Raw genomic sequence first — 102,962 nt, forward strand, 5'->3', positions numbered from 1 at the left:
ACATGGCTTAGGTATACAGAAATAAGTCACATGGTAACCAAGGTAAACCTCTGTACCATGTCCAAAGTTCATTGTTGTCCTTATCCTGGCTTTGTAAAAGAGGCAGGGCTTCCCTGAACAGAGGAGATTTTCTCATGTATCTTGTTCAAGATCCTGTTTGTGCTGAAATGCCTAATCATTCTCTCCCAACCTTGGGGGTTTGTGTGTCTTTCCACCTCTGCAATATTTGCTTCATGCTAGCATGGTGAGTAAAGGCAACTTTGTCTGTTTGACAAAAAGAAGATGCTTTACTTTCAGATGGCCACCACTTTTAAATATGGAAACAAGACCTGAGAGTTTGAAACCACTCTGGCTCTCTACAAGAATGCCTAGCAGAGTATGAAAGTCTAAGTATTCAAATAAAATTTCTGCATGTATATATTTGTGAAAGAAAAGAACACCTAGGTTCTTCACTTCCAAATAAAATTCTTGAGAGGTCCAACAAACAGGATTTAGACGAAGCAGCTTACTGTGGGTAGAACACTTTCACTCCTAAGTGTAACAACTCAATACTTTAAGCTTTACTTGATGTCCATATCTGTAGTCTGTAGAACATGAGTACTCTAGGCTGTAGTACTGTCTGCATGCATGCCAGGTGTTCCAGAAAGCCAACTTTCACATCTTTCATAAAAGTTGTGTGTTGGTGTGTTGATTTAGCTCCTTAGTTCAGCCGTTTTGGGGTTTTGTTGGGGTCCAAGGTCAGACCATGTGTTTTGAGCTTACTGACTTACCTTATTCTAGTGCCTTTAATTGTTGCATTTACTAAGTTAGGTGGGCTGTTTTGTGTCTTGCTACACCCTCCTTTCAGTTGAATGTGGGAAAATGGGTGCTGGGACTGAGAATTAATACTCCTCCTAGAGTCTAGGGCAAAACCTGAGACTTGTTTTTGAGGACTGGGTAGACTGCATGTGTCTGTGTGTTTATGTGCAGGAATTGAATTTATCTTAGAATATACCTTAGCCTCCTCATACCACTACATATATGCATCAATGCACTCTCATGTGTTTTAATTCTAAAGGGATTACTGCTGTTGCTATAGTAATGGCTGAAATACTGTTTGTATCACAGACTAGCTCATCTTGTGGAAATAAATAATATTTTCATACTGGTTTCCATCAAGAAGAAGTGTTGCTTCACCTCAATTGGCAAAATAAGTGCTGGTTATAAAACCCTAATTGCCTAGAGGTTATGGCATGGCAGTTATAATCCAAAGGAAAATACACCGTCAGCAATTTTTTGTTCTTGGCTGTTATGTCTTTTATTTTTTTTTTACACAATAGTATCTCTGACAAGTTGCTTCAAATATATATGTCAGTGGTTGGCTTTTTTTAATTTAATTTTTTTTTTGCCAGCTTCTAACTCAATACAGCAGTAAGAAGTTTCATTCTCTTGATCTTGAAGGGTGTTCCTCAAATATGCTGATTCTGACTTTCTCAAAAAATATTTCACAGGGTATTTTTGTGGGTAGAGTCACATACAGCTCAGAGTACTCACTGTTCTAACAGGTAGTTTATGAAACCGTACTTCTGGAACTAGGCGGGAGTTGGTTTCTGCCTTGCTCACTTGCCCTAGCTCCATCAGGGAACCTGCTAATTGTTTAATGAGTGTTATTTACAGCTCTGCTGTCTGTTTGAGTCTAAGACAGAGTAACCCTACTGGAAAGTAGCTGTAGGACTGCTAGGGCAATTTCCTAGGCTTCTTTTACAGAGAGCCTATCTCAAGGATTATTTTCTAGTCCTCAAGAAAAGTGTATCAGTACCAAGTATTTATACCGAGGTTGATTTTATTCTTCTATATTATCTAATCATGAGGGGCAGAATAGGACTCTTCATCCTTGTAAGATCTGTATTCAATTGCTGAAGCTCAAAAAAATAAAAAAGAAAGATACTTCTTTTTCCAAATTGTCCCATGAATTCTTATGAGGTAAATTCACAGTGAACAGCTATACTGCGAAAGGATACACTAGAAGAGTTATCAAATATCCGGATAGTGTTAACACATGGAAGCATGCAAGTGATGGCTGTGAAAATGGGGAAAAGTAGGCAAGCTTTTTCTGCGTGGGAATTCTATCCAGCTATACCCGACAGAGGAGAACAGACTCTCACGGTCTTGCCTCCTCTGTCAGATCACAGCAAAATCCTTTCAGCACATCCACTGGAATGTTCCTTGAATGCTCTTGAAAGATTAGTAATCGGCTCATAATCTTCCTAATTCTTGCTGAAAGACACCTACAGTCAGATGGATAGAAACTAGAGCCGGCTGAGAACTGTTGCAGGCTTCTCAGAGTATTAAGACCTATTACTTCTTGTTCATATTCCTTCAGAAGTGGTGGGTTTGGTTTTGTTTATTTTTTTACAAATGGAAAACTGTAAGAGGAATTTACAAGGATTTTCTTTAATGCTTACAATTCAAGTGAGAAGGGGGGGGAATTTTTAAACTAACTTAAAGCCAACTGAGGTGTGGTTTTGAGAAGTCCTTTTTTACTATTATTACAATGTCTTTAGAAAAATCAAGCACCGTGGAAGCTTGTAAAGGACCAAACAAAACTAAGTAATTGCTCTGCCATTCCCAGGGCTTGTATTCAGACTTTGGTAGCAATTTTCATGCCTTAGTTACCTCCATCAGACACAATTTGATGTAGTCATCTCTTCCACAATTGTTTTAGTACCCATCTTTGCTCTGACTGGAGAAAAGCCATTGATATATATAGCACTAAATCTGCCCAAGAGTACTAAAGTGAACTAAAGAACTTGGTGGGGAAGAAGGAATACAGTAATACAAATGAAACCTATCAAGAGCTGATTTTGACAAAATGGTGATGAACTAGTCCTTGATAGTGAGTTTGCTGAGTACATTAACTGAACTGACCCAAGAAGCTATGTCTTCCACACGTAGAGTAACCACCCATGACTTAACTCTTCTGCATATTACTAGGATTTCCCTAACCTAACTTCAGAAGTGTTGGTGCTATAGTCCATTAACAGCTTCTAAAAGAACTTAAGTGATCATGTAAAGCTTTTATTCTCTGTTGCTAGTGGCTTCTACAGAAGTTACTAGCATAACTAGTTCTCATCCAGACCTTATGTATTAGTTATCCTACACATACACTATATATCCCACAGTATTCTGTTAAATAATAATAGTGGTTAAAAACTGGGTTTGAAACGGAGGCAGTATGCTGCTCTAAGGTAAAGGATACCTCAAAGGGATTGTCTTAGGGGTTGAAAAACAGAAAGGGAATCATGTCTTCAAAAGAGAATGATAACTTGAAGAATAATTCCTGTGAAAAGCATAAAAAAAAGGTTTCAGGTGGAGTTGACATGTGGGCAGACATGACTGTACTGTGAGTCAAATACAAAGCATGTATGAGCCTGTCTGCTGCTTTTGCATGACTGGTATATTTCATGTGCTTCATGAATCCTGGAAAAATATTAACATCACTGGAGTATCTTCCAACAAGTTTCCAGTAAAGAAACGCAACAGGAATATGGGAGAACAGTGTGTCTGTGGTACCCTAACTGAATTTTGCAGGAAAGATGAATATATTTATGCTAGCTTCCTCTCCCGTTTTTACTTAGCTGAGCTGGGTACAAATATAAGATAGAGCAGTCTACATAAGATTAGTAGGGATGCTTCACTTGTCAGTACATTGAAACCCTGTACTTCTGCCTTTTCTTAGACTTAGGGACCTGGCATCCATCTAGACTGTGTTCCCAAATCTTGCAAAAAGCTCTTATATTGTCTCTACCTCCTGGTTTGCTGAATCTATTCAATTATCTTTCTCTCTTAATCTCTCTTTAGTTCTAACGAAAGCCAGACTATCAAAACTATATGTATTTTTAACAAGGGCTGTGACAGAGAACTAACCAGTAGGAAGTGGGCTTCATGCTACCTGCCTTTTAGTTGGTATTGACCTCAGCCAGCAAAAAACCAGAAAAGTGGAAATGGGTAGATTTTGAGCAAAGAGCATTATGATACTGTGAACTAAAGACAGGATAAAGCAAGGTGGGGGAGTCTAGCAGTTCTCAGAGAGCTGGCTGCTTGGTGAATTTTCTTTGCAAGTGATACCCAGCACGATGATGAAGCCGTTCTTCCCCAGGCCACTGGGAGCTGAAGGACTGCAAGTGCAAGTTTTTCCCGGACATCAGATACTGAATACCTGTGGCTCACTGACAACATGGCAGCGGCCGGGTCTGCTCGCAGTGCAGGAGGTCCCTCCGGACACGAGCGCAGCCCGCGCTGCCCTTCCCTGGAGCAGCCGGCCGCGCGGCGCGGCATATCCCGGCAGAGGCTGCTGCCGCCCGGCACGAAGCGCCAGTCCGCCACCGCTGGGTCAGGTGACGTGAACCAGCCCGTGCTGCCACTCAGGTAACCCGGGAACTGGAAGGACACCCCGGGAACGACTGCGAGAAGCTTTGCGGCACCTCCATCAGTCAAGCCGGTCACGGTGGCGCGAAGCCGCTGTGCGGCTGGAGGCAGAGCTGCAGGACGAAGGCAGGATGGGGACCTCGGCACGAGTTTGGGACGACGCTCCGCTTGTTCCGACCTGTCCAACCGCACTCTCCGACCGCCCCGGGCCCGGCGGCCCTGGGACATGCCGTATCTCCCGGGCCGAAAGACAGCGCGGGCGGTGTGCAGGCGGCGGACGCCAACGGCCAGCGGGGCGCGACCGGCGGGGGCGGGTCCTGCCATGCAAACGAGGGGGCGCGGCCGCCGGAGCCGCGGGGCGGCCGGGGCGGGAGGAGGCGGTGAACGCGGCCCCGGACGAACCGGGCAGGAGCAGCGGGGCCGGGCCAGACCCGGCCGGATCGAGCGGGGGCGGCCAGGAAGGGCGAGGGGCGGCACCGCCGCTGGGCTGTGAGCAGTGGACGGGGCGCGTCGGCCGCAGAGATCTCTCGCGGCGGGCAGCGGAGAGGGAACATGGCGAGCGTAGGAAACGGCACGGAGGAGAGCAGCGGCGGTGGCGAGGAGGTAAACGGAGGACGACTGCCGAGGGGCTCCGGGCGTGTGGGCAGAGGGCGGCCGTCCCCGCCGGCGCGGCGGAGGCGGGGGAAATGCCGGCACGGGCTCCGCTGCACCGGCCGTCCCGGTCGCCCACCTGCTCCCCGGTGGGGGCTGATGGGCGGGCGGCCGGGCAGGATAGGGGCAGGCCTGGCCGCCTGTCTAGGGGCGAGTCCGTCGCCTGGAGTTGGGGAGAGTTGTCCCGGCAGCGTGGCCGCAGGCGGCCCCTTTCCTCATCCCTCTCCTTTGCCTTTTTTTTTTTTTTTTTTTTTTTTTTTTTTAATATATATTTTTTTTAATTTTTTTTTTTTTAATTTTTAATTTTTTTTCTCTAACCCCGGCTCCTGCGCTGCTCCGTGGGAGCGTGCCGCGCCGCCGTTCCGGTGTGCGTCCCTGCCGGCGGGCGGGCGCGACCCCGCGCCCGGGGGTAGAGGGACAGGTGAGCGGGCAGCGGCGACCCCCGACTCTGCACAGTGGCCGAGGCCGCGCTGTCCGAGAGGGCCCCGTGTGCCTGGGGTCTTCCTTCCGTGGGCACTTTCTCTGTCCGGGAAGTGCAGTCGGTCAAAGCTATAGTTAATGTAAGATGCATCAAAGATGTTTATAATTTCGCAGTTGTTTTATTAAAGGTCCTTCGAACAGCCCGAACTGAAATCCCTTCAAACGATCGCTTGAACTTGAAGGTTTTCCTTGTTACACTGTCAGACTATGAGAACACCGTAGCAGGATTCCTTGGCAACACCTCTTGGAAACTGGTGATTGTAAAGTATTGTCCTAGATGTGCTTTTGAGGACGGCACTTCCAAACTGAGGCAGTTTTAACTGGAGCGTGCTTTTAAACACAGATCGAAGTCCTGGCATGCGCGTGTGGGAATATAGACTTGATTTTTGATTGCACAGTCTAGAATGAACGATTTTAGTGTTGTGAGCATCCAGAAGCTTCTTCATGAAGATTGGCAAGGCAAATCTGCCCAAACTTTCCTGAAGGCGATTTAGAGGGAGTACATAATAGGTTGAGTTTTATTCAGTGCTCGGTGTTTGAGGTGTGGCAGTGCTTTTATACAGTGAGGCAAGTGACTAATGTCTACTTAGGACTTGCTATGCTTTGTAGCTCAGTGGAGCTAGCTTGTTCTTGTTCTTAGTAAGAGAATGTGAATATATGTTAGCCTGCATTTGAGAGCATGCTATGAAAGCTTCTACTTCCTAAGGTTATATGTGGCAGCAATGAAGAGGATGTGAAATGCTTGAATTTCGTTGTGTACCAGAGTGAATTACTGCAAAATAATAAAGCCATCTCTGTGAAGCTGAGATTTTTTTCCAGAGTAGGGAAATAAAAGTTATTAACTAGCTCTTGCAGCTCTCAGTAAGCAAATAGTTGGAATTCACAGTTGTTAAAACAGATATTCAGCAACTTTTTTGTAGCCCAGCTGTTCTGGTGAACAGTAGGAAAGAATATACTTCATTGAGTTTGGTGTTAAATATTACTTCTTTTTAGAGGAAAAGAAGCCGCCATGCAAAAGAAAAAATTAAAAATAAAAAGGTAGGCATAAAAGCCCAAGAAAGAGGTGCTATTTGAGCAATACTTTGCAAAAATGTAATTTTCTCAGTGTAAGCCTGAAAGACCTCATGCTCTTTGCATATGCTTGATTTGCTTAGTGCTTGATTCTTTGGAGTCTGAAAGAGACCTGTAGTGGTAATGCAGAAAGTGCTTGAGTTTTTCCTGGTCATATTCCACAGTTCAGGAGGAGAGGGCAGATGGTTATCTTGGGGATGATCACTGCTTTTTTAACAGAAGTTGTCTGTATCACTGTAGGCTGTCTTTGCCTACAGGTTCAGTATAGTCTCTTTACTAATAAGCTTGTTGTGGTTTCTTGCACATGGTAATTGCTTTTAAGTGTCTTAGGTTTTCTTTTTTGGTGTTTGCAATGGCTGTGATGCTGAGAAACAGAGGTAGCAGAACACCTCTATAAGCCTTTTTTTTTTGTGAGCTACATGCATCTAAATAGTATTGTTTACATAGAATATGGCAGATGGGAGCTCTGCTTCCTGATTTAAGTGTACATGCTTAGTACTATATGAACATGGCTTTTAGCACAGAATTTTGTTTTGCAGGGACTTGGATATACTTTGAAGAGGAATATGTTAAGCTAAACTTTGAAGTTGTTTCCTACTTAAAAGTACACAGACCAGCAGGAACCCTTCTAAAGTCCGAGCATAAGGTTCCAGGTAGCTGCCTCCTGCTATAGTCTGTCCTTGAATAAAATCTGTGTTTTCCTGATGCTTCTTGCAGCTCAAGGAAGTGCCAGATACCATAGGTTGTTTTTTGTTTGGTTGCTTGGTTTTTCTTTTTGTTTGTTTGGGTTTTTTTGGGGTTCTGTGGAGTTTTTTTCTGATTTACGTCTCATTGTCCTGCAGCTGTGGCTTTCCAGTGGGAATAGCGAGAAAATGGTATGAAGTGTAAATAAATCTTTCTATTTTTTTTAATAACCCAACTAACACAAATGCATTAGTCATTGGTGTTTTTTATTTAAAGGAAAAGAAACCCACAAGATAAGGTAGTGCTATGGGTATGCCGTGTGGGAAAACAAATAGCTGTTAAACTCAGGATTTTGCTGAGTGCAGTGTTGCTTCCGTGGTGTTCAAGTGTTTGTGATCATTCTGTACTAGGAAGCAATTTCCTGATTACTGTGTGATGAAAGTGTTCACCTGTCGTGTGGCCAGTTGTGAGCTCAAAAAACATATACCATCAACGCTTAAACTGCTTTATGACACTGGATTCGCCCCAAAAGAATTCATACTGGTATTCCTTTAGAATGGGTTGGAAATTTAGGACAGATATACCTAATGTTAAGGGCAAAATAGCATTCCTAGGCACTGGAGATTCTTCAAGAAAAACTTTAATTCTTCTCCCCATCCCTCTTCTCATCCCTCCCCCCACTACTGTCTAAAGATTACTTAAAATAGCGGGCCAGATCTGCTTCCCATTAAGTTCACTCTTTGCTGCCCTGGTTTTTCAAAGTCTTAAAGCCAGCTTAATTGGTTACTTGGGGATTCCCTCTCAATTAAAAAAAATTAACCCACAAACCCAACCGAGGTCCTTGTACATCTGAGGCTAGATAGAAAGGTTTATGATCAAGAAGCATCTAGATGCTAAAAGAATTCCTTGCTTGGCCAAAGGGAACCAGACTAAGGATTGTTTTCAGATCTGAAGGTCATATGGTGCCCTTGCTGTGGTACACTCTAAGACTTTGTCCTGACTTTGGCTGGAATAGAGTTAGTTGGTGCAATGCTATGTTTTGGATTTAGTATGAGAATCCTTTGAATAGCAGTGATTCCTATTTGTTGCTAAGTAGTGCTTACTCTAAACCAAGAACTCTCTGTGTCTCATGCACTACCAGCAGCCAGGTGCACAAGAAGTTGTGAGAGAGGATGGCCAGGATGGGTGGCTTGAAGTGGCCAAAGTTATATTCCATATCCAATATATAAACTGGGGGCAGTTGGCTGGGAGAGGCCAGTCACTGCTTGGGAACTGTCTGGGTATCAGTCAGCAGGCAGTGAGAAATTTTATTGTGCATCACTTCTTTCTCTTGGGTTTTATTCCTTTCTCTTTCCCCCTTTCTATGCTGTTATTATTATTAATTTTACTTTATTTCAATTATTAAATTATCTCAACCCATGGATTTTACCTTTTCCACCCAATCTTACTCCCATCTATCTCACTGATGAGGGGAGAGCAAATGAGTGTCTCTGTGATACTTGGTTGCTGACTGGTGTTAAACCAGTCTTTTTCTCGTGCCCAGTAGGAGGTATGATGAGTTCAGGTAATAACAAATCTGACTACTACATGTTAGAACAAATTTTTAAAAGCATTCATTGTATTAGTGACATGTGAGGAAAACAGAGATGCTGCTCCTCATTGTAAGGAGAAAATTTGTGCATCCAAAGATCGGCTGGAGTTGAAGATGGCCAGGACTGTCAGAAGAAAGAAAAAAATATTTTTCTTTGATACGTCAGTAGCAAAAGGCAGTGCAGAAATAACATTGGCCCATTACAGGATGAGGATGATCACTTCACAAACAGGGACATAGACAAGGCAGAGATGTTTAATGCCTTTGCCTCTCTTGTCAACACTGAAAATGGACTAAGTGTTTCCCAGCACCCTGAGCTGGAGGACCATGGCTATGAGAATGAAAGAACTGGCTGGATCCCCAGGAGTCTGTGGGACCTGATGGGATTTAGCCAAGAGTACTCAGAAGAGCTGGCTGATGTCATTCATCACAAGATCTCTTTCAATGATTTTTGGATGGTCTTGGGAATCTGGAAAGGTCCCAGTCAATGGCAATCTGGCTAACATTTTCCCAAGAGAAGGGACTACAAAGGTGATCCTGAGCCTCTCAGTCTCACTTCAGTGACCAGTAAAAGTATGGAGAGGATTTTTCTGGGAATTACTGAAAAACGCCTGAAGAACAATGCAGGCATTGGTAGAGCCAGTATGGCTTCATGAAGGGAAAGCCCTACTCAGTGCCTTCAGAGGAAGAGATGGTCTTTATATATGTCAAGAAAGTGGCAGTCTCTAATTCCAGTGACAGGCATTGCAGCTGAAACAGGCTTACAGACATCAGTCACTCATATAAACTAGAAGAAATGGACACAGAAGTCAGCTCATAATAAAGTAGGGTGAAGCAGGGCTATTGCAAGAGCAGGAGGAAAAGACAGAAAAGAGACAACAATTCAATGCTTATCCCTGAGTGAGCTGTGAATATCTGAAGAGGCTTCAGGCATGGTACAGATGAGCACATTGTTACCTGCCGGCTCTGGTGCTGCAGCAAGAGGGCTAGTAACCTGGAATTTTAGGGTAGGGAAGCAGCTGGAATTTCTTCCTGAAGAAGAGGGCATTAACAAGGCAGTTAGGAAAAGGATACAAGTCATCAGCCTCTGGAGGTGACTCCTGTCAAGTGTGAAGGAGAGATATCCCTTAAAACTAGAAGTTATATGCCACCCAGGCAAGTGGGCCACCATGTCCAGTACCTGAGGGAATCAGCCATGCTGGAGATGATTTATTATCACCCAAACAATGTGAAGTTACCCACAAGTCCAGTTGAAATCCCGTTCATGTGACGCATGGTGGTGGTAATTTGAGTGGAGTGCACCATGCACCATTGTTGTGTGCCAGTTTATTGGTGGTAATGAGACAAAGCTGGGTAGCTGGGGAGACAAAGAGGTGGTGCTGGGCGAAGTGGCTTGCCAGCTCTGGCAGTAATGAGTCCCTATGGACTTTGCTGTGGGAAAACTGCTTGAAAAATGGGAAAAACTGTTCCACGAGTTCCAGCAACAATAAAAAAAGACAGATCCTACTCCTAATCTGTATGCCCCAGTATGTCTGCTATTAACAGTAAGTGTTCTGCTCAAGAGAGAGCATGTAGAGGGTAGACATAGTGGGTTGCTCTGTGTTTTTATCAGAGGGATCACAGAGCAGACATGAAGAAGTGGGATAGAAAGCCTGCCTTCAACCCTAGAGGCCGTGGTACCTGAGCTGTAGGAAAAACAATCCCAAATGTTTTTTTTTACTAGGAAAGTTGTTCCTCCAGTCTCCAGTGGGCAGTTTACCAGAATGAAGGTCTTATCTTACTCCTAATATTTTGGGAAGAAATTCTGATCTTGTTTTCTTTATATGAAGTGAGTGGGCAGTCCAGTGACCAGGAGTGGAGGGGCCCTGCTCCAGCCAGGTGGAGTAGGACAACCATGTTTATTGGACTCAGTGGATCCGATGGCCTAGCATGTCAGACCCATGTGCTTTTGGAGTGACAAGGGCATCCCAGTAGTTGACTGTGTTGGAGGCTGAAATGAGCTTGACTGGGAATGAGTGGGAAAAGCTCCTTACTGTGATGGCCCCAGAGGCCCTGTGCAGCCTTGGCACAGGCTACCTCAGGAGAGTGCATTTCAAGGGCCCCAAAGGGTACCAGTGGGCTTTTGGTGTCTCTGCCCAGTGCCAGCAGAGACACCATGATTCTCACCCAGAAGCTGATCGGTCGGCTCCAGAGCCAAGGAGTGATCAGTGGGACCTGCTTTTCTCTTTGGTAACACGATACAAACAGTTAAGTCTGCGGGAGAGTGGAGTCTGACAGTAGACTCTTGTGGCCTCAATGAAGTCACACCACCCCCAAGTGCTGCTGTGGTGGACATGGTGGGACTTCGGTAGCAGCTGGAGTCGAAGGCAGCTAAGTGGTGCCACAACTGATACTGTTAATACATTTTTCTCAATCCCTTTGGCAGCGGAGTATATAGGCCACAGTTTGCTTTCACATGGAGAGGTGTCAGGTACACCTGGAAGTGGCTGCCCCAGGATTGAAACACAGCCCTGCGGAGGGGATGGGGTGGGGGATGTGAGGTGTCATGGGGTGAGAGAGCATCTGCGTGGTATTTAGTTGCCGGCTTAGTTTTAGGTACAAGGCATGACAGGCTTGTATTAAGGACAGCTTGGCCAATTCTGCTAATCTGTGCCTCATCTCTAAACTAAGCTATTAAGGAAAATTTAGGTAATGAAGGTCTTATGATGCATGTTGTACTCTCTTGAACTGCCCAAGCAGGGATAAACACTACATAGGCTGGCTTTACCAGCCTGGACAGTTTATCTTCAGAGCTAATTTCAAATGAAACCAGCATCGTCTTTAATTCAAAAGCCGGTTAGTACTTGGTTTAAGTACTCAGGAGTTTCATCCACTGCTGCAGCTGCTGCACTTTTGATGAAAAAACTTGCTAGTGGTATGCTTCTTTACATCTGCAGGTTAATGTAATAATGCACTTTAGAATAAATTGTAGAATGTGCAGCACTGGCTATTTTTTTCTCCTGTTTATGCTGAGGATTCTTCATCAGTCTTGGTGAGAGCTGGTAGCTGCATTTCTACAGAGACTTTGAAAAACTGGAAGCAAGCTACTGCAGCCCCTTTTTCACCTCAAAACCTAGAATGTGTTAGAAATATGGACCTGGGAAGCAGTTATGGGGGTGTTTCCTCTCTTGAAGGATAATGTTCTTTTTTTTTTTAAAACATCCTCATCTGACTTGTGTGGTTTTGTTTCTTTGAGAAGTAGACTTTGCTCAACTGAAGAATGTAAAATTTGTACTCCTCTTGTCTGCTTTTTCCGAAGTGTTGTGCTTTGGCACATGGCTCTTCTGTTTTTCCTGGTTCTGTGTTGGTCTTTCCTACTGTCAGAGCACATGTGCATCTAAGATAAGGACCATTCTATTTCAGCAGCACCAATGGAAAACTAAACATGACTAGTAATTTCTTTTTTGTTAAATAAAATTAGATTGCTGTCTCTCCTTCCAAGATACTGAAGTTCTTAAGTTCAAGTAAAACTTTATTTTACTTATAGGTGTACCTTGTAGCTGTTGAGAAGTACTGTTTTTCCTTGTGGCTACTATTCAAAATAAGGATGTGTACTCCTCTTTTATGCTACCTGTGTGATTCTGAGATGGCTTACTTTTATTTTTTGCATTTTTCCATTTCTTATTTGCTTCCTAGAGTCATGCATTTGCGTTCCTTGGTTGACTGTGACAAAATTTGAAAGTTGAGTAGCTAAAAACCTCAAGATTTTATTGATTTACTGGCGGGAAAAAGGAGTATGCAGTACTCCAATTAAATTTTCCTATTTAATATTCACTATTATTAAGCTGTGAGCTGTTTCTCCTCAGAGCAAGAGATAAAAGGTGCAGAAGATACGGGATAAGGTGAGGCCACTGTAGAAAGCACTATATACCTTGTAGGGAAGGAGGCAGAGCTGACGTAAACTGGGAAAGTTATGTACCTATGAAGTGAATTTCAAAAGGGCAGCAAACTTTGCTTTTACTTCTCTTTTCTGAGGTTTGGTTTTTGGTTTTTGTTTATTTGTTTGTTTGGGGTTTTTTTTGCTTGTTTTTTTCCTTGGAGGAGGGGTGTGAGGTTTTATTCATACTTAAATACTTACTAGTGTATGAATGGAAAACAGTATAACCAAAAGGAGGAGTTAGCTTTTTTCTCAAGGTTTTGGGTATTCTTTGTATATTGAACTGCTGCTATTCTGGTGTGAGAAGTAGTATTCAATATCTTTTAATATAGCCTTTTCTTGGAGCAATGGAACAATATTACAACTGTAAATTGCACAATTGCCTTGGTAATGGTAGCTGAAGTCTTGCCAGCCAGTGTAGAATCACGGAATATTAAGGGGTTGAAGGGACATGAAAGATCATCTAGACCTAAACCCCCCCCAAGGACACCTCCCACTAGACCAGGTTGCACAAGGCCTTGTCCATCCTAGCCTTGAGCACCACCAGGGTTGAGCCATCCACAACTCTAGAAAAACAGTTCTGTTTCTTCCACAACCTGTATGGAAAGAGAGTTCTTTCTCATATGTAAGCTTAAAGGGGGATGGTTTGCTTCTTGTAGTTCCAGTTAATCTGTGTTAGGGTTTTTACTTTGTGGAAACACGTTTGGTTCTGCAAATGTTTGTTCTTCTTTTGCTGACATATTGGCATTGGTGCAATATTCTTGGGAAAACCTCTAGGCCTGATGAGTTTGTCGAAACTGCTAGAAGTTGATGCTTTAGCTTGGGTAAAGGTTCTTGCTGGGGCCCTCTCTTGGCAAAGAGGGTGCGTGTTGAAAGAGAACTTAGTTGCTTCTTGTCAGATCACACACTGCTTAGCAGCATGGGCCAGGATGACTCAACACAGGAGCAGGCGATAGGCATGCCTTATCTTATGCCTCTGTCCTAAGTAAATCTCCTGTAGCTTACCTAACCGTAGGGATGAATCTGAAACTTTCCTTGCTGTTGCAACTAGTAGGGCTTTCTTTTCCTGTGTGACACCAGCACAGGAGGTAGAGATAAGATCACAGTTGTTTGTGACAGGCTGGCAGGAATACAGCCCAGCACACTGTGCCCATCTGGTAGGCAGTACTTTTAACAAATGGTGTTTCTTCTGGATTATTAGAGACAGTGTTATATTAGAGGGAACAGAAATGGTGGATCACTGCACTCATTTTGAAAAGGGAGCAAAACTGTGCAGCTAAAGACTTAAGAAGCAGTCTGAGAATTGGAAACATGCTGCTGTTGGTATGTATTCTGATTAGAGCCTGGACATGGCCAAAACCTGTGTGCCACAGTTGGTCAAGTGTCTGCTTAAAATAGTCAGAAATGTGAGAATTTGTGAGAGCTAAGATTTTCTGCTGCTTTTCTAAGCTCTCTCAGGTTCATAAAAAGATTTCTGTTAAGTCACTAGTAAGTAAATATCAAAGACATGTGGATTTATGCCCAAATACCAAGTGCTAATGGTAAAGTTTTATCAAGCAAGTAAAGACTTGCTTGTTATCTTATTCTGGAGTAAGGAAGTAATGCTGTTACCACATACTAACTAACATAACACTAATGCAAGACCATCTCATATCTTAGTAGCAATGGTATTTTTTGTTGTGTTGCAATTAATATATTATGGTTTTATTCCAGTTCTGCTATGCATTCACTTTGCAATAGAGTGGTATATAATCTTTTGTCATCCCCAGAAGTCAACCTCACACACACTTGCTCTCCAGAAATCTTCTTATTGAAGGGTGTACGAGGACAGTCTGCCATCCAAACAGAGAGGAGGTTTGTGGAAAACCTGTTTCTGAAAATAATCGTGTGTCTAGCAACTCTTGGCAGAGCTGGTTCTTCTGAAAAGTGTAGTGTTGGGTAGGTGAGTAGGAATACTTGTCTGTAGCCAGTAATAGGCTAGAGGAAAGAAAAAATATTCCTATTAGCTTTAGTGGAGTGAAGTGGGGGTTATAGTGATGATAGAGTATATCACACTGGCTTTTATTTTCACCAAGTAATAATGGATTGAGATGAAGACCTTTTTATCTGGATTCTCTCCCTTAGGACTGTTGTTACCAAATCCAGTGGGGCAGCTAGTTAAACTTAATGACTTCAGGGCCATGCCATTTTGGTTATTTGTTTTGGTTTTTTGTTGTTGTTGGGTTTTCGTTTGTTTGTTCATGTTTTGTGTTTGGATTTTTTGTTTGTTTTTGGTGTTTACTTGTTTCCAGTTTTGTTTGGTTTTTTTCCCTTTTCTGCAAATTTACTAAGTTCCCAGAGCTGGAAAATACTTAATATTTTTCTTTCTTTTTTTTTTCCCTCTTTAATATGTATAGTAATTTATGGTTTAATGGCTACTCTAAGGTCTTGTGGCTTGCCACTGGAAATATGGTGGGGAAGTGGAATTGCCAGTTGTGGATTTCATAAATCCATCTCTTTTTAGGTGAGGATTATGGTTTAAGCCCAGCTGACAGCTCACACAGCCACTCACTCAGTCCCCCACCAGTGGGGTTGGGGAGAGAATCAGAAGGGTAAAAGGTAGAGAACTCATGGGTTGAGATAAAGGCAGTCTAATAGGGAAAGCAAAAGCCACACACAAGCAGAGCAAAACAAGGAACTAATTCACTGCATCCCATGGGCAAGCTGGTGTTCAGCCATCTCCAGGAGAGCAGAGTTCCATCACAGGTGACAGTGACTTGGGAAGACTAACACCATCACTCCGTGAATTCCTCTGCTTTCTTCTTCCTCCCCTTTATGTGCTGACCATGATGACACGTGGTCTGGAATATCCCTCTGGTCAGCTTGGGTCACCTGCCCCTGCTATGTTCCCCTCCCAACCTCCCATGCACCCTCAACTTTTTCCCCAGACTGGAATACAAAAAGCAGAAAAAGCCTTGGCTGTGTGTAAGCCCTCTCAGCAATAGCAAAACTATATCTGTATTACCAACTCTTGTGTTCAGCACAAATCCAATACAGTCCTATACCATCCACGCTGCAGAAAATTAACTCTACCCCAGCCAAAGCCAGCAGAGTGAGGCGTCTTGCACATATGTTCTAGCTTAGCTGGCCAGAAGGAGCTGAAGAAGTGTGCAAAAATTTTGACAAAACCCTCCCACCTTAATTTGGGGAAACAGTAATTTGTTACAAAAACAATTTAAAATAATGATGTTGAGAAAATTCATATATAATATAGGATGTGAAACTTAAGTGCTTTTTGCCTCTTTTGATCAACTGTAGCATAACTGAATACTTCATGGAGTACAGATTTTTTGGCTCTTCCCAGTAAGAAAAGTATTTTGAAAAGTAATTCTGTTAACTGCATTGAGGGAGAACAGTGGTGTTTGAACCATTTAATCGAAATATAATATTATGTTAGTAAATGATAAAGATGTAATCTTAAAATGTCAATTATTATGTTCCTTGTCAAGAGAAGTGTGAAAAGCTTAGGAACTAAACTTCAGAGACAAACCAGTCTGCCTAAATTTAAGTGTATGGTTTGGACCAGAGGAAGAACTTTAAGATAAGACTTGGTGGTTTAAGCATATTGGTAAAGAATATTTAAATCTGTGTCATGTCCAGATGCAGAATCTTAGCAGGAAAAAATGTGTGCAGCTCTGGGAAATCCAGTTAAATATACCCGCCTGTATAGTCCTACCTGACAGCACCCTATATTTATTCTCTTCTGCAGTTCAAAGTTCCACTGTCAAAGACTCCTCCTAACTGCTTTCTCAGTTAGTAGTTATTGTGAATTTGTACACTGGAGCACTGAAAAAGTGCTTGTAATTTTAAATAGTAATGTGTGTGAGAGAAGAGGAGATGTTTAGATCTCTAAGGGAAAGTAGGTAAGAAGTTACTGGATAGACTGTACAGCTCTGCATTCATGGTGCTGTGCATTGGGGATTTCATGCTGAATCAGCCAGGATGTTCATCTTAGAGGTGTGTCATCACAGGTAGCTGTGCATGGGCACAACTGAAGGAATAGTAAAGAAAACATGATGAGGACAAAGACTGGAGATTATATGGCTTATATGCTTTCTCTCAATAGTTTGAGTTGCAGCATCTAGTTCTGGTCTGGTGCTAGCTAAGTTTCTGTACAAAAAGCAGCTTGTCTTGGCCAATGGGATTTGTACAGTTGCCTTGAATTCCTGACAGTGTTTCTGTGTGTAAGTTCTTCTGGTGGCCTAGAGAAAGGAAGTCACCTGACATGACTAAAAGAGCTGACATCCAGTGTGGCTAATTTTGACTTAGCTTCTTTTTATTTTTTAAATCCACATAATATGCTGCTTTGTGTTTGTGATGTTTGTGGAAGTCCTCTGGTGTTAGGAGGACAGGTGGAGTGCAAGAAGGGGAAGCTGAAGTTACGTCTTGTGATGGGACCAAGGATATAGGGCTTGCTTTCACAATTGTCTCTAAAACATATTCCTTTTTGTCCTTGACTGAAAGTTTTGTGTCTGATCCTTTTTCTTTGTTTTAGGTCTGGTCTTTGCTGTAGATGAAATAAAGCAGTTTTATGCTGGGAAGGTAAACTCTATATTAGTTTTGTGGTTTGTATCTTTGTAGATCATACCATAGCACTGGGTCTCTTTATTTTATGTATATGAGGTCTGGTAGCTACTTACCTTAGATTTTAATAGTTGCAGAATTTGGCCTAAATGGTATCTTTGTAGCATTAAAAAATACTCATCCTTTGGTAAGTGTTTGTGTGATCTGAAGAAGTAATTTTAAAAAATGTGAAATTCAAGAACTTTTGCAACAGCATCTAAAAACTGCTAACAACTTTGTAGTTGTAGTGTAATGACTGTGGGCTAAAGTGAAAATGGATAAGGATACAGCAATAGGTAGAGATCAGCCATGACATTAGTAGTTTCCTGGCAGCCTGGAAAAATTGTCTGACACTTCTCTTTCCATAATTCAAAAGAAGTTCTCTACACCCGATGTAACACGTTTGTTTTTTTTCTGTCCCGTGTCTGTGGGTGCTGGCGGAAGGAAGAAGCGTGGAAGGGGAGGTTCGGTGCTTTGGATTGTGGTCGGGCAGGATTTCCTTTGGCAGTGTGTGAGTCACGAGAGCCAGAGACACTTGCTGCGCTGTGGGCTTGCTGTAGAGGAACCAGTGCTCTGATTGCCCATGAGTACTTAGGAGGAGGAGGAGGAGGAGGAGGAGGAGGGAGTGTGTGTGCATGAGCAGTTGCCTAAAGGCACTAACATACTGTAACATTTGTGGTAAAGTGACCCCTTGGGTAGAAGGAGTGACAAATCTGGTAACAACTGTGCATTAATCCTGTCTGTTATTACATGCCAGCTAGAATTTTCAAAGGCTAAAAATTCCTTGTGATGTCAGTAAGCTGTATGAGGGGTATGCCTGCTGGAGGGGGTGGAACCACAACTGTCTGTCAGTGTCTGCCAAATGTTACAGCTTCCGACTGGGAAACACATGCTGCTTTCAGTGCACCTGTATAGTACATTTAGTGTCTCTCTTCTGGGTCCTGCAGCTGTCCTGCAACACCTGAAGAAATACTATGCTGTGGTTGGGGATGGGCTGGACGAAGAATTGATGTTGGAGGAGTCATGACAGAAGAAGGAAAGCTGTAGACTTTCATGGACAGACACATTACCAAAATTTAGGGGGGCATTAAAAGGCTAACTATTGCTTTATTTTAATTAAAGTTTTGTGCTACTTGTAGGGTTTTTCTGTTTTATTTTCTTGGTAAGAATTATTGTAACTTCAAATGAGAATGTGTTCTTTTTGTGTTTGCCTGTAAGTAGCCCAGGAAAAAAACTAACACTTTAGCTTACTGGCTGGTTAAGTCAAGATTTGATTCTGCTTAATATAATTTAATGTGACATTTGGTCTGAATATTACACTGTATTTCTGTGTTAGGTGTTTGTCTGGGTTTTTTTTCTGGGGGAAAGAATGAACTGTCTAGAATGCATGTATAAATCAGTTAATAATTCGTTAATTTTATACTAGTAATGAAGTTAAAGTGCTACAATGTTGAGATAATGCTTTTCTGTTAATGAAAATAGATAGAGTGTTTTCCAGAAGAGATGGAAGACAATCTTTCATAGAGAGAACAAGCTGTGCTCTGGACAAAAGTCACTGCTTTTATCTTCTATTACAGCCGCTTTTAACTCTAGGTAATGTTGACTTCTAAAGGTCTCTCTGTTACTGCAGTTACTACTGCTAATGAATCAGAAAATATAGAGACTTTGAAGTTCTGAAGTAAGAACAATTTATCAAAAATAGCATTGTTGGAATTACAGTTACTGCAGCAAGATCTGATTTTAAAGGAAATTAACTAGTTAAGAAAGAACGTAAATTGCTTTTCACTGTAAAACAGAACCTTGTGATGCTAAATATGCAGCAGCAGCTGTTGCATTCTTTACAAATGAGTGACCAGCTCTATAGTCAAGAGGGTATTTAACCTGAGGAATACAGGAGAAGGTTAAAACCTAAGATTTTAGTTTTAATTCCCCTTTCATCTTTTTTTATTAGTTATAGGCAAAGCTGGCCTTTATTAGGGGAATTGTTTTTAATATGAGGTAAACCTGTTCTGTTTCCGAGGTTGGGGTCATCTCTGGAAAGTATTAATATCACCAGTGGCAAGGTAATGTGTCTTTAACGAGACTTATTTAGGATTGTTAATTATATTGTAGTTCATAAGCATTCTAGAACACTGTCAAAATATCCCTCTAGGGAAGCTGTAATTTGATTTTTGTCTGGGTAGCCTATATTAAGTGCATGGTGAGCCATAATTAGGATTTGTCCTGGTAGCTTTAGACATCTACTGGAAGCAGTAAGTATCAAGCATCTTTATATGAAATTGCTTAGTGAAGTCCAGGACAGCACAATGTGCTCTTCCTCTTTGCTATCTATATTTTACTTTCATGGGAAGTAGACTCCACTGTGTTTATTTCTTATGTTGATTCAAGACTGTCTCTTAATTGTAATTGCAGCTTGACTTTCACTGTGTCCTTGTGTCTGATCTGTCCTGATACGTGTGAGTTACGTATAACTAAAAACTATCAGGTTCTGCCTCATCAGTCACATCACAAACATTGAAGTATGGGAATGAAGGTGGGAAGGTTAGATGAGACAATTAAATAGATCTACTCTTGTGAGACAGGAAGCAGGATACTCTACCTCCAAGTAGAGCTCTGTTTTCTGGTGTTTGTTAAATGGATATTCCAACCATGTTTTTCTTTACTTTTCACGTAACTTTTATTTTATTTGGTAGATCGTGTTGACTCAAGTGAAGGCAAAAAATATCTTTTGCTTCTTACCTGTTGATACCCTATCTCTTGAAGTAATAACATTTTGTTATCAGCAAACTGTCTAGTGATCCTTTGACTACATTGAGCTGAAGTTTCTGTAAATATTACTTGGTCATGGAAAGTTAAACTTGATGAGAGAGAGCCAGTTCTGAACTAAGAATAGATGATAAGTCACTGGCTGGGAAGTACTAACCTTGGCAGATTGGGCAAGACCAAGCTTTTTGGCTTGAATTGCAGTGTGGCTAGTGACTTTCAAGTTACTCATGCCTTGACTCCCTACAAGCATGTTAAGAGACACTTGTTCTGTTTCTGCTGCCCTAGCTTCAGTTAGTGTCTGAAAGTGCTCTCTATTTGTGTCTCTGAAATTACATTGTGTCAATATCTTCTACGCATGAAAAGCAGTAACTGAATAGTCTTATTTGGAAGCCCACAGAAGTTTACTAAGAGTTTATTGTTAAGCTGTGAGCTGAAAGTAGGAAAGTATCAGGTTGGTCTTGCAGCAGTGGTATCTCACCCATGTTTGTGTCCAGTGTCCTGGAAAACACAACTGTACCTAGTACTTACTGGTTATGGCGTTGGAATTGTTAGGACTAGAAAGATGTAGTAGAACTCTGGCTAACTTTATAAACGTAGTAAATAGCATCCTAAAATTACTTTTGATTTCAGTGGGGTTTTATGCAATTTCAGTGGAATGACTAAATGATGGTACGAGATTTTACAAAAACTAATGAGCTTGACACAAAGTTCTTGCAATACTTAGAGGTTTGTCTGCTGTAAGAAGAATAAATTTGAATAATCTTTCTTGTGGCTAGGAAGGACAAACTTAGTGTTTTCCCTTGTCTTGTATTTGTTTTGAGAAGAATGCTTGTGTATTATTTCTGTCTTCGCAGGCTCCTTAGTTGCCTTTGCATTCTTTTCAAATCTCTCTTCCTACAATATAAAAAGGAAGATGTATCCAGATATAGGTGGTTGTTTGTATTTATCTTTCAGTTTAGGATTGCTTGGCAATCAGTTTTGTGTAATGAAGTTGACCAAGAATAGAATCATATGCAGTATTGGTAGAGATTTTCTTTGAGGAGTGCACTTTGGTGCAAATGTACTGAATGTTGAACTCTTGGTAGAGTATGTGGTTTGTTTGTTCTGCTGCATTTTAGTTTGTCTTCTTCTAGTACCACTTTCAAACAAATAGAAACTACATGACACTGCTTTGGTCTTGGGAATGACCAAGGAGGTTTGTGTGAGACAGAAATGTTGATCAGCTAGGAAGATCAAAGCTTTATTGCAGCAGTGAAGTTCTATGCTACTACCCTATTCTTCTGCCTCTTAGTAGTACTTTTTGTGCAGAAACAACTGCAGGTTGAGTAGCAAGAGGGTGCCACTGTAAACAGTAGGGAAAGTTGTCTTGATGTTTAGCCAGCTTTTAACTAAAACTATTCTGCTTTCTTGTGCAGCATGTTGGATATGAATCTGAACATGCATAACTGTTGACAGCAGCCATTTGTATGTGAATTAATGTAAAGTAGTCGTAATGCTTTACTTGATGGCCATGTAACTGAATCTGCTGATTTCCACTTTTCAGTCATGAGGGAGAGGTGCCTTTTAAAACAGTGGAAGCTCATCCGGTTGCTCACAGCAGGCGAGAGTGATGTCAGTTTATTAAAATGTGACTGCCTGGTGCCCCATCTTTACATGTAGGTTCAGAAAAACCATCTTGAGGCTGCCTCTGGTAAGCAGCCAGCCTAACCAACATCATCTGACTGCAGTTTGTTTGGTTGAGGTTTGTTCTTGGTCCTGCCCTGGTTTATACAGAATGGCTGTCTAAGAATTGTCTGGCTTGTGTGCAGCTGAAGGTGGACTAGGAATTGTCCACTTTCTATAACATATTGATTAGCTGCTCTAAATTATAGCAGTTGTTTCCATTGAAAATGTCATTTCTCTGTAAAAAATGGAGAGTAGATTTTTTTTCAAGACTCAATTTTCTTGTATTGTCTGGAAATTTTTGGGTGACCAGCAGCATCAAAAGGCCGTTACTTTCCAGACTTTAATGGAGAAACCTTTGTTCTTGTGGTTACTGACATCTAATTTTTGAGCTAAATGACACTGAAATTTGCTTTAATTTCAAATTGTTCATCAGCTCTTTAGTTAACCTAACTTGTAGCAAAAGTGGGTTTTACCTTACCAGTTCCTCGGTGCTTCTTGGTGTGTGGGTGGGTTTCTAGGGTTGTGATATTTGGTGTCTTGTTTTGTTTCTGTGGTTTGGTTTTAGTTGGTTTGGTTTTTTTTTTTTTTTTTTTTTTTTTTTTTTTTTTTTTTTTTTTTTTGTATTTTTTGTTGGTTTTTTTTGTTGTTGTTTTTTGTTTGTTTGTTTGTTCGTTTGTTTGTTGGTTTTTTTTTTTTGTTTTTGTAAAAGCATGACTCCCAATCATGTCTTGAATGTGGCACATTCTATTTAGGTGTGAGTGAATAAGTAAGTCTGAATTACCAAGTCTGATCTTTGGCTTCTGACTATTGAAATTCTTCATCTGGAGTGGAAAACGCAGCTTCTCCAAACCAACCACCACTGTCAGTCCACACAGCTCTCTGGAAGAATACTGACATTTTAGGCAAATAATATTAAGAATTTTTAAAAGCAGATGAGTTATGTTTATAGTTCAAACCAATAAATCTGGAATAATATGTAGCCACAAAAATATGTGCATTTTTTTCTTTTAGAGAAATGAATTTCATTTTTTGCTTTTGATGTGAAAATTGGTTGTACTATGTAGAGCAGAACTTCTGCATTTCCATTCCATTCTTGCTGCCTCAAGGCTATTTCCGTCTCTGGCAAGGGGAAATAATTTTCCTGTTTTGTAACAGCTTCATCATCTCCTTCTCCTTTGAACAGTGTTATTCAAGTGTTTCTGTTCCTAGGCTATTAATTGTTAATACCAGGATCTGGTGTTGAGGTGTCAAATAAAGCATGTTTAGGTGACAGAGATGAAGAATTGGAGATATCCTTTCCTTCCTCTGCTCCCCCAAGTTATTTCTCTGCCAAGACAACATTGAAATGATGTTTCTCTCCTATGTTTGGGGGTTTTTTTGACAGTGAACATAAAGATGTAGTTTAACTTCCATGTTATTTTCTGCTGGTTTGTAGAGTAGACTGCTCTCTTCTGTAAGAAATTGCTATGAAGTCTAATAAAGCAGTAGCTAAAAATATATGATTTTTACACACTTTATAGTGCAGAGTATTGTCAGTTCTACAGAAATATTAGGAAGTGAAAAGAATCTTATATTTTTGAGATGAAACCTGAATTTTATTTGGCTCATCACAATACTTATTCTTTATTCAATACTTTATGAATTAGCTGAAGATATGTGACAAATTAGCTTTTGGGTCCTGCTGTAATGCTGGGTATTTTTGTTTCTTAGGACATGAGAAAATATGCAGTCCTGAGTTGTGTTTTCTCATGCAACTGCCCATTTAAGCAACAGTTGAATTCCGTGACACTGTCATATGTCACTGTTGTACTTTCATCCGATTATTAAGATGCAGGAAATGTGTCCGTAAGAAATGTTTCATAAGTCAAGTTCTCAGAAATACTTTTCTTTATTTAGTTCGTACAGGTACTGTCTGCAGTTTGTAGATGTATGTAGCTGTGTCACCCTACTTAACTGCAGGTGAATCAAACCCCATTTTTGTAGCTGAATGTATTTATTTTGGACTGAGCAGTCTTAAAAGACTAAACTCTCATAATTTAAGACCGGTGAGTTGCTGTGTATTGTCTACAAAAATCAAATTAATTCGCTAATGTTGCAACAAGCTAGTAATTGCACAAGAGAGACATTTATTTATTTATTTCAGAGTTACACAAGCTTGGGTGCTCAGTGGCACTCCACAAGTCAAGCATGCCCTGCCAGACTTCCCATGCTGTTATTTACATACGGAGTTCAGTGTTAGCATCCTCCCAAGTACAGCCCTTCTATTTTGTTTAGTTAGTGATTTCCATGGAAGTTACATAATCACAGGGATGGGTCTTCACTTCAGCAAAGGTCTTCTTGGCTTGTACATCTGGGAGTTTTTGCTAATTGTGTTGCTGTTCTTTATTTTCCAACTTCTTTTAGCTGTTCTTAGTTCAGTCAAATCAACTAAGGAGAGAGATAGCATGCTGTTGTTGGTATCCTTGAGTAATATTCTAAGCAGCTTTCATATTTCTATAATGTTTGGTAAGTTTTAAATGTGCAGTGATTGTAAGTTATCAGTTCTGTGGACCTGGAATGTAAAAATCTTAGCCACCAATTTCCTTGAATAATTTTTAATGCAGTCACGGCTAAGGAGAAACAAATATTGACAAAGTTTCATAACAGAAAAGGGATAAAAAAAGTGTATATATTTATATTCTGTTCCATTTGATTATAAAAGTATGTGGTGACTGCTGGCTTAGAAAAGCTGTTTGGAAACTGGTTTCCTTGTTGCAATGAAGACTATATGGAAGGTCTTTCTTCTGTTTCTCTCTTCATATTACAAGCATTGTAGGTCAGTTTATTCTATACCTCACCCATTCACACCATTGTCTTCCCATAGTTGCGTGTTTTTCCTGTGTTCAGTATTACCAAGGGAGAAGAGGTTTAATACATACTCCCAGATGCAATGTACATACTAGTGCTATTTTGGCCAAGTCTTCCAACCTTTAGCGAGGATCAATAGGAAGCTTCTCCTGTGATTTTTAGGAAGCTGATTCTGAGCTTGTCAACTAAGTTTTCTTTAAAATCCCTTAAATCCTGTGAGGTGAATCCGCATATAGAATGATAATTTTAACATGAATGCAGTGAAAGATGTGTTATCCTTCTATTTTGGCAGAGAAATTTCAGACCTCTCAGTGAAGCCTTTTTCTCTTTATGTGGAATCCAGTCACTGACTTCCAAACTGGTAAATGAGCTTTCCACGAGCAGCTGCAGGGCAGGGCAGCATACCTGAGGCCAGAGACTGGTTTTCCTGTGCATCATTTTCACCTATCATTGATTTATTTTTAAAGAAGAATAGTGTGGGACTGAATTACAAAAGAGCAAAAAAGTAGTTAGATGTACCCATACTTGAACAGAAGTTTTGACAAAAACATCTTGAAGTGCATGTGCTTGCTAAATACGCAACTGTCTTCATAGATTCCCATGCTTTGCAATATCTTAATATATGGGCTTCCCAAGGAGGGTGTTACTGATAAGTTTATGGTTTTTCAAGTCACCTTAAAACTGTTGTTTCTTTAATACTGCAAAATAAAGCTGTTACAAGGCCAAGTAATGTGGTACAGCAATAGTATTAAATTCTGGGCTGGAATTCATGATCATTTTATGTGATCTCATCTGTTGATTTAATAAGGACCCTTATTCATGTTATGTTTTTATTTTTGAGATAATGCTTTTGGTGGGGCTATTTTTCCTTTGCCCAGTCGGTATGGACTCCAAATTGTGGCTGGTATATCTAGAAACTATTGGATTTAGTTTTCTGAACTTATGTTGTTCTCTGGGGGGAGAATCTAGATGTTTCACCCCCTACTTGGTAGTCATATCTTGTCATAAATCTGAATTTTAAAGGAAGAGTTTAGATTGATCAAATTGGCCAGCTTCACTCAGAAAAGAGCAGTGTTTAAACGCTTAGCTTGATAAAATGTTTAATGAACTTAAAATAATAGTTTAGGAGTCATAGGATATAGTGAGAAATTAGAGTTGATTTGTGATGAATGTGGAAGAAAGTAGAGTTCACATTTGATGGTAGGATCTCTAATAAGCAAGGCAAGACGTTGTTTCTTCTTTCTTCCAGTGCATTAGAACAAAAGTATGGGTATTGGTAGATGTCCTGTGTGAGTTGAAGAAACCTCCCTTACATGCTGTTTTTGTGAGGCTTAAGAGGTGAAGTATCTGCTGTAAGTGGTTTCTGCTCTCATTGCTGGAGTGCAGGAGCTCTTCCCTTTTTCTGCACCAGTATGCTATGTCCATTTATGTTTCTGTCTGACTTTGACTTTCTTCGCTTCACAAAACATTAGTATCTCTAAGTTATGTAAACTTAATTGTTTTTAAGCCTGCTTGCATCTTGAAAAGGATACATAATAAAGATTTAAAGAAAAAATGCAATTGTCAAACAAAAAAGAGACTGCGATTCAAGAAACATAATTTTGAGACAGCTTTATTTTGCTAAATCTTGTGCTAATGATTTCCTGAAATCTGTGGAAAAATCTGAGTCATGCCATCTAGTGGCAGTTTTACACATATTTGTGTTTTAAATTCTTGGATGGACATGTACTCTGGAAAAAGTGTGCTAAGTCTGTGGATTTTAGCATTAACCAGCATTGTATTGGGCGAGATAGTTGTTAAACTGTTTCTCTTGGCCCTAGCTTATGTGTTCATATATTTCTTTTTCTGAGTAGAATGTCTGAAAAAAGGCTTTGTTGTCCTTCTTGTGGATTGAACTACTATTAGTACTACTACTACTACTGCTTTGCTGTAGATTGAAATGAATGAGCATCTCTGGAAATTGTTGAGGCATTTCAGCTGTGTCAGCTGCAACTTGCAGCTCTGGAATGAGCAATTGAAAATAGAAACTTTGCTAGGCCTTAATTGAATGCACAAGAATGTGTCTGTCCGTGTTTTTGGTCTCCTTCTGTAATCTGAAGAACAGACAAACTTTATCAATTACTTGATTTTATTTTTTGTATTGACATATATTATATGCATATGTGTACACATTTGTATATTAAATAAGGTCTTAGGCCTTTAAGATTCTGTGTATTTTATGTGACACTTCACTCAATTTTTTTGTTGAACAGGCTTAACTTGCAAGTAGATTTTAGCAGACTACTGGATAAAAAGTGAATATGGTCTGATACTTTTTAAAGAATTTGTTTCTTGGTAGGATGTGATCACTCCTAGAACTTGATTGGGGAGGAGCTATTCTAGCAGTCCTTTTCTTTACTCTGTTGCAGTCCTTTTCTTTAGGATGATGTCACTTTTTTGTTGTAATGGGCCTGGAATGGAGTAGAAAATGTCTGGGCTTCTCTTCTACTGCCTCTAGCTTTTTTCTGAGAGTCTGTAGAGTCAACTGCAAATTTGTCTAAGTCCATGGAAATGGGACCAATATATCAATTTGAATGCTTTCTAATACCCATTTGGCATGCAGTGGGACTAGGAAGACATGGGAAACTTAAGAAAAAATCTATGGATTGGGTTTTGGGGTTTTTTTTGTTGGTTATTTTTTGTTGTTGTTGTGTTGTGGTGGTTTTTTTTTTTGTTTGTTTGTTTGTTTTGGTTTGGTTTTGTTTGGGTTTTTTTGTTTTTGTTTGTTTGTCGGGGTTTTTTTTGTTGTTGTTGTCTATTTTGTAGCATAGAAGCTGCCTTCAGTGATGCTGTTTTTAGCACCTTTGAGGAGTCCCTTGAAAGACTGACTATTCCCTATGCCTTGGTGTTTGGGGAAAAACACTAAGGTTGTACTTCATCCTGTTAAATGTTTGGACAACCATTTGACCAGTGTGAATGACAGGAATCAAAATTCATAAGCCACAGGCAAAGGACACATTTACCTAGACAGAATGCAAATTCTCTCTCTATTTGTTCCTGTATGTAGGTGCTGCTCTTGAATGAAGGTTTGAAAGAGTCTGCAAAAGATTCACATCACAGATATTTTTTCATGTAAACTTCCAGTGGTTACTATTCTTTATTAAGTTTTTTTCTTTATTATTCTTTTTTAACCTGATACTTAGAAGTGTATTGACTTCTGCTTTTCAAGTTTTTTCCTCTTAGGAGAACTGGAATTGTGCTCAAAAAGCTGCAAGTGTGTTTTGCTTGTTTATGCTGCTGAGTTTCTTCTCTTGTCTCCTGAAGTGTCTCAAGGAGGCAACTAGTCTTTAGTGAAGGAGTTCATCAGAAGACTCGTGACTTCTGTCAGTGTCTGGGGTGAGACATGGGTAACAGAATATCTGTTCAGGATGTTCCTGTTGGTTTCTATTCAGCTTTTTGAAACTCCAGTTATCTTCAGATCAGGAGGATCATTTAACTGGCTTTTTCTGAGTTCTTTTAAGTTCCCCCTGTGCTTGGCACTGGTGAGGCCGCTCTTGAAATTCTCTGTTCTGTTTTAGGCCCCTCACTCCAAGACAGACAGTGAGGTTCTGTGGCGTGTCCAAAGAAGGACATGGAACTGGTAAAGGGTCTGGAGCACAAATCCTGTGAGGAGGAGCTGAGGGTGTTTAGCCTGGAGAAGAGAAGACACAGGAGAAATCTTATGACTCTCTACAGCTAACTGAAGAGGGCTGTACAGAAATGGGGATCAGTCTCCTCAAATATGTTAAAAATCTGGGACATGTTAAAAATCTGTTCCATCATGCTTCTAGTTTTTCTTAAGGAAAGAGCAGAGAGCACAGTTACAAGTAGGAAATAGTTTCTGTTGGGAGAGTGACTGAGTAAGGTAGCAGTCTTTGGCTCAGAAGAGAGATGAGTTGGTTGATGTAACAAAAGCTTTCAAAATTTTAAGTGTCAAGGGAAAACAAGTACAAATTGATTCTTTACTGTTTTTTAATAAATTAAGCTAGGGATTGTTAAACAAAGGTAATTGGAGCCAGGTTCAAGTGGAAATTCTTACTTTGCCCAAAATGGGTGTCAGGCTCATGAAATTCCTTACTAGTGTTATAACTCATTAATAAAACAAAGTCTACTTGGGATTGAGGAAATCAGACTGGTATTTGGAACAGAGATCTACTGAAAAATCACAAAATGGCCAAGCACTATTTAGACCTAGAATACCCAGAGTTGCCAGAGGCTGGAAAGTGAGGTGGACAGGATGTGTGAGGTAGAGCTTTTGCCCATTTTTCCTTACAACACACTTCTAGACACCAATTTTGGAAACTGGATACAGAAATAAATGATCTTTGAGCTGAACTGTTCTGCTCATTTTTACATTTGTGCATTTCTTCCTTTATTTCAATTTGAAATTTGAACCTACATTCAAAGAGCTTTGAATATAGGAAAGAAACAACTTGTAGATTTCTGGTCTAAGCTATTCACATAACTGCTTTTAATGTGTGTGCTGGCTGAATGTGCACACTGTCATGCATTCCAGGCCTCTTGTACGTACTCTAGCCAACCTGCATATCCAGTATATGTGCAGAACACTTGTTTCATGTGTGAATACACTGTTCAACTAGTGCATCCTGAATACATCACATGTGCTGCACAAGCTCTTGAGGTGTAATACTCTACTTGCTTCTGTGATTTGCATGGTAGAAGTTCAGAATCTAAAAAGGAAAAATATATTTTGTTTAATTTATCTGTAGTCTGATGTAGTAGGCCCACAGAAAGTCTCTCTGTAAAATTATTTGCAGTGAAAACTTAGTAAACAGTCATTAGACTGTGAATATTCTGATGATTACTGTCTGTTGCAGAAGTAAGTGCTATCTGGTAATGGTAAATTTCTGCTGTGTTACAAAACATGTACACATTAGACTGAAACTTTTTTTTCTTCTGCAGGAAAACTTTGAAGATGCCTATGAAAACATCCCTGTGTAAGTAGAATTTTTAAAAATGTGTGTTTTGTTAAAACTCCTTGTACAGAATGGAATACTGTGTGCACACAATTCCAGGGAAACGTAATTTTATATACACTGACTACATTCATGTTTTTTAGAACAGTTAAAGTCCTCAAGACTTGAGAAACGGAAGTGTAATTAGGTTGATGTATGTGAGAAAATATTTGTCAAAAATGTGAAAATTGTAAAGACTTAAAAATAGAAAATCTAGTAACTTAGTTGCATACTGACAGCTCTAGACATTTTTGCGTGGTGAAAAAAGAGTCGCTTCACGTTATTGGGAAAGCTTTGAATCACACATTATTCAAGACCAGCTAAGCAAGATTTTCAAATGGAAATTGCTATGTCTTACAGTGTACTGCTGCACAGATGTTCTCCCCTAAGGAAGTGAGATACAGTCACTTCTCTGGTGGAAGATCTCATGCCAAAGCAACACCTTTATTAAACTGTGATGAAAACACATTATGCTGTTCCTAAGTGTTTTTAGTTTTTCTCTAGGATTTTATTGCATCTTTGTGCCATGGAGCACATGAGAAGGGGACTTCTGCTGATATCCTCAGGTTGTTAAAATACCTCTAGACACAGCAGTGGATTTGGACTGAACTTCATGGCCAAAACATCCATAGTCTTGGCAAACTGTATTTTATAGATTTGCCAGACCCTCTGTATCTTACCTAGGGTAGTAAGGTCTGATCTGTGTAGAACTGAGAAAAATTAAACATTATTTCCTGACACTCAGAAGGAAACAAGAACCTGATATGTTCAAGGTGAGAATTCTTCATGTCGATTGTTTATTCTTCGTTTGACTGCCTAGCAGTTTGTGTATGATTGAGTAACTTATCTCTTTTCTGCTCTTTTCCCCTGGGACAGGGACAAGAGTAACTTTGAAATACTGTATGAGAATATTTATCCAATATTCATTCCAAGAGACAGTGGTTTTGTTGTTTTCTATCGATCTCTGAGCTGGGCATGGTTGTTTATTTTTGGCAGACAGAGCTTTGGTTTGTTCTTCCTGAGTGTCTCTTCTGTGTTCATAGCTGTTTTACAGTTTTTATAACAGAAGTTAGGATGTCAGTTTATTTTGGCTGGTATTGTTTCCATTTGCAATAAGCATTATATAGAAGAGTCAATGAAAGATAATAGAATATTAATAGGACAAAAAATTTTGTTGTTACTTAACATCACATTGAACACAGTGAGTGTGAATATTCTTCTGTATCTGGGCAGGATTCTTCACTGGATCTGACTCTCTCAAATTCTTCCAAAGATACGGCTATTTAAAAAATATGCCTAAAGAACTGAAAAAAATCTTGGAACGTTCTGTCTAAGTGTTCAGTCTTATCTTTCTTGAAATGCTTTGATTGTTTTCAAATGATGCTGGTAGTTTGCATGAGGGAAAGCGTTTTGTAAATCTAATGCCATACTGGTTGTTCTTGACCTTTTTCTGTGAATAGAGAATTCACTGTAGTTTTTTCATTACTCTTTTGAATGAATGAATGGCCAGAGGTTTCTGGGAAGCTGTCTCTATTTTTTTGATTTAGCTGTTGATAACATTCACTTTCATCATTTTTGTATGTCAGTGTTTCATTCTTTCTTATTTTGGATAGGAAGGTGGCATTTTTAGAGCTCTGTGATGATATGTCTGGCATGGATTTCAGTGCTTTGTTGCCGTTAGTTATATCCAGTTGAATTTAACTAAAATAGACCTTTTTTATAAGGAGTTGTGTTGACAAAACTAACATTTACTTTTGAGATCAGTTTTGGTTCAGATTCTATCAGATCATCATGTTAGTTTCAAGAATTGGGAAAGAATGTGTAGCAGCCAGATCACTGTATTTAATACACCACTCTGTAATTCTTAGCATAAAATATGTATAGAGTAACACAGCTCTGTATTTTACACCAGTAGATGCTAGCGAATGGTTTTGCCAATCCAACTTGACTTTTTCTTTATTCTTTAAATATTACTGCTTACCTGTAAATACCCAATTGTGCAGGTTAGATGTTGAAAGGGCAATGAATTACCTTGATATGGTAAAATCCTTCCCTAAATCTCATCCACTAGCTGCCATATCTGAGGACAGGCCCAGGAAGAAATCAGTCTTTGTTCCACTGGTTTAAATGTATTAGGTTCTCTGTCTAGACTCTTTTGTCATCTTCTACCCATGCTAGTTACTGTAGATACAATCAGCAACTCCAAAACATGTAGTGATCACAAAATACTTGCTTTGGAGAAACATGAAGAAACCTTTAATTTATTTATTGTAAATTTTGTTCACTGGTGCTAGATCTGAAGAAAGATTATTACAGGAGGTCAGATATTCATGTTTTCTGTTGCCAGAGTGTAATTTTTGAAATTATATTGTCTTTAGCTTTACAACTAGATTGAGAATGGTTTGAGTTCTCAACAGTTTTTAACCATCACTGTATTTTACACTTAGCATTGTACTGACCTTGCCACTGCTGTTTCGATTTCTGTATGTATTTTATCTCCTGAAGTTCTCAGTTTTTTAGGACATGTATGAATTATTCTGTTGGTATTCTGTCCATCTCACTATTTACTGTTCCTTAAAATGTCATCTGTATGTGAAAGGAAAAGGCAGCCATCATTTTGCCATGTTTGTCCATGCAATCTTCCTTAGATTGCCATGCAGCCTTTCTCTTTGAGGTAAAGGCAAAGATAGTGCCTTATTTACTACAACCCCAGTATCAGAGGCTTATGGAAATGAATAGCAGCATTTAGAGCAACTGTATTATGACAGCTGTGTGGGTATGTTTATAGAAGATGCTTTGTAGTTGTCTTTGGTAAGAAACACAGTAGTTTGCCTGACTGCTGCAAGCAGCTCATATGCTGAGGAATTCTTCATCTTGTGCTATTTTTATAGAATTTCAGACACCAGACCCTGAGTTATGCCATCAGTGGAAAGATAGCAAGATCTTATTTAAACACGTTTAAAACATGAAGTATTTAAAAGAGTGGGAGCTTGCATTCTGTAAGCAAAGCAGACAGATGATTTTTGGTCAAGAATGGAACTCTTGGGATTTTTTTGTCTTTATCAATTTCAGCAAAAAGAGACATACTTCATTTACTCTCTTTCGCGTTTTCTTTGCCTACCCGAAGCTGTGTACTGTTAATCCTTGATCCTACCAAAGCAGCTCTGTGTGGTATTACTGGGGTGATAGATTAAGGGCCAGAAGTGTTTAAGGAAGTTAGAGCAGGTTATCCTTGTAATCTTAGATGTGTAGTTAAGATTTCAGTTACACCTGCGCATGTGAGTGTTTTTTAGTGAATGAAATTGAACAGTTAAGGAGATGGCTCTAAATTCAAATTTTAATTCAGGAAGCCAACAACTTTTAGGAGCTGTTTCTCTCTTCATAGATTTAAACTCACATTCTGACGTTGTCTTGAGATGGTGAGAAGCAGCTGTGAGAATTCAAATGATCAATATTTTATTTTGTTATGTTTGACTCTCCAGGTTAGTGGGAAGAAAATCCAGTAAAGGCAGTTTTTGTGTCTAGAACTTAATACTTTCATAGCTACATAAATATAAAAATATGACCCATTACCTACTTTATATTGTGAGTGTTAAGATTTGAAACAGCAGTAATGATACTGCAGCCTTCTCTCTAATATTTCCCCACCCCAAACAGTTCTAAGATTATAAATTTTTAAACCTGGAAAGGTTTTCATCAGACAATAATTATATCATTACTGACACGTATTTATTACCACTACACCTTTTGCCTTGTGATGTAAAATTTTTTTGTGTTAGTATTTCAGTAGAAGACTTCGGGCCACATTGTGCTATTGTTTGTATCGGTATTTTCTGTTCACGTTGAATTGTGCATTTCCTCTTGTGTTCATAGCCCCTTAGAATACGAGGAGGGGAGGCAGGCAAAAACCCAAAGCCAAACAAACCATTTCAGAGACACTGTACACAAAAGTGTCAGAAACTCTGCATGTTTTTCATATCCTGTTCCTCTTTTTGCAAGCCTTTGCTGAAAGGCTGGTGTACAGAAAGATAACGCAGCATATTTTTCTGTTATCCCATGTTCACCAAAAGAAATCTGTCTTAACTGAGCCTAAATATTTCTTTGCTGCTCACTGGTTTGTTCTTTAATTACACATTCATTAACATTGTGGCTTTAAAGTCATATCATATTTTGGGGTGGGGGGTCTTTCTGGAGACTCTTGGAATTTATTTAAGTATCATGTTGGACTTGATATTATGCTGGAATGCATGATCACATCTGTGTTTTCTTTCTTTAGACATCTTTCAGGAAAGTAATGTTTGTTCTGTGCTTTAATAGACTGCATAACACTACCTGTAGCCCTGCAGCTCAAGAATTGCCTTTTCTGAGTAACTTCTGAGACCTGGAAAGTGATGTAGACTTTTGGATTGGTGGTACAACCATTAAGATATAAGTTCTTTAGATAAGAAAATGGAATATGAATTTTAACTCATCGATGAAGAAAATTAATAAATTGGTCAGATGCTGAGATGTAGAATTGTTTTTAAGAAGAATGGATTGAAACCCAGATTTGCCTGTTTGTTTATTTAAGCTATCAAACAAACAAACAAAAAAATCCTGTTTTTTAATAGTTTTGATTTGGTTGTGTCATGTCCACCCCTTCCCTAATGATTAAATGCTGTTGTAGAGTGTTTTGGGAATCAATCTGAGTGAAAGGTGTAGTGAATGCGTATTAGTTAATTTTCCTTTAAGTCAGTCCAGGGGAAAGCTTTTTAACATGGACTGTTATTTGCAGTCAGAAAGCTTGCTTTTGTCAGCTTTGTGGAAATGTTCTCCTGACTTTTTCAGCTTTTTCTAGAAAATAGTTTCTGAGCCATCAAGTCTGGACTGTCTGAAATGTATGCTGCATTAAAAACAGAACACTGTATGTTTTGTGGGGAAATTGAGTTGACTTCTATGCGGCTGGGCAACCTTGATTGAAACTTGTCTACTCTTCATGTATAGGCAAGGTCACAGAAATTCTGGCACTTTTACTTTCCCTACCCCTAATATTGTTAGTATACTAAGTGATAATATGCATAATATAAGCGCTGCTTCAAATGACGTAGTGAAGAACTTGGATATGTATCTCTGAACTCCCTGGTCTTTAACACTACTGGGTCAAATTTTATAGAAAAGGTAGAATGTCTTGATTTTAAAGGTGCTGTTGTCCATAAATTACAAGTGTCAATCTCATATCTTTGAAAGGTTTTGAAGATTTCATAAATCTTCTTTAACTGATCATAGCCCTTGGTTCCCACAAGTGTTGTATGAAATACTGTGCAATTCTTCCCCAGTACATTACAAGTACAAATGTTTTAACAAAAGTAAATTGTTTAAATAAATTGGTTTGAATTATTGCTGCTGATACTACCTAGCACGCAGCTGAAATAAGTAAGTGCAAACCTGTGGTTTCCTGCATTTTGCTTTGAAAGATTTGTTTGAGACATTTTTGTGAGTAGATCTCAGTCCATAACAGTAAACGTAACTGGAAATAAGTGCTATTAGTCCATTTGGTACAGCTTTAAGGAATACCTTTTGAAGGTAATAGTGGAGGACATAGTTTAATTTTCTGCTGCTGAGCTCCCATGTACTGAGCTTTCATCATTTCTCATATAGAGAGATTAGACCAAGGGGATGAAAGCTATGTTGTAGCTATTGTGCTTTTGACTCCTGCTTTATTCTATTGCAGCTGATATTCATGAAGAGGACTGTTTAACAGCTCTCTGTGTTAGAACTCTCTGTGTGGAACTTTAGCCTAAAAAAAAATGTAGAAGGGTTAATTTAAAAAAAAAGTGATGTTTGAGTACTGTCAGATAAAAAAGTCAAACGTGAGCTAGTTATTTTTCTTCAGTGTTGCTTGCTATCAACTCTCATGTATTTGATCTAGTTTTCCTGCAGTTGCTGTAACATACTTTACTGCAGTTTCATTAGCATACTTTTCTGTCTGACTTTAATTGTGGCTTCTTTTTTTATATTCAGGAAATACTAAGGTGACTCCTTTTATTTTTTTAAATATAAATTACTTTGCGTTCCTCGTGTATCCATTTTCCCCTTGCAGTTAGGAGTGATGGATTAGAATTAGGCTGCAGCACAGATTGGGAGAATCTCCCAGCATCCTCTTCCTGCAGAGGCATCAGCTTCCAGCATTGACTGTAGCTGCTGCCACTCTCACTGACATTTCTTTTGAATTCGGCTATGGAGAGTGCCTCTATTGCCAGCTGCTGGCATGGAAACTTTTATTCTCTTTGCTTGATAACTCATTAATGAAACCTCATGGATATTGAGAAATAAAACAGAATCACTTCTCTTTTTATGCTTTTTTGTCTTTTTGCTTTTTTTTTTTTTTTTTTTTTTTTTTTGTGTGTGTGCACACGGTGGAAAAAGAGTGAAAGAAGCAGCACTTGTTTTTAAATAAGGACTGTATTTACATACCTGAAGTTAACTGAATTAATCCTGTAAGTACATTATCTCTGCCTAATAGTCCTTGAAATCATGAATGTGATACTAAGATTTATGGGATTTTGCCTGTGAAAATTTGCTTTGCAATGTATGTCAACCTAAAACATTGTATTTTAATATAGATTTCCTTGAAGATAAAGGAAAAACAATATCTTTACAATCGGGTTATGAAATGATTGTTTCTCCTCTGCACTTTGCAGTGGTGAACAATGCTTTAGTGAGCAGAAGCTTCTCTGCTGATGTCAGTGCTTAATCAGCTCAGATACTGTAGGTTGTTGAACACTGCAAGGTGTGTATTTTGGGATGCTATTCTTTAAAATGTGGTAATTTAAGGACAGTATCAGACTTAGAGCTACTTTGCCCATTTATAGACTGTGTCTTCTGATCCTGGTAGCTGTGCTGATTTAACCATTTGAGGTTATATAATTTTTTTACTTAAATAATTTATTTCATGGGATGCAGTGCTGTCAAAGTATTAAATGTTTAGTATAATGCAGTGCTTTTAGAGACTTTAGTTATTTCAGAATGCTTCTAGCATAGGCTGTAAGTTCACTATGTAATAAATTCAAGTAAATTGGTTTGAAGTTTAGGAAGAGTGTCTTGCTAGGATCATGGTGTCCTAATTGTCTCTTTGGATCTGGGCCAAAATTTGCATGACGCAGTGTTAGTCCCATAAACATCTGGCCTGATCTGGTGTCCTACTTGCAGCATGATTTATTTCTTTTTTTCCATAGCAAGATAAATGAAATTTTTATTCATTTCATGTAAAACTGTCAGTGAGCTGTCTTTATTATTCATATATGCTAGCTCTTCAAGGAGGCTGTTTCTCAACCTATTTTCTTGTCAGCATGCCTTATTTAGACCTACTTTCTAGCAAAAATGTTGAACAGATCAAAATTACGTATTTTTTTATAGTGGACATCTATTTGTCTGTATTTGCATGCTGTATATTAAGTTTTGGCAGTATCACTCTCTGCCATATTCGGGTGATCATTTTTGTACACTGTATTGCATGCATTGACCTCAGCTTGATTATTTGATGTAAACTATTAGTCTGATAAGGAGTATTCAAACATAGTAAATTCTCAGTTTACCTGCAACGATCCTGAGTTGAAACTTACATCTAAAAATACTGTCTAACCACTGAGTTTCCTTAAATAAATCTGATAACCTTTTATACTGCTGTGTATTCCTATTAGTGTTGAACAGGAGAGTGTAAATCAGATTTTTCTTCTACCCGCAAACCAGTACTAATACTTATTTGTTTTGTCTGCCTTCTTAGTCAGACTGTGGTCAATACTAAATTCCTGTGATCTGATTGTTTTGCTGGCAGTTCTTACGCTTACATGTATTTTGTGTCAAATTCATGCTGGAGTGGCTTGATATGTTTAAACAGGATTATTTTTTAATCATTTTAGTGATCAGATGAACTATGTATGCCTATTCGGGTGGGTAAATAGTAACCTAAGGAGTTGGCATGTCTTGCTTTCACGATATGGCTGAGACCTTAGGGGAAATTTGGGTCTCACTTTTCTGTCCGTGTGTAGTGCAATTTGCTGTTGAACTGAAGAACTTGGTGTCAGATAAAGCTGCTTATGTTTCTCAGATGATAAAAACACCTGACTTGAAATAAATTGATTATTGGCTTATGGAATCTGAATAATGATCAGTCAAAAACTGAAAATTTGGCTGTGCTCAGGTTTCTTTTCGAAAATAAAAATAAGACAATAAAGGGACTAGAAACTTAGCTAGTGTTATTTTCAGAGTAGTGGACTCTGTTGGCAATGGTGGGTTGATGGTGAGCCAGCAACATGAGCTTCATCTTGGCACTGAATCCTGTGGCAACTAAGATTCAAGCAGATGGTCAACTTTCCCTAGATTTTCTTCCTTTGTCCTTATTCTATTGCTTTGTTGCATGTGTAGAGTAATACACAAAGATAAACCAGTCAGTATTTTCTTGTGGTGTTCAGATGCTGCATTGATTATAGATATGTAGATGAGCAAAATCCATGTTTTAAATAAGACAGATACTAGGAAAGTTCCGTATCGCATCATCCCTCACCACTCCCTCAGTCATTGAAATATTTGGAAGCTAAACCTCCTGATCACTTTCTTGCAATCAGCTGTTAGATTCAGATGAGGCAGCACTGTGGTGCTGGGCTGCTTTCTGGCTAGAAGGCAGTCCAGTGCATCCCCTCTTAAGTTGAAGACAACAAAACTTACATGCAGAATGTAAAGCAAATAAACATTATTAGTCTCCTGACACATGGTGATCTGATACTTAAATTTCAAGATGAGATGAGACTTCTAAGAAGGAATTTTTGTTTGTATAGACAGTTTTTGTTTATTTGATGGTCTTCTAATGCATTTCATTTGTAGGACAGCATTACAAATATCTCTGCTTCTGTGAGCAGTAATAATAACTCCTAAAATAGGACATTGTCACCTGTAGGTAAATCTGTTTAGTTTAGAAGAGCTAAGACTGGAACTTCTAGCTCTAAAAAGAAAGAGAGGGCAAACACTTTTTCTAAAATACTAGCATGTTTCCCCTGTCCCCAGCTTCTGGTCTGTAAGACAGAGCTCTATTTGCCACCCTTGCCCTTGCTTTGTTGTTAAATTACATGTAACATTATACCTGTTAATGTATAGCAATGGATCAATTAAAATCTTCTCTTAATGAAATTCCGGTAGTCTATGAAGAGCTATTTGCTTGACTATTTTTTGTCAATGCCTTGTCACGTGACAGATAAAAACTGTAAAGTCATTCTCAGCTTATTTTGGTGCGTATTATCACAATAATTTTGGGGTTTTAATAGGAGCAGCTGCCTCCTTTTTTCTCCCTCAGTTACCTCTTCCCTTTTCACTGTTTTTCTGACAGCTCCCACTACTTTTCCACAGCTGTTCTTTTGAAAAACAGTTTTCAGTGCTTTCTCTTGATCTATACAAATGTGTATTATCAGCTAGCTACTGTTTCTTTTTGCTCTGCATCATCTTTTCTGCCCCAGCTGTAAGGTGAGGGAGAAGAAATAATTTTAAAAGTCCTAACCCAAACAGTAAACAAAACCAAATAACAATAAACAACCCCAAAACAATGAAACAAATCCCTCAGTGCTATCAAAGGAAAGGAAAATGCCCTAGTGGTGAGTCGGCTTGATCATTCAAAGGATTATATAGGCAGATCCATTGGTATTGTGGCAATGATCCAGAAGTTCACTGATACAGATTTACAACTAGCTGGCTAAATGCTGCTGTCTCATAGTCGGGTAGTGTTGAGGAGGAAGGTGCAACGCCAACTGAATTGCTTTCTACCATGGTGTTTGCATCATGTGATATTACCAGCTCTGTGGGTGGATAGGTGTCTCCAAAAATTCAAATGGAAGCTAGTACCAAGGAAGAGCTTGGGTAAGAAAAATGCTGTTTGTCTCTCTCTGGATTAGATTTCAAATACAGTGTAAGGAAGTCTTAAGGAAGGAATAAGTGAAAAGAAGTGTGTTACCCTGATAGTTTTGCCTGAATACCAAGCTATGTAACTTAATGTGATTTAAACTAAATGACCATTTAGAGGGTGTTTATCCATTGTGTGTTTTCTAGTAGTTTTTTAAAAATTATTTTTGTTTGTTTCTTTCTTTCTTTTCAGAAATTGCCTGATATTGGGTGCATTTTATTATTGTGAGCTTTTAAAGTAATTTCTGCCTGTTTGCAAATTTGGCTAGCACAGTACGGCATAGTTTTGCTGCCAGCTGTTTTTTTTTTTTTTTTAATTAATGCTCAGCATACATAATATTGCTTGCATTGGTGAAGTTCTGAAACAGTGAAGATAGGGAGCCTTCAAAGGAATGAAGTCTACCTTTCATTGGCAAGAAATTTGTTTCAGTGCTTACCATAAATATTGTATTTACAAAAAATTCATGCTTCTTATAACAATGGGTGCATTCTTATAACATTCTGCATTCATGATGCACATTTTGGTGTGACCAGTGGATTTAATACACAGGTGAAATAAGTTACTGTTTACTATACTGACCAGTTGACTGGAGTCTTCAGGCTTTCTGTATTAGTGGTAATAGCCTAGGATAGGAAATACTTTATACAAATTGCAAATAATTTCAAATGCCTTAAGGCATTTTTCTTTTGGTGTTCAGCCATTTTTCTGTTGTGTGATTGTAAGTGATGTTGAAGACTGAGTCTTAGATTAAATGGTAAAAGAGTTAGCAACAGTTTTTCTGTTTTTATTGAAAAAAAATGTTGATCACATAATTTTATATTTCTCCAGGATTACATCAAACTAATACAAAAGGTGTAAGAATCGTCTTTATTCATAAACTGGGTGTGATTTGCCACTTCAAAATATTGTGGTCCCTTTAATGTCAAGGATATATCTTTAATATCTTAGCTTCAAGTAATGTTCAGCTGTGAGACAGGATAGTCAATTTGATTCTGCATTTCTGAATTTTTCTTTGGGTGAGAGGTATGCATAGCATGCCTATAGGCAAAAGAACAAAATTCAGCTTCGTGAGGCTTGCCTGATGCCCTTCAGAGGCTGAGCCTTGTACCTGTCCAACAAGATACTGAAAGACATGTGCCAGCTCTAGCATAGTGTGAGATTGAGGTGTGTTTGTGCAGTTTCTTGCATATGTCAGTAGTCCCTCAGAATAACTCATGTTCATGAGAATTCCTTAGTTTCAGATTTGATCCAGGAATTATTCCTGAACATCATGCGTTTCTCCTTGTATTTATTTAAAACCAAATCATACAGAAGTCTCTCACTTGTAAGATTTAAGAGGGATAAGAAAATCCAACACAACTAAAAAGCCATTTCCATTTGCTTTTTTGAACATTTCCTGTAGGTGTCAGTGGATTGTATTGTGTTCAGCCATCCTTCACTAAAAGATCTAGAACATAAAATGTAGACCTACCAGAATATCTCAGGGTTTTGCAACAAGTTATTTTGCTTCATTTTTTGAGGCTCTTGGTGGGCATTTGTCATGAGAAGTAGTGGAACCACTGTTCTTTGTTAGTACATAGTACTCCTACAAGTGTCTCACCTTCTGTTTGATAACTTCTGTTGCAACTCTACATCTGTGCAAATAATTTTAAAAAGTGGTGGTGTATAATACTGTTCCTTAAGATGGAGTCAGTACTAAATTTTGACACACTATTAGACAGAAAACGAGTATTGCTGTTAGCTTGTTTATGAGTGATGGATGAGAGGGATAAGATGCAAAAGTCATATTCTTTTCAAATTACCAACTTAGTGATGAGGAGTTCCAATGCTTTCAAAACATGAAGAAAGCTATTTGAAGAAATATTTCCAGATAGCAGACGTAATATCTGAGTTTTCTGTGTGGTTGCTCAGATACAGTGAATACACCTGGACGTATGCTAGTCTTAATGTGAAAGTAGTTCCTGTTGGACATTTCAAATCTTTGCAGTTGCTAGCTGCAGCCAGTGCATATAAAAACATCAAATGCAGCCTTAAAATAGATATTTCAAGGACAAAACATCAAAAAAATCTTCATGAGGAGATAAGCAGTCCTGCAAGCTTTTCAGACATAGGAGAATGCCCTCTATTAGAAGGGACATTAACTAGGTACTAAGAACCATACTTCACTGGTGTTTCCTTAAGTAAACGTGGTAGAGATGTTTGCTGTTACTCACAGACAGACACAGTTTGCATTTTCTGCTTAAAGTTTATTGAAAGAATATGACACCTTACATAGGTGTTGAATCCCAAGAGGAATTAACACATGTTGGTGGAAGATAAAGTATTCAAAGAAAATAAGATATATGGGGTTTGTGCTAGTATTTTACAGAGCTAGGCAGAAAGTGTCTCTGCCATAGTAAAGGATGACTCTTTCCACTTCGTTGACACCATAGTAACAGTAGACTAAGACAGGACTTCCAGTGGTTGAATGTTTGAGGACTGACAGAAATCAACAAGAAAGAACCTGTTCCTTAGCCATTTCATTTTTCTAAATGTATGATTTTTTAAATGTTACGGAACTAAGGATATTAGTATTCTTGTCCTAGTGACGTGCTTCTAATCTGAAGCATAGTTTAAAATTAAAACACAGCAAAAAGAAGGACCCCAGAACAGGCTTTTGCTACAGTAATGCAAGGTGTCTGGGTCAATTGAATCTAAAAAAAGAGTAGTAATGTGGTGGTAACAGTTTTTCAAATGTTCTGGATCTTTGCTACATCGTAAAACCAGCCAAGAGGACATCGAGTGCATTTTGGTAATGAAAAACTATGCAAGACATGAACATGAAATGATGATTGAATAATACATCTATGACCTGTAAACTATGACCTTTGATACTGTAGTTTTAGTACAGGTTTTGGTGTTGGCTGGGAGAGAGTCTTCTAAGGAGACAGTGGGTTCCAGCCCTCACAGGGCTAGATTTGAGTTTATTTTGTGCTAAGCACACATGGAAGTACATAGCACAGAGCCACATGTGTGGAAGAAGCATAGTGTGGTCTGCACATAGTCCCCTTGATACATGAAGGGAGTAGAAGAGGGATCCTATCAAATAAAAAGCTGTAAAATTTGTAAAATTACCACTGTTACTGGACATTCCAAGGGATCAGTAAAGTTGAAGGGAAGCAGTGTACAAAAATACCAGGAGCCTTCTAGCTAAGGAAATGGAACTATGGAATAGATTCTGTTGAGGCTCAGCTGTTATTTGCCATTAAGAAGTCATGGCTGTTTAAGACTGACAACAACATAGTTACTCTTTTTTATATGGTAGAACATAAACAGTTCAATATTGAGTTTTCTTGAACCAATTCATTGCTGCAGAAAGATATACTTCACAAAGTATATAAACATTCTGTATAGTGACAATATCAAGATTTTGACAGCATGCAGTGATGATGACTTAACAATCTTCTTGCAGAAGACGAGCCAGCTGAGAGTAATCCGTTCTAAAGCTGTTTTGTCATCATTAGTTTGGCAGTAAATACTCTAGCAGATGCTTGCATAAATGTTACTCGAGTACTGCAGCTTCGTGGTGCCTTACCTGTCGATACTGTAGTCCACACATGTGATTTTTATTTAAGTTTATGGAAGTAAATGCCTCTAAAATGCTTTTCTTCTGATTAAGTTTCTGTAAATGTTAAGGATTGCTTGTTTCCTAAAGTATTTATGTTGAGGGAAAATGTTATCTTAATTGTAATGCATCTTGTTTTCATAATACTTATACCCAAAACAGCACTGTCTCCATACCCCCTGCATTTTTTAGAGGACCTTATTTTTAGTGCTTTAGTTTGTGTCAGTTTTGCATCTTAATATGAGTATATTAAAACTGTTTTTGCTAGTTACATTTTTTGTGGTCTTTATTACTTACAATTTTGCTTTATTCCCACTAATAATTACAAGTGTTTTCCGGTAACTGTAGTGAGACTTCCATTGATAAAAATAGCTGATCAGAACCAATTCAATGTTTTTTATCAGATAAGGCTGATTATTTTGGCTGTGTTGTAAAAAGAGTCAACAAAATGTTTTAGAAATTTAAAAACTAAATTCTACAATCACTATTCATGGTAAGTGTTGCTTGAACATTTGAGTCTAGCTGATGTTAATAAAGTAATGTGGGACTCAGTCCCAATTTAGTATAAAAGGCAGAAAGCATTGGTGGACTACAGATACTTTTTTTCCTGCAGTTCTCATATTTCTAACTCCTGAATCCCTTTCCAAGAGAAGAGTTGGTAAATCACTTCACCTGCAGTGATTGCTAAAAGCTTACTAGATCTTCTGCAAATACGAAGACCCATATACCAAGTTAATGTTTAACTTTAGCTATATAACGGCCTTTCAGGAATACTCTTAAAATGAACCATGATGTAGAGAGATAGATGTCGTTGCCTAACTCATTACTCATGTTTACATAACTATTAAATACTTGCAAAGTGACTTTTCCTTTGTTTTAGGCTAGGAGTTATGCTCCCTTTTTATATTAATCTGTAGAGGGAGAAAAAAGGAAAGAAGCTGTAAACTGTTCTGACATTTTAAATTCATAATGTCCTTGTTCTGTGTACAGCTTGAGGATTGTCATACTAAATGAATATTCCAATATATCTGGGGCTTTCAAGTTGTATTCATATGCTTTCCATTGTGGTTCCAAGTAGTTTGTTAGAAGAACCTACTTAAAGTTGCTAATAATTAACAGCAGTATACCCCCCACTGAGTTGGAATAATTGCATGAGTAGTTTAGCACCAAGCTCAAGGTACACAAACTATTGCTGGAATTCACATTTCCTCTTTTTACCTAAAAGAAGTTTGAAATAGTAGTGAGAGGAATACAGAGATGTTTTTGTACCTGGTGAGCAGGGCTTACACAGAGTTGAGGCCTTTTCTGCCTTCTGTAATGCCGCAATGGTGAGGAGGCTGGGGGGGAATGGGAGATTGGGAGGGCACACAACAGGGACAGCCAGCGTGGATTTCAGAGGTGCAGGTCCTGCCTGACTAGCCTGGTCTGCTTTTACAACCAGGTGACCCAGCTGGTGGATGCAGGAAAGGCTGTGGATGTTGTGTACCTGCATTTCAGCAAAGCCTTTGGCACTGTGTGGCACAGCACACTCCTGTAAAAGCTGGCAGCTCACAGCTTGGACAGGAGCTCTCTGTGCTGGGTTAAGAACTGGCTGCATGGCCGGGCCCAGAGAGTGGAGAATGGTGCTGCATCCAGCAGTGGCTGCTCACTAGGGGTGTCCACAGGGGTCTGTGTTGGGCCCAGTCCTGTTTAATATCTTTATTGATGATCCGGATGAGGATATCAAGTCTACCATTAGCAAATTTGCAAATGACCCCAAGCTGGGCAGAAATGTTGATCTGCTGGAGGGAAGAAAAGCTCTGCAGAGGGACGTGGTCAGGCTGGATTGATGGGCCAAGTGCAACAAAACGAGGTTTAACAAGGCCAAGTGCCAGGTCCTGCACTTTGGCCTCAAGAGTCAGTGTCCCATGCAGCACTCCAGGCTGGGGCAGAGAGACTGGACAGTGGCCAGGCAGAAATGGACTTGGGGGAGGTGATTGGCAGTAGCCAAACATGAGCCAGCTGTTCAGGGGGCCAGGAAAACATCCTGGCCTGTACCAGAATAGGATGGCCAGCAGGATTGTCTCCCTGTACTCTGCACTGGTGAGGCCACGCTTTCAGAGCTGTGTCCAGTGCTGGGCCCCTCAGTTCAGGAAAGATGTTGGAGTGTGTTAAGAAGATGGCAGTGGAGTTGATGAAAGATCTGGAGCACAAGTTCTATGTGGTGTGGCTCTTCCCACAGACAACCAGTGACATGACAAGAGGACATAGTCCTAAGCTGCACCAGGGGAAGTCTGGGTTGGATATTAGGAAGAATTTCTTGCCAAGAAAGAATGACTTGGCATTGAAGTGGGTTGCCCAGGAAGGTTGTGGAATCACCCTCCATGGAGGTGTTTAGGAATCAAGACTGGATGTGACATTTAGTGCCATGGTCGAGCTGACACAGTGGTGTTTGATCATTGGACTTGATGATCTCCAAGGCCTTTTCGAACCTAGTTAATTCTATGTGATTCTGCAATTCAGGTGACCCAAACTGGCCAAAGGGATTTTCCAGACCATATGACATCATGCTCAGTATGTAAAGTGGGGGAAGAAGGAAGAAGGGAGGGACATTCAGAATGACAGTGTTTGTCTTTTCATGCCACTGTTATGTATGGTGAGACCCTGCTATCCTGGAGATGGCTGAACACCTGCCTGCCCATGGGAAGCAGTTGAGTTGATTCCTTGTTTTGCTTTGCTTGTCTGTACAGCTTTTGTTTTCCCAATCAAATTGCCATTACCTCAACCCACAAATTTTCTAGCTTTTACCCTTCCAATTCCCTCCCTGATACCACACCCAGTGTGGGAGTGAGTGAGTAGCTGAATGTGGCTTGGCTGTCGACTGGGGTTAAACCACAAGAGTCTCTTTTAGCCCCCAGTGTGGGGCACAGAGGGTTGAGATGAGGACAGATCTGACTAGTGAGTGTTAAAATAAAATTGTTATTAACATTCATTTTATTAGTTTAATAGTTGCTGGTTACAATGTGGATTTATTTGCTCTCATTCTTGTGATTTTTTTGTCAGTTTTATAGCAATAATTCCTGACTCGCAGTACATGCTGTGTGTGGTGTATTGTATGGGATAGGCTTATCACATGATAGTGTTGCTGGTTACCAATCTGGTATGACTATATTCAGTATTGCAGGCACCTGTGGGCTTTGGGAGTCACCTACTGTGAGCAATTAATACTCACGTCTTTGGTTTTTGTTCTTCAGAGGAGCAACCTATAGAGGAGATATCTTCCTATATCTTTTTCTCCTCCTTTTTTCCTTCCTGTAATAACATTCCTCAGAGATCTGCACAAAAGCTGGATAACTGAGAATGGCAGGCTGTCGTATGGGCCAGTACCTAGGGCAGTAAGCACTTTGAGTGTGCTTGCACCTTACTCCTGAACAAGTACAGAATCCGGAAAAACTATAAAATATTGAAAAAAGTTGTCCTGTCATGATGTTCAGCACTGCTTAGTACCTGCAGGAGGAAAAGAAGGTCTCTAAATATGAAAGTGAGACGACAGCAGACCCTGCAGCTGCTCCAGCCACCTGAAAGACACTGTGACTTTTCCATTCCCATCAACTGTGGCACTGCCACTGTAACCACTGAAGCAGAGAATCAACATGGGCTGGTGTCAGTGGCCCCTGCACAGAAGCAGAAGAAATGTACATGAAAATCACCCAGTCAAAATGCTTTAGCAAGAACAGTCAAGGATAAGGAGAGTGAAGATGATGAAGCAGAACCATCACAAGGTTCAGAGCCATTATCAAGGCCATCACAGGAACTAGAAGAGGAGATGGAAGAGACGTGTTGATCCCTATCCCTGAGTGAGCTCTGGGAGACAACAAAAAGATTTCAGCAGTCATCTGTGAGTGTATTACTGCCTGGCTAGTCTGCTGGTGGGACAATGGAGCCAACAGTGTGGAATGAGAGGGTAAGGAAGCCAGACTGGGATCACCTGCTAAGGACCCAGACATTGACAAAGCAATGGGGAAAAAGACACAAGTCTTTAGTCTCTGGAGGTGATTCTTATCATGTATGAGGGGGAAAGGTATCCCTGTAGAGATGATATTCCATGTAATTTAGGCAGATGGACTGCAATAGAGAAACTGACTCAATTCCTAAGGGAATTAGCTATTCAATAAATGATGTATTTTGATGTGGACAATGCCTGGGTCCCCACAGATCCAGACCACATCTTGTGTCCATTACCTATGTAGCAGAAATTTCTACAGAGTGCAGCAAGGGCACATGAAACCACTTGACAACAGTATTTCCTGGAAGTATGAAAATATGGAAATTTGATGCACCACCAACAGCAGTTGAAGCAATTTGGCTACTCGGATAATATGAAGACAGTATTCCTTCCTCTGTCATTGCATCTATGGAGATGCTAACCAATGAGCTGACTCAGAAGCTCCAGCAGTTCAGAGGGAATATGTCATACTCCCCATCTGTGTGGGCCTGTATTTCAATAACTGACAGCAAGTATCCTTTTCCTCAAGAGAGAGGATATAGAAGATACACACCACAGGCTACCCTACAGTTTTACCTCCAATACCATGAAGATGATACAAGGAAGTGGGATGAATGGCAGTACCTCAATTCTAGATGCGCTGGTGTGGGAATTGCAGAGAAAAACAACCATAACTGGAAGTTTTGCCTGGAAAGTTGCTGCTCCAGTCTCCAATGAATGGTTTTTCATACTACTGACTCTATGGATAGAAGTAGTAGTCCATTTTTGTAAGATATTAGTGGGGAACATCATGGCCAATATTAGAGGGTCCCTGATTCCACCTGGGGGGGAGAAGAGAAATTACCAGGTTTATTGGACTGTGTGGATTTGATGGCCTGGCACAGCAGCCCCACAGGAGTACAAGGCTTTAGTAGACACTGGTGCACAGTGTACCCTAATGTCATCTAGCTACATAGGGATGGAATCCATTTGGATTTCTGGGGTGACAGAGGGATCCAAACAGCTGTCAGTATTGGAGGCAGAGACAAGCCTAACTGGCATGAGTGGCAGGATTACCCTATCTGAATGGGAGCAGAGGCTCCGTTCATCCTTCGTATAGACTATCTCAGAGGATATTCAAGGATTCAAAAGGTTATTGGTGGGTTTTCAGTATACCTGCCCTTTAAATGGAGGAAGTTTCAGATGTCCCTTTTGTTCTGGGGCTGAAGAAGAGCAGGTGCCAGTTGCCACCACAACAGTGCATCAGAAGCAGTGTCTCACAATCTAGACTGTAATTCCCATTTATAAACTAATTTGTCACATAGAGAGCCAAGGAGTGATCAGCAAGACCTTCTTACTGTTTAACAGCCCCCTATGGCCAGTATGAAAATCCAGTGGAGAGTGGAGCTGATAGTAAACTACTGTGGCCTGAACGAAGTCACACCACCTCTGAGTCCTGGTGTACTGGACATATTGAAACTTCTGTATGAGCTGGAATCAAAGGCAGCCACGTGGTGCCGCATTCATCAGTCCGTGGTACATGATGATACAGCTGTGTTTCCTTCCCACCAGTAGTAGATTCCAGATACTATGGACACAGCTCCAAACAAAAGCAAACTGTGGCCTGCACTCTACTGCCAAAGGAAGTGATAACAACACAACAGCAGTATCATCTGCCGCGGACTGATGAAGACTGGAACAAGGTAAAGCTCTGGAATACTTGTAATGTGTTAATGATACCACTTTGTGAGAAAATACAGCAGAAGAAGTTTTTGAGAAAAGGAAGAAAATAATCCAATCCTTTTAAAAGTTGGTTTTGTCATAAAACAGAATAAAATAAAGGGACCTACACAGAGATCCAACTTTTAGGAATCAAATGTCAAGATGGACACTGTCAGAACCCAATGGTTGTTATTAAGATAACAGATAACTCCACAACCTAACAAGAAAAAGACACAAGATTTCTAGGTGTTGTGGGATTTTAGAGAATGCACATTCCAATTCGAAGCCTAATTGTAAGGCCTCTCTATCAAGTTATCTGGAAGAAGAATGATTTCAGAAAGCCCCATGAGTGGCAACAATTGAACAAATCAAGTAGGAAATAGTTCATGCTGTAGCCCTTGGGCCAGTCTGAACGGGCAAGATGTAAAAAATTTGCTTTTCATTGCAGCTGGAAAGAATGGACCTACCTGGAGACTCGGGCAGAAGACACCAGAGGCTGACCTTTAGGTTTTTGGAGCTGAGCATACAGAGGATCTGAAGCCCACTATACTGTAACTGAAACAGAGATACTGGCAGCTTTCAAAGTGTCTGAGCTGCTTCAGAGATGATTGGTGCTGAAACACAGCTTCTGACACCACGGTTACCTGTGTTGAGTTGAATGCTCAGGGGAGGGTCTGCTCTACACATTGTGCAGCAGATGTTACATGGAGTAACGGGGGTGCACTGATCTCATAAAGAGTTTGGATAGGAAACCATTGTTGTCAGGAAACTTAGATTTAATCATTGACTGGCCAGAAGGCAAAGATTTTTGGAATGTCACTGGGCTTGTGCTGAAGAGACCCCACTACTCAAAAAATTTTCAGAAACTGAGAAACAATATGCTTTGTTTATTGATGAATACTTCTGTCTTGTGGGAAAGCAGCTGTATGGAGTCCCCTACGACAAGTAACAGAAATTTCTGGAGGAGAACATGCATTGAGTCAATATGCAGAGCTGAAAGCTATCCAATTGGCCTTAGACATTGCTGAAGGAGAGAAATGGCCAATGCCTTTTTTTTTACCTCTGTACTGATTCATGAATGGTAGCCCTTGGGGTGGTGGTGGCAGTGATGGAAGCAGAATAACTGGCAACCTAGGGGTGAGCCCATCTAGGCTGCTAAGTTGTGGCAAGACATTGCTGCCTGGTTAGAAAGGCTATTACCAAGGTTGAAGGCCAAAGTCATAGAATGCATGGATTTGACAAACATTTTTTTGTGGGCCTTTTATGAACATTTGACAGAGGTGTTCCAGAGACTAAGGGACCATAATCGTGTCTGTCTATCTATCAAAACAGATAAGTAGGGAAGGTGGTGGGATACTGGGAAGCGTGAAACTTGGTGTGACATAAAGGGTATGGAATAACAGGTGGATAAGTGTTAGCTTTGGATAGGGTAGAGTTAGCCTTCTTCACAGTGGCTGGTATGGGGCTGTTTTGGATTTGTGCTGAACATGGGGTTGATAATACTGAGATGTTTTTGTATTGCTGATCAGGGCTTACATGCAAGCAAGGTCTTTTCTGCATGTCATGTAATGACACTGGTGAGGAGACTGTCTGTGTGAGAGATTGGGAAGAGACTAGCAGAGGCAGGTGAACCAAATTGTGCCCCAGAGGAATGTTCCATACCATATGACATCATGCTCAGTATATAAAGTTGGGGGGAAAAGTGGAAGGAAGGAAGAGTGGACATTTATAGTGATGCTGTTTGTCTTCTCAAGTCTCTATTACCTGTGATAGGGGCCCCTGCTGTCATGGAGATGGCTGAACACCTGCTTGCCCATGGGAAGCAGTGAATTAGTTCCTTGTTTTGTTCTGCTTGTGTGTGTGGTTTTTGCTTTCCCTATTAAACTGTCTTTATCTCAACCCCTGAGTTTTCTACTCTATACTCTTCTGATTCTTTCCCTTATCCCACTGGTGGGGGAGAGAGTGAGCGGCTGTATGGGGCTTGGCTGTCAGCTGCGGATAAACCATGACACCAGGTGTAAAATGCATAGTAATATCACTATGTGTAAAATCCATAATAATATCACAGTGTTAATTTAATCTCCTCTGAGGTAAATTAAAGAATAAGCTTGTCTAGTGTGGTAAAATGTAAAAAGTTCTTGTCCATTCCAGGAAAACTATGTAGAGGTAGAGAAAAAAAATAAGAAGGAAAACAACATGAGTCAGAAAGAGAGTGAGAGTCAGTGTTACTGACTGAACTGTTCGTCAGCCTGGTAACTTGCTGTAGAAACTGGTGTGTGATGTTTTGGAGTAGAAGAGGAAATGTGCTTATTCTGAGCGCCTGCACAGAAATGCCAGGAAAGATAGCCAGGTTGCTTCTGAGTCAGTGTGCTCCTTTCTTTTGACTATTCTGGTATCAAGTTATGAATCTGAGTTGAAATGAATCCTTCTGGTTAAGTTCCTCTGCTGCAGGATGTAGGAAAACAGTAGAAAATGTACGTGAAGAGTCATGAAACAGGAATGAGGAATTCACTGGTAGAGAATGTGATTCACTTATCAGAAATAACAGTTTGAGAAAACTAGCTTGCCAAGTTGTATATTTGTAGTGGCAGAGTAACTTCATAAGCGTGCTTGATGCAGGGAACAGTAAATACATTAACTTAAGGAATACTGTTTGCATTGTCTACAGACTTTGGTCACATATAGGCAGCATCAGGGGGAAATAGTCTGTAATAGAGGGGAAAAAACATAATAGCCAGATGCTGGAGCAATCTGCTGCTTACCCATTTAACTGGGAAAACACAGTTTTGTCATGATGCCAGGTTGCTTAAGGACCCTGTTTATGGAATCATTTTGCAAATACTGATATGTACTGTGGTGATGCTAGAACTAGTTGTATGATGGGATTTGGGAGCTTGATGGCATACCATCCACACCTCTAGCTAAAATGCTGTCATGTCCGTGGGTGTGTTTAAATCAAATAAAGATCAGATTTTCAGTCCAGGGGAAATTCCAGCACTTCCTGATTGCGGGCTGGGAAGTGTGCAGATTTATGAAATACAAGTACATACACATTGTATTTCGCCTCACTAAGATGAGGCTTAGTAAAGCAGTTGGAAACAAAACATTGCCCTAACACCTTGCTCCTTGCCTTCAGGAAAGTGCTACGGTGTTGGAGTACTTTAATGCTATTTCTCTGCTGTTGCTTCTCACATGAGAAGCATGCTCTTTTAAGGCTGAACACAAATACTTCAAAACCAAGTATATAAAGCTATCATCAGTTGTTAAATTACTTGTAGTTACAAGTGATCTGCCTTCCCTCAGATTGTTTTATGAACTGTGTGGTTATGCATGTCTTGCTTGCCATTCTCTTCCCTCTCTTGACTTCAGATGACTGTTCGTATTCTCCATACTGTGAAGTATTGCCATTGCCTCACATAAGTTTTTTTCTTTTCCCGTAGTTGACAGAGTTCTTGGCCCACCACAAAGTTAGTTAGCCTGCAAGGGGGAGAGGACCAAGAGCGCCATTTGTCCTCTGTAATTTTGAAGATTCCACACACCATAGTATGGACCCTGGCATTTGTATAGGAAGAGACTTGGAACAGGCCACTGCTTCAGTGCTAGTCACAAAATAATTTTAGTGTGCAAGTATGAAAAAATAAAAACTCATTCTTGCTATCTAGTAGATGTGAACTTCAGTTACTGATGCGGTGGTAGTGGTACAGGTTTTTATATTTTGCATTAAAGATAACCAGTGCCAATCTGGTATATAAAGGAACAAAAAAATGTCCCGTCCCCACTCTCCTCCCACCCTTTTTTTTTTTACCTTCTTGAAAAGCTTTTGAAAGCAACTAACCCATTCTTCCTAGCAGAAAAGGCAGAACAAATGGAATGAATAATCTAACTAGGCATGGACCACATGAAAGTTTCATAAACACAAATGTGAAAAGAGGATATAGAAGCATGGGAACACATAGAGGGTAGAGATGATGAGTTATTGAGGGACTAACTCAGGTCCTTGCTTGCGTACTAGGAAAAAATCAGCCTTTAGATCTAGCCAAAAAATATTTATTTGGCATTTTTTTCCTAGCAGATGGTGTTCCTGGAATTAGCTAATAAAATTGAGTGGTTTAAAATTTTGGTCTTTGTAAGCAAATATTTTTTTAGTTTTTAACGCTTTTGAGGGCAAAAAAGCCCCCTGTCCACGTCTGTTTGTTTTGTGTGTGTTACTCTTAGATTTAGAGCAGCTGCACTCCTCTGTTGTTCTCTTCTTAAATTCCTTCTTTAGAGTTCTTCTCTTCTGGTCAGTACTTAAATATTTATCTCATTGGCATGATCTGTTGCTTACCACTGCTTAACCTTACTTGGAGAAAGCCCATTATCTAGTTTAAACCTGTTGTTTTAAAGCTGTAGAGAGATTATCTTTTCAAGATCCAGCTGTGCACGCTGGTGGCTGTGTAGCTTCCAGCTGTATGTCACTACCATGATTATCAGCTTGTCCCCAGTTCAGCCCATGGAATAATTTGTGAATATATGCTCCTGAGTATTTCAGGCAGAACTGGCCAAAGAATGGGTTTGTTGAGATGGCTTCTGCTTAAGCAAGTGCAGGTGCTTTTACTTGAAGTGATTTAGGATGAACAAAAGCTATTGGAATATCTACAGATTTTTGACAGGATTATTTGTGGTCTGTTTTCTGCTTTTTTGGATGAAAATACTATCTTGTGACCCCTTGAGATTCTGATATGAATAGAGTCTGGAACAGCATTTGTACTGATGGGAAAGACAGAGAGCTTGGACACAGTGATAAGTTGAGAATTTCTCTGGTAAGATTAGGAGGACAAAAACCATAAACATGACTTACACAGGTGCACCCTCTGCTTATTTAACATAAATAAATTGTTAAGTATATGTTTTGGTTCAGAAAAACTAAATTTTGAAAACAAAATAAAACAAAATCACTACAAAAGACCTTCTGTGTTGCATAAGAAAAAGACTTGTTGTTATTTATATTTACAGTTTGAGTAAACTAAGAATCTGTTTTCTAGGGCATCCAAGATGGATCTCAAGTGTGCTCTTGAAGAATGTTCAATGGCATTGAACTTATTTCTAAACAATAAGTTCTCTGAAGCACTGGAACTACTTCGTCCATGGTGAGATTCTGTTATTTCCTAAAGTTGTTGTAAACAGACAATATCTAGTACCTGAAGATTATTTTAAAGCCTCTGAAGATACTAGTTTTAATTTATGCTCTTTTGTCCAGAAGCATTTCTCCATATTTGGGGGTTTTAAATTTTTGGTCATTAAAACCATCTCAAAAACTGTTGATGAAGCACTGAATTGTTATGTTACAGTTTATCATTCAAGCTCTCTTTCCTCAGGCAGAGGGGAAAAGCTGTGGAGCAAGACCTTATTCAATGCATCTTTGATCAAATGATTTGTACAATGAAACTGCTTTTGACAATGCAGAAAAGCTGGAACAAAACTCCAGAGTACTCTTTTTGTTGTGCTTTATATTATGTTTGGTGTTTATCTTTAAGCTCATCTTTTGATCTTCTAACTCTCCTTGTTCCCGTGTTGCCTTTCCTCCACTGAGAAGAAAAGCATGGCAGTGCAGATGTAGGGAATTAAAGAATATGGAGAGATTCACAGGTGGAACCTGTCTTATGTGACTTTGTGCGGAGGCAGTCTGGGTGGCTGGCCTTTAGGACTGGGATCTAAATCCTATCCACCGTTCTTCTCCTGTGTCTGAAAGGAGTACATAGTATTGAGGAGTGTGTTGGCAAGAGGGATATGTAGCCTCTGTTAATAGACTGGAGTAATATTCTTGCTCTCCAGTTAGGTGCTAGTAAGAATGGATTAAGAGTCGTGTTGGTGCTGTATGAACAAGTTCAAAGACAGCTTTAAATGAAACATCAGAAGGATGACACAGCTATCAAGTGTTTGCTTTTTGTGCTCTGGAGAGCTCAAGTGAGGAAGGCAGTAGGCCAGAGATATTATCTCTTAAAATTAGCTGTAGTTAAAGTCAACCTCATTGGAAGATGGTATTGCTAGGTTATATTTCTCAGGTCTGTTACTTTCCTGCTTAATTGTTCTGTCTTTTCACGAATTAATACAAGTTCCTCTGCATTTAATTTTGTATTGCAATGTAAAGTGTTGCTTAAAGGCACAAAATTCATATTTTCCCTAGGTCCAAAGATAGTATGTACCATGCACTTGGATACAGCACTATCTTAGTTATGCAAGCTGCAATGACCTTTGAACAGCAGGATATACAAATGGGAATTTCTACAATGAAGGATGCTTTGCAAACCTGCCAAAGGTAAGCCCAAGCAAGACTAACCATTATGAGATACTAAATCCGATAAGTATTCTTTGGGAAACACCCCAGTCCTCTATATGCTTTTAAAGCAGACTCTTGTCTATAAGATAGTGGTCTAAATTTTAAAGGGGAGTAAGTCCCACTACACAGTTACTACTGGTGAGGATATTTTTCCACATGATATTGTGGAAACAGCAGACTTGTCCTGTATCTTGTATCTGGGTATTAATAACTACTAAAGGTAGTTAAATTGTTTGTTCACTGTGTAAACCTAAACATAAGTTGACATTACACATTTGAAGTATCTGAGCTATTGATAATTGTGACTTTGTTTTCCAACAGTTTAAAGGCCTATATTTGAATTTTCCCTCTCAGCATGAAAACTGTCTTTTTAAAAAAGTTTTTTCCAAAAGTTGAACCAATAGTCTAATACAATTAAGCTTGTACTAAGGTTTCTTCTGAAAATCAAATAAGTTTTTAAAATTGTTTCCTTTACCTTAAAATTAAAGAGATATTATTCACATCAGAAATTAACTGGGCATTCGGCTCCTGGTCTTTCTTTGAATAGCAAAAAAGCCTTAGAAAATGGGTTGTGAAAGCTAAAGTTTTAACAAATCTCTGACAAAAATAGAAATTATTTCTCTTTACTGGTTCCTCATAATATTGGTTAGGCTATATTTTATCACAATGATCTCCCAAAAATGACTGCATAATATTAGTTTAGACATTTAACATCATCATCTTAGCCATGGCAAAAAAGAAAACAAATGAGAAAACATTATCAGATGCTATCTGAAGAAGAGAAGGGGTCAGCACTTTCTGCATCTTTTTCAGGTTTGCTATCAATTTGCATTTTCATCTGAACGATGCTGTTTAGTGTGTCTGAAGATTAGATGTCCCTCTAGTTTAGACAGCTGCAGTACAGGATTTCATCTCTGCAGGATATAAACTTTAATTCATGAGTACTCTGGCCTAGTCTGTCATAACTCATAAAAATGCAAGAGAAAGGCAATTAAACATTCAAAGGACCCTAACTACGTGTACGCTAATTGACTCTTTTCTTGTATGCATTATGTTAATGTGTAGTGTCATAATCTTGTTGTCAGGATCCCACAGTTGTCAATGTGAAGAGTAGTGTAAACAAATTATAAGCTAATGCATAGTATTTGTAATCAGTGACTCCCTAGCTTAAAGAGTGCATTCATTTTCTGAATGCAGAATTGTTTCTCTAGCTTCTTCATAAAGCCGAGATGTTTGTAATTTTTTTGTCAAAAAAATTTTTGGAATTAAAACATGTACAGTTGAGATCTCTTGGAAGTAAAGTATGTGATTGTTTTGGCATTTTATCTGGCATAAACCACCCTATCATACTGAAGTACTTATGTTGAAAACAGACCTTTCCAGTTTTTCATTCTAATTCTGAGTGCAAGTTCAAGAAACAGGAAAAAGTGATTCATAAACCTTCAAAATCCAGTTCAAGTGACTTGCCCAGCACCAGAGACATCTCTGACGCTGATGGGTGGCAGTGGGGTTGAAGCTGTCATACATTCAAATTGGTGAATTGAAGTTGCAAACATGCATTTAATACTGGATAGGCTTTTTAGCCTGGAGGCATACAAGTCTTCAAACTACTGAAAGAATTGAAACAGTTGACAAATGATAATTTTGATGAGAATCTGTGTAAATTTGGGTTGGAAATCATTAGGAATTCCAATAATTAAATTCAGGTTTCTGTTGAAATGTATGGCTTTCCTTTCTTTGCACAACTTATTTAGATTCAGGAAAAGAAACACAGTGGTGGAATCCTTGTCCAATCTTGTTTCTAAACAGACAGTGGATCAGCTGAGTGAAGGTAAGTGGTTAAATAATACAGTTAAAATTAAAAAGTGAAAAAAGCTCAAAACTACCCCTACCAATGTTTACAAATATGCTTAACTCTGTGATTTGACTAATGTCTTACAGTAATAAACATACAAACCATGTATACGATCTCTTTTTTTCTAATTTGAATGCAAAGCTTCAGTGGAGAATTCAGCCTAATTTTTTTTTTGTCTCCATGCATGAATTATGAAAGGAATGCCTTTCACAACACGTTATAGGACTGAAGGGAAATTTCCTTTTTTTGATTTTTAAGACAGCTCCCAAAAATTTAAGAATCATTGATGCGGAGGAGTACATCCTTGTCATTAATTGCATTGGAATCTGAATATATTAACAAGTTTTGTGCTTGTCTGTTTTGCCTTAAGGTGTTTTGGGAAATGGTATCAGTACATTGTTCATGGCTCTGAAAATGCTGATCTCCTATTTCTGATTCAGGCAGAATCAAGTATGCATTTTTTTCTAACCTGGCACAAGAATCCTCTTTAATACTTGGACACATCAAACTCACCACGTATGCACTGTACATACAGCAGCCTTGTGCATGTGGCTGGTCTTGCAGCATGGGTGCGGAGCAACTCGTGTCATGTGTGTTAAATCAAATGTACTTTAATGCATGAAGACAGAAAGTCTGCCTGGGGCTTTCGGTTTGTTAAGCATGACTTGGTGAAAACCTGTTCATAATGTCTCAGTGGATGTAGGAAAAGCCTGTACCTCTCTGAGAATTACCACTCATCTACAGAAGTTTCTTGTAAGACATGGAAGGAGGGCTGAAAGACTGACTTGCTGTGGGCTGTTAAGCTTAGAAAGAATGAAATGTACAGGAGACCATCTACCAGAATGTCAAGTAGCTTTTGCCATAAACTGAGGTCAGCTCTGACAATCTTTTGTCTGAGAAAAAGTGAAAGAGAAGAATTCTGTTGGGATTTGCGTGTTACAGCTGTTACTCAGCAGTTATCAAAATGGCAACAGCAGAATTTTGCTTTTTTTTCTTTTCCTTGTCTTGGCAGCATTTTTTTTGTTCCATTGACCCCAAGAAGACAATATTGACAATGACTTTGCTGATAGTAAATAACTTTTCTTTCTTATATAGAGGAAATGCATGCTGAAATCTGCTATGCTGAATGCTTATTACAGAAAGCAGCTCTCACCTTTGTACAGGTAAAGTCAATTTTTAATTTTGAGTGACAGTGTAATGGAGAGATATTAGTATTTGTAAAACATCATTCCAACAATAGATGTGATATTTAAAACAAAATGTTTTGCATGTGAATGTGATTGAAAGTGTGGTAAATCCTGTGCTGCTCAGCAAAATTCTCACTTTGTATGAATAATCAAAGATGATATTCAGATACCAAGGTATCACCCCGAGGTGCATCACTGTGTTGCACAAGGTGGTATGTTTAAATGATTTGCATCCCATTGGACAACTCCCAGCGCCTGTGTATAAGTATGTTCAGGTATGAGGAAGTGTGTTGTTTGAAAGTGTAAGTAATTTTTTATATGAACAGTTAGGATGTTTTCCAACTAACCAAACTTCAGCTGATACACACATGTAATTTCCAATTCAGTCTTGCTCTCTATGCACATGGTGTCAGGAATAATACAGTAATGAATGTTTATAAAATGGGTATGCCTTAGGATTGCTGAGGTAACAATTCAGCTCACAGAAAGATCTGGTATTTTATACTGCGTGGTGCTGTTGATTTAGGTTGTGGTTCAGGGTCTTCATGCTACAGATTTTTCAAATTCAATTTGAAATTTGATTCCTGAAAACAGGAGTAGTTAGTCCTACTTTTTTCATGTATGTGAGCGTTTAACAAGTATTTATTGAATATATTTTAGATAATCTCTTCCAGTATAAATTATGAGAAAGAAGTGAAGCACATAGATTCTAAGGTCAGATTAAGTTCCTTTGGCAAATACTTAAAAACTCCTTGATCCAGTATATGGCTAGAAGTGTCAGGAAATACTATTAATGGAATTTTAGTCTTTCCTAAACTGTCTTGCTCCTTTATTAACCATGTGGAAGCAGTCCTCTTTATTTTTGTTGGGTGAGTGGGGTCCGTTTTAACCATGAAAAGAACTTTGAAACAGTTGTTGAAGGAGGTGAGTTAGACTGTATAAAATACTAAAAGAATCCCTTAGATGTATATTTTTTCTAAAACACCAATCCGCTTTGCTTTTGACTGTAATACCCCACTCTGCTGATGGCTGTGCTGCCCCCTACTTTTAATCCTCGGTTGACCATGATTCATGTTAGGATGGTTATGATAACAAAAATGTAACCACTCAGAAGGAAATAGAATTCTTGCGCTGAAACACGTGCATTTGATTGTCCAGACAAGACAGATGAGGTCTTTTGAAATGGTGATCCTTTTGGTGGAAGCAAGAATTTCCTTTGGTTGATCATTCTGAGGCCTTTTTTTTGGTGCTTTTTCATTTTCCACGTTGTATATACTGCCCCATAGTATTTAAATGTGCATTTCTGAAATGCCAGCACATGCTCCCCTTTTGTATGAATTCTAGGAGGAGAAAAATTCATCCTGTTGAACTGATAATGCCTTGCTTTTCAGGAACTTCGTTTTGATGACAAGTGCATTGTGGCTTTTTTTTGGTTTTTTCTAGACGTTAGTAAGCACATAAATTGAGTAATATATATTGTTACTTTTGATCAGCAATGGAATTTCATCTGTTCAGAGAATTCTTCAGTTTGTCTTTTGCCTGTTACTGTAGGCTCCCTTGTGTATGTCAGAATTGTCATTCCCAAATATTTGAAACAGTTCCTGCAGCACCATCTGGTGGAGAGCTTTCTTGGTTCACATATATACATGGCAAATTCTGCTAAAAGTAACACTTTTTGACTCTTTCTTTCACTTCTTTCTTCAGTTTTAAAATTTGTAACGTACACTAAAGAAATGTTTTCCTGTCAACTTAGACCAAGTCTTAACATCAGTCTTAGAAACAAATCTACTAGGTGAAAAGCATTTTCAGTGCTTCCTATGACATTAACTTATAAATGTAAATGTAGCTAGAAGATTTTTTATGTATGCGTTATGTGTAATATGAATGCACAATATTTTACAGTTAAATCTTTTTCTTCCAGGATGAAAATATGATCAACTTTATCAAAGGTGGCCTCAAAATTAGGACAAGTTACCAAATATACAAGTAAGCTATTAGAAAACACTTGGCTTCAACATTAATATAAGCAGTTGGAGTGGCATTAATGCCCACAAATAGAAAGGAGTGTTTTTGTATCAATCATAGTCATTAATACAATTTCTATGTCACATTTCCCCTTCCCTCCCTCTTTTCTCTGTCACAAGGGAATGTCATCAGGTGCTGCAGATGACTCAAGGGAACAAAAGCAAAAATGAAACGTACTATCAATTTGAAGGAGGAGTAAAACTTGGAATTGGAGCATTCAACTTGGTATGACTTCTTACAAGCCAAGACACTTCTTCTACTACAGAAAGGCCATTGGGATAGTTCTGTAGGACTGTCTTTCTTTTTATACACAGTACTGCAACTGATTTAACATTTAAGTATTTGTAAATAGAGATACAGGCTTCGTAGGTTTTGTGCAGTATGAAATCAGCAGCAACTTCTGTCATGCATCCTTTCTGGGATGTTTCTACTAGTTTATTCTGAATTGTTTAATTCTCTGGGAATAACTAATGTGTGTATTTCTGAAGTGAAAAAGCAGTTGCATCAACTTGTGTGTAGTAGGATTTCTAAAGATGCTTACAGAATACCTGGAGTGACTGTTTAATTCTAACTCTCCCATGTATGCTGTTCTTTTGCTTCAGTAACATATTCTAGATTCACATAGATAATTATAGTTAGAAGATTAAGTAGTAGTTTACTGAGTTTGTGCAAAAGAAAATTGTATTTTCTTTACAATTTGATACCTTTTCACATCTATCATGGCAATCAATGGTGGAAGTTAATTTCTGCCAGTATGATGATTTCTGTGTCATTCTAGATTGGAGATGGCAAATTTTGAGTGTGGTCAGAAGAACTCAGGTCTATCTGCACCAGACTTAAAATTCAAGCAACTGTGTTCATAAGTGCTCTGACCTCTCCTATTCTTCATGGAGACTTCTCAGTAGGAGACTTAACATAAAAAGTGTCTGATGGGCAGAATGTATTAGGGTGAATGGAGCTTTCTAAAAACTGACGTTCAAGTAGACCTACTTCTTAATGCTCATTGAAAAGGTGGTTAGGTAGATGTTTGTACATTTTCTGTTGTTCAGGATGTGGAGGATGCAGTTCCAGAGGGAACAAGAATGCCTATAATAGAGGGCTAAAGGATGATAGCAACAACTAGTATTTTTAAAACCATTATGCTCACTGATCTGCTGATTCAGTGCTCCCACAGGAGGAGCAAGTAGAGCTTCTGTGAGACTCCCAGTAAAATGGAATAATGGTAAAGGAAGATGTCAGTTGTAGGTTGTAAGTAATACTAGAATAGATAAGACTTTAATTCTGAAAGACCCACAATTTTCAAGCAGTTCTGACCAGCTGAAGATAGAACATCTATTTTCATGCTGGATGATCATCAGAATTCTGAGCATGCATGTTTACTTTCAAGTTCTTTTGCATCTTACTTTTTTTACTAATGTATAATAGTATTTAACATAGTAGCTGGTCTTTTTGGTTCATGTTTATATCAATGTAACTTTTTTTTCGAAGTGTACATGTTTTTAATGATCCTTTTATTTTTAACTGTATTTCAGATGCTGTCACTTTTACCAGGAAGGATACTCCGACTTTTAGAATTTATTGGATTTTCTGGCAATAGGGTATTTGATTTGACACTTACTTTTTCAAAATAGTTTTTTCTCAGATAAAAGACTGGATGGATTTAATGTCATATATTCCACACTAGAAGTATAATGTCGATTGTTTACCAGTATTTTAGTGTTGTTAAAAAGATAAATAGGTTAGATGATACAGGCATAAAAGCACATATGGTGATACCCTACTCTTTAACAGCCATGGGAAATTACTAGTTTACTTAAGAGGAGATTTTGCCAGTGCAATTTCCTTTCCTTTTGCTGATCCTTAAGTAGAGGATGTCAGCTTTCTTTTCTAATTGGTGTAGTCAGAAATTGACATTTGTCACCAGTAACTGAAGGAAGAATCACAGTCCTACACTTTTCCACCCAAAATCCCATTTCTTTGGAAAAAAAAATTTCTGAATATCGTGTGTCACCCTGGAATCTAGGTACATCTTTCTGCCATGGGTGAGAAAAATACTTGTATTGTAGCTTGTTTTGTAAGTATTTTACAGCCTTTGAAACTCCTTTTGATGCCCATATGAAATGAAAGAACCCAATCAAAACTAAAGCAAAAAAACCCTAATAAAATAACCCGCATAATTTTACACAACTGAACTCCACGTAATTAATGCTACAGTCAACATATGGTCTTATTGCTGTTAGATTGTCCATAATATCGTTCTCCTGTTGTAAAATTAGACTTCAGTAGAGGCCTATTCATTATGTTTCTTCCTCTGAAAAACCTGGTTCATGCTGAAGCTCTTCCAAAATACACGTTTTTCCCTGACTAAAAATGCAGTAAAGGCTGAAAGAAAAGGAACGATTTTGAAATATCATCACGATTTTTTTGTGCGGTGCTTGAGTTTTCCTATAATTTATCAAGTTCCTATGAAATAAAATCTATTCATGTTTGTTTTGAGGCATAATTATGTTTTTGAGAAGTCACTGCTTTTGATCACGGAAGCTCTGAGCTCATCTCAACACCTTCCAGACAGTCCAGCTGTTCTATAATGGGCCTAAACAGGAGCATAAGGGAAGTCTCATGTTTTAAGAGCTGTGTAAGGCTCCATGAATCTGCATATGTCTTTAGACATTGATGTATCTGCAGAGGTAATATTTTGGTCAGAACCTCAAAATAGTGGTTGACTTGATGGAAGAGAATTGAGGATAACCAGGGTTTTCTGTGAAGGAAGACTCACACCAACAAGTAGCACTGGAACAGTTGGGAGAGTTTCCCACTGAACATAGGTAGAAGGATGTTATTCTGAAAGGCTCATAGTCAGAGCATAATGGGTAAGAGTTGTAGACCTGTGTGTCTGCATGGTTCATGTGGTGTTCCCATTTCACCAGAGCACTGAAATGCATGGTTTTGTTAAGAATTAGATTAGTCTTCTCCCTCTGAGTGCTATTAGCTGTGACAGAAACGTTTTGATAGAGGGTTGTGTTGAATTTGAGATAAGTACTGAATTATTAAATACTTAGATCTGAAAGGAGAACTGAACTTTGATTAGCCAGAAAAAAAATAAATAGTAACTCTGTGTACTGATAGTTAATTCTGCATGTGTTTGTGATATTTCTTAGGAGTTGGGCCTCAGCCAACTACGGGAAGGCGCATCTGGCAACAGTTTGAGGGCCATTCTGTGTACTTTCACCCTGTTGGTTTATCATACTTACGTCTCCTTAATCCTTGGTGAGACCCACTGTGTAGCTTTTCAGTCATGCTACACCTTATAGATACTGTGATTTATTTTTATAACTGAATTTCAAAATTGGGGCCAAATAGGAGGTTGCTGTATACTTAATTATGATCTAAAATTAATATCCATGACAAAGCTGTGTCTGCGGAAACAGTGAGGGTAGATAGCATTATACCAACATCTTGCTACATTTGCAGGGTTGTCTCAACAGAAAAATGTTGCAAAACAGTATTAAGTTCAGAAAAGTCATTAGCATAAATTAACATAAGATGTTGTGAAAACTATCTCGAGAAAAAAGCCTATACACCCAGAATTAATTGCTTTTGCCATTTAGAAGTAAAAGTTATAATTAATTCTATATGCTTCTTTGCCATATATTTTCACATTCTTTAATATTTAAATATTTTAGTACTTGTCCCTCTGGCTCATCAGGAAATTAAGGAGAACTTCATTTCTTCCAGTATCACTTGTATTTCATTACTGAGTTCAAAATTAGGAGAAGAGGCACCTGAGCAATGTTTTCCTAACTTGCTAAATCAATTAATGGGATTTAAAAATATGACTAGGATCAATAATGGAACAGTCTAAAAATATTCCTGTAATTCTAGTCTGTTTCTACTTACAGACATTTAGTATTTTTAAAGTACTTAGTATCTTTGGGACAAGAATTTAGTTTTATAGAAACACGGTGTGATGAAATAATTTTGCTTGCACATAAAGCAATCATCCATTGATCTATCAAACATGATTTGTAAACAAAATCCTAGTCTATTAAACTTGGATTTTTTTAAGTGCACTGAGGTGGTTTGTTATGTTTTCTAGGTACAGGGGAAGCCAACATTCAGGAAGCAGACAGTCTCCTCGAACCCTACCTCCAGAAATTTCCAAATGTGCGTATTTTTAATTAATTTTTTAACAGAAATATACTTTCCTAAGCTCAAACTCCTAACTGGTTATTTTTGTCATCTCTTTTCAAGGGTTCCATTATTCTGTTTTATGCTGCCAGAATAGATATACTAAAAGGAAATTTTGAAAAGGTAAACCATTTTTTCTTTCTAAGGCTTTTGTTTAGTGTTAAGCCTGAGGGGGAAAAATAATTCATTCATCTGCATATCAGTTGGACTGATCATTATGCTGTTATCCCTGTTCACGTTCACTGTCAATGTTGATTCCAGCCCTCTCTCTAAGTGAAACTGAAAGGGAAGTTTTATCTCATTTTACTTGTCAGTTGTTCTCCGCCTAGGTGCTAGGTAAGAATTTGCTCTGTAATTAGAGATTGCTCTCATATGGAGCTGTAATTGAGCCAGTTTTCATAATTTTTCTTTAACTACTCACAGGCACAATTGAGGTTCCAAGACTGTATAGCAGCCCAGCAAGAGTGGAAACAAATTCATCATCTCTGTTACTGGGAGCTGATGTGGTGCTACACCTTTCAGCAGGACTGGCTTCAAGCATATCGGTATGCAGACCTGCTCAGCAAAGAGAGCAGGTGGTCTAAGGTAAATGGACAGGTGGACATTGTTGTGATATACTAGTGGTCTCTACAGTTAGTTACTTTTCATTTTGCACGACAAGTGTAATGTTTGCCTTCCTGAGGAACTCATAATCAAAGACGCAATGGCACCAAAGTGTTTTAACTGGATGATTAAGGATGAATTTTTATTTCACGTTTTGGAGCAGCATAACCATAAGCAGCCAATGCCTTGGACCCTTCAAAAATGGAGGCACTTACCTGAGCTGGGAGAAAGAAGAAGGATAGGAAAACTGTAAACTTATCTCTCAAGTCAGTTTCTAACACTCACTAGTTAAAACTTGGCTGAAGAAACTGTGTTTGATGTTTATAAACAGACACATACTCACACACAAAATGAGAGAGGCTGCTGGGAACAGGACCTCAAGAAAAGCTGGGCTATCAGATAACCTTTTCCTTGTAAAAAGGTTTTTCAGAGTATGAACCAAGCACAATGTGTCAATAACCTTTTACACGTTTTTATTGTCTCTTCCTCTATAGATTACTGTTTTATTATCATAATGAAAAAGGGTATACACCTAATTCTTGGCAGAAGAGGAAGAGAATAGTATATTCAACATGAGGTGCAAGTGTCTTTAATATAATTATGTTTGGGGCTTTTTCCTGCAAAACCCAGTTATTAAAATTTCCTTGAATCTGTACTCAGATATTTTCTTCTGTTTTTTTCAAGCGTGTATCTACATCTAATAGATCATGTAATAACACTAATAGACTTTAGAACAGTTATCTTAAACTTTCTAATCAAATAAATATAACTAATATAAAATATTAATAAATACATTAAAAATAACATTACAGCATAAACTATGTGACAAAGGGAATACTAAACTTTTATAGTTCTACCTGCTTGAGAATTATGGAAACACTTTGCTGCACCAATTGGGGTGAGAGATTTGATCTTTAATGTATTGCCTAAATACAGAAAATTAGATGTGGTAATCTGTTGCTGTTTCTTTTTGAAATAGGCAATATATGTATTCCAGAAGGCAGCAATTCTTGCTATGCTTCCAGAGGATGATTTGAAGAGTACTGGTGAGGACATAGTGTCTTTATTCAGGTAAATTTTATAAAGCAGCTGAATGTGCACTCTTTCTCCCCCCATGTCTTTGTCTTGTGTGACTTAATTCTTGCTTATAACCATTGTGTCTTTTAATTTTTTCTCTTTGTGTTTAGCATTAGAATTGCTTTTATCAGCAAAGATATATCCTACAGCTCTGGTCTCCCTGGTGTAAAATGATTTTAAGATACTATATTTCAGAGGAAAACAGTAAATCTTTCTAACTGAAATGAGATGAAAAAAACCCCAAACCAATATACAACTTCCATTTTCCTTTCTTGTAGACAAGTGGATGGCCTAAAACAGAGGATTGCAGGAAAATCTATCCCAACTGAGAAATTTGCAGTAAGGAAAGCTCGACGCTATACATGTCCTCAACCAGTGAAGCTGATATTACCTGCCTTGGTATTTGTTCTTGCTTTGTTTTCATTCTTTTCAAAAAGGAAAATAAATCAATTTACTTCATTTTACAGAGAAGGAATAGTATTGTCAGATATTATGTGTCTGTGTTTTAAATTTTTTAAAGAAGTACTGCATTTATGCAATGCGATTTTTGTGAAAAATATTAGGGACTGGATTATACTATCAACTAAGCAGCAGTCTGAAACATACACCAGATTTTTCATGTGAAAAGTTTAGCATACAGAAAACTTCATTCATGTTCTTAGGTTAGCATGTTAGTCCTTGTCTTCTAGACTCATTAGGAAGTTAAAGAGTACTTTGGTACTTTTTGTTTTTCTGATGAAAATGAAGAGTGGTGGTTGATTTTTGTTGTGGTATTTTTTCCTTGTATTGAGTCTGGTCAAAACATGCAGAAGTTGAAGATACTTTATGAAAATTTCCCATATTTTAACATCAAAGTCATTAGTATTGCACAGTCTGTTTGTAGGTGCACAGCAGTGATACTTTCCATACGTGTATGCTAAAATCTTTGTACATGCATAATTTGTCAACAACTATACATGAAAAACCTAATTCGAGGAGGAATTTCTTATGTTAAAGCTCATTGATACAGAAAGAGGAGTCCAAAGAAAATTAATCCATCAGTTCTAAAATTAATTCTATATTAAATTGCGTGTAAAGGACTAAGTAAAATTTGTCTTGGACTTGTACAGCAGAGTGCTTGTAAATTGTGAGTACATATCTTTGGTCTTACTCTCAAATACAATATCTTTTAATTTAGGAATTTTTTCATCATGGATTAGGCATAACCAAATACAGTGTATGGTTTATTTCAGTAGGTGCAAGTTAGACGTGACTGCAGCATTGAAACAAATCTAGCATGATGTAGTTGATGATGTTAATATAACACTGTTTCAGACTTTGATAGACCAAGATTTTTTTCTCTGTCTGAAAACCTTCAGTATTATAATATTAAATTTACAGTACAAATATAAGTGGAAATATTTCACCAAGATATTCTATCAGCTTGCTTCAGAATGACATTAGGCTTCATATTTCAGAAGTGCAATTTCAATTGTGGTAGAATTGATATGAATTGAAATGATACTCTAGTTTGTGATGACTGAGTAAAGGTGTTGGCAAAGCTTCTTGTTGGTTAGCATTAACCCTGGTTCTCCTTAAGTTTTACAATAATGGTAGTACAATAATAATGTATCAACACCAGCTTATTGCTTACTGTTGCACTGAGGCATATGGGAAGATTTGTTTCCAGGATTTGCCTTGGTTTTTTTTCAACAAGATTTTGTAGAAATTATAATAAAATCGTATTTTGGATGTGCCTACTGGAATCACATTTTTATCCAGAAAGTTGTATCTACTTCCAGTTTTACTCTCTCTGTATTTTTATATATATAAAAAAACCACAAGAGTGTGTTTTTGGGTGCATACTTACATAGGTATACTGTGTATACAAGCATGCACTCAAATGCAGACCAAATTTACCTATCATGCTTTAGAAAGAAACTACTTTTAGTTCATCCTGTAGTTCATGCAGCCGAGGCCACAAGTTGAACCTAAAACATCCAATTTTGCTGATGTGTTATGTGGGTGATGGTAAACTGTCCTGATAAAATCGGTTCAGTTTAATTTTTGAAGATCTGTGAAAATGCATGATAGCAGAATCCATTAAAAAGGCGTCAAAACATTCAAAACTTAGAAACCCAGGTTAACTCTGTCAACATACATTCATTGTAATTTTTCCTTTCCTATTCATAATTGTTTTGTACCAAAACAGGCTTTGATAGTATTTTTATGTACTCAAAAATGTTCACAACAGCCTTTTCAGAGGCACTCTTTAGTTAAATATATTTATTACATTAAATATTTTTGCAATTCCTGAGTTCTTATTACCTGTTTGTTTGTTTATTTGTTTGTGTTTTTTATCAGGAAATGATGTATGTCTGGAATGGATTTGCAATTGTGGGCAAAAGAGCAGACCTCACTGAAAACTTACTGGTTACAATTGAAAAAGAAGAAACTGCTCTACAAAATGAAACTAGTAAGTGATCAATTAAGGTGGAATTAATAATCTTGTAAGAAATGCTGACATTTTTATATGCTTCTATCTTCTAATATTCTGCAAAGTGAGCATTGGCTTTGACAATGTGCTCATTAAGTCCAAGTATGGAAATTTTGGAGCCACGTGAAAGTTAGGAGTGGTTCTTCAGTATATTCTTTATGTAGCTCGATTGATGCTGCAGTTGAATACAGAAAACTCAGGGACATGATGTTATTAGTTACAGAACATGACTGGTCTAACTTAGTTTTTCTTGTCTTTGAGAGTGTTCTTGGACCATAATCTGCCAATGTCTTCAATGTCTGAAAAATACTTTTTCTAAACCAGTTTATGTCACACTTTATTACAGAGGACACGTACTGCATAGAATATGACAAAGTATAAAATATATGATGAAGTGCTATGTATGGATGAGTCTGGTTTTTTGTTTTACTTTCTGGTAAAATAAAACATGTTTGCTAGTTGTAAAATGAAACATACTTAATAAATCAAGTTTGACCATGGTTTTACATCTTGGGGTGATGTTTAGAGAATCAGCCCATAACTTATCCCTAAAAGAATTTAAATTCAATTATTGCAGCTGGTTTACTGCACAAGTACTTGATTCTATCGGATTTTTATCAGGGTGATTCTGTCTCCTGTCATGTGAATTTTTTCATGGAATTCTCTTTTTAGTTTTTCTAGAATAAATATTACTGTTTTGCCTGTGCAACTTTTAAAATTATAATTCACTATAATAATTTCTATTGAACCCAGATTTTAGTCACACTTATGAACAATTTAGCAACTTAGTTTTACCAGTGGTCAAAACAGCAATTCTGAAAGTATCTAAGTATGATTTACAGTATGAATTGAGGCGATGCATAAGAAATTATACCAGGACATAGAAGAAATATATAATATATAATGGTCAAATCTGGATTGTATAATAAACCAAAAGAGAGTAACCTGCATGGCCATGTTTGAATTGGCTTCCTTTATTTTCTGTGTTGCTCTTCCCTTTTCTGCAGAATCAGTAGTGTACCTCTTAAATCTGAAGTGTTTTCCTCTTTTGTTATTGTGATATTAAAACAAAAGTGTAGTATATGCAAGATAGCTGCAAATAAAGTAATTCCCATGAGCTCCACATGAACGGTTCTGGCAGAACCTGTTGGAAATCCAGTGCTGTATTGGGCAGAGGTTTGTACAAGAAGTGCTCATCAGTTTGTAACAATGAAGTAAATTTCCTATCAAAATCCCTAAGTAGAGATGTGCTAGGTACCACAATAAATGCAATGGAAATAAAACCACTGTGTTTTTCTTATGGAAATTCACTTTTTGAAAATAGGATATAATCTGGATGTATATATATTTTCTGTGTCTTTTTTTAGTAATAACTTCAGTCAGATATAATTTTATTCTGGACTTCACATATGTGATCTTGATCTGCTTATAAAGATATGGAATCAGTGAAAAGAAAGGCTCTGATTATTACCAGAGTTACTGTCGAGTCCCTAAAAACTAGAGATTAAGGCTGCTAGCAGAGTGTGACATGGTTACAATATAATTTTAACAGAAAGTTTTTTAGTAGTAGTAATGTCAAAGGATTGCTAAGGTGCTGTGAAAAAAGGGTGTTGATTATACATGAAGGTCAGTTAAGGATTGAGACTTCTTAGAACTGTTTTTGCTTCATTCTTCACATGAATAGGCACAGCATGGAGTCTCTCAAGGACTGAAAGTAATTTTATCTTGTATGGAGCTGAAAATAGAGATGGTAGGAAGAGCAAATGAAAGACATTAAAGATGGGTTTGGTTTTTTTTTTTCCCCCACACGATTTCTGGGTCTATATATATGTTATTTTTCCATTTCCAATATATAAAAAGGAATATGTAACTTCAAGAAAAAAAATATTTTTTTGCTCGTTTTTTGTCCTGGTAATGATAATTCCTTTGGTGTAGAAGCATTGCAGCTGCAAAGATGGTTCTCCCACATTTATTGCGAGGTTGTCTGTGTTAAATTGGCCTGTGCATTTGTTGTCATTTAGTGCTAATTTTTTGGCATAATACCTTTTATTCTTTTGGGAAATAAGACTATTATTTGAAGTTGTTAAAAACTGGTGAGCCCTTACTGACATCAGTACATGCCCCCAGTAATTTCAATGAATGGTTCCTTCAGGAGACAGTCACAGAATCTAATACTTTAGGCTAGCAAAACAGGCTAAAGAGAATGCAAAATACTCATGTGCTACACTTCTACTGTCACTAAAAGCACAGTCTGTCAGTTACAATCTATCAAGACTTTCTGTGTTTAAACACAGACAGAAATAAGTCTGAGCATGGTGGCATAGCACTTTGTAGAATCCTAAAATGCCTTAGTCTTGCATGTTTCAGAACTGTTTACGTAGGATTTTTTTGGCAGACTATTAAGAAAAAATTAATGTGACCTTAGAGAGCTGGTAATTAGTTGTAAACAACATGATCTGAGGGGAGAGTGTTTTGCTTCCTGAATTGTTAATATATGTAGTGCCATCTGTCTATCCATATGTGTTTTCTTTCCTTTCTTTTCCTTCCTTGTACCCAACAAATGCTACAAACTAAGGGAACTAAAAAGGATCACACTTGTTAAGTAGATTTTGAATTGATTCAAACACCCTCTTTCATCTGGTATTTTTAGTCCTATTGAACAAAAAACATTATTGAATTTTTCAAATATTATACACTACTACTGAGACTTATCAAGCATTAGAGATGATGCATGGTTTCTTGAATTTGTACTGCAAAATCATTCTTCCGAAGAGTTCTCTAAGAGGCATGGCGTGGTTTTGCAGGTTTTTTTTTAGGTTGCTAGTACTACTGGAGGTCTGCCAGTGCTCTGTAACGGGGGAAGCTATTAAGATAGTATGATGGTTTCTGTCTCTCTGTAGTTTTAGCTATTGCAAGTAAGAAATCTTTAATTAAGGGCTATTTAAATAATGCAATATATTTAATTAATGACTTTAATCTTCAGTTAATGAAGTTTATGCCTGTTTGTTGGATGTTTCAGTTTCTTCTTATTTCTTCTTTGCCTGTCTTTTAAGAGAAAGATATGGATATCACGGGCACATCTTCTTTAGTAGACAGTATTTTAAATCATGCCTGAAGGTTATGTACATTTTGAGGTATAGAACGTGAGAAATAACATCCTGAGTCTGAATACGTATTCCCTACTGAAAATCTAATTTTCCTGTTCATTATATTTTCAAACTGTTTGACATATCTCACTTTCACTGTTAGATCACAATGAATACTATGTGGATGATGTGTGCATGTTGCAGCTACTGAAAGGCCTCTGCCTGAAACACTTGGGAAGACTCATGCAAGCTGAATTATGTTTCAGTAAAGTAATTCAAAGGTAAAAAATAAAAGAAATAGATTTTTTAGCTTTTGGTGACATTTCCGATACTCCTGTTGCAGCTGTTATGTTAGAATTTTGAATAATTAAACATAATGTTTAATTAAAATACCTCTGAAAGTAATTAGAGAATCAGAAAATTTGGGTTGTATTTTTCTGTAGCAATTTAACACTTACTATTGCTTTATATATGTGGTGTTTGAGGCTAAATAAATCAAACTGCCAGGTAACATACCCAAATACATTTGGAATTGAATTTGCAGAGCTACCTGTAAGTAAGAACAATTAATATAGGTTTCCTGTTTGTTTGTTTTTTTTTAATTCAATGTTTAGTCCTTCAATAGTTAATGCTTCCCTATGCAGATGAAAAGTTGTTGTTGCTTGTTTTAGTTGAAGAATGATTTTTCCTATGTTATGGATTTTCAGGTGTCAGATCCATACCAGCTGTAATAACAGCTTTTGTATATAAAACAAGAGTCAGGTACAGGTTGTAGTTGAAAACTTCTTTAAAGTTTTTAGGTATTTGGGCTGAAGAAACATATTTACATGTACAGTGTTTCTAACAAGTGATTTAGAATAGTGAATAATAGAATTTGTTTTCGAGAATTAAGTGTGTTTTAATTCTCTTGCCGTCTTGTTTTCTCTTACTATTTCTAAGATATCCTGTGAGTTTAGTCAAGCACATTGCAAGTTATAGGGCAGAGGAGTTTGATTGGTTGCAAGCTAAAGGAACACTATTCCTGAAACATCTTTTTCTGAAGACAGTTGGCAATGGGCAGGCTTTTATAGCAGAGATATTTTTAAAAATCTAAAGACAACGGTTCTTCATAAAATATAGGTTTGCATGGATGAGAGGAAAAGTTTTCTGGTGAATTGAGTACCTATATTTAGTTCAGCTTTATTTTCTACATGTTTAGGGCTGCTATAGCCCTTTAAGAATGTTTATCAGTGGGTACAGAATTAACCAGTAAAAATGGCTTCAGAATGTTTTTTCTGTCTGCATGCTGTTACAGGCAGTGATGGCTTTTAAAAGTCAACTGGTCACTTGAGACAGGGTTGTAAGTAACTATTTCTGTATTTTTCTGGTTTTCTAGTGAAAAGCAAATAAAATATGACAGTTACTTGGTGCCATTCACAATGTATGAATTGGGTCTTCTGTACAAACAACAGGATGAGAGAGAAAAAGCAATAAGATACATAGAAACTGCAAAGTAAGTGGATCTTTTTATCACCTTGTACATTATGAATAGGTGTGTATTTGTAGCAATGAAGGCACGTGTATTTTCTTCCTGACTACTTCCTTGCAAAATACAAGTAATTAAAAATCTGTGTTCTTGATTTGCAGAACTTCTCCAGTATAGTTGAATTTTGCAGTTTCATGAAACTTCAGACACAGTGGAGTAGACAGATTCAAATAAGACACAGTATGAAGGGAAAATGTTTCCTTCTTGTATGGCTTCAGAGATGCTGAGGGTCCACTGCATGCATGAGATGAAGCTGGAGAGTCCAGGGAAAGGATATGTATCATTCTGCCCCAGAGGGCAGCTGTGGGAACTAAATCAGCTCCACTAAAGGTGTTCATAAGAGTAGATTAAAAGCCAATACACCAGTCTGGTATGCCCCTTTTTCATTGCCTCTGGTGTCACAGAAGACTAGCTGAGGGTTTAATTTACTGTAGAGCAGCATATTTTGCATCGTATGTGGATTGTAGTATGAGATAGAATGTCCCTTTGTGTTTACAGAGAAGTAGCCCAGTCTTGTAATAGTGTCCCCTCATGGGGTTTTGCCTCATGGGGGTGCTGGGATTTACAGAATACAATTTCTGTAAATATGTTTATTACTCTGGCTGAATTGTGTTCTGAGGTGGAACATACATTTTCTACTAACGCTCTTTTCTGTAGTTCTTTGGCTTGTTTTTTCACAGCAAATTTCAGTAATTGGGAGGGCTGTTAAAAGTATCAAGATAAGTGAAGGAGATGCTAAGACATGGGTTTAGTTTATCAGGACATTTAATTTTAGTAATTAAGTCTAAGTCTTTTTTGCACAATTTGTGGATGTAGCTTTAAATGTCTCATGCAATCTCCATTTCCTGTTGAAAGAATAGGGACTGTTAACTTACAAACATACGAAGCAGAAACAATCCAGTCCAAACATATTTTCCTTAAAATAAGTTGTCTGTTTTGCAGAAACAACTACAAGGAATACTCTATGGAGTCCAGGTTGCATTTCAGAATTCATGCAGCACTTGACAGTTTGAAGGTGTCACCTGCTTCAACACCTTGAATGAAGAGGAATGCTTTTCATGCATACAATAAATAGCCTACACAATCTTTTTGCAATCTTTTTTTTAATCATAGAGAAGAACATAATGATTGTTTTCTGTCACTTCTGATTTGATGTATGTCATTCCTTTAGATGTTTTCTGTATAGCGCCTATACTGTATCTACATGCTATTTTAAAGAAGACCTTATATTTTGTTTGATAAAAATAATTTAATATTTTACTTGAATGGGGGATATTTTTAAAAAAAGGTGATGGTGCAATAAAGTTTAATGAAAATATTTTTTTTATATAAGAACAGATGCAGGGGACGCAGTGGAACTGCTGATAATTTCTGCATTTTTTGAAAGTTAGATTTTCTGCAGTACACTTGAGACAAGTTTTCCCTCTGGAACAAAAATGCAACGTCTGCAGATAACCTTACCCACATTTTTTGGCATACCATACTCTGAAATTTGTGTTTCAGAGGAAAGAATTAGCCATCTTTGACTTAATTTCATTTTGGGAACAAAATGAACCTGTCTGAAGTGCAATATTTTTACTCTGTCAGATGAAGCTAAGCAGGGCTTCAGACGAAGGCTGAAGCAGGGCTATAGTTATAATGTCTTTTGTTTCACTCAAAAGAAATACTTACAGGGGATATTTTTCACTAGAAAAGTAGAGCTACAAAGGACATTATGTTCTTGTTCTAAAGTAGAATCAGCAGTCTTAAGTTGATCCTGACAGATTTATTTCACCTGTTTAACAAAAATAAAAAAGCACTGAGAACAGTCATTTTGGAACCTACACAGAATGTCTTTCCCAGTGGGAAAAGAGTGGGAAATTTTGCCTGCTGTCTACTTCAAATAATTCTTGGTGCAACTGAAACTGGTTGTTTCCCATCTTCCCTGTCATGGATCTGGAGAAAGGATTGTTCTTTTCCTTTTTGAAGTGATCGTTTAATATTTGTAGACTAGCACCCTAGTTGGTACTCTCTGTTCTTGGATCCCAACCAAAGTAAATAAAAAATTGGTGGATTTATATATTTTCCTAATAATGAGTTATAATTCGTATTAACAGAAGTTGATCTTGCATCAAAAAGTGAATCCACTTTTAAACTTGCAGTTATGAAAATGTGCATATTCTAGTCTAATTTCTACCAAAGATGTGTGTAAAATTGAGCTACTTTTAAGTGAATGCATTTTTCTTTTCATGCTTATATGCAAAAAGCAATATGAAATTGAATTTTACATTTAGTTAGATACACAGATTCAGGCTGCCCTTAAAAATAAAAATATATTTGATTTTTATTTAAATATACATCCAATAACTTTCTTTCACTAGCTATTGCAAAACTTACCATTTCTATATTTTATCCAGTATATTTACTTCTGCACAGTAAATTCATAGTACGTATGCTCATGTATGTGATTCGCTGCCCTTAACTACTACCCAAGCAAAATAAGGACAAAAGAAATAGGTGAAAAATGTCCTCAGTGAATGAGTAACTGAAGTTTCTAATTAAACAGTCAATATAATCTAAATGCAATAGCAGTTATTCTCAGGTTACTGAGAACACAGCTTTCTTGTATTACTTATAAATAATGGGGTCATTTAATTGCTTATAATTCTGTAATACAGTGGTATATTTACAGGAGAAGTAAGAGTTTAAAAATATTAGCTAAATAAACATAAAGGGTCTTTCAAAATGGAAACCTGATCCAAAGTCTTTTTTTGTTGGTTTGGATTTGTGCCTATTGTAAATGTGTAACTAAGTTACTGTGTAAAATTATACACATGCAAGTTTGAAGCTTAGATACCTGAGACACTGAATTACTGATAAAATAAGCATGCTTATTTTTAAATATATTCAGTTGACTGTAGCTAAATTTCAAAACAGAGTTTAGCGTATGCTGTCAACTGACTTCTCTAAAGATTTGCCCATTTATATATGTATGAGTGTAAACTGTAGTGAGCATAGACTCATGTATTTTCAGAAAATACTTTCAATGCGTCTGTGGGCATTATGTGTTCAGTTTAGGATTATTTTGGTTAATCTGATTATTGGTTTGGGATCTGCTTCATATTTCTGTGGAAGGTGATGGGAGACAGTAAAACTTCTGTAGTTTTTATTCCAAATAGTACTTCACTGTAGAAGAGTTAAAACTGGGACTACAGACTCTCAAGGTGGAGCATGATGTAGTCTCTGATCTCTTGTTTTTGTGGGGAGTGTCTTACAGCTGATATTTTATAGGTGATTTGAGATAGAAATCAAAATCAACAAAAAATGAACAATGAAATTGATTTTTTCAAAGTTTGCTACAAAGCTTCAAGAAGCAGTGTACTTTTTTCCATGGGTGATGTTACTGACTGAAGAGAGTGTAAAAAGAAATATTTTCTTCAGCTTAGCCTTCCAAAGGTGATATTACTGTGTTTCTTTTGGGATCAGCCTTTTTGTGCTCCTGCAGAGAACAGGCTCATCGACACAAATTTGCAATACCCTCTGGAGTGTTTTGATGATCCAATATTAAGAGCTATTTAGCGCTTCTCTCCTTTCTGTGCTGCTGTTCCAAAATTTGCTAGAAAGATTGATTGATCAGGATTCTTAGCTTTAAGCTCTATTCTGAACATCTTTTTCCAAGTTGTTAATGATGGAAATATAAATGTGTGAGAGTGGTTTGTAACCCTTCAGTTAAGGTAGGTCTCCACACAGCTGCAAGAGATATTTAGTTTTCCAAATGCTGCGGAAATGTGCATGTCTCCTTGACACAATGCATCAGTGATGCAGTATTATTTAGGACATGATGTCTGAGTTAAGTGATTTTTATTTAAGAGTTCAAAGTTGTTGGGGCTTTTTTTGTTGTTAGGTTGTTGTTTTTTTTTTTTAAATCTGCTGTATTCTGTACTGGGCCTTAAATACAGCTCTGATGTAGTCTTAACTGCTGTTTCTAATATTCACCGCACATGCTTATCCTCCATGGGAATTTTGAATATTGTGCTGAGAATTAACTAAGCAAAGCTGACCTATGATGCTATAGCCTCTCTTGATAACAGAAGGAATTATAATATATACAAGAGCAAATTTAATTTGTTAGTTTAAGCAAGCAAGTCTAAGCTTACAGTTACATTATGACAAAAGGTCATTTAGTTCTTTCTGATAATAGATGTATTTTTTTTAAGGTAAGCAATAATAGATAAGCCTGGTTACAGGACAAAGTTCTCTTTGATTAAGAATTGCCTATTTAGAAACTATTACAAAAACACTTCTTGTCTGTGCATATCAATCAAATGTTTAATCTGTTGAAAGATCATTGTACTACGGTTTTAAGTCTTTATTCATCAGTTTTTAAAAGAAATTGAAAGCAAGGATCTGTTAAAAGAAAGCTGATGCAACATTGTTATATATCTGTTCTAATACACATGTAGTAGCAGCTGTATGTAGCACTTTATGGCCAGAAAACTGTACAATAATTAGAACTTGTTAGATTTCTATAACACCTTGCAAAGTAATGTGTGAAAACAAGTAATTTCTTGTAACAAGAGACTTGGCTGTTATTTTGTTACTAAACTTAATATTTCATGTCTTTTGTTTCTGTATATTCTTAACACTGCCTAGTTCAACAAAGAATGTTTATATTTGCCCTGGTGCTGCAGTCTTTTTGCTTCTAATTACTGAGGTTTGCACATATTCTTGTCTGGTACTTGATGGGTATACAATGCAGGCAGAAAATGAGGAATGAAGTGTATTCTGGTTTAAAGAGCATGTAGAAATGTTCATTGTGATGCACTGGAATGGATTTTCACTTCAGAGGAATAAATCACATATGCTTATGCTACCGAGTGCTGAATTTGGCACTGTATTCTAGTTGTATATCAAGAACCTTCAGCTGAGATTTACCAAAGCATTATAATCGAAAAAAGGCCTGATCTCTAGTTTAAAAATGCTGCCTTAGGCGTAGAGCTCTTATACAGCCTGTCCAGACTGAAAGGCTGTACAAAGCTGTCAAGGTCTATTGCGTGAATAAAGGGTCTTTTGAATGTAGATGGCAAATATAAAATAAACTGCAGGAGTTTTTTGTTTGTTTGGGAGGGTTTTGTTGTGCTGCTGGTGTTTTGGGATTTTTTTTAAATTGAGTTTTGGGTTTTCGTTTGTTTTTTTTTTCTTCCTTAATCTGGTAATAAATGTTATAGGACAGCTTCATAAAGAAAGAGTGTGGCTCTTAACTTTGCAATTGATAGAAGAGTACCTTCTGGAAAAAAAAGTCAAGAGTCCATGGTTAGCGTAACCAATTTAATGCTTAGTGATTGCATTAAATTAAATAAGATTAAATACTTTCCTTTTTGTAGTAGTGTGTGTACTTCCAGTTCATAAAGAAGCACATGTCAGCTAGTAATCCCAGGTAAGAACACCTTCCTAGATTTAGCACTTATCTAAAGAGAGAACTTCTTCAAATACATAAGCAGTCGGAGATGTTTCTGTTCCCTGTTTCGGGTCTTCTGTTCCATGAAAATTACTGTGGGCCAGATTCAATATCTGTGCCACTGAAGTATGGAGAATACTTAGTGTTCATGTCACATGATTGTGGCAAAAGTTAAGGCTTTACTAAAGTCCCACCTGAGAGGTTAATGGGCTTACCTGCTTGAGCATGTAAATGTGGACTTCAAAACTCAATTTTCTTATTGGGAAGTGGATATAAGAGTATAAGGATAATACTTAAATGACATGTTATTTCAGTATTTACAGTCAGGGTGGAGGGATATGTAAAATTAGGTTAATGGTATTTAGCATATGTTAGGTTTAACTTGTTCCAGAGCACTAGGTAATCTTCAGAATTAAACTCGGTTGTAGAAAAGAGGGCAGTATGAATTCAAGTATGATTTTATTTTTGTTACAGTTTTGCTCAAGGTTGTAGGACTTACATCCAGGCAAAATACAATGCCTAAATATACTCGGGTACAGATATAAAACTTTCATTTCTAACACTCAGCCCACGTTGGTTAAATTGTTTCTCTCTCTTTTAAGAGAGGTTCTGCATTACATGCATTGATGAATTTACATAAGCAGTATTCTATGGAGGAACTATTCCCTGTAGTTTAAAATTTCATGTGATGTAGAATATGCATGCTCAAGCTTTACTTGGAAAAGATGCATGGCCTTAATCTCCAAATTCTAGTCTTCAGAAAAGTTGCTTCAAATCCAACTGTATTAGTTTTTACATTAGAGCATTGAAAACTTCATGTTGACAACGAGAGAATGTCAGATGTTCCTTCACCTAGTATTAATTGGTTGTACACTTCGAAGAAAGTTTAGACTTTTTTTCTATAATGCACATAAAATTCAAGACCAGTTTCTTTGCGCAACCCGAATGGAAAGTACTCCTCCTATAGTTTACATGAATTTTATTAGACTGTTCATATGCTGTGAAAGCAACTTCATTTATTGCAATCAGTAATACTAATAATACTACAATCATTGTGTCTACTTCATAATGAATCTTTGAAGTGGAAGCTGCTTTAAATCAGGTGAGTTGAAAGTAAAGGAAAAAAGGGAAAGTGAAATGTGGGGAGTTCAGAATAGCTATGGAAGGTAAACAGTTACATCGCTGTTACTTTATATACAGAGTACTCTGGAGGCCTATGACAATACATCTAGTGAATATCAGCTTATAGGCATTTTTTCTACAATCTAAGATTTTAATAGTTTAGGCAGAAAAAAAATGAATAAACCTTGCCTGAAAAAGAAAACCTGCAGCCCAAAGTACTGTATGCTGTGGAGTAGTAACAGTTCTTACTGAGCAAGTCAGTCTTTTAAAGAAATCTGTGAAAGAGACAGATACAGCGCATATCCAATATCTTAAGTTAGTGTATGTGAAAAGTTACTTACAGAATGTTATGTGTTGGAAGGGACCTTAAAGATCTTCTGGTCCTAACCCCACCCCCCACCATGGGCAGGGGCACCTCACCCTAAACCAGGCTGTTCAAGGCTTTGTCCAACTTAGCCTTCACACTACCAGGATGGTGCATCCACATCTCTGAGCAACCTGTTCCAGTACCTCACCACCCTCACAGTAAAGAATTTTTCCTCCTTCAATTTGTACTCGTTCCTCCTTGTTCTGTCACCAAAGGTTCTGAATCCCCTCCCTTACCCTGCTGGCCAGGCAGTGTTTTTTGGTGCAGCCCAGGGTTGGTTTGCTTTCTGGACTACAAGTACACATTGCCAGTTCATGCTGAATTTTTCATCAACTGTCCCCTCATGTCTTTCTCCCTAGGAGATACCTGTCTCCATTGATACCTTTGGGAGTTTGGAGTCAAGCAGTCTATTTAAATCAAGTTATATATTTTCTTGTCTAAACAGTTCTGGTTTTCAGCACTTGGTAAACTGGTGGGCCTTACATTATGAATGTTCAATTTTCTATATTTTTTCCTTTTTGTTATTAATTTTTATTAAAGTTTCTGTGTTTATTTGATATGTTACCCCAAGAGTATGTTGCAATAAAGATACCAGTTTTGGAATTGAGTTCGCTGCAAAATTGAATTTAAATTTTACTGATCAACATTGGCAGGACAAAAAAAAGGAATTCTGGTTTCTGAAACAAGCAAGTTTACTTAACTTCAGGAATCTTACCTATGCACTTACATGAGATTAGGTCTACCAATCTAAATATCCTCTAGTGTGTCATCTGGAAATTTTGTCTTGATGGACTTTGGAAACTGTTACCTGCCCAGTGTTTCTGGTGTGTGAAACCTCATTGCAATAGTGAGAATTTGTCAGCAGCTGTTTTCCTTTGGAGAATTTTGCAGCTGAAAAAGGAGCTTTGCTTCATTTTTTCTTTTCCTTGAATTTTTTACTGCTTTCCTAGGGCAGCCAAGTTGGACTCCTATTCTCACCTCTTTGCTAGACTATCTGAAATTGGTAGGAGTCTTCAAAGAAAAATCTTTTGTTTTTCATGAGTGTCTAACTCCATGCTTCCCTAGAATAACATGCAGCTGAGACACCTGCTTGTCTTTGCTGGCTGTGGCAGGTGCCCCCACTCAGATGGGAAAGAGGATAGCCACTAGGAAAGAGAGAAAATGTGAGAGAAATTAATGTGTGAAGGATAAGAAGTAAGAATATGTTGGATAGGAGTTTCTGTAGCACATGAACAGTTTATGTCACCTGAGAATGTGGGACCAAACAGAATAATATGAAAGGATAAAACAAAGTCTTCTATCAGAAAGTAACAGAAAGATGTCTAGCAAGAGAAATTATAGTGCAGAGTACTCACTGACTAAATGGAGACAATGTAATCCAGAGGTGATGATGTCCTAAAAAAACAAAAATCAAAAAACCCCATAAACAAACAAAAACCAAAAAGAAAACCAAATTAACTAACAAAACGAAAAAAAACCCCAAACCACTGACTGCTCACTTTGCAACAGGGAGAACCTGTAGTGATATTACACAATTTCAAAAATAGCTCTTCTATCTGGAAGTTCTTAAGTTAGAATGTTGTTTTTGTAGCATGGCTCTGACAGCACTGTCTATAGGTGAAAATTTACAGCAATGAGGATCCATTGTACTGTTAACTTTAATCAAAAACATTGCTTGTCAGAAAATAGATCATTGTAGCTGTAAGCTCTGTGTCCCAGCTATTTCTTAGGGAACATTTAAGGAACACTTGTACTGTCCTAACTCGATATTGGCAGCTGCTACCCAAATTGCATGGCAGTAGCCTGGGTCAGTAGCCCGGCTGGATCTCACAGAAAAGACTGCATTATAACTCCTAGTCTACACGTGCCAAACAATCCACCATTATCTACCCAGTGTGTCCATATAGATCCCAGTGTGTTTGGTACAACTTGGCTGTCTGATACTGGTCACTGCTCTCCTGTGACCAGCAGTACTATATCACTGGAAAACACACGAGTGGTTCTGATTACAGAAGAGTCCTTGGAAATCCCTTGAAATGTCTTATGAAGAAACCAGGAGCTTTCATTGTGGCAGTGGCATCATACGGAGTTCTAGAGTGCCCTGCTGTGCCATTTAGCAGTTTCTTGGTGTAGGATTTTTTTCTCCTCCAGTAGTTCTCTGCTGGCAGTCAGGCCCTAGGAAACCATATACTATCAGCAAAAGCTTGCTTATATTGAATTAACGCCAACAGTGTTTGTGGAAACAGTTGTTTATTAACAATCATGATACTGTACCATGCCTTCTAGGGGCCAAATTAGAACACTTACAAGGACCAAATTCAAGTCTCAGCTATATATATTCTGATTCCTTCAAAACCACTACAATTGGCTCTCATAGATGCAAATAAGGCATGTATGTTCTAAACAAATTAATGATAAAACAGCAATGGAAATAGTATTCATTGCTTCTTATTTATTTACAAAGTGAAGATACCTTAGTGGTAGCTGACTACAAACACATGCCACGTAAAATCCCTTATTTTTGAGACTTGAAGCAGGAGTTAGAGCACTATGCTATTCAATCCAACCAGAATGCACAGAGGATGTAAGTTTTTGGTAGGAAAATAATAATTATAGAACGAAATTTTATTTACTCAATCTTATTCTGTAGGCATCTTGTCCAACCAGCTTCTCTAGCACACAACATGCCCTTCATCACCCTCCTTTTGTGACTGGTGCCTTCTTTGGGTCTTCCAGAGTTCAGATCTGGAAAAGAGAAGCTGGTAGGGGTGGTGGTCTTGCTGAAAGAAAATTTGCTGCTCTCCTGCTCCACAGTCTTTTCCCACCCTCATCAAGACCTAGTTTATCTTCTCTCTCTTCTCCCAACTCTATGGAAACTCAAGCCTACCTCAGCTGGTTTCTGCCTAGGTCTCCCTCCTTGCCAGGTAAATGGGGGGAGCAGACAGAGTGGCACTGGTTCCCATCTCGCAGAGCAGGGAAGTGGCACTCTGTATTGACGACAGGCACACCAGGGGTACCGTGTACAGCCAAGGGAGCAGCCCATATCCTGGGCACCTGGCTTTGCCTGCTGTTGGCTCGCATTCCCTCTGGCTTGCCTATGTGTGGAAATGACCCTGGTTAATGGCAGCCGTATGTGGTGAACATGAGCAGGGACAAGTGAGAAGACAAAGATGCCAAACCCTGCAAGGTGCCCTTGTTAAAGACAAAAAATCCCCAGCAAACAAGAACCCTAGTTCTCCATCACAGATCTGGTTTTGGCAACAGCACATGTGCAGGAGACTGGAGAATCACCAGCCTTGGGCTGATCTGTCAGGGAGGTTGCTGCACACCTTAGTATGGAGGGAGCCTTCTAGCAGCTGGGGCATCCCAGTCACCTCTGCTGGCCAGGAAGTGCACGCTGGGAACTGGGCTAAGTGGTTTCTATGGTGAAACATTCCTCTAAGCAGACCACCCCAGGCTAGCAGTCTGTCCAGGCTTGAGGTGCTGCTTTAGCACCTGCCTGGACAGGGGGTGCATCACATAAGCCATTTCTTGCACTCAGAGCATTGAAAACGAGACTGCACTAGCGAAAAATGACACTCTGAACTTGCTCAACAGCAGAGCATGAGATACAGGATGGCCAGAACCATAGGTCAGCAGAGAAAACCAGCTTTTCTGCTGAATGTGAGACAAGCCACCATCGTTGAGAATAACTTAATCGCGTTCCCCCACATTTGTGTCAGGACAGTGAGACACAGCAGCAGAGCCTGCGATGTCCGAGTGCCAAAGAGTCCTGAATGACAAAATGTTCCTCCCTACTGATCCCTGCTCACAATTTGCAGGTGGAGCTGCCTGTAATGAGGATATTTACTGATGTTCATGTAAAAGTAATAAGCACATTCATGTGTGTAAAAACAGAGGCTTGAGCTTGAGATGTTGCAGAGCTCTTAACATGCTGCTCAATATGAGTACAACAGAAACCGCAGGCTTATTGTGCTGCCCCAGACTTGCAGTGACTGGGCAGGGACTCTGGAACAACACCTGTCATGGGATCTTGCAACCTCTTGATTTTTTCTTCCCCTCGACTATCTCGATCTTGTTCCCAAGAAAATAAGTTAAAAGACCAGATCAGCACTTCTTGGAAGGGAAAAACTATTCCTCAGACGGGCATTGGCTGCCAGAAGCTAACCTCGCCCTTGAAAACACAAATAGCAAAGGAGTCTGAAATTACAGAAAAAATAAGGGGTTGCTCTTTACAGGAACTAATTTAATTTGGGAATACAAAATGATGTGGGAGTCATTTTCCAGGCTATGAAAAAAATAGCTGTAACTGTAATAAGATAAGCAGAATCTGAGGAATGTGTGCAGTGCTACTGAGGACAATCTTCTAATTGCTGGAGAATCAGTTGGAGGACTGAGTACAAACATTTGAAGGTTATAGAGAAAGGTTACTCACAGAAGAAACGAAGTCTCAACCACAGAAAGCAAGATTTGGAGACTAAAAAAATGCTATTGGTATGACAAAGGTAAAACTTGTTTAAAAACCAGTGTCATGGGTTTGTGATTCCAGAAATTGGTAAACTGATCATTGTCTTTTTGGCTGCATTGCCTGCAGGTGCATGACGGGGCAGACAGCCAAAATACCAGCAGAGTGGACACTTTGGTATGGAGGTCTGTAAGTACAGTACATGACAGATCCAAAGCTGCTAGGGGGGCTGGGCAGCTTTGGACATTTAGGGTGGGATGGGTAAAAAGTATCTGAAATAACATTGGAGGGGGTGGTTGAGACAGATGGATGTTAATCGTTTTCAGACCACTGTGAGTCTTGCACATTGCCCATTTGGATCTCATGTAATTCACACTTGGGATCTGTTCCCAATTTGGAAGAGAGCAGGAGCACAACTATGGCAGATATAGAGACTGAGCCCGGTGCTGTTACTGGACTTAAGGGTCCTGATGCACTGATGTCTTGCTCCATTCACAGAAGAGAAAGCAAGCGTTGCAAAACTTCAAATCTGCAATTTTCCTACTAGGGCATTGCAGATAGATGTTGAAAATGAGAAGGGAATGTAAAACAGGGACTACTAAGAAAAGAGCTGTGCATGCTGTGAGCGTAGAGGGCAGCATAGCAGTAACCAGAGAGGTGGTATCTCCTGACAGCTCCTTGCTGTTCTTGCTATGAGAACCAAAAGAGTCAGCCAAAGTGAGTGGCATGGAAGAAATAAAGAAGACCTGCAAGAAATATTAGCTAATAAAGCACCAGAGCCAGATGGGCATGCAGCTGATTTTCTGGGGCATTCTGTGGCAAATTACTTTGAATTGCAAATAAAGATTTTAATGCACTTAAAACCCAAAACATTCTCCCCTAGCTTAATTAGAAAGAAACTCAAAGAAATGTAGCGTGTAAAAATCTATATCATAATCTTGCACTGACTACAATTATTTTAAAATTAATTTCTTTTATATTAGGGACCAATGCTACAAGATTTTCTTAGAGCAAATTTTCCAGAAGCCACTGCTCTCTTCATCACTGCATGAACTGAGTATGTCAGATTTGCTCTGTCATTACAATTTGATTGACTAGGAACATCTCAGCAGGGGATTCAATTTGCCTCCTGAAAAAGTAATCCATTTACTCAACCAGTCACTTTCTCAACCTATATGCTGGAACACCAGCAATTACTCTTTTCCATTGGTGCTCTGGGAAGCATAGCACTCTTGCCTTGCATGTGTCAGAACCCTGTGAGCTCTTTGCAGCCCTGACGAGTGCCCTGATGAGTTTGGGGCTCTGAAAGTGCTGACACAGAAGTTCACAGCAGTGGACACCAGCTCAGTGCACAGTGAATTAAGCCTTTGTGTGGGGCTAGAAGCACACTGAGTGTGCAGTAATTGGTACAATTGTATATGCCATTCCCAAAACCTTGCAGTAGTAACTTTTTTCTTTTTTTGTCAAGAAATATTTCTGAGTTTTAGATTGTACCAGCCAAACACAGGTTTTCTATCTGTGTAAGATGAAATGTATTTCCATATTTATCCATGTGGATATTATTCTGCTGAACCATATCTATTAGAGGTGAAGACTTTGAATGACATTACCCATTTACCAGAACCTGGGTCTTGTTTACATCTTCGTTGTATTGTACACGCATTTCATACACATTTCATTAAAATGTATTTGTTTGACCTTGGTTGCTGTGGTGTGTATGTACAAATTATTGAAGATACAGACACACATATGAAAATGTGTGCATAAATATATGTGCTATTTAAACCTGTATTTAAAATAAATTAATAATTCTTCAATTTAGGCATAATTTCACATATCACTGTCAACCTTAGGATTATGAGTTTTTGTATGGTTGGAGAACACTTCTCCTGTGCTAATGTTTGCTCTGCAGCTGCAGCACAGGCACTAGCACAGAGAGGTTTATTGCTGGAGGTGTGCCCAGCTGACTCCCTTCATTCAAAGGGCAGTGGGGTCACAGTCACCTGCTCAGGCAGAGGACTCATTTGCTATAGATGAGGTGTGATTGCCTCCGGGCAGGATGACCCTGGTAGCTCTCATTTCAAGATTCAAACAGATGCCCAGTTGGGGCAGAATGCTTCACCCTGACAAAGCTTATCTGCTTGTCTTGGAATCCAGTCAGAAGATACAAACAATGCAACCTATTTGTGGTGAGCTACTGGAAGTGCCAGTAATTTTTGGTGTTGGATATCCTAAAAGTCCTACTTGGCTTACTGTCTTCAAATACATGTCTGTGCCTTTGAAGTAAGGTTTGACAGATAAGATGCTGAACTGGCCTGAAGGCATATGACTGGTGATATGATTCTTTATGGTATAAAAGTCCAGCATACTTTCATTCACTTAGATTCTTCCATGTGAAGTATATGGAGGTTCTCCCATGTATTGGGATGCCTCTTCATGGTTGCTTCCCAGGGATTGTCATAAAGAAGAAGAAGTATTCCATGAAAAGAACTGTAGTGAGATACATCAAAGCTTCTACTTAAAGTTTATTTTGCTAGCTTTAATACATAATTGCTTTAATATAGTGCATTTTGCCATTTTATGTCATAGATGACTAGTTTTATAGCTTTTATACTGTAAGTAATTCTGATACAGACCTCCTGTGTGTTAATTTCTCTTAATAAATAACTCATCTTTTATAATTATATCTGATTTTCCATCTTTAAAACTTGTGGGACATAGTTGTGAAAACTTAAACTGTTGTCTGAGGCTAAAATGAGATCCAGCTGCCCCAAAACTCCTCTCTCTGAGAAGGAGTTTAGAAAGCAAGGAGGTTATCTTGGCACCTTGTGACTCAGTGGCAGGGCTTCTTTAATAGACTTTGTCTGAAGCTCCCAGAACACCCACCTATGAGCAGCCAGGGCTGATGATTTTTGCTCCAACAGGAGGCAGATCTGCTGTGGAGCTGTGGCTCTCTGCTGTGCCAGGCATCAAACTCATCTGTCAGTGGAGAGGCATTATTTTGATGAGGGTTTATTTGTACCCTCATGAGCACGTGCTAAGGAAAACCGAGATGGACTCTGAGTTTCCTGCACCTTTGACATTCTGATGTCTTTCCGCGGCTCCTTTAAGGTTATTAACAGCATTTTTGTGTTTATATGTATTTTACCTAAGAGAATGTGAAATGAAAGCAGCCCTGTCATGCTCAGTGATGTCTCCACATCCTGTACGAGCACCCTCTGCCTTGTTCCAGGGCTGTTAGATTCTATGCATTTCACACTGAAGCATGCTGAAAGATCTTTCCAAACCACAACAGATCTTTCTGAACTTTAACAGGTAGGATTTCTCAATGCTCCTGCTGTAAAGGCAGACTCTTAGTTAACAGTACTTCTAAGGGGCCTTTGAGGAAAATAGAAATTACCAACATAATTCTAGAAATGGCTACAACATGATTTTTTGTTACCTAGCAGTTTGTGACTTAGGACATTTCAACACCTCAGGTCACTGAGAAATTATGTTCCTTGCTGAGGCTGGGAGTAATTTTTTTCAGTCATTTCTAGGTTTGTAAGGCAAATTCAGGGTAAAACTCTGCCTTTTAAGGCTTTATCAAGGAGGAGGAAGAGGAGAAGTATTTCTGTTGTTTATTTGGTCCTTTAGAAGCTGTATAAAGTTATCCAGAAGCTTTTATGAAAAGTCTATAGGAGCAAATGTGTCTATAATATCTAAGAGCTTCAGCACAATTACATTTTTTTCACCTCGTTTTCTCTGGTATTGCTGTGCTGTGCTTTCCTCAGTAGGTGGCAAACTTCACAAGCTGTAGCTGGGTGGATTTTTTTTGCAGGCCTTTAACCTTAGATAAAATAACATGTGCTGGGAAAGCTTTCCTTGGACCTCATCCAAATAATACTTGCCTTCTTTCACTTGCCAAAAAGGAGCCATTATTGCTTCTAATTCAAACATTTTCTTTTCTGATGTGTGAAAAACTGTATAGCTGCTGCAATGGAGTATTTACTCTGTGTCTACTGCTCTTTGAGATTAGTGAATAAGCAACTGGAAAAATGTCCCCTTTTTGCTATTTAAAAAGAAAAACAATGCATCCGTGAAACATAAGCCTAGTTTGTTGCTATGATAGATCAAGATTAAAATAAGAAAAAAGCACTGCCGCTTTTTTGAATTATACTTATCCTCTGCCATTTTTTTTAGTATAGTTAAGTGTGAGTGAGCACATGGCATTCTTCATATTATAGAAACAAGGATCATCTTCATGAAACTTATGAGCATATAAACTCCAGCATATAACGAAAATGAGTCCTGTGTTTCAGGAACTGTGGAATCCAATTCAAGCAGTGACACAGAGTAAGTAGGCAGGTGAAATAGAGAGCAGGATATGCCTTGGGATAGACCAGTGACTGACATTTCTGCTGGCCATCCATGGGCTTCGCAGAGGAACTTATGTCTCAGGAGCATTTAGAAGGATAAAAGTGGGTATCTGATGCCAAGGGCACTAAGAAAAGAGCTGAAAGCATAAGGGGCTGTGACCCAGCTCTTTTCAAAAACTCTGGAAATATTTGTGATCACATTCACAGTGTAAGATATTGTGCAAGTAATGTGCATATTTTTTCTGTGGTTATTTTTTCTATGGTGCTTCTTCACTAGGAAGAGGCAGTGAAGAAAACTATGGAAAGAAACAAGAAGCAATAGAGATATTTTAACAAAGATTTGAAAAGAGCTAGGGTGGTTCATTCCCTGGGATGACTGTTTGGTTGAAACTATTGTTGCAGCTGTTGGGCTTGTTTTTAACAGCATTGAATTTAGACAAAGAACAAAGGCCCTCTATTCCACTGCAAGCAAGTCCTCTGTGGGAATGTTTCTGGGTCTGTGAAAAGAGATTGCTTCCTCATTAGCAAGAATGAAGTGTGTTGTGGGGGGAAAACTGAAACCAGTCAGATTGGAAAGGAACTGTGGCCTGAACTGGAATTTGCTCTTCGGAGTGGTAATGATGACAATCCATGCATCCAGTGGCAGATCATTTCCTTACTCTGTGCCTGTTTATTTGCATTTCCAACCATGAGTTCCTGAAACAATGATGGGAGTTGTTTTAAAACCTAACATCTGCTTTTTGAACTGGAGGACCCAAACCTACAGCATCCATTTAAACTGAGGAAAGCATATTGGCTTTCTGTGGGAGAATTCTGTTAATACTTTTCTCATCCTTGGATCAAGTCTTTACTCTCCTTTGCAGCTCTTGCCTGCCCCTTCGTTCTCCCCCCCCGCATGTATTTCTTTATCATTTAACCAGCAGGCTCAGTAGATCTATTCACATAATCACCTTGTGTGATCATATTCTCAACACAATACCCTATTTTTTATCTGCATATTCCCGTATAACCTGTTGATCCTGTCTGAATTTGCATTCATCTTAATCATGTTATCTCTCAAGGTTTAAGGTGAGATTGTCTTACCACATTCTAGCCCTGTTGTTTCCTCCTCTTTTCCCTCATGTATTTTCTGCATGCAACCAACTCTTCATTTTTTCGTCTATGCCCTCAGCTTAGCATGTGGCACTTATATATCCTGAGGGAAAACCAGTTCCTGACAAAGCAAAGAAAAGCAAAGCAATATGAGCTCATAGCCTTCCTGAGGAGGCACTGCTGGGGCCAAAATGGAAGATGAAGATGCATTCCAGTAAGGAATAAACAGTATTGTATGTGAAATACAAGTGCAGCAAGGAAAACGTTCCTCTCCCAATCAGTAAGAGAGGCTCAAAGAAATGGGGAAAGGTTTTGCAGTCATGGTCCTTAAGGTCTGCCTCTGACTGTTGTTACAAGAAGAATGAGAAAGCTCGAACTTTATAACTCACTACCTGGGGAAAAAGGGGAAAGCAGAGATGATGCCTGGGTATCAAGGTTTGACATGTCCACAAGCTTCTGGGACACCAAGCCAGACAGGAGAATGTGTCCTTTCAGAGCAATCCTTTGCAGCCAGCTCTAGAAGAAGAACGAAGGAGGGCCATCTCGCTCCAACTGAGCTCATGCAGTCAGTTTGTCAGGCAAGACAAAGTGGATGCATAGAGGCATGAGAAAAATGGACATCAAAGCCAAAGAGCTGCACAACTGTTTGGGGTAAATTTCAGGGAAGGGTGGAAGAAGATTGAGGTACATGTATCAAACTGAACCCTGAGAAAGATGATGGTGAGGAGGCACATCCATTGTGGAGCTCATGCTGAAGAGAACCGTGTCCCATGGGAAGCCCAGCTGTGAGTCTCTTGGGAAATACAGTACGACTTATAGGGAGGTAGAGAGACTGAACATAAAACATTGACCTGAGGATTTATCTGAAGTATGCTCACCTGCCCATTGATATCCAACCAAAAGTTGTTGTATTGCACTGTTTGTTTCGTAAGTTGCACTGTTCATGGTTTTATATTGCAGTGAGGAAATGGTTTGCCCTCCATCTCCCCGGGTCTTGTGAAGTTGGTTCAGCTCTCCCTTAGCCCCTCCCCTCGTTGGTGTCCCATTGGTCCCGGCTCTGCTCCTCCCCACCCCTTTCCCTCAGTTCCACGGTGCCGAGGCTGCAGCCTCAGGTCCTCATGGCATAGTCCTGGGGCTGCGGGAGCCATCGGCCTGCCCAGACTGCACCAGTGTTGGAGTCCCACATTCCCTGCCATGAGAAGCTGTGTCAGGCTTCAAGGGTCTACCTGTGTCTCCTGTCACACTGACTGCGATCTGCTCTGCTGGTCAAGACAATCAGAGCTTCACAAGGGGCTAGCTTGACTGGGCCTCCCTTTGCTGTGGCACAGGTTTTGAGCTGATCTTTACAGCTGACTTCAACAGCATGGTTCCTGCCCATGCAACCTGTGCCTGTTGATGGAAGAAATTGAAGCAATATACACTGCTCTCACAGGCACGGATCTCCTTCCTCTGCACACTGTCCTGGTGAAGCCAATGTGTGTACTGAAGGAATGTTTGAGAAATGCTGATGGGAGTTTACCGACATCCTGTGCAATCTGATGTGCTCCATACTGGAGAAAGGGAATGCTTAGCCCTGGCTCCATGGGGGTTGAACACAGGAAGTGCAACTAGCAACATGGTGAGGACTTTTTCGTTCTTATTGTGGCCATGTGATTTGCAGTGTGTAATGTCACACACAGTTGAATGAATGTTGGCTATGATGCAGTCTTTTTATGTATGTCTCAGTGGCACCCCAGGTATATACTGTGTGTTACTGTATGAGAGAAACACTGGAAAGTATTACACTCATACACCTGTGACTACCTTTTACCATCTGTGGTGTTTGTTTAAATGTATTTCAAAGTAATATTCTTAATTTAGATGACTTTCAGAAACTCTGATATATTTTATTTGGTTTATTGTGTTTGGTGTTGTTTGTTTCTTTGTTTTTAATAGATAATCCTCATCCTTCAATTTATATATTACCTGTGCAGTCTCTGCAAATTCAGAGTAACAAGTAAGTGATTGCCTATTTTCCTTGTGAATATCAGGCATGCCTCCTGTCCTTTGCTGTGGCATTCTAGGGATTTCATGATCCTGTTTCCTCTCCCACTTGAATATCTGATCTGGCTACGTTGTTGAAATTTAAAGCATGAAAGCACAATTACAAGTAACTTGTTGCAAGTCTGGTTGTAATTTCTCTTGTGACTTGTAGCTATTATCCGTGGCTCAATTGACTGCTCCTCATTCATTAGTATTAGAGATGCATCATTTAAGTAATGAAGCTATTCACAAGGTACCTGTCTGGTCATTTATAAGACAGAGGGCTCATAATCAACATTTTTAGTTGTCTATGGGATTTCATTATTTCATTCTCTCATACAAAGACCAGAAAAAGTCACTTTGCAGAAAATCTGTAGAGGAATTGGGAATTCCATATAAATCCAGAAAGAATGAAATGTCTTCCCATGAATACTAGTAATTTCTCCGCTGGGAAGAGGTGGTCCAGCAACTGTTTTTAATTTCTCTGGAATGGCTTTGTTCAGCAAACATTCTGTAAAAAGCTAAAATTTTCCACTGTGTTGCACTCTTAGCTGTTAACCTTTGTGTGATTTCTCTGCATTAGTTCTTGTGACCCTTCCTAGGATCATTTAGATAATTTGAAAAAAAATATTTTTTAATTAGTAATTTATTCAAAATATATATGGGTTTGAATGGAAAGACCCGGGGAATAGAGTCAATGTTATGCTTGTAACTAGAGGTATACTTGGAGTGAAGTATATTAGGGGTCACTACTCAAAAAGCAGACTTGTACAGGTGCTTTTAAGGGATAAAATGCTAAACTAGTGCTGATGTATTATGGTATTCATTTGATTGACCTAGCTGTGCTTTGCCTTTGGGAAGTTATTTCAAGAAGTAACTTCACAATCATGCACTTCACAAATTAACACTCAATATATGAACGCTTTTTAGGAGCTTTCAACCTGTGCTCCGTGGTGAGATAAAATGTTTCAGTGTTATTTACCTTTCTGATTTTGACCAGTGTATTTTACTTGAAATTTGCTATGGAGAAAAAGCATGCACATAGTTTGCCATATTAAAATGAAGGATAATGGCTTTGTAAGGTTTGACTGCTTGTGCTTGTCTGACCTCCTGCCATTGCACATGCCTTAACACTTCCTGGGATCTGATATGAACACAAAATTTATAGGCAACAAGCCTTGTGTTTAGCCAGAGTTCAACTTTTTTACCCATAAGTCTTTCATTCCTTTTAATCAGAATTCCATTTTCTATTAAGCAGTCAAGCTCAGTCATCCAGGAAGACTGACAACGTAATTTTGCAGCTTTTACTCCCTCAGCTTCCACAGGCTGGAGGTCTTGCTGATTAGCTAATAAAGTGTTTTCTGGTCTGCAGAGTGGTGGAGGAGGAAGTCTTGTTGGCCCTGTTCTTTCGTTACAACCCGAAGATGTTATTCTCTCACACATTTTCACAATTCCAGTGTCAGGTGGGAATCACTGCCCTCTCTATGGGAATTCTCGCTTTTTTCACTGCCTCTAGGAAGTGCTGCAACTGCACTGTAATTTTGTTTGGATTTGTTCATCAGTTGATGAAATCTATATAGTGAGCTTAACTTTCCAATGAGATGCTTTTACAGAAGTTGCTACTGGGTCTGCCAAAAGTGTCAAGTAAAAGACATTCATTCCAAGGTCTGTCCCAGATGGTTGTTTTTTGTTATGGCAGATGTTTCACTGTTCACCTGTGATTTCAGAGGATAAAATGACAATTGGAGTTTTCATGCAGAAATTTTCAGGACAGCAAGATATTCAGTGGCAATTTCTTAGTTGTCTCTGAGCAAGCTTGAGATCTTTGTTTTCAAGGTATTTGCACAGTACCTGTTATTCAGATATGATACCCATCTCGAAAACCTCAGACTTACTTAAGGCTATAGCATGGAATCTTATTACACACATCAGGATTGTTTGAATCTATTGTAGTAAAAATATTACCCTTAACTAGTATTAGTGGCGTCTATTTACCACTGAGTCTGGCCATGTCCACAAAACAGAGACCAAGAGTGGTGGGGTGGTTGAGATTCCAAGAACCTTCTCTTGCATTTGCTTCCTGTGTCCTTCATGTTTAGGAGCAGTTTTAGTCAAATGTTGCCGGCTCTGGCAAGTGTACGTCCTCATAGTGGTCAAATAATAGTGAGAAGCAAGAAGTGGTACTCAGGTTGGCCTGCAAAAGTGTTTCTTTCTGTAGTTCCAGTTTAACTATTTTCTGTCAGTTTGATTTTCCTTGTGATTACTCTCAACAGATATTTTTTGAAACTAAACAGGGCTTGGAAAATGAAGGCAAGTAGATTAACAAGAAATTGAGAAAAAAAATTGTTGGTTTTTTTCTAAAAGTATCTTGAAAATAGGCATCATCAGTTAAACACTGCCAAGACCAGTGTTTTAAATAACACAGTTGCAATTTAGTTGAGTTGTGGGGATTTTTGGGGTGGTGTTGGTGTTGTTTTTTGTTTGGTTTTGGGTTGGTTTTTTTTGCTTGTTTGTTTGTTTTTGGTTTTTTCTGGTTTTGTTTTTATTTCATTTGTTTATTTGGTTTTTGGTGGGGTTTTTTTTGTTGTTGTTGGTTGGGTTTTTTTGTTTCATTTGTTTGTTTTAAATATTTCAGAGAGTAAAAGTGTTCCTAAATTCTTATTGGATAACTACTGCAACTGGACAATGCTTGTATGACTTTTCAGCTACATCTGTAGATGTAAAGTATCTCCATAAAAATGAGAAGACTTATCCAGAATGGACATCAGCTGAAGTTTCTCTTTCAACAGCAGAACAAACAGTGACCCTAATAAGAAAGGAACTTAATTGCTGTTATAAAATGTCATTATTGGGAGCTATTTTTATTCTCATTCTCATCTTAAAGCTGTATTTTCCAAAAGATTGCAAAAATATAATGAATCTGCATTGGATCTGTGAAGGTGTCCAACCTCACCTGCACTTCACACAGTGCCAAAAGCAGGTGCTGTGGAAAAACAGATAAAAAAGAGAGGCAACTATACATTTCAGCCGTTTTTGTTCCTCTTCCTGCCCTCTCTTCTGTCCAAGCTGTCCATGGACAATTGACAACTGCAAATTCTGTCTTATATTTAGCAGCTCCCAAAGGCAGTCTGGCCTTATACTTTTTCTAAAGAGGCAATCATTTTATACCTGAGTTCACCGGGTTGGGAAGGTGTGGAAACTCAACACAGGGTTAGAGGATGTTTTTTTGCCAACTCCATGGCTCTTGGAAAATCTCCCCAGGTGGGAACACAAGGCCCACTGCAATAATGTTTTATTTCCATTATCCGTAATTTTAAGTTTCCAGATCCAGTAAGAATTTTTGGTGTTGTTTTAGCTCTTTCCAGGTAAGATACTGTTCTTGCCTCCCTTTGCCCTTCAGCAAATGTAGCTGCTTGATGTTCAATATTCCCTTCTCTGAGATGCTTTTTCAAAAACTTTTTTTCAAGTGTGAAAGCCATGTGTTCCTTGTTACACAGAAGACCATTAACCAAGCCAAACCTTTTGCCAAGTGCCCTGGAGCCTGTGAGGTACTGTGTCTCTGGAGATGCTTTCCTTTTTCATCTTTTCAGTATCTCTGCCTTTTGCAGGGATCTGGTTGTGATTTACAGCTGGTTTAACTAAGAGAATGTAACTCAGCTGGAATTTCATCTTCAGCTGCTCTAGGAATAAATCACCTCCTAGGTTCCTTATCAGGCCTGACTGCTGTTACTGGCACAGAACAAATTGCTTTACCACTGCACCAGACAAGTTGTGGGCAGAGATGTGAACCTGATATGCTCTTGTACAGTCCATGCTTGAAATATCTCACGTATCTATGCAGATTCACGTGAAAGGGGATGAAAAGACAACTCCCTAAGACAACTTACTACTATTAGGTTTGGTTCACTGTGGTATTCCTAAGGTTGTTTTTAATTATAAATTGGATCAAAAGATAATAAAATGCATCGTTTCACAGGATTTATTTAGTGGCCTTCAGAATCATTAGGCATAGAATGTGTCAGGGTGCTTACACAGGACTTTTTGTTATTAATGAGAAGCCTGCGTCAACTCTTTTTTTTTTTTTTTTTTTTTGGTAGCAATGATGCATTTTAGTACTAGAATGGATAGTATTTCTTATCATCCATTGTAGGAGAAAGTAATTTTGGGAACTGGATTACTAAAACTGGCGACATTCCATCTGATTTCTTTAAAGAAAAGTTGAATTTTGGTACAAACAAAGTCCATAAGAAATCTATGTAGTACTTCATAAGACACTTGAATAGGAAATCCAGTGAAGACACTGAGATTCCACATGAGCAAAGTAGTTTAGTAGCTTTTAATGGCAGAATATACCCTTGTGCTTGCCCCTATGTGGTGATTTCCTCAGGGCAGGAACATATCAGCTACTTGAAAACAGCTCAGGTACTGGTGTAGCCACACTTTACAAATACATTTCCCAGTGATAAGTAAGAGGTTCCTGTTTTATTTCTTTCCTCCCATTAAGCTTTAATGGACTAAAAATTGAGGTAAATAGCAAATCTTTGCATGTGAATAGATTTCTCTGTTGGCATGGAAAGAAGCTTCTCTTCCAGAACTCATATGAAGCTCCCAAGTACAGAAGAACAGACAACTACTTCCCTGTTCAGCTGCCTTTCTGAAGTTCTGCCCTGTAAGTCAAGGACTGCTGGAGATCACAGGAGCTTTGCATTTCTTTAGGAGCTTTGCATTTCTCCAAGACTAGACGCAGATCCAAAACTCCATGACTTGGGCCTGTCATTTCCAGTAACCTCTGCCACTTCCATGGAAGCAAAGTCCTAAGATCTCAAAAAAAATCCTACATACTAAAATCTCTAATGTTTCAGAAAGAAGACAGCAATGATTTTGTAGAACACCCTCCAGCCGTTGTGCCATACTTGTGTTTAACCATGAGAGAGGTTTGGGAAGAGACAGAATTGCTTATGTAGGCTAATGAAGTCTAAGAATCATCTTGCTGAGCGGGTCTGAGCACTGATGTGACCACACTATATATTGAAGAGTATTTGTATTGGCAGCTTCTGGCAACTTTAAGGTTGCAGCTTTGTCTCTATGTTACCTGTGGATTACTTTTGATAGATAATTGTTTGCACAGGTATGTGTTCTATATTAGCATACACGTGTCCCTAATTGTCTTCTGTAAGTCTGCCAAATATTAATTTGTAATTATGCTGTTCACGGTTGGCTTTTTCTTTCTTTCAGTACTTCATTAATATAGGATTAAGGTTCGAACTAGTTCTGCCTGATTATTGTGTAGATGAGAATACAGTTTGTGGTTTATTTTAATTCCTGTTGGGCCTTATTTTAACTTTTTTTTTTTTTTCTGTATACACAAAGCTCTGAAGAAATATTGTTAAGTGTTAGAGAATGTGGAATGTTTTTTTCAACTTAAATGCTTGCCTGGGACAAAACATTATTAATAAAATGCAATGCACTGAAAATGATTAATGGAGCCTTTACTTGTCATGTTTTCTGGCCATCTTGGGACTTTTAGTATCAGAAGAAACAGTGTTTGAACATTTTTTTACTCCCTTCAGACTCAGTATGCTGAGTTACCCCAGAAATGGTAACACCATTTCTTTGTCACTCTTACTAAGCACATGCCTTTTCTTCTGCCTGTGGAGAAAATGGTGAATGAGCAGTGTGTTAAAAACGATGGAGGGAAATCATATGTGTTCAGTCACATTGAGAAAACTGCCAGTTTTCACTAAAATACTTAAAGTAGATTAAGGTATGGTCTAAGGGAGATGAGCCTGATGTTTCATGGTTACCCGTCTTTCATGAAATTGTCTGGCACACACTAACGTTAGGCTTGACTGGCTGCCTATTGTGAGAGCAGCTCTTGGTGGAGTTTGTTCAGCTCTAGCTGTCTCTGGCTATGCTAATCACAGATAAATTTTAGTAACTCAGGGTGCATATGGTGACTTTTCACAGCTTCATCTTTGGGCAAGGTAAGTCATGTTGTACATTTAGATTTCTAAAATTTGCTAAGACTTTCTAGGAGATCATTTCTCTAGATGTGCGTATTGCAACCAGTACAATATCCTGAGAGACAGGCCATGGTCCTGGGGAGGACCAGCTACATCCATCACACAAACTGGGCAGGATTTGGAAAAATGGGAGCAGCTTTTTCTTCAGCAGGAACTGAAAGTTCCAGTCACAGGAAAGTGAATCAAGACGAAACAATTAATAGCTTTGCTGGAAGTGAAATACAAATGTTTTTTCCACCTACATTTAGGTTTGTCCTCCTGCTTATTTTGCTCAAACTTCCAGGACTCCGATAGAAATAATGAATTGAACATGGTGACGCCTTCAACCTACTAATGATTTTGAAAAAAGAAACACATGAACCATGCAGGTACAACACTTAAACTGGAGATCTTATTAAGAAGTGGTTTGGGTTTGGTTTTCGTTTTTTTTTTTCCAAAAGGATACACTACATATTTGTGTTGAATTAACACAACCACTCTTCCTATTCTATAGGAGAAGTGATCCATCCACTATTCAGGAATAAAAGGGAGATACGTTTATTTTATCATAGCATGTTACCTACATATCACTTTATCAACCTATATTTTTCTTGCTCTGAAACAAACATCTTCCAGTCAAGTGAATTTTTGCGTGTTTAAACACAAAATGAGTCTATACAGTGAAATCTGACTACTAAATATTTAAGTAGTTTTGAACAGGAAACATAAGATTTGATATTACAGTTTTTATATTATTTTGTGGTGGACCAAAATATAACCCATAAAAGAATTTTTAAATCTACTTTTTTGACTTCCCTGGCTGTTAGAAAGAGCTGACCTTTTCTACTGAACATTAGAATCTCTGATTTTAAGAAGACTCTCTTTGTTTTTGTTCTTTCCTGATCAGCATCAGAAATAGCTGCTCTGCTCAGTGCTGGTTCAGGGGAAAGATCTTCTGACACAGAAGACTCACATATGTGTTTTCTGCATGTATTCTTTGACTGACGGGAAGACAGTTCAAAGTGTAAGACAAACCACTATTAAAATCAGGATAAAAAGCTGTGAACAAAAGCTTAAAAAAACCCCAACCTTAGAAGTTCCCCAATCTCTTTTTATCATTATCTTTTGCCTGGGTTTTCCATTTCCTGTCTCCAGTGAGAAAACAATTTTCCCAGTTTCCCCTATGCCTTAAATTTAAAGTGGTCAAGATTTAATGTTCTGACCTAAGTAGAAAGGAGCTTCTGCTGCAATAGACTTACTTCTCTCTCTCTTGTACACTTGCATGTTTGCAGTATTAATTAAAGGATATCTAAAACCTCATTTTTTTTCCCACATTCCCCTAAAGGAAATTTGAGTGAAAAGATGAGAACAAAGAGACGGGGAAAATAAGTTTGTAAGCTAGCAGGCAAAATACTACTTGGCTTTTCCTACAGAAATATTCTGGATGGGCCCCTGACCCCTGAGGCCCCTCTGCTCATTGTGAAAATTATGGGAAACACATTTCTCACAAGGAAGGAGCAAGCTTCTTCCAAAGTAAGCAAATGCTTCAGCAATGTAACCAGCAGGAGGTTATAAAGCAGCATTAGCAAAGAAACGTGTTTGCAGTGAATAGCATTATGTTTAATTTCCTAAACAAACAGTTCCTTTTGCTGTTAAACTGTAAATGATATAACAGGTGTCAACTATGTTGACTCTTGTCATTATTAACAGTCTGTTATTTTTGGGAACATTCCTGTCCAGCTCCTCCCACCCTTCATCTTTCAGAAATATGCTTTTCATTATTCTAGTATCCTGTTTTAGCAAGGCTGAGAATGGCACGCTAAGTAATCATATGGATGTAACACAGGCCTCCTGATTTTAGCAATATTTGTTATAGGTAGTGAAGAGAGATTGTTCTCATTACAGAATCAAATTATATAGTGCAAAGCCAGTATGAATAGTAACTCTGGCATTTACTTTGTTTATGAAGGGTGATATACTTGCTCCATATCCTGCTGTCTCCAGTATTTGGCAGTATACTTAGCAAGAACTGGTTTGGCTAATACAGCAGAACACAAACTTGGGGCCCTTTGGACTGTGGATATTCAAGAAGTCATGGTTTCAGAGAGGAATGCTGAAATAGAGATAGTCCTTTTAAATGCATTTAAAGACATTTCTTATATGCAATTTACTTCTGTTTACATGTGATGTTATCTAGAGGATGCTAAAAATTTAAACATCATTCTTCATTTGTGCTTACGGGGAAAAGCTGATTGTAACCATCTGTTGTGAAACAGACTCAGGAAGGGATGTCCTTTCCAGTTTCAAGTTCTTGCTTGCCTGAGCTCAGCCTAGCAAAACGAAAGTGCAGTGAATACACTATTGCATTGCTGGGACCTGGCATAGTGCTAGGTAGGGTAGAGGGGATCCTTCAACACTCTGAATATCTGAAATGAAAGTAGACATTTCTGTTTGACAGTGCTGCGTGGTTACATCCAGTTTTTAAATGCAATCAACAATCGATTTGGCGGGGCTTTTGGCACTGGCAGGATTTCTCCTTTGTTTGCTGACAGTACTTCTACTGAATTGTTGATAAATGATGAATTTTGGATCCGTGATAAACTCTGAATAGGGAGTACAAGATTTATTACAGTGAGGATTACAGGTTGGACACTTGGCTAGCAGGGTAAACAGCTCTTTGAGTAGTGTTTAAAATCAAGATAACTGAAGTTTTCTGGTTTTAAAGCATATTGATAGAATGTAGTTTGAAATGAATATACTGTTAAAAATACTACATCTGATCTTACTGTCAGGCCACTGATGGTGTGATGTAACCACCCAAAATAATTTACACCTGGCACCAGCAAGGGAGGATGCCAAATACTCAGCACCTCTGCAAATCAGTATGCTGCAGGAGGACAGCCAAACAAGGCTGCCAATTGCCATGTACATGGGAATGTCCTGGCTCCGCCTGGTACTGACACAACTGAGTGGGATTCGCTATGACAGACTCCTGCAAAGAGGAAGATGTTACAAATTGTCAGGACACAGGTTCAGGATTGAGAGGAGTGACACTCCAGAGGGTTTCATCTATGACTTAAATGAAGATTGGGAAGGAGAAAACATGGGCTGAACACAATACAGAAGAGACAGGTCATCAATTTGGATTAAGAATACTTTAATTTTTAAAATTATAAATTCAGTAAGACCTTGCCCTTCTCTTTTTAGTTTGAAACACAATGACTTTCTGTTATTGGTAAAGCATGTTTTGGCTACTCAAATACTTTAAAAATAGAGGTCTAAAATGTGTTTTGGCTAAGACTGTTGGCTTATATAGAGACTAAAAAAACATTGGTTAATGTTAAAAGGTCTTTCTTCTATTTGCACAGTTGTTTCCTTTATGTTCAATAAAAATCTGTGGATCCTAAGGAGTAAAGCCTAAGCCTGGTCCTAAAGGTAAAAGTCACTCATGTAATTGTCACAGATCTTACTGATTTTAGCAGACATGGTCTTCCATTACAAAACTGACCAGAATTCAGTTGTTAGTAGCTTTCCTGCACCCCTTTTATAACACTCCTGATAAAGTCATCTTTGGGAATCAAGACACAGTATTGGAGGCAAAATAATATTTTCTCTCAGACAGACGATTTCTTTTGTCAGTTGTTTTGTTGGTCAGTTTTCTGCATAGTTCTGGAGAAAAAAAAAAGGGAAAGGCGTGTGGGGGAAGTGAGGGGTGTCTGCTGGCCAATACTAGTTGACTTTGAATACTGAAGCTGACATATAGTTTACATTAAACACTGAGGTCTGGTCAAGAACTTGCCCTTAAACTTCAGAAATTGCTTATAAATGTAACTGGCTGTACTTCCCTGAAGGGAAGTCAAGCTAGAAAAGCTTGACTAAGCAATTCCCTGCTTCTGCAAGTCCCTCTTTAGCAGAGGAAGTCAACTATATTAGGAAGATGCAGTAGAGAGAGATCAAAGATGTAAAGAATAAATTTTTGTTAAAAGTATGAAAACCCTCCAAAATTTGCTGATGTACAGTAAGTACCAGTTTATCATTGCATCCATCAGTTGTACTAGTGACCGTCATCTCCACCCAGTAGTTTTATTTTCTGGTTCTAAATACCATGCTGTTTTACACTACTCTTTTCAGACCACAGCACAAGCTAGTTAACAGCATATGTAAGTCATTGCCTTTTTGGCCACAAGCAAAACATCATTTCGTGGCTTGTACAACTGAGCTAACTGTTTGTAGGATAAGGTTTCACTGGCACCTCAATTTTCTGTAAAAGTGCTAGGGCAGTATTGTGAATGGGGAGTACAGGCTTGGTGAAAGGAAAGAAGTGTGCACTGTGAGTTGTTTCTTCATACTCCTCTCTCATCCCAGTCAAACCTGCCAGTTCACAAGAGAATGGTTTTCTGTCATACTGGGGAGACAGACTAACCCAAGCCGTGCCTGAGGAAGGAATGCTGTTTGCAGTCATTCACAGGAGCTAGGTCTGCCACAGCTGGAATTTCTGCTAGCATCCTGCTCCTCCACCTTGAGTTCCCCCAGGTCCTACCCAGCTGACACCATGTCTGTATTTATCACCAGGCTCCAGCTCTCTCTGCACCCAAACTGGTGAGCACAGGCTGAGGACATGAGTTTCCCACTTTGGTCTGGAGCCATTGCAGCACATGTTAAGAGAGTGGTTCTGTCTGATTTCTTTGAAGTGTTGCCCTAGCAGCCATATTCTGGGCTTTCCAGGATATAAGCAGTGCACAGATTGTCTTCCAGCAGTGGGACCCAACAGCACTACTTCCTTCTGAAGTCAGTGTTGGAGGATACACACTACGGATGCACATACATGGTCTAAACAATCAGTAAGAGAAGGATCCTTCAACACTGT

At 38.5% G+C, this 102,962-nt stretch overlaps 1 protein-coding gene across 4 annotated transcripts; it reads left to right on the forward strand.

The window, feature by feature from the left end:
* The first annotated feature begins 4,889 nt into the window (after positions 1-4,889).
* On the forward strand, positions 4,890-78,581 carry TTC39B (tetratricopeptide repeat domain 39B). Of its 4 annotated transcripts, none has more exons than XM_014873818.2 (19): positions 4,890-5,010; positions 29,622-29,656; positions 53,914-54,018; positions 55,056-55,187; positions 56,963-57,039; positions 58,159-58,226; positions 60,172-60,236; positions 60,395-60,500; positions 61,808-61,873; positions 63,434-63,542; positions 64,372-64,439; positions 64,527-64,586; positions 64,887-65,048; positions 66,046-66,137; positions 66,422-66,542; positions 68,487-68,598; positions 71,869-71,986; positions 73,081-73,197; positions 74,173-78,581. In XM_014873818.2, the coding sequence occupies exons 1-19, from the start codon at positions 4,960-4,962 to the stop codon at positions 74,267-74,269; spliced, it is 1,761 nt and encodes a 586-aa protein (XP_014729304.2). In that variant the 5' UTR covers positions 4,890-4,959; the 3' UTR covers positions 74,270-78,581. The 4 variants fall into 4 exon arrangements, with proteins under 4 accessions (XP_014729304.2, XP_088012076.1, XP_088012077.1 ...); XM_088155950.1 differs by lacking the exon at positions 4,890-5,010 and adding an exon at positions 5,609-7,262; XM_088155951.1 differs by lacking the exon at positions 4,890-5,010 and adding an exon at positions 18,879-18,995.
* Positions 78,582-102,962: the final 24,381 nt, after the last annotated feature.

Source organism: Sturnus vulgaris, chromosome Z, assembly GCF_052056855.1.
Source record: "Sturnus vulgaris isolate bStuVul1 chromosome Z, bStuVul1.hap1, whole genome shotgun sequence".
Taxonomy (NCBI): Eukaryota; Metazoa; Chordata; class Aves; order Passeriformes; family Sturnidae; genus Sturnus; species Sturnus vulgaris.

Coding starts and splice junctions, on each gene's coding strand:
- TTC39B (XM_014873818.2), top strand. CDS start 4,960: ATGGCGAGCGTAGGAAACGGCACGGAGGAGAGCAGCGGCGGTGGCGAG. Junction 64,587..64,886: donor TAAAAGGAAATTTTGAAAAG/GTAAACCATTTT, acceptor AACTACTCACAG/GCACAATTGAGGTTCCAAGA. Junction 65,049..66,045: donor AAGAGAGCAGGTGGTCTAAG/GTAAATGGACAG, acceptor TTTTTGAAATAG/GCAATATATGTATTCCAGAA.